At 39.4% G+C, this 144,179-nt stretch overlaps 5 protein-coding genes across 9 annotated transcripts in view; 1 reads left to right on the top strand and 4 right to left on the bottom strand.

Annotated features, from left to right (window-relative positions):
* Positions 1–6,140, bottom strand: part of LOC120556255 (APAF1 interacting protein) — a 15,212-nt gene extending 9,072 nt beyond the window's left edge. Inside the window, exon 1 of the mRNA XM_039795716.1 lies at positions 6,072–6,140. Within this exon, the coding sequence (XP_039651650.1) occupies positions 6,072–6,125 (54 nt within the window). The 5' untranslated portion in view covers positions 6,126–6,140. The remainder of the gene's footprint in view (positions 1–6,071) is intronic.
* Positions 6,141–29,085: 22,945 nt separating this feature from the next.
* LOC120555520 (uncharacterized serine-rich protein C215.13-like) lies at positions 29,086–32,963 on the top strand. Its single transcript, XM_039794263.1, has 5 exons — positions 29,086–29,231; positions 31,070–31,786; positions 31,905–31,973; positions 32,078–32,156; positions 32,252–32,963. The coding sequence occupies exons 1-5, from the start codon at positions 29,135–29,137 to the stop codon at positions 32,427–32,429; spliced, it is 1,140 nt and encodes a 379-aa protein (XP_039650197.1). The 5' UTR covers positions 29,086–29,134; the 3' UTR covers positions 32,430–32,963.
* A 527-nt stretch (positions 32,964–33,490) lies between these two features.
* Positions 33,491–58,910, bottom strand: slc1a2a (solute carrier family 1 member 2a). 3 transcript variants are annotated; one of them, XM_039795795.1, is made up of 11 exons: positions 58,719–58,910; positions 44,203–44,342; positions 43,452–43,604; positions 41,730–41,980; positions 41,538–41,646; positions 41,121–41,247; positions 40,671–40,904; positions 39,764–39,958; positions 38,531–38,665; positions 37,179–37,386; positions 33,491–36,112 (listed from the first exon to the last, which is right to left on the bottom strand). In XM_039795795.1, exons 2-11 carry the CDS (start codon positions 44,330–44,332, stop codon positions 36,014–36,016), a joined length of 1,641 nt encoding a protein of 546 aa, XP_039651729.1. In that variant the 5' UTR covers positions 44,333–44,342; positions 58,719–58,910; the 3' UTR covers positions 33,491–36,013. The 3 variants fall into 3 exon arrangements, with proteins under 3 accessions (XP_039651729.1, XP_039651728.1, XP_039651730.1); XM_039795794.1 differs by lacking the exon at positions 58,719–58,910 and adding an exon at positions 47,413–47,687; XM_039795796.1 differs by lacking the exon at positions 58,719–58,910 and adding an exon at positions 47,413–47,686 and having other exon boundaries at positions 33,491–36,085.
* Positions 58,911–59,788: 878 nt separating this feature from the next.
* Positions 59,789–78,424, bottom strand: si:ch211-102l7.3 (inactive serine protease PAMR1). 2 transcript variants are annotated; one of them, XM_039795666.1, is made up of 11 exons: positions 75,517–78,424; positions 74,779–74,940; positions 74,340–74,465; positions 72,894–73,008; positions 71,846–72,063; positions 68,521–68,712; positions 68,207–68,401; positions 67,702–67,768; positions 66,967–67,229; positions 62,297–62,637; positions 59,789–60,875 (listed from the first exon to the last, which is right to left on the bottom strand). In XM_039795666.1, exons 1-11 carry the CDS (start codon positions 75,596–75,598, stop codon positions 60,303–60,305), a joined length of 2,334 nt encoding a protein of 777 aa, XP_039651600.1. In that variant the 5' UTR covers positions 75,599–78,424; the 3' UTR covers positions 59,789–60,302. The 2 variants fall into 2 exon arrangements, with proteins under 2 accessions (XP_039651600.1, XP_039651601.1); XM_039795667.1 differs by lacking the exon at positions 68,207–68,401.
* A 1,710-nt stretch (positions 78,425–80,134) lies between these two features.
* slc35c1 (solute carrier family 35 member C1) lies at positions 80,135–85,079 on the bottom strand. 2 transcript variants are annotated; one of them, XM_039795669.1, is made up of 3 exons: positions 84,997–85,079; positions 83,431–83,936; positions 80,135–81,427 (listed from the first exon to the last, which is right to left on the bottom strand). In XM_039795669.1, the coding sequence occupies exons 2-3, from the start codon at positions 83,903–83,905 to the stop codon at positions 80,844–80,846; spliced, it is 1,059 nt and encodes a 352-aa protein (XP_039651603.1). In that variant the 5' UTR covers positions 83,906–83,936; positions 84,997–85,079; the 3' UTR covers positions 80,135–80,843. The 2 variants fall into 2 exon arrangements, with proteins under 2 accessions (XP_039651603.1, XP_039651602.1); XM_039795668.1 differs by lacking the exon at positions 84,997–85,079 and having other exon boundaries at positions 83,431–84,090.
* Between the last annotated feature and the right edge of the window lie 59,100 nt (positions 85,080–144,179).

Below are 144,179 nucleotides of genomic sequence, written 5' to 3'. Positions count from 1 at the left end.
AGGTTTCTTGACCAACATATAAAATCACTAAGACGCACACGTTTCTTTCAACTGAGAAACATTGCTTAAAGCCGTGGTTTCACAATGTGAACTTGAGATCATTCCTGGGTTCATATCATCCCGGCTTGATTACTGCAACTCCGTTTTCACCTGTCTCAGCAAGTCTTCCCAGGACAGTCTACAACTGGTCCAGAACTCTGCTGCAAGGCTGTTGCACATCACTCCTGTTTTATCCTTGTTACATTGGCTTCCGATCAAGTTCAGGATCCAATTTAAAAGGGATGGTTCAGAGTAATTTCACCCTTGGGTCCTTTGCACCATGACCTCGAGCCAAACAGCCTCCCAGAAGCTTTTTTTCCCTTGGTCGAACATTTGGCGAGTTAGCGCTATATCAGCCGAATGGCTTAGTGCAGGCGCTAATGGAACCAAAGGTGTATCTCGTAAATTACCCCACTAATAATGCCCGGAATGGTACCAGACTTCTATAGTAGTACAAATAGGTTTTGTACTCGAGACATTGGAAAGTTTGTAAGTACACCAGGAGTTTATTTAAATAACACTTGCCTGATGGCTTCTACTCTCTGCTGCTACCGCTGCTAGCTAGCTAGCTAGCTCTCCGATTCTCCTCTATTAGTTGTAGCTCCTCATCCGTGTATTCAGGCTCGAATAGATACGGGGGACCTTTGAAATTGATACACTCATCGTCGCGTTCGATGCTAATCTCAAACTCTGCCATTTCATTGATCGGTTCTGCTGTTCTCTCGCTTCTTGCTCCTTCTTCACTACTTTACCGGTAGCCTCTTCCAGCAATAGATGTCATGCTCTGTGCGGGAGCTCGCCTCGTTTTATGAGTACAGAACCTATTTGTACTACTGTAGAAGTTTGGTACCATTCCGGGCATTATTAGTGGGGTAATTTACGAGATACACATTTGGTTCTATTAGCGCCTGCACTAAGCCATTCAGCCGATAGTGCTAACTCGCCCAATGTTCGACTCGAGGTGTTTGGCTCGAGGGCATGGTGCAAAGGACTTAGGGTGAAATTACTCAGAACCATCCCTTTAAAGTTATTGTTCTTACATATAAAGCATTGCATGGTCAGGCGCCTGTTTATATCTCTGACCTGTTCCATCCGTACACTACTAACAGGTCACTCAGGTCTTCTGACCAGGGATTACTGGTGGTCCCACGTCATCTAAGGTGACCGTTCCATTGAAGTGGTAGCTCCAACTCCGTGGAACGCCCTTCCTATTAACTTACATTCTGAAGTCTCGGTTGACGCTGTTAGAAAGCAGCTGAAGACACACTTGTCTCAACTCGCTTTTGTCTCAGGTTTGGGGTTTTCAGTCTTTTAATCGTTTACCTTCATTGGTATTGTATTTGCTTGTTTATTTTCGGTTTTGGATCCTACTGTATTTTAACAAATGTTTATTGTGTGAAGCACTTTGTGACTCTGTCTGTAAAAGGTGCTCTATCAAATAAAATTATTATTATTATAAATTATTAAGTATTGTCGAGTCTGATTATTCTTCTGTGCCATAGCGCTTCATTGTTGTCGAAAATAAAAATACATCAATGGCCACATCATTCTACTGAATGACCGGTTCCTTAATTACCATGCACACACACAAATAGTTTTGACTCAATCTCACATACACCACCCTCTTGCAATACTTAGGTAAGTCAGAAAGTATTGAGAGACGGACTAACGCATTGTTGATTTTGGTCTTTGTTGACAACAAAAATACAGAGTAACACCATCCATGTATTTAAAATGTGTGCATGCACTGTGCTTTTGAGACTGAAGAAAGTCCATCTGCCTACTCATAATCTGTTGAACTTCTACCGCTGCACCAATCGAGAGCATTCTTACCAACTGCATCACAGTATGGTAACTGCTCTGTCTCATACCAGAGGCTGTCCAGCAGTGATGTCGGCGGACATCTCTAACCCCAGTCTATGACTGCACTATGACTGTCTCAGCCTCTAGCTGCTCCATCATACTTACTTCTTACAGCCACACTACTGTACATACACTTACCAGTATTATGTATGCACACCCGTACATATTTATACTGATTGGAATACGGTACAAATTAATATGCACATCAATGTCTATACTCTATATATCTGATCTACTGTATAGAAACCATTTTCATATCATACTTCCAGCTGTTTGTGTCTGTATGAACTCTCATTTTTGCCATTTATCCCCACTATATTGTACCTACCTACTGCAAATATCTTAGTGAATTACTTACTTACTGTTCATACTGTTAATACTGTATTGTAGCATAGTCATATCTACCCCTTAAGCTTTATTCACACTCCTGCGTTAAATCTACGCCGTGGGTAGGTACATAGGTACTTGGAGATACCGACCTACACCTTAGCCTGATGTGAACCTCTCAAGAAATGTACAACTACAGGTAGATAAAATCCGAAATCATTTTTGTCACGGTGCTGTCCGTTTTCCCTCTCCCCTCTCCCTTGTTTTTGTCTTGTCTGTCATGTGCTGTGTGGGTGTGGCGCTCCTGGTTTTCTCTCCCTCCTCGTCAGGACACCTGTGGCTTCCTGCTCACCTGAATCATATCCAGCAATCACCACTCCTGTCTTAAACCCCGGCCTTCCAACCAGTCTCTGCCAGATCGTCCGTTCACCCAAGTGGTAACACTCGCTACAGCCAGCTTCAGTGTTTTTGAAAGACTGCCTTTTTGTATTCCTGTTGCAAGCCTTGTTTTGACTTTTTGTGTTTTCTTTTGTGTCCAGATTCTTGCTTCAGCCCTGGAAGCCCAGTCTGCCTGCCTGAGCCGACTTGTTGTTTTTTGTTGGACCTGCCTATCACCTGTCTGCCCGCTCTCAGCCCCAGAGGATCATTACTCATTGTATTCAATAAACCTCAATACCTGTTCCAACCTTTTTCTCTGTGTCTGCTCTTGGATCCGGACAGCCCAGCCTAACAATTTTCTTTCCAATCAACGGTGTATTTTTTTTAACAGCGCACACAGACCAGCTGCCTCCAGCCCCTCCCCCTCGTGAAGTTGCGTGCCGCTGTCAGTACCCGATCCGTTCCACCGGCACAATCCGTTCTGCGCATGCGCAAGATGTTCACGCATACGCTGTGGTACGAGGATTTACGACACTACCCAATCTGTTCCCATGCTAGCTAACGTTAGTTTAGCTAATAGCTAATTCGGCGGACGGGGGGTTTTTAAGTGGTGGTTTTTTTCCCCCCCGGTTTTTTAACGTTAAAGTTAATTTGGCTAACCGCTAGCTGATTGTAGCAGTCTGCCGTTAGTCTCCACAGTTAGGCTAACGTTAGTTTAGCTAACAGCTAATTCGGCTAACCGCTAGCTGAGACAGCATGTAAACTTTAAAAGACCCTCAAAATAAAACTTGAAAATAAACGTTAACATATATAACAGCTGTTACGTCAGTTCTACTTGTGCTCATTTAAAATACAATCACTCAATACTTGTCTTTATTGTTATAACTGTAAAGTCTTAATTTAGCTGTAGCCTGCTTTTCCCATTATGTTTGACTCAACGTTATTTTAGACTGAATCTAGCTGTCCGTTCTGCCTGCACGATCCGTTCTGCGCATGCGTTATTTTAGACTGAAGGCTGTCGGCTAGCGGTTAGCCGAATTAGCTGTTAGCTATCCCGGTGGAGTCTAGCGTGGAACAGATTGGGCAGGTCATAAAACGGTATCATCATCATCTGCGCATACGTCATGACATACGTGTCATCTTGCACATGCGCAGAACGGATCGTGCCGGTGGAACGGATCGGGTACTGACAGCCGCGTGCATGACAGCGTCAACGTTGCACTTGCTCAGAGAGGTTATCGTTAGGTTAGTAGTAGCATGCTGCTGGTGGTCTTGCAAGGGGATTCAATGTACTAATAAAACTGTAGAAACAACGCGGCTACGCTGCTGTGAAAGCTCCCTGGATGTAATTTATCGGAGTCTGGTTGTTACCCCTCTCCGCGGCAGTCTCCTCCGCTCCATATCTTTATAATGGGGCTAGCTAGCTAACCAGAGCTGACTGGAGCTAACCGTTAATCAGAGCTAATCGTTGCTAACCGAGACATTCGCTTCCCATGTTAAACGTCCTTGACGTTTCCATGCAAAAGGCACAGCAGACCACTTTTTTGAATCGCTGATGTGCCCACATTTTTAAGTTTACTCACATAAATGTTATATCAATACGTTCACAAAATGTCATTTCACTGATACCACCTATCGTTTAGGCTGTCTGAGCCTTCTTTTCACAGGTCTATCTCAGGCCCCGTTTACATGAAGGGAAGACGCAGATATTTTCCTGCGGTTTGGCTTCTCATTTACACGAAAACCCCGTTTTTATCACAGGAAACGATTATTTCTAAAAACTCCGGCCAAAGTGGAGATTTTGGAAAACTTCGTTTGCACGTTTGCATATAAACTGAGACAAACGGAGGTTTAGGCAGCCGAGAGAGAGAAAGAGGACGTGATTGGTTGCTGTTGTTGCTATTGTCGGGATTCTGATTGGCTAACGTGGGCTTGAGCTTCTCGTTACACTGCCACCTACAGGTCTGGCGTGCTCTTGACGGCATTGACAGCATATATACACGGGTACATATTAACGAACACTTTTCTGAAAACAGAGGTTGAAATGTCAGTTTATGAAAATAACCGGCCACGTGTAAACGTAGCATCAGTGTCTCCTAATAGCAGCAGTGTGCCACAGGTGACAGTCGTTAGCTCATTACAGAGATAAAATGGTTTACCACTGTGTTTACAAACATGGCCACTGATTAGTAAACATGATGCAGCACTTTCGCAGACCGTCAAATTGCAACTACAGACAGTAATATCAACATTAGTCTACATCCTTTGTTCCACTTCCAGGATTGCTCCGGTGCTCACATACTGAATAGCCTATATCGGCGACGTTTAATTTCCGGGATTGTTCAAGTGCCGGCGGAAATTCTGCCGGATGTCCCTAATTTCCGACAAGATGTTCATCACCTTCCTCTTTCTTTGTGTTAGCATTCTAAACTCCGGTGGATTTATGAGGACTATGGTTAACTGCTCCTCAGATCTCTGCAGGGTAAATTGAGACCGCTAGCTAGACTATCTGCCGATTCTGATTGGTTTACGGAAATGCCATGAAACCAGAGCACGCTTTCCTCTACCGGTTTTTTGGTTCAGTATTGAGCGGGATCGCAATGATGGGCCGGCGCGAACCGAGCTTCAATGTAACCTAATGGGGCAGTTGTGCAGTCTTGCTTTCTATGCCCTAAAAGTGATTTTTGTTTTTTTGCTACTGACAGGCTCAGATTGTTACTAAAAGTGTAAAAAAAAGAAAAACATCGATAAAAACATTATCGATCTCAGGACGTGACTTTTTGTCCGAAGACAGCGCTGTGGAGAGTGGAACGCAACTCGAGAAAAAGGCGTTCAGGATGTCTGTTGTTTCGGAGTAGGCTACAGAAATGAAAGGCACCTGTTATATAAAAGTTTGTCAGTGCCGTGGCTCAATATTTAAATGGTTTCGACAATGGGGATGAGGCCGTTATAATTGGTTGGCCGCCTGTATTCATTTGAGCCAGAGTACAACGTTAACGGACGAAGAGAGAGAGAGAGGAGAAGGGTGAAGCAGTGAATGCAGGGCTGCGGGGCTCGGTAGTGCTCCCTTGGGTGCTGTGCCCCTATAAGCCCAAAGAATATGTTTTCAGGAGTGGGACCTGTTGCTGCCAGACATCTGTGGTCTGGATGTGTTCAGTGATATATACCTTGGACACAACGCTGTGTCACCACGTCAGAGGATTTCCCCTTCTAATCAACATGGCTGTGAGACATGAGCAAATACGAACCTTTGTTTTAATTTAAAATCTTTTAGATAACACAAAACCATGGATGTATTATAGCCTATTGCAGCCCCTCTCTCCCCCCTCGTCCGCTCTTCATCCGTATACTTCACCCGTACATAGCCTTCTCTGGCTCAAATGAATACGGGCGGCCATCCAATTGTAACAACCTCATCTACATTGTCAAAATCTTTTAAATATTGAGCCATGGCACTGACAAACCTTTAGATAACAGGAGCCTTTCATTTCTGTAGCCTGACCCGAAACAACAGACATCCTGAACGCCTTTTTTTTCGTCAAGTTCCTCTCTCCACACCGCTGTCTTCGGACAAAACGTCACGTCCTGAGATCGATAATGTAGTCAGACACTTCTGTCACACACACACACACACACACACACACACACACACACACACACACACACACACACACACACACACACACACACACACACACACACACACACACACACACACACACACACAAAAAAATGATTTCATCCATATACAGTACAGCCCCTTCTCTCTTATTTTTTTTTTTATTCCTTCTTTTTTTATATCTTTCTCCTTTCTTCTTTCACTTCCACTTTTCATTTACTTGTTTACTTCCATTCTCTTCCACCTGTTGTTTCTTCCTCTTTCTTTTCGTTTTCCGTGCTTCTGTTTTTCCTTCCTCCATCTTTCTCCCTCTCCTTCTTTTCTCCTTCCATCTACTCTTCCATTCCCCTTGCGTGCTGTGCGCTGTGGTTTGCCTTTCTCTTTTCTCCCCTTTGTGTCTTTCTTTTTTTTTCCGTTCCCCTTCTCTTTTTCGCTCCTTTTCCCTTCCACTATTCCACATCTTCTTGTACTTAGTGTGTTATTCACTTTTCATCCTGTGTCCTTTCCCTTTCCACTACATTCTCACTACCTCTCCTTATCCTTTTTCTTTACTATTCCTTCCTTTCTTTTTTATACTTTCATTCATTTGGCCTTTTTTTTTTTTTTTTTTTTTCTCTCTGTTGGTTGGGCTTCCTCTCTATATATACTGTATTTCTCACTTGTTCATACTTTAGTTCACTGTATTTCCATCCTCCATTTCTTCATTTCAATGTTTGTGTGTCATGTCATCCCTCTCCTTCCTCTTTCCTCTTCCTGCTGCCCCCCCTACTACTGGTACCCACAAGTCCTCTCCTTTTTCCTTCATTTCATCTCTGTGGGTGTCTTTCTATTCCTTTCCTCTATCCTTGTCCTTCTTTCTGTCTCTTACTTCCTTTATTCTTTCCTTGTCTGTTATTCCTATTCCTTCCCCCCTCCCCCCTCTTTCCTCCCTCTCTTTCCTTTCCCATCCGTGTCAAGTACTCGTCATTTTGTGTTCTCTCCTTCCTCTCCCGTGTGTTTTTCTGTTTTTTTCCTTCTGTTACTTCTCTTTACTTCCACTATTTCTCCTCCTCTTTTCTCTTTTTTATCTTTATATATTTCTAATATACATACATATACAATAATACATATACATATATATATATATATATACATATATAATATAATACATATATATATATAATATGTATATATATATATATACATATATACATATACATATATATACATATATATACATATAATATACATACATATATATATACACACACATATATACACACACAAATATATACAAATATACATATATATACATATACATATACATATATATATACATATATATATACATATACATATATATATACACATACATACATACATATATATATATATACATATACATACATATATATATATATATACACACACACTATATATATATATATATATATATATATATATATATAATAAAACCTAAATATGTAACAGAGAATTATGGTGTGTGTGTGTGTGTGTATGTATGTCTTGATGACACTTGGAGTTTAGACCATTTTTGCTTACATTTCAGGCCTCAAACATAAAGATATAAAACTGTAATTTTTGTGAAGAATCAACAACAAGTGGGTCCCAATTATGAAGTGGAACGAAATTCATTGGCTATTTCAAACTTTTTAACAAATAAAAACTGAAAAAGTGGGCGTCAAAATTATTCAGCCCCTTTACTTTCAGTGCAGCAAACTCTCTCAGAGTTCAGTGAGGGTATCTTGAATGATCCAATGTTGACCTAAATGACTAATGATGATAAATAGAATCCAGCTGTGTGTAATCAAGTCTCGTATAAATGCACCTGCTCTGTGATAGTCTCAGAGGTCCGTGTAAAGGCGAGAGAGCATCATGAAGAACAAGGACCACACCAGGCAGGTCCGAGATACTGTTGTGGAGAAGTTTAAAGCCGGTTGGATACAAAAAGATTTCCCAAGCTTTAAACATCCCAAGGGAGCACTGTGCAAGCGATAATATATTGAAATGGAAGGAGTATCAGACCACTCCAAATCTCCGAAGACCGGCCGTCCCTCTAAACTTTCAGCTCATACAATGAGAAGACTGATCAGAGATGCAGCCAAGAGGCCCATGATCACTCTGGATGAACTGCAGAGATCTACAGCTGAGGTGGGAGACTCTGTCCATAGGACAACAATCAGTCGTTATACTGCACAAATCTGGCCTTTATGGAAGAGTGGCAAGAAGAAAGCCATTTCTTAAAGATATCCATAAAAGTATCGTTTAAAAGTTTGCCAAAAGCCACCTGGGAGACACACCAAACATGTGGAAGAAGGTGCTGTGGTCAGATGAAACCAAAATCGAACTTTTGGCAACAATGCAAAACGTTATGTTTGGCGTAAAAGCAACACAGCTCATCACCCTGACACACCATCCCCACTGTCAAACATGGTGGTGGCAGCATCATGGTTTGGGCCTGCTTTTCTTCAGCAGGGACAGGGAAGATGGTTAAAATTGATGGGAAGATGGATGGAGCCAAATACAGGACCATTCTGGAAGAAAACCTGATGGAGTCTGCAAAAGACCTGAGACTGGGACGGAGATTTGTCTTCCAACAAGACAATGATCCAAAACATAAAGCAAAATCTACAATGGAATGGTTCACAAATAAACATATCCAGGTGTTAGAATGGCCAAGTCAAAGTCCAGACCTGAATCCAATCGAGAATCTGTGGAAAGAACTGAAAACTGCTGTTCACAAACGCTCTCCATCCAACCTCACTGAGCTCGAGCTGTTTTGCAAGGAGGAATGGGCAAAAATGTCAGTCTCTCGATGTGCAAAACGGATAGGGACATACCCCAAGCGGCTTACAGCTGCAGTATAGCGCGAGCAAAAGGTGCCGCTACAAAGTATTAACTTAAGGGGGCTGAATAATTTTTGCCCAATATTTCAGTTTTTATTTGTTTAAAAGGTTTGAAATATCCAATAAATTCGTTCCACTTCATGATTTTGTCCCCCATTTGTTGATTCTTCACAAAAAATTACAGTTTTATATCTTTATGTTTGAGGCCGCAAAATGTGGCAAAAGGTCGAAAAGGTTCAAGGGGCGAATACTTTCGCAAGGCACTGTATGTATGTATGTTGTATAATGTATGTATGTATTATGTATGTATGTATGTATATATAAATATATATATATATATATATATATATATATATATATATATATATATATTATATATATATATATATATATATATATATATATATGTATATATATACACATACATACATATATATATACACACACACACATATATATATACACACACACACACACACACACACACACATATACACATACATATATACTATATATATATATATATATATTATATATATATATATATATGTATGTGTATATGTGTGTGTGTGTATGTGTGTGTGTATATATATATATGTATGTATGTATGTATGTGTATGTATGTGTATATATATACATACATACATACATACACACACACACACCATAATTCTCTGTTACATATTTAGGTTTTATCAGCATAAAAATAAACACTTTTGGCTTAGCCCATATATCTTCAAGAAACAAGTACAAAAACAAGTAAAAACATTTTGGAATTGATTGCTAAGTAGATAGTTCAATGTGGAAAAAAAAGCAAATGAGGTAGCAAAGTCGATTTTCATTTTGTTGCGATTAGGGTGTCAGTTTAAACAGGATATAGTTCAAATTAACTGTGTTAGATTTAAAATGCCTAAATAAAAACAAACCAAACAAAGAAATGAAGTGAAATACAACACACATGGCTTTTATGTTTTTCTTAATATGAATGAATCAATAAAATCAATAAATGAATCAATAAAATCACAATACAGAAAACATTGCATGTCAATGACTACGTTTACATGCAGCCAATAACCCGTTCAAAACCGGAATATTAGCAATAACCCGGTCGCGCACGGCCATGTAAACACCGGCAAAAACCCGAATATGCTCATATTCCGTTTTTTAAAAACCCAAATATGCTACCTGGGTTACCCCTTTTCTAATCTTGGTCATGTAAACGCGTATCGGCATATCCCCATCAAAAGGAACATTGATTTGTGTTCTCGCATGTTCTATTCGCAAAGGAATCTTGGTCTTTTGGGTAGAGGAACTTCTTGTATCGCCAGAAAACATAGTTATAATAATAATTATATACTATAATAATATATTATAATATATATATATATATATATATATATATATATATATATATATATATATATATATATATGTCAATGCAGAAAACCTGCGCGCAGTATACCGGAAGTAAACAAGAAGTAGAGGTAAACTTGGTGAGACGCAGCACAGCACCACACTTTTGGAGCGAGGAGGAAACCAATTTCTTTATTAGTGTGGTGAAAACCATGAATATAATGTCTTTTGTTGACGGCAGAAAGTACCGAGATAGTGAGATTTATAAGGTGACTGAAAAGTTATTGCGTCTTAAGGTTGAACGTAGGCTACGTCCAGACGCTAACCGTGCGTCGCCGTTTACGTCGGGATATTGCCAATTGATTACAAATTCCATGTATACAGGAGTAACTCTCTCTGCTCACGCATGTAAACGGGTTATTCCGAATGTTTCAGAAATCCGAATAGTGACCTTAACCCGACCATAACCCGAAAATTGACAGCTTGTAAATGTAGTCAATGTTGTCCAGCAGAGAGCAACACAGACCCTGCCAACACTAAATGCAAAACACCGTCATTAGTTTTCATGAGGACGTACAGAAGGATGAAGTCAACAAAAGAAAAAGAAAAGAAGATTAAAGTAGGTCATGAATCACTCGGCTGCCTGCACAGTCCTGCTCTGAGCTGGTGCCTGTATCAGAAGACTCTTTATAAAAACAAACCAGGCTCTTACAAGGCTACCAACTACACTCTACCTATAATCTATAATCCAATAAAGAGCATGTGTTAAAGCATTATTTTAATTCTATCCAGGTATTCACCACTCTTGTCCCCAGACACCACCGTGTTTCTCATTAATGTAAAATGGACAGAAAGGAAAAGCAGTGACAGTCTCTTTAGAAACACCACTTCAACACAACACGTGCTTTCTTCAGTTACTGTGGTGTCTTCCTGAAATCAGCAGCTTTTCCCTTTTACAGAACTTCATCTGAATTTCTTATCATTTTATGGGTTATGGTTTTGCAAGCAGAGTCTTGCCCTCTCCCATGCGGCAGTAACACTCTCCGTCTGAACTGTTACGACAGACAGTAGGGGGGACCATCTAAGGAGCCTGATTCGACTGCCAATCTCACAGTCGAATCTTCGCAGCGTTGTTATCAAACGAGGATCGTGCCATTTTGGCTATATGGGGGTGCTCGATGTCGGATTTTACATAAAACTAACTGTTTTCTCCCAATAAGTTAACATACAGCCTATTATGAAATAAATAACAAATAATGCTGTAAATTATAAGTTAAAAAGAAAGCAACTTTTAATAAAAAAATTTGCGTGAATAAATCCAACCGCTCCATGATTTAAGTTACCTTATCCGTGAGCGATGGAAGAACATCTTGGCGGCAGGGATTTAAACCTTTAACTGAAAATGTCTTGGAAAAGAAAATCTAAAGTGTGGGTGCACTTTGAAATAGTAAAAGATGTTATCAAAAAAGTAATTGTGTTGTCCACATGCGTACCCTCACTTTTTACTGTGTACCACCACCTCAGTGGACGATAGGAACGACTTGATGATTCTGATTCGACTATGCACATTTTTAGTCGGGGACAACCCTAATAGACAGACAGTCTATCATAGATATTGATGCGCTGGCGGGGGCGCTGTTTTACCAAAAACACAAATATCACCAAATATAGCCTACCTACCGGGAGGGACTATTGAGCGAGATCCACGCTTCTTTGTTTGGGAAGGGAGAGGGAGACACACCTTGAGAAATGCACTCTGCCATAACAAAAAAAAAGAATCAACCGTTTAATCACAGCTTGGAAGGGTGGAACCATATGGTGCTAAAACAGTCTCAGAAGTAACTTGCAACTTGTAAAACGCAAAGCACAAATGAATGCAGAGCGATTTGTATCCGCAAATGCGTGTTTGTGTCTGTGCGTCTAATTTGTAACTCTTATTTCATCATTTGTAAATGCACTTAGTATTTTTCAATGTAAATATATTTGTAAATCTCCTTCTTTTTGTGTGGGTACTTTTGAGTTTTCCGCGCTGTGGTGATCACTAACAATTCGTGTCTCAAGTGACGATCCCAGCGTTCTCCGGTAGATGGCGGTAGGGCAACAGTTATAGATGCCAACCGCTGTTAAACTACATGAAGAAGACTTGTCGAACAGAGACGGTTGGTAGAATCTACTTGACGTTCCTCCCGGTAAGTTGATATTTTTAGGACTTTGTCGTCAAATAACTTACATTTATGTTTTCAGCATCATTGTTGCAGTGCACTTGCAAATTGCTTGAACAGTGATGCTAACTTAGCTTGAACAGTGATGCTAAATTAGCTTGAACAGCGATGCTAACTTAGCTCGTTAAAGTCTGAAAAATACTAAGTTCATTTACAAATGATGATATACGAGTTACAAATTAGACGCACAGACATAAATAGCACACATTTTCGGATACAAATCGCTCTGCATTCATTTGTGAATTGTGTTTGCAGATACAAATCGCTCTGCATTCATTTCTCCATTGTGTTTCACCAGTCACAAATTAGAGGAACAGATGCAACACAGATTTACGGATACGAATCCGGAAAGTTGCAAATACTTATTTTATTTTTTTTAGCACCATAGAACCATGAGCTCACATGACTGAGGGGCATGACAGACTAACCCGATGTATCAGATGGTTTATTCAAAAATCAGGCTGCCAGACGATGTAGCCTAAATGACAGACAGTAGGGGTGTGAATCTTCACTGGTCTCACGATTTGATTACGATTATCCTGTGAACGATTCAAATCGATTTCACGATGCTGTCACTGCATCGATGCAGAATCGTCTAGGTTCGCATCGCGATGCATCGAAGGATGATTCATTTCAACAGCCCTAACAGACAGCCTTTCACGTTAGAACGGTTCCCTAGCTGGCTGCATGTACACAAGCACTGACTGTACATTTCGGAGGTTGTACGAACAAACCCTTACAGGGATCCTTTTGGCAGAATCCTCAGTAAATGTTGATAGCTAATTAGTGTCAGTTGACTTGTGTTAGCTTACAGTAAACACTGACTTGTTTAATGGAGAAGCTAATGTTAATATGTCTGCAAGCTAGATAGCTAGAATTACCTGAAGGGTTGAATGTGAGGCTACAGGAAGGAGGAGTTTTGCAGTGCAATCCTGTACTACTGAGAGTTCTGACAGCAAATTGCTGAATTTCAGAAGATGACTGTAAGGCAAGACCTAGCCTAATATAAGTGTCCTTTTGTACCATTATTTAATTATTACATAGTTAAAAGATAGGCCTAGGCTACGTATAAAGGAAATGCATGTAACAATGTGTATTGTATATCACTTTTATTTCTTTAGGCATTTTAAATCTTAGAAACATTTAAAAATGTAACTCTCTCTCAAATATACACTATGCTGTCATATCCTAGCTCAGATATAAAGCAACCTGTTTTATATTAATATTTATTTATTTATTCCAGCACCAAGTACCGTTGCAGTGTGTACATACACTTTTTTTATAAACTTATATCTGTACATAGTAGTCAAATGTTTAGGTTTACCTCATTCAGCTTTGATGTCCTTGTTTTTAGCCACATTTCTATTCCGTGTACACTTTGAGAGCAACAGGCAGAATCAAAGTCCTTTGTGTTCACACTTACTTGGCCATTCAAAGATTATAATTCTGATTTATCTGCTGTTTTGTTAAGCTTAAAGGGGTGATAGAATGCAAAACTGATTTTACCTTGTCATAGTTGAATAATGACAGTTTAGTGGGTAACAAGGACATACATAGAACCTCTAAATCACATTGACACCTCTTTTCTCTGCAAATCTCACTATTTGAAACTGCCTCTGAAAACGGGCGAATCTCAACGAGCCCCATAGTTGACGTCAACTATTGTGGCTCCTCCTCATTTGGCTCTAGTCTTTCTCTTTGTCACGCCCCAACATTTGCATAGGCTACACAACTAACCTGAGATCAGTTAGTCTTCTGAATCTAGGTCGTGCAGATCTCAGAAATTGTATACATTGTTCATATGCTATTTTACCATTAAATTCACTTCTGAGACTTTTTTATGCGAGAAATCAACTATGTAGAGGTCAAATATGGGCCGTTGTACGAAAATTTATGTCTAATTGCAAATTTTGTCCGACTGTGTGTCGGAGTTCAGAGGCTGGTGCTGCCTGTGTTGCTGCCTCGTCGCCTGGCCTGCCTTCCTTCACAGACCCCGGCCTGCTGTGAGGTAGATGGAGCTCAGTCACGGCTGGCAACCCACAGCACTCCATACCCGCGCAAAGTCACCGTTTTGGGCTAATGGACTACGAAACGCCGCTGCTCTGACAGAGCTCCAGGGCCTGCAGCTCCCCTCTTCCTGCTAGCTAAATGCCCCGTGTGTGTGAGTGAAAACGCGGTCAGCGAGCTTGTTACGCCAGCATTCTCTTACCACAGGTTCCAGTTACTCTTTTAATGTGTGTAATTATAATGTGTTGAGTTATTTAAACAAACGATTGGGGAAATAAACGCCGCTTGTCTGTGAGTCTCATTGATAGAGCCTGCGGCTGGATGGAGCTCTATCAATGAGAGCTAGCTAGCCTCCTCTTAGAATACCTACGGAATTCACAAATATTAATTAACTTGAAATCGGACACCGTTGTTAGGTTTATAAGACATTTAGTTAGATGTGTAAGTGGCGTGACAAAATTCAAACTGTAAATATACTCGAATTAAGGCGAAAAGGAAGCTAACTATCCGTGATTTGTAGCTAGGATTGAAGGGACAGTCGCAGCTAACGAAACACCTAGCTAGTCTTCACAAATATTAACTTGAAATCGGACACCGTTGTTAGGTTTATAAGACATATAGTTAGATGTTGTGTAAGTGGCGTGACGAAATTCAAACTGTAAATATACTCGAATTGAGGCGAAAAGGAAGCTAACTATCCGTGGTTTGTAGCTACACATAGCTAGGATTGAAGGGACAGTCGCAGCTAACGAAACACTTTGTCTTCACAAATATTCATTAACTTGAAATCGGACACAGTTGTTAGCTTTATAAGACCTTTAGTTAGATTTTGTATAAGTGGCGTGACATGTGTGTAACATGTGGTAAGAGATTGCTGGTGTAACAAGCTCGCTGACCGTGCTCTCACTCTCACACAACGGGCCATTTAGCTAGCAGGAAGAGGGGAGTTGAAGGCCCTGGAGCTCTGTCAGGGCAGCGGTGTTGGTAGTCCCTGCTGTGGGCTGCCAGCCGTGACGGAGCTCCAAGTACCTCATAGCAGGCCGGGGTCTGTGAAGGAAGGCAGGCTGGGCGGCGAGGCAGCACCGGCGGGCGGCGAGGCAGCACCAGCGGCTGAACTCCGACACACAGTCTTACCAAATTTGCAATTAGCCATCAATTTTCGTAAAATGGCCCATATTTCAGCTTTATATAGTTGATTTCGGCTAAAAAGTCTCAGAAGTGAATTTAATAACGAAATAGCCCGACAAACAATGTATAACTTTGCAGTGTCTGAAATATGAGGCCTGCGCCGAAGTCTCCCATATGTTTCTATGTAGTTTGCTCAAACCAATCAGCGCGTAGCTTATTCTGAATATTCATTAGCATACCATATTTGGAAGAAAAGCTCTTGTTCCAAATAGAGCCATATTCACAGGGTAGTTAAGGGCCTAATAAAATAGCATTCGGGCAATTTTCAGCCCAACCAATGTTACATACCCCATTAGGAGACCTTAAGGAACAGTGTAAAATACCCTATATAATCATTCTATCGCCCCTTTAAGCTTTTGCACTGTTGATCAGACAAAATAAGCAATGTGAAGAAGTCACCCTGGGCTTTAGGAAATAGTGACTGTCATGTTTCGCTATTTTCTGACATTTGATATACCAAACTACTAATTTAGAAAATGAGCTGATTCATTGGTAATATAAATAATAGTTAGTTGCCCCTAAAAATCAATTAAAACAATTATATGATAAGATAAACTTTTTGGTAATGATTGGTTCACACACTCATACACTTATGTTGAACAAACTTTTCATTTCACCACAAATATATAATGTATATATACAGACCTAGAGAATCCCCTTTTTACATTTTTGGTCATGACTTATTGGGGAAGTTTTTCACAACTGAAGACCATTTCCTGCTACAAACTCTGGAAATGTAGGCTACATGTCAGCACGTGTACGTACTTGGATGAGCAATACTGTGTCGTATGAGTATGCAAGTTGATATTGCTCATACGACACAGTATTGCTCATCGCACAACTAAAAAACTACAAGAGATCATTATATTAAATTAAGTGCCACTGTTTCCAGTTGTGTGTTTATCAGTAAAATTATTTGCTGTAGTCTTGGTGCTGGTTTGGAGTAGAACCTTACGTTACATATACAAACTGATATTGCTTTTAGTTGATTAGATATTATTACTCAATAAATAGGCAACATGCTGCAAATTTGCCATTTAACTTGACGTTTTTTGTTTAAATGCTACATGGTACACGCGGCAAATGCATAGGCATTCACAATGAACATTGTTTCAGGCTGAACCAAAACAGTTAAAAATTACAGAATTTTAACAAGACTTAAACCAAATGGACCCTACTGAAATATAACCTGTGTAGCAGTCATTATACGTCACAGTGGTGTAGTCTACGTGATACGCAGGTAGTATACCCACTAAGAAAGCTCCAGGACTTCCATATACCCACTTAAAACGCACAATGACATGTAACAACATACTTTGCATTATTATTTTGATATATTTTGAATAGTCATGTTTTTTTTTTCCCTTCGCATAGGCTAATTAAAAGGTATTTCCACCGTAAATTGGTGCATAAAAGTGTGTCAGAATGCAGGAAATGAAGTCTTTGACGCTCAAAATGTTCCTGGGGGAGGACACCCATACCCCCAACTATTAGGGGTGGTACAGTTCATGAAAAAACATCCGAAACGCTCGGTCCGCTTATCTCGGTTCGGAGCGTGTGTGTGCCGCACGGTTCGACGCATGCGCAATGTAGCCTCGTGCCCATCAGGTGCCCGTATGTGACCTCAGACAGCTCCGTTTCCCTTTTGCGCGAAAGAAGAGGTGTGGACAAGTTACCAACAAAACGTACAGCGAAAGACCGTGCAAAACATTTCAGGCCGTCCTGCCAACCTGTATACATTTTAACATCAATGTACTGTAATGTTTTTTCACTCTAAAGTCGCTGAAGCGGCTGCTGTTTAGATCCTGCCGGGTCTCTGCAGCAGGCGGTGCTTCTCAGTTCTCCTCGCGGATTGATGCTGCACAAGCACGCACGCACGCAACACACACACACACACACACACACACACACACACACACACACACACACACACACACACACACACACACACACACACACACACACACACACACACACACACACACACAGTGGATGCAGGAAAAAACGGAGATGAGACGTATACAGGAGGACCTGACAGCTACGCTCGTTATTTTAAGTGCAATGATAAGTCCAATAAGTACTTTATCAAACCACTGTGTCCCAGCCCAGGCCAGGATAGGAAATTAACTAACAATGTAAACTGTTTTTATGTTTAACGTATTCTGACTTATTCAAAAGACAGAGCTTTAAGAGTTCCTCTCTTTTTCTTTTAAAGGATATATTTTTGTAAGAGCTACACTGAAGTTGGAAGTTTGATAAATGCAAGTTATTTCAATTGATATTCTGTAATATTTCAATCTTCATGTGCTAAAAAGGCACATAAGTTCCTGTAGATGGCAATACACATTCTCCTTTTTTTGCCAAATAAATGAAAAGCTTGTTGAAATCATCAGTGTCTTCCCCCTTGCTGTATCAAACTCTCACCTAGCTTTCCTCAGAGATGGTCCCAATAATGTGCTTAAAGTCAAGTCAAATTCAGTTGTGCATGATTACATGATATAACTATATCATTATTTAATACTGTATCCTACATTGTGGATAATTAAGCTATATATATTAAGCATATATATATATATATATATATATATATATATATATATATATATATATATATATATATATATAACAAGAACCGTACAGAACTGAAAACCGTGAACCTAAATCCGTAATACAAACCGAACCGTGGGTTTTGTGAACCGTACCACCCCTACCAACTATGATATGGCCTCCCATCTCGGCCCGTACAGTATACCCACTACAATACATTAGACTACACCATGGTATGCCATTTGACTACAACATATGGCCAGATGTTTAGCCAAGTTAACTTACTGACGTTGCAGTTTGTGACTCACGTCTCTATAGTTGCTGCAGATATAGAAAAATAATAATGATAAGATAAACTTTAAGGTTGCTTTCCCACGTCCTGTTTAGTACAACTAAAGACTGTTTCCAGTTATAAAACTCTGTTGCCTGGAAATACTGTAGGCCAGTTACATGTCCGCACGCATAGTTGGATGATAAGCCACAGGTGTCACTAACGACTGAATTACGCAAATGTATTTAACCAAAAGAGGAGTCAGACAGCGTGCATTAACGTTACTGCTGTCTCAGTTATGGAGCATGAAAAGGTTGAGTCGTTACCTAGCTAAGTTAATATGCTACAAATTCAGGTTAAGTGTGCAGCTTGCGTTAATTTTGCCTCGTCTAACGATATAACAGCTGTAACGTTAGCTAGATAACCTGCAGCAGTTAGACTAACTTTGAAAATAGGTTAGTTAAGCTTGCAAACTCATTGTGTTGCGCCATGGCGACGGTAGTTTTACTACTCTTACGACCAGTAAAACATGTATAAAAACCACAACTTCTTACCTTACTTATGCCGTGAAGTCAGTCTGTGGTTAAAATATACGATGCCAAAACAGCTAACGTTATCTAACCCAAAATCTGCTAACACCACGTCATCAATATGCGACATCCAAACAGGATACATTGCCGGATGGGATTTGTAGTCACATACTATGCTGAGGCTTGTTGAGGAAGTCTTCTGTGTAGCGCATATTGAGCTCGAGGCTTATATTGTTTTATTTATGAAGCCCGACAACAGTTGAGAAATTATTGTTCCTTAATTAAATAAATAACATTGCACATAACATAACTTACAACATATATTTAGTGTTATGGTATACTGCACATATGCTGCACAGCCAAGGAAGTAGTGCAAGAGTGTATGGTAGGGAAAAGAATTTTGGAGTAGGCTATTTACCATGATTTCTTATCAACATACAAGTAGTAGGCTAATCTTTGCCTCTAATGACAGAGCCCCCTGTTTCCCTTCTTTCTCTAAATCTATAGAAGTTGAGCCCATACCGAAATCAAATAGCCAGCTGCCATATGAAGATGTGTAGGCTCCTGCATGTGAAATGCAACTCATAAATGCAAACACCACATATGAGATTTTATTCAAAGCAAGTCATGAATGTTAAAATGTTCATTTAGTCTGAACATATATCAGCATCTACTGTATGTATGTAGCCTATAATGTACCAGAGCAATTTTAGGGGCACAGGCAGAAAATTCAAGGGCGCACACCTTGAACCTGCAATGCAATTTTTCACATTTTCCCCAATTTAACTGCATACTAATTGTTGGTAACAAATACAGAAACTACAATGTGCTGTAATATTTCTGTTCACAGTCACATTTTTATTGAATGGTGCTTTTTGTTTGAAGATGATCCAGCATCGAAACGTTGCCTATTAAAACTTTATATTTTTTGCAAGTTAGATTGTGTGCGGGAGTTTTATCAAAATTAAAGTAGCGTGCTGTTTGGCCAGTCAAATCAGCCTAAACGTAGGCTTACAAATGTCGGAGCTAACAAGTGCTCACAGATGACTGTGTGTGTGTGTGTGTGTGTGTGTGTGTGTGTGTGTGTGTGTGTGTGTGTGTGTGTGTGTGTGTGTGTGTGTGTGTGTCTGTGTCTGTGTGTGCGTGTGTGTAGGCCTATGTACTGTATGTACGCATATCTGTTGTTTGGTTCACAATAGCTCAATACAGCCACTCCTTCTCACAGTTTGGCTTTATTTCCTGTTGAAAAAAGTCCAAGTCCTATCGGAAAGGCCCAAGGGTAACTGTAAGTATCATGTGGAGGTTCCCATTTTTGGTCAGTCGTCTGGCAGATGTTGGTGAAAGTGCTCGTCTATGTGACTAATGGGGCCCAGCAGCCTGCAGCCACAAAACTGGCTGCAATGTAATCCAATGTACGTCCACTAAAAGAGCTTGTTTTTGCCACTGACAGGCTCACGTGGTTAAATTAAGTGTCTGAGAAGTTAATGGAAAGGTACCTTCAGAGAAATAACACATTTTTCTTTACCTCTTTGTTGACGTCCAGAAGCATCCTGACTCTCCAAAATGAGAAGAAAAGAGAAAATACAGGCATAGGGCAGGGTCTCTGGAGATACAGACACCAACACACACCTCTAGTGGGTCATAAGTGCTGATTTAGATTGATTACTTTTGTATGAGTCTATACATTGTTATTGAGGAAATCATTGCATATTATACTTTTAACATGTGACTTAATCAGTGCCCTAATTACAATTATAACCTAGGAACTGATTTCAGGCAAAACCATTGATTTTGGTTCCTTAAGAAAGGTGAAAGGGGAGAGAAGAAGCATATTAGTTTAAGTGTGGTAAGCCTCTCCATTTGTGCGAATGATATAATACGCAAAATGCACACTCATGTCACAATTAAAGTATGACTTTTTTGTATCGGAGAGGACTTTTGTGACGACCCCAGCCTAGGAGCCGGGTTGTGACACTTTATAAATAAAGACTAAAAAGTCTAAAATAAAGATAAAGATAAAAATATGCATTGATGGATTTATTTCAGATTACATGGTGCATACACTTTCCAAACTTGCAGGGAATGATATATATATATATATTAGGGTGCATCAAATTTGAATGGGAAATTTTAATTTCAAAATATCAATTTGGCTGGCATTGCATTTTGTTCCAATTAACATAAAAATGACTTTTGCAAAGTTTTGAGGAATTCCATTGAGATTTAGGGGTGCCACCTAACACATGAACCTTGGCAAAATTTCGAAATATTTGCAATTTTTAGTCTAATTGCCAAAAGGTTGACCTGGAAATGTTGAGTACAGTGAACTTTTATACAGTAACATGTTCTATAGGGTTATCAAAGTAAAAGTTGTTTGTTTGCCCTTTGGGCAACTTGGGCATTTCTCAGAATTCAACTTTCAAGATTCTCCATTTATTTGTCCTATAGACAAAATGAATGGAGGTCAATGGGACATGTTCACGTGGCCTTACCCTGAATTTTGTGCAGCAGTGATGGATGTCGAACACACATATAAAGTTTAATTGACTATTGTTAAACACAAGGGGCGATACTGACACACTTAAAAGAACAAACCCTCTCTAGTGGCTAACTCACTGGCAACTAACAGGGCCCAATGGTAAGAGCTGACACTAACTAAACTTCAAACTTAATTGCTCAATCTTAGTCAGAGCCTGCTCCACTGAGCAACATCACCAGGGAGAAAGAGAGAGGAAATGGAACTTGAACTCTGAACCTAGCTAGTCTGTCTCCCCCCAGATATGTCTCCCCACCCTCCACCCAAGAGTAACCGTCCTATTCAGGGATTGGCTTGCGTTTGTAGCGGCGAAGGTTTGGCTGTTGGTTGCGGTCATGTTCAACTGCCTGCAGCACATTCTGCAGGTGCTGCTCCTTCCTTGCCACTGTGACGAAGTCGGATGTGAGCTTGACGCCACGCTTGGCACAGTCATTGACCTCACTTTTTTTGAACGCAGCATTGGTCGCCCATTCCTTCACATCGAGAGACATAAATTCTGGATCAATGTGCAGCTGGTGCATCCCAAACCAGCAATCCTTATTGGCGAGGTCAGCCAAGCTGGTGGTTGGCAAGAGGGTGGGGAAATTTGGCTTACCAAAGCCAGTGCCAAAGCGCTGCTCAGGGATGTGCATGGGGAGATCAGCGGGCTTGTGCTCCAAGATCGCTCTGGCAAGTGCACGCTTGTCATCATTGGGCACCTTGCTGCTGAAGAGAGCTAGGGGTAGCATTTCACCTGTCAGGTACCAGCGATGCCTCTCCAGCGGCTTGATCGCTGATTCTGCAATGCCCTCATCTACAGCCTTGTATGCCTGCAGGTGGTGGTAGAGTGTCAGGTCATTCCAGGTGATTGTGCCCTGGGGAAGCAACGCGATGTGCTGCTCCATCAAAGCCAGCTTGAGAGTGTAGAGCAGCTTGGCCATCCATCGTGCCTTGTGGACACAAGACACAGCTGCACAAACTCATGGTAGTCACCTCGCTTGTGGTCAGTGACTTCTTTTGTGCACCTGACAAGTTCAGCACGTAAATTGCCCAGGAGTGGTTGCTCTGTGTTGCCAGGAATGTAGCGGGACCATTGGCTGCTGGATTCTTGTGGTAACAGGTTCCATTTCTCTCTGACGTGTGAACAAGGTAACCTCTGGCGAGCGTGATGACTCCACCTTCAGGTCTGTAAAAACCTGGTTCAGGAGGACCTCACCAATGTGCCGGCACCCAGACCAAAGCAGTGGTCGGCCCAGTGAGAGCTGTATGGCAATGCAGGCTACTGTGAGATGGCCGGCGTTTGACGCTGTGGTGTCAAATGCCATGTTGACAACCTGGTCAGCGCAGCACCAGTCCTGCAGCAACTTGCATGTCAACCGGGCAATGCTCACTCATTGGTCTGCTTCTTATACACCGGGACACCAAGCAGTTTCAGCCGCTCTGCATCTCCAACCACATAACAACATAGATAGGTAACTGTGGTTAGCAAACTGTTGCTAGCTAACGTTAGCTAGATGTAATGAGCACCAAATACCTATAAATAAGACACAACTACAGATATGATAGTCATATGTAATAATACATACCCAACACAGAAATATCACCTCAAACAGAAAGATCACCTCAGTTTTCTTGAGCTGTAGTATCATTTACCTCAGATCTCCATGGCGACCATTGAGCACTGTTAACCACTTTATCCAACAAAAACAGATTTGCGGTGGCACCCCTAAATCATCATGTACTGGAAAAATATTTTGCATGTGTTGTTTCTACATATATTGGAACACTTTTAGCACCCAGCCATATCAAAATTCAAGAATTGTGTTTTTTGATGCACCCTAATATATATATATATATATATATATATATATATATATATATATATATATATATATATATATATATATATATACACTTACCTAAAGGATTATTAGGAACACCTGTTAAATTTCATTTTAATGAAATTATTTAATCAACCAATCACATGGCAGCTGCTTCAATGCATTTAGGGGTGTGGTCCAGGTCTACACAATCTCCTGAACTCCAAACTGAATGTCAGAATGGGAAAGAAAGGTGATCTAAGCAACTTTGAGCGTGGCATGGTTGTTGGTGCCAGACGGGCTAGTCTGAGTATTTCACAATCTGCTCAGTTACTGGGATTTTCACGCACAACAATTTCTAGGGTTTACAAAGAATGGTCTGAAAAAGGAAAAACATCCAGGATGCTGCAGTCCTGGGGGGCGAAAATGCCTTGTTGATGCTAGAGGTCAGAGGAGAATGGGCCGACTGATTCCAGCTGATAGAAGATCAACTTTGACTCAAATAACAACTCGTTACAACCAAGGTTTTGTGCATTTGTGAAGCCACAACACGCACAACCTTGAGGCGGATGGGCTACACCAGAAGAAGACCCCACCGGGTAACACTCATCTCCACTAAAAATAGGAAAATGAGGCTAAAATTTGCATGAGTTACCCACAATTGGACAGTTGAAGACTGGAAACATGTTGCCTGATCTGATGAGTCTCGATTTTTGTTGAGACATTCAGATGGTAGAGTCAGAATTTGGCTTAAACAGAATGAGAACATGGATCCGTCATGCCTTGTTACCATTGTGCAGGCTGCTGGTGGTGGTGTAATGGTGTGGGGGATGTTTTCTTGGCACACTTTAGGCCCCTTAGTACCAATTGGCCATCGTTTAAATGCCACAGCCTACCTGAGCATTGTTTCTTACCATGTCCATCCTTTTATAACCACCATGTACCCATCCTCTAATGGCTACTTCCAGCAGGTTAATGCACCATGTCACAAAGCTTGAATAATTTCAAATTGGTTTCTTGAAAATGACAATGAGTTCACTGTACTAAAATGGCCCCCACAGTCAACCCAATAGAACATCTTGGGATGTGGTGGAACGGGAGCTTCGTGCACTGGATGTGCATCCCACAAATCTCCATCAACTGTAAGATGCTATCCTATCAATATGGGCCAACATTTCTAAAGAATGCTTCCAGCACCTTGTTGAATCAATGCCAGAAAAAATTAAGGCAGTTCTGAAGGCGAAAGGGGGTCAAACACGGTATTAGTAGGGTGTTCCTAATAATCCTTTAGGTGAGTGTATATATATATATATATATATATATATATATATATATATATATATATATATATATATATGCTTTGCTAATGTTTATCCATTCACACATTCAATTGTACATGAACACAGAGAGAAGATGTTTTAGAGTTGTAGAAAATCTGGTAATTTGTGCTTGTGCTCAGGCCATGTTTTTGAAATTCTGTTTCACTTCTCAAAATTCAAATGCACTTGTAATTCTGAAGAAAAGCCCTTACACTAGGGCCCACATATTGTCGGCTTCATATCAAGGCTTGCTTTTGAAAAATAACAAAATTTATAACCAAAGTGAAATACTGCACTGAGTAAAAATATCAGGAAAACATTAAAAATGAGAATTCAGTCATTATTAATTCACCCTCATGTTAGTTGGAAATGCCAATGAAGTTTGCAGGATGATGAAATAAATAGCCAGTTAGCCTTCAAAGTTAAATCCCAGCCTTTTCCCAAAACTACTGATGCTATTTTACTGCCCCAAAATCCTGTCTAGAATTTCCATCAAAAATGCATATTTTGTTATAACTCAAATATTCAAGGGCAATCATATTGTTTAAGGGATAATCATTTAAAGGTTTGGTGTTTTGGATCTATATTAAATGCCTTTGACAAAGCGTTTTGATTTAAAATGAAATGACATTTTGCCTCATAGGATTTAACTTCTTCCATAATATAATGTTTTGACCTTCTGTTACCTCCCCACTCACTAGACAACCACACCGTGAGAATGATTTGAATACTCAAACAGCAGTGCCCAGCCAGGGGAAGTTGACTATTGTACACAATGCAAGATTTGCGCTTTAGCCTTCAGGGTATTCCTGTCATGCATCATCACTTGAAATGAGCCTTTTCTGGGTGTGGAGTGCAAGACTGGGCAAGTGCTCACCCACACGCACTTTGATCAATTCATGACAACTGTCTCAAATTCATGAACAAGCTAGATGGCTCGAGTCCAAAGGTCTGCAGTGACGCATCCATTGACAACAGTCACTGTATACATTACACACTGCCTGTGGGGAGATCCTACTGAGCTGAGCGTGTGGCGAAATCCTTGGTGAAGTCTAAACGTGCGTGGGAAAATTTTGAAACGAGACCAAAAATGAAGATTCTTGTATCATTAAATTTATTTCTATGGTTGAAGGGTCCTTGTATCTTTTGGTCTTTGGTCATTTTATTTGTGAAGGGATTTAAAAAAAAAAAAAACTACTAAAATGATAAATTTGAAAATTGAAATACAGGTTTTTTCCTTTTCATGGTCAAAAAGGAGATAAGAGAAATTTAGAAAATGCTTTGATTTTGATTTTCTATTTCACATAACAACAAATAAAATCACTAGAAAACAGAAAGAAAGAAAGGACTGTTTTTTTTCATTTTCTGAGACTGGATGTTGTCATTTCCAATGCAACGGCGTCTTTTGTCATTCATCTGATTCCCAGGCTAACTAGCTAGTGCGGGTCACGCCAGCTCCGCAGGTGGACAATGCATGTCGGTTAGATTTGTGTCCGACTTGATCCCGACTTGCTCTGATGGCATGGACACGTGGGCAGCGATAACCTTACAAGATCAAGGATAACGGGATGTGAGTGTTTCTGTGACTTGCTGTTTAGACTAAAGGCTGCTTGAAACGGCGGTAAACTGTCCGACTTGACCGCTGCTTTTTGTCACCGCCCCCCTGCTGCTGCCGCCTGCTCTCGTCCACTTTACAGACAAGGCGCAGTTCATCTTGAACAAGCCTATTCTGTCTCAGCTCTTGGCCCGCCTTCCTGAAAAGCCCAGTCTGCTCTGATTGGTCAGCTGGCCCACTCTGTTGTGATTGGTCAACCAAATTCAAACAAGCCACTGGGCAGGCTGTGCTTGCTCAGGCAGCACCTATGGGCAGCAAATATGAAAACTGGGCTGGCCTTCTCAATCAATGACATCATTAAATGAGAAATTTCAAACAGGAATGTGGGCGAGCTGTTTTCAGGCAGTTGAGAAAGTGCTGTCAGTGGGATAGAAAAACTCCATTTGGAGTGAAATGTGAAAAAGACAGAAAAAAAAAAATGCATGATAGGGGCTCTAAAAGTCCCCTCAAGCATCATAAGAGTAGGATTCCAAAGCCATTTTAGCCTGGGCTAAAAGCAACACTGGTACACAGATGCTGTTGCCTTGGAAATTACAACATGAGGTCTCAGAATATGAAATATTTTTTGTTTCTTTTTTCTAGTGATTTTAGATTTTTTGTTGTATGAAATAGAAAATGAAAATCAAAGCATATTGAAATTTTGCTCATCCCCTTTTGACTTTTTTATTTGCATCATGTTACTGGTCAAGTACACCTGCATATGTATGGATACATATTCTACTGGGTGTATGAGACTTTAACCAGTCAGATATTACAACCATACTTTTATTTTAATACTTTAAGTTTACATCCAACTTTATTTCCTTCCATTTTTTCTTAGGTCCACAGTTTTGTTGGGTTTGAGTCTGGTCACGTACAACATATATCTGAGGAATGTTGTAATAAATAAATATTGTAAGCGTGTCTCCTGCAAGGCTCAACAAATTCTCAACTGCCCTAACCACCCACTTTTTAAGGAGTTTGGTCTCTGGCCCTCTGGTTGTCGTTTTAAAATGCCTAGAACAGGAACAAGGCATGCCAGGGCTTCTTTTATTCCTGTGGCAACTGAGAAGCTCAATTTAACTTAAACTTAATTTACTTAATTAACTGCTGTTTTTATGTGTATCTGTGTTAGATAGCTGGATAAGCTTGGGTTGATCATTTATTTATTCATTCCGTAAAATTTTTACTTGTCTCAGTAAGTACAGCATTTAACATGTACTGTATGCATTTACTGTGCTGTTTCTAATGTTTAGTAGCTTGTTTTTAGCTTCTGGTTCAGTGTGGCAGCTGTACCTTCTTTTCCATTGTGATGTGGAATGTTGTTGTTGTTGTTGTTGTTGTTGTGCATTTAATATTTTATGTTTGTCATGGTCCTTGATGTGCTTTGATGCCTGCTGCAGATCAAATTTTCTTCGGGATAGTAAAGTTGAAAGTTGAAGTTGAAAGTTGAATGGTAGAAGACAATTACAAGACATTTAGATTTTCTTGTGCTTCTTAGTTGTTGTTGTAGTGATGTTTCTGTCTGCCATGTATTGTTTTATGGCCTCTATTAACATTAAAGTGTAGTAAACATAAGGTTTGGCCTCATCCGCGGTGTTTGTTGTCATTTTAATTAAACTTAATTTGGAGGGGTAAATGTGATCATTCAACCACATTGTTGACACATTGACACAACAAGGCGCTCGAAAGACTTCATAACCACAGAGTTCAGAGCGACGGGTCCGTCATTCAGTATGTAGTCTCGCAATGCCAGACCTTCTTCTACGCAGCATTTCGGGAAATGGGAGAAAAATGTGCTCTGGTTTATTGCCATTTCTTTAAACCAATCACGGGCAGTGCCTCGGCAAAATAGCCTTGGTAAGGAACTTGTTTTGGTGAAACGTGTTCAAAAGTTGTCTTAGTCGTGCAACAGGAAACTCAGATTGGACAGATAGTCTAGCTAGCTGTCTCGATTTACCCTGCAGAGTTCTGAGGAGCAGTTAACCATAGTCCTCATAAATGCACCGGAGTTTAGAATGCCAACACAAAGAAAGAGGAAGGTGACGGACATCCGGTCGGAAATTAGGGAAATTTCCGGCGGCACTTGAACAATTCCGGAAATGAAACGTCGCCGATATAGGCTATTCAGTATGTGATCTGTGTTGTTTTTTGGGGAACAGGGATGATGGTGGAGGACTGGCTGGTACATGGCATGAGCTGCAACTTTGACTCTTCAAACCCGTTCCTGTGCCCACTCCTAACACCTTTTCCTTCAGCATTCTGAGCTGTCTGATTCTTAGTCATTGTTTAAACTCACCCTGGTGCGTGATGGACAGCTGTCCTCACAGTTGATGTGATTGAAAAACTCTGTCCTAAATAACTGATGCAATCTTTTCTGTCGTTTGTCATCTTCCAGGAACAAGTATCTGAAAACCAATTAACTTCCTTATTCATTTTAATGAGTGTGTGTGTCTGTTGTGTTTGAGGAAGAGGGAGAAAAAGGCGTGAGAAAGTGTGTGGGCTGAGGAAGTCCTAAAATGTACACCGTAGTGGGGAAGAGGGTGTGCGAACACGTGTGCCAGCCCTCCTGTGAGTGTCTGTGTGTCGCCAGGCATTGTTGTCCCGATGAAACACCTACCTGCTGCTGTGTATAAAAGGCTTCATCAGTTCTGTGTTCCAAATAGTTCCGACTCACTAACAGTCAACTTCAGTCAATGGCTCCTTCACAAGTTTCTGGTATGATGATGAGGAATCTTGTTTTTGGGGTCATTCTTGGACTTCTCGCTGTTGTCCACTCAACACCTGTTAACAGTAAGTGAAAGTGTTCTTCTTATCTCATCTGTTTGTCAGTTTTTTCGCAGTGTGTCTTTCTTAAACACCAACACTTTCTATTTTAGCTGAGTATATGTGATTTTATTAGCCATGTGATTTTGTCATTTAGGATTAAACTGTAAAATTCCAAATCCAAATCCAGGTAGATATTTTTTTTTTTTGCGCATATCCTCAGCTGTGACATGTGGTCAATAAAATTATTTGGCAAAATTACATTCTTCCACTTACGAACTTTACGAAGGTTTTGCAGTCTGACAAACACAGACATTATTCTATATTATACAGACTTCTGAAATTTCATTCCCATTGTGTCCTTTTTCTTACCCCATGAGTCAGCATCCAGATGCTCTTCATGTTTCAGGTCTAACTCTTTCTGTAAGAATTCCAGGGTAGTATTTCATCGTCGGTGCACGGCTTTCACTGGCACCTCTAGATTACACACAGAGATCTTTGTAAAATGTTCTGAGCATTAAAGTCTGAAGTAAGGGGAAACCAAAGATCAGCAAATAGCTGTTACACAAGTTTGTGCAAATGGGTAACTTCATAGGGAACACCCTATGCTGAACATAACTGGGCAGAAATGGAGAGTGGATATGTTTGATTTGTCTGACAATATCACAATTTAAAAATACTCCATTACAAGTACAAGTCAAGTGTTTAACGTGCTAAGCTAAAGAATGAATGAACGCTTGTTCAAATGTTTTCAGTAAATGTATTTAAAGTAGCCAACATTAAAGTACTTATTCTGTAGAAAAATACATTATATTATTAGATTTTTAATACTGTTGTATCAATGTATAAGTAGCATTTTACTGCTGTAGCTGCTTGAGATGATAACAACTTTATACCCCAGCTTAAGTCAGTGGTCCCCAACTTAGGGGGAGCCCCCCCTCCTAAAGGTCGCAACATAAATCTGAGGGGTCATGAAGTGATTAATAATGGGGCATAGATAAGAAAAAAAATAAAGTTATCCCAAACAAATTTGCACATACAGTATATTGTTATACTCTTTACTCTTTTTAGGGCTTTTCCGCCTTTAATTTTTGACAGGACAGCCAGGTGAGAAAGGGGAGAGAGAGGGAGAAGACAAGCCAGTGGTCCCCAACCTAGGGGGAGCCCCCCCTCCTAAAGGTCGCAACATAAATCTGAGGGGTCATGAAGTGATTAATAATGGGGCATAGATAAGAAAAAAAATAAAGTTATCCCAAACAAATTTGCATATACAGTATATTGTTATACTCTTTTTAGGGCTTTTCCGCCTTTAATTTTTGACAGGACAGCCAGGTGAGAAAGGGGAGAGAGAGGGAGAAGAAAATTGTCCCAGGTCGGATTCGAACCCTGAGAACTGTAAAATAGCATTAAATGTTATGGTATGCTATGAAATATAACAAAATGAATATTTTCATTAATTACACAGTACATTGCTCAATTTGTCCTGTTGCTTCTGCTTTCTTAATGGCTCAAAAACCTGACAATGGCTTCCTTCCAACATAAATAGGGCAAAATAACAGTCATGGGTTACTTTGTTGTAACGGGTGTGTCAAAATTGTTGTATGCTCTTGTGAAACTGATGCTTTGATGAGGTTGCCTCTCCTTTGTGAACCCACTCATAGACCATTAGTCACCCAAGTTAATTATTACTGTCCCTTAACACACCTCATCTAAGAAGAACCCGACACAAGTTTATACAAGAATTTGAAGAGAAGCAGCTAAGCTCTGTGTGATGATTTTGTAATACATCAAAAAGGCTCATGTCAGGGTTGGTACGTTAAACACTTAAAGTGACCTGTGGATTTTTTGGTCTCTCCTTGTCCTAGCTGTAACCCAGATCCCCACCAAAGATGAGGATGAAGTTTTCAAAGAGGCCGTGACAGAAGGCTACCTTGTCGAACCCTATTTCATCAGGTTGCTCACAACTGAATCACCCAAAAGAAACACAAGCGTTAAGGCATCCACCCAGAAGCTGTCCTCTGACTCCAAAGAGAGGGACATGATTGAAGGCAGTGCTGCGGGGGACACCAACGACAAGACATCCATGTTCCTCCAGTTTGCAACCACAACTCCGAGTGTTTCACACGTTCAGAGCTCTGCCTCCACAGTATTGACAAGGGACACTGTCCATTCCAGTCCAGATCCAGCCACCAGCCGAAGCCATCAGTCTAGCTTTACCTCTTCATCAGTGCCAAGTAAAGCCCGGTCAAGCGTAACCCTAGACCAAATCTCAGTCTCTCTAACTACTTACCCAGCTGTCTCCACCTTTGACTTCCTGAGCACCCAGAGTTCTGATTTAGGGTCTGGAGATGGAGAAATGCTTGGCCAGTACTCTACTACAACCTCCAGTACAACGTCTAGCTCTAACACAGACACTAGCGCTGCATCATCAACCTCCACGGCAGCTTTTATCAGACCAAAGGCTCCAGTAACGTTTGCCGGAAGTGAAGGATCAGGCGAAGGATCAGGAATGGAGTTCAGTACAGTGTCAAGCAGTACTGGAGAAAAACTAAGAGCTGTGCAGCATGCAATACTCAAAGATGGTAAATATCCTATACATGTCCCAATAGTTATTTAGCTAGATATAGGCTTCACTCACGATCATGATGTCTTTATCGGTTGCCTATGGAAGATTTTAAGCCTCTGTTTATCTGTTCTTAGTTCAAAACCCACTCAAAGTGGATCAAGACATTGTTCTGGGACCCAAGAACAAAGAACACAGTACGCCAGGTGAGTCCAGAAAAAAAAGGCATTTAATAAACCGGATTTCTGCATGATTAAACTCTGGCTTAAGACAGTCCATTTTATTAACTCCTACTCTCTCAAATCTCCAGGTTGGATCATGATCCTTGCTTTAATGGTTGGTTTTGCAGCACTGGTAATGGTCTTTGTTGCCCTCGCTACCAGAAACAAGTAAGACTTTAAAACAAGAAAAGAAGAACACTACTTTTGACTAATATTTTTTGCGAATGTAGAATGAAATGCTCATTGTTCCTTTTTTTGCGCAGATGGAGTGGACCACGCCATGCATCCCAGATCGAGACCAAAACTAACTTCTCAAACCAGCAGATGGGGCTAGAGATGGAGACATTCCTGCACAAAGACGAGCTCTTGGTGAATGGAAAGGCAGGAGATTACACAGTCATCCCCCTGGATGAGATTCCAGAGAAAGATTCATCACACTGAAGTTCAGAAACAGACCCTCTGGCTAATTTGAGGCTTTGAGACTCATCACAGAACCACAAGACTGTGTTGGAAGCAAATGGTTTTGATCCGAGGAACAAAACTGTCGGGGCTGTTGAGCAAAAGTTTTCTGTGGACTTTCACATCTCTGAGCCCAGTGTGAACCACAACCATGATCCGGCTTTTCCTGCTGACTTTCAAGAACTCTTATAATAGCTTTACTTTGAAACTAATATTTTGGTTGATGAATGTATTGCCATATCTGCTCTTGTATTAAGTGTAAAATACAAAACTAGTTGGGTAGGAATCACAAATGCCATTTATTTCAAACAAAATCTCAGTGTTTTATTTTCTTTTTTTTTAATTATTGTAAATAATGTCTTTTTTTTAACTCTATGTGGATACATGAACATGATCCTATGTGCAGTCTGGTGGAAATGTCTTTTTAAGGTGTCTTTGTTGTGTTAAAAATCACTTTGTAAAATCATTATTGATGACTATGTTGTTGATTGTAAATTATATGAAGCTATTCTTTAGCCCACATTCATTAAAGGTGCTCTAAGCGATGTTGGGTGACGTCACTTCTTGTTGTTGTTCGAAGTATTGTCAAACAAAACGGAGGCTTGCTCGCCCCTCCCTCCTCCTCATACTCATACTCATCCCGTCCCCTCCCTCTCCCTTCTGCGCACTAACCCCACTACCCCCACCCCCTAAATCCTTCTTGTCGGTTATTGGCTGGAACACTATTTGTTATGTTTCGTGGTGCAGGTTGGCACAGTTTGTTTTTGTTGCCGTTTGTGGAGCCTAGGCTGTCTACAGAGACCGCGTTTCTTTACAGTGTGTTCAGGGGGCAGGCAGCTCGCAGATAGTGAGGAGATGTTTGCTGTATGTGACAAAAAATGTTGTAGCCTAAAAAGCGCGTGACATCGCTTAGAGCACCTTTAAAGTACTAAACAGTGCTCAGCCCACTAACTAACCTACACAGCACTTGTAACATGCAGTTATTGTATGTTCATATGCTGAATCCCACCCGCCATCATCTGAGAAATAAACACAACGGCAACTCATCAATAAACATTTATTTGCTCCCATTAATATTTACACACAAGTATTTAAACATTGACACACTTTCAGTCCATTTGCCTGTCAAATATTGTTTATGCTCTGTTATAGTTTATTTAGTACGAGTGCATTCAATCCTGCTTGCATTTAGTCAAAGTCAAAAGAACGTTCTGCATCACAAGGAACAGACACAAGGACAACGTTGAATACATTCTTGGACCGATATGTGCATTGAATCAAAAAGAAAGATAGAAAATATATGTTTTATTATCTAAAGATTGTACAATTTCACCTGCTCATAGAAAACACCTGCTTCACTAGGCCAGTCGTTTAAGAACATATTCCTTTTAAGAACAAGGCCCAACAACAAATGCAATAGATGGAAAAGTGATGTGATGATTTAATCGATAACAGGATTTTGACATGAATCAGGGTATGCTGATAACTGAGGAAGACTCCATTTTAGAGGAAGGTGGTGCTTGAGCCAAACACTGGATGGCTTGCACAAAACTGCCTTAATGTGCTTATAACACTTAAATAATAAGTAACAACATTAACTCAGCAAAGAGGGGAGAAATATTGGACTTTTCTTCTTTGACATACATTTGATGCTCAGTAGTTTCTTTAAAAAACAGATCACTTGAATGCATTGTATGTAAATAAATAACCCTAAATTCACAACCTATTGGGACGAGTGGCCCATGAAAGGAAAATTAACATTGTACTAACATTATTGCATACGTAAATAGTTATAGTCTTTATAGAAACTTTTAGCATAGCAAAAACAAGTCTGATAGATGACATAAAATGTCAAATCCTATACATTATACACTTTATCTAAGGAGAGTATATACACAAAGTGCAAGGAGGCACTTTAAACATGAATATATAAGCCGTCGCTTATATGAAAAAAAGAAATCAATTATCCTGTTTTAACCTTGGTTTGAACCACACTCAACTACTGCTTGGTTGCTACATGGAGATAAACTCAAAAACATGTTCAGCCAACATCCAATGACCTTGTTGTCACGGCTTCAGATTTATGCGAGGGCTGGAGGCAGAATTTAGGGTGCACTTGCTAAACAGACGTCACAGCTACTTAACTCATACATGTAATTACAAGCTTTTTATTTCTTATTTATGTAAATCTGCGGTGTAAAAACTACATTCTGCAAAATCTAAGTGATATCTTGTGAGGAAGGCCCAGCCGTCCTCGCTTTGAGTGTAGTAAAGCTGGTAGGTGGAGAATATTTACTTCTTCTACTAAAATGTGAGTCCCAATATTCTATTGAAATGAATAGTGGTAACTTTTATCCGGAAATGTGTTAGTCATCACACTGACTGCACTCTGCAGTTGACATCGTCAAGGCAAGGTTGTCAATATAGCAAAGAAATAAACAGTTTGAAAGAAAACACAGAGCAATGCACTAGCCTGCTGAGAGTTTGAGAGACGCCCACCCTTTTTTTTTCTCTCTTGTTGAACCTCCAACATTCTTCCCTGTTTAGCCTTCTCTTCCTCTCAGAAACACACATGAACACACAGAAATCCCAGTACACAGGCATACGTTTTGACTACAAACGGAAACTCAGTGCTTCACACATAAAGAACATACATACAAAAAAAAAATAATAACTGCGGGGGCGCCCTTCACATACTATTTCTGCCTTACAGCTCTCTGCCACACACCCTGCACTGTTTGTTGCAACATTTAGAGGTCACACCCTCTGCTCTTATGTTCTAAGTCCTAAGCTTTGCTTATTAGGCTTGGCCAGGTGTGTGTGACATCAAGATGTAATCCCATAAGTCAAACAGCCGAAGGTAACGCAGTGTTTAACCATCCCGTATCATAATGCCACCGGAAGCACTGTTCTGTTTTCATAAACCCAGTTTGCATTATTTTGAACCTTTGGTCCAGTGTTCGTGGGCATTTTATGAGAACACAGAGCATCACAGAATACAGAAATACACAAATACACATTGATAGTCACAAACCATTCAGTAATGAAAGCTGATCTGTAACATTTGTTCTGACTTATTTACACCAACCTTTACATCTTCTCTTACTTCGTCCTTGTTTTAAATGTAACTGGCAAGGCCATCATCCACACATCATCTCTCTGCCCTTTAAGCTACGAAGAAAATGCTTCAATACAAAAGAAAAATGAGATGTTGCACAAGGTTGAATAGTTCTTGTTGTTCTCGTTGACAGAACAGGAAGCTAAGTAAGGCCCTGAGTGTAGTCAACCGAACGATTTATTCTTCTGTACAAAGTGCATGACATGCACCACTTCATTACAGTTTGTGTCTAGTTAGTGCAAATGCAAGATCTAATACAACTTGGGGAATCATCTGTAGTCTGCTCCAGTAGCTACCCGGATGGGTAACTGAAAGAAAAAGACTGTCCGACTCTTCACTTTTTCTTCTTCGTTTTTTTGTGATGTTTTTTGTTGATTTTTATAGTCGTGTCGGCAGAAAGTAAAAGCTGTTGGACCTCAGGGTAAGGCGCAGCAGCACTGGATCTGCTTCACTCGCATTTCCATGGTCCCTCCTCAACAAGAGAGAACCCTGCAGTGTTGCCATTTTTGCCCATGGTGACCTGTAAGCAATTGTCGAGATCATCTAACTATGGGGCCAAGGCACTGTCATTAACAAACTGTCAACGGTTGGGAGCAGAGAAGCCATTGGGTCATTGCATTCAGGCAATTGACTTTGGGGCAGAATTAATGTGTTAATCCCCACCACTGAAATACATGTCATCTACATACACTGATACAATGATACAGTGATGCTGCTGATGTGGTTGGTCAGTTACAAGATTATATGAGAACAAGGATAATTATAGTTCAGAGTTGGCCATGTATTTAATGGATTCTCTGCCCAAACGAATTACAATAGTCAGTCATCAATAATCCGAATGCAACTTTAGCATCAGCATGCAAAAGCGACATTATACAGACAATGAAATATCAACAAAATTCTACTATTACACTAAAATACTTTTGCTCTTGTTTCTTAGCTACAATGTGGATAGGAGAGGATCTTTGGCATTTCAGGATAGTATGCATCACTTTGGATGAAACATAGTGAAACAGCAGTCTTTATGCTACAAAATCTCTTTCAAAAGATGGCCAATGATTGAAAACTGTAATTTGGTCAGGGCTGCCACAAATACATGTCCAATTAGGTAGACAAAAAAAGAACAGTTTCTTAATAAAATCAAAACATACCACAACAAAATACACGTCAAATATAATTGTGTACAAGACAACACATTAGGAATGGTTGATGCTTAAAAGTAAACACTTTCATTTGGATTTCATGAGAGTAAAACAGCGTTTTCGAAGATGCTAAAAACCAAAAGTATGATTTAAAAAAAAGAACAAACTTTGGTTTTGTTGAACCGGGTACCACAAAAACTGCTTTTTCATAGAAGTAACAGGTGAACAAATAAATATTGAAATATTTATTTTGCTTTTCACCCCTTTAAAAAAAAAAAACATTTTCTTAAATGAAAATATGACATGCACTATTCACAATCACATAGAAACAAATACACCAATAAAAGAAGTCACTTAGAAAAGAAACACCAACACAAGGAAAAGGAAAAGGAAAAGAAAGACAAACACACAGACAGAGCGGGGTAGGATTCTCTACATACAAGTCTCTATGTCCGTTAACGTGAAATGTACCTTGCAGCCGTCTATCAAGATTGAGTTGTGGTTAGTGTAAACATTCTGGTTGCTGTTATTTTCATAGAAGGATTGTGTCTTTGTCATCTCAAGTTCATCCATCCGGGCCTGTTGGTCGAAGGAGTCCAGCTCGTGCTTGGAAAGGTGGTACACGATACCTGCTCCATAGGAGTCGCCAACCACATTAACCGAGGTACGGAAACGATCCCTGCATGTTGAAGAGGAACGTGGTGTGAAAGACATGATTGAAATGATTAATGAAAGAATGAAATTGTTTGGTTACACTTTACTTGAAGTTTTCTACATAGGAGTGACATGACACTGTCAGGAACTTGTCATAAAACATTATAAACAAGTCATAAACGTTTATGACATAACGCTTCTTTTAGTAAGTATGATTTGGTTTTGTCATGACTAAGTTATGGTTACGGTTACGGTTAGGGTTAGGGTTCATGTGTCATGACAGTGTCATGTGTTCATGACAGTGTGATGTCACTCTTATGTAGAAAACTTCAAGTAAAGTGTTACCAATTGTTTTAACTTTAAGTGTATGTTGTTAGTTATGCTTCTGAATGAGTGGGAGTATGGAGAGTAAGACTTAGTTATCAAAGCCTGAGATTTTTACATCCTCAAAATGTATGTTAGAGACCGGTAGAAAACTGCACACTCGGATTAAAGTCAAGCAGCTGTTTTGATGCTACTTTGGCCACTCGTGGATTAGCTCTACACTGTGCAAAACATGTGTTGCTCTGGAAAGTAGTCCAAAGAAATGGAAAATGAAATATATACAGTATATGTCTCATTAAAAAGTGAAAGGTTGTTAAAAAAAAAAAAAAAGATGGTGGTGGATTTATTTTGAATTCCATTTACATCATTAAGACTGTAAAGCAACAGAAAGCAAGCTGTCACCAGAAGTGTTTTGCTCAGAGTTTAACAGATTGTTGGGAAAAGTTCTGACAATACGATGGGCAGTTATTCTTTGAAGCTGCCATGGTTACCGGCTATGCATTAGAAACCCAGTGAGCATATGATATGATATGTTTCTCGTTTTCCTTGTTTTCTTGAGATGACTACATATTCTGAAGAAAGAAAATATTAATTTGGTCTTAATCAGGCGGTAAAAGCAAACAATCTAAGCATCGGATTGTAAATGTGCACATTAAAAGTAACACAGAAGTAAATAATGAAAGATTTAGCACTGGGGTAGTCACCATTATTTGAAAATGATATATTCAGAAATGATCTCACTTTAGTTACTTTAACAAACCTGAAGATAAGAAACCCTTGCATGTGCGTGTTGGTATGTGTCTGTATGTTTTCAGTATTAGTATTTGGGTTGATGTTGAACCTACAGCAGCCAGTCGACAGCGACCAGGAGGCTGATGTCCTGAGTGGGCAGACCCACCGCTGTGAGGATCAGAAGCATGGTCACAAGTCCAGCACTGGGGATACTCGCTGCTCCAACACTGGCCAGGGTGGCTGTCATACTAAATAGGAAGCAAATTCAAACTCTCAGCAGGAGGACAAACCACAGGCGGTAAGGCTCCAACATTCCTCTGCTCCGCTATGTACTTAACATGCAGTTACTGTGATTCTAATCAAACTGGTTTGACAACAAATTCAATATTTGAAAGGACTAATCCATCAAAGTATATGAGTCCACAGTGCCTAATGATAATCAAGTAAATTATCTTTATTAAGTTGTTTGTGAGACAGATTGTAAGAAACATATGCACAATGGTACTATAACTCCAAAACTATAGTTTAGTTTTCTTTATGTGAAATTAACTAAAAATGTTAACGAGGTTTACTATATTAAAAAAAAAAAATTCAATTTAGGCCTACGCTTGTTTCACCAGTATTTACGAGACTGTCCTCCCCTGAAAAAACGCCCACAAGTTGTTCGTTCCAGCAGCAATTACCACTCACATTTACGTTTATAGTGGCAGCTTCCTCTAGCAGCAGCAGTAAATATGTCGGGAGCAAAGCAGGAAGTAAGGTGACGGAGTGTAAGACGCAGGTTGGGATGGTGGATGGGTCAAACAAACACAGGACTTTCACCCAGGAGACCGGGGTTCATGTCCTGTTTGAAAATAAGAGTAAACGACAAGTTTTCTTTTAATTTAACGGAACAAAAGGAACTACGCCACATTCTGCACAGCGGGCGTGACCGGAGATGAAGCAACGTAACGATTTGAAACCAAACAACGATCTTTTTCTAAACTTAACTAAGTAGTTTTTGTGCCTCAACCTAACCAAACTGCGACCGTTTCACAACGTTAACAACATGTTTGAAACCATGACCGTTTTGTTCTCTGGTTTAGAAACGAGGACGGAAAACTCTCCTGTGGGTTGGATTTCCTGCCACCACTAGGAGCGCTCATTTATTAAACGCTTTGGTGGGTCATATTAGAGTGTATGGTTTGGAGGACTTGTTAGTATATACAGAAGAATATAATATTTGAATTAATATTACTTTCATTCCTTTGCTCAGGCAGATTTGATTGAGAATTTGGCTAATTCATTACCAAAAGTTTACCTTGCAAATGTGTTTGTCATATCTGAATCCATAGCCACATTCTCACCTGACAGTAATAATCTGGCCCCAGTCGAGGTTGATCCCATTCATCTGAGCGATGAAGATGGCAGCCACAGCCTCATAAAGCGCCGTGCCGTCCATGTTGATGGTGGCACCCACTGGGAGGACAAAGCGTGTTACTCTCTTGTCGATGCCCAGGTTCTCCTCTAAGCATCGGAACGTGACAGGCAAGGTACCGGCACTGTTGCAAATAAAACAGGAAGAATTGCTTTGTTAGGTTAGGTTAGTCACGAACAAAATGCAGTTTCCAAACTCTGCACCCAATTTGGCACTAAAAACTTGCAGAAATAAGGGACTTAACAACTTATAGATTTTCTCTTGAGAATTAATCAGACTGGGTTACCCTTGATGTTCCAATAGTTTTTAAACTTAATAACACTATTGTTCTTTTCATACAGACTTTAATCCCCTCTGAACAATGGTGATTTATTCATTGTTAATTTGTTACATAAAATAGACTATACAAAGCTTTTTGTGAGTTTCATTTCACAAGTTATGCGATTTTAATAGTTCTTACAGAGAAAACAGCAGTTGTGACTCAGCAGTTGTTATGTATGTTATTGCGTGATACTAAGTCTCTCGCTAATGGCGGAGCAGTGAGCAGGCCGGAACTTTAAAGGACTGAGCTCACCTTATTAAGTACAGGAATGTTATCCCACATGGCAAAGTTAGAAGCCATTGCTGGCAAGATTACTTTATCGTTACCATTTGAAATGGAGGTTACTTTTGCTATGTAAGAACATACACAGAAACACCTGGAGGAAGAGGCAAATTAGAGTATTCACAAAAACATGCAGCACACTGGAGAGGAAATTGGAATTAGAGTCATACGTCTCAAGTTCAGTCTGAATCCTAGAATATAAAACAGGAACGGAGACAGAAATCCCTCATACCTCGACGCTGTTCCAAGTGCCGTAACCCAAGCTTGGAATATTCCCATGAAGAACGTGAAGGGGTTTTGTCTTACTATCACAAAATATATCAGCGGAAGGAAGATGCCTCCGTGGATGATTAGTCCCACTATCACAGTGACCATATACATCCCCAGCTGCCTCGCAACCACCTCCAAGTCTGCAATGGAGATGATCTTTCCACAGATGAGGCAGGCAATACCAAAAGGGGAGTACCTAAAGATAGACACAGGATATGTTAAAATCAGGATTATGATGTTATGTACGTGTATGTCTGCGGGTCTATCATTTGTATTTTGAATATATTGATACATAGTTAACGTTATCTGTGGGATACTCTGTGTCAATATCATTTTTGTGGAAGCAAAAACCAGAAGGAATGATTTGGCAGTGTCATTGAGTGGAGGGATACCTGAAGTGGACAACACTTACCACATAATTGCGCCAACAAGCCTCATAACAATCTCATTCAGGACATTGAAAAACTCCAACATCAGCTTGGCCCTTTCTCCCATTTTCCCCATAATAACTCCAAAAGCGACAAAGAATCCAATCAAACCTGTAAGAATACAGTGATGTTGAATTAGTCTTACAGAAAATTAATAGCATGGAATGAGAGTGAATCACTCGTTGAAAGCCATATGGAAATGTAAATTTGTTCGGTATGTGTTTTTAATAATATGGAAAAGAGTACTTAAGTGATATATAGTGGCAAAAAGGAAAATGTAATCAATTATTACATCCACGAAGGAGGTTTTGTTTTTGGCTCGATGTTGGTGGAGGATGAAAAAAAACTGCTATTTCTTTTCAGTTCTTTAGTGGGTGTGTTTTTTCAGACTTTTTACCTACCCAGGACGTTCATCCCACCCTTGAACTGAAGCGACCTTTTAATTGTGAACTGTGGAGGTGCTTTAGTTCTGTTAGTGGGCACTGGTACTTTGGTCATTACTGTTTGGATCTGGACAAGAAGCAAAGAAAAGAACAAACAGTTGGAGCAACTGACTTATGAAGCAGAGGTTATGTGGTGGGTGAGACTCCTACCTGCTGAAAGCAGGCCTGCACCAAGTTCTCTGGGAAAAGATTTCGGATGAGATCGAAGAAAGCGTCCACGCTGGACACCTCGTCGTTCTTCTTTCCATGTCCAAGATTAGCCTTCAGCTTGGGGTTACCGGGATGGATGAGCAGCACCAGGATCACTCCGAGGACGGCTGCGATCACCGTCGTCGACATGTAGTACACCATGGCCCTGGTGCCTAAGCGGCCGCTGGATTTGGCATCCAAACCGGCTAGTCCTGTTGGCATAGTATGTTTTACAAGAAAATAAAGTAAGTGTCCAATATAAAAAGATACAATTCCTCTTTTCAACAGATAGTGGTAAAGTTAGATTTTGTTTGAGTTACCACATTTATAATCTATGCATTTATACATAGTAAATCTGAACTGTTCTCTAGGTGGTTATGAATTAACTAAGATTAAAACATCACATTTAAACTGACCAGCTCCCCTCACCAAACTGCAAACTTACTAATGTCCTTCCGGTCAGACCAGCTTACAGCATTTGAACAGTGAAGCCTCCACACATAAGGCTTACCTCATTTAGACAAGTGTTGTGGTTTTTACTGTTCTCGCTGTGAGGACATATTGTGCAAATATATTGGAATAACTAATTCTATACCCCAAAATGTCTTTCAAAGTGAGATGGCTCAGTGGGTCTGGGGTTATGTTCCATTTACGGCAGCTATTTGCACTATTTTTCAAACCATTTGGCAATAAAATGCCTAAAAAATCTAAACGTCATTTAGGAAAAACATGACATTTGCCAAGAAACAGAATCATCCTGTTTTGTATCTAATTTTTTTCCAACTGTCTTCATCATTCTGAGACCAGAACACTACAAATGTTTAGGACAACTACATTTCACTTGTGCCACCTGAAAAGGCGCATAAATTGTCTGATGATACTATTTTTAAGGTTCATAAGATAGATATGGTAGGAATGTGGCTTAAAGAGCATTACTAATCTTGAACGTTTTTAGTAGTGTTCAAAGAATGAATGGTGATATTTCCCCAGTAATAGAACTTTTGCTGCATTGATTTGCCAGTCCAGTCAGAGACACTGAGGGGAAATTACACAAAGTTGAAGTTATTTTAAAAACGTAAAAGATGCGGGACTTTTGAGAAAACATTTAGGGCTGAAGCCCCAGAAGCCACTCAATCGCTCCACCCCTGTTTAAAACATAAATTGTTTACTGAGGGTAACATGAGTTTGGTAAAGAAGGCTTACTAGAAGTTATGTGCACTCTCAAGGTTGTGGGGAGGCAATATTGTGATTGTGTCCGCACACTGTACGGTAGACAATATTTCAAATATCACTTGTGCATCTTAGGGCCAGAGTCCAAAAATTTAAGTTGTACAGTATCTTCTAAGTGATTTGACGTGTGGAGTTATGACCACAGGTATTTCAGACAAGAAACATATAACAACTGAATGAAGTTTGTTAAAACAGGTCTACAGTGATCTAGATGCACATGAACACAACTGGAAAGCATAATAAAAATAGTTTCAAGTATGGAAAAAGACAATAATATCTGTGTACTAGTGCAAAAGAAATGTGGCTCCCATCCTTGGTTATACACAAAATGCAAAAAAACTGCCCACTCTCTCCTCTCTCAGGTAGCAACAAGTCGCACCATGCAACCTCATTTTATGACAGATGTCAGCAAATTGAGCAGAACATTTGCAGCAGCTACTGTACCTCACCCACCTGTGACCAGACTGGAAACAACAAGAGGCAATATAAGCATCTTCAGCATCCTCATCAGGATCTCTCCAGGGAAGGCGATGATCATAATAACATCCGGAGGGAGAGGCGATACGTGCCGCAGCAGCATTCCAGCAATGGAACCCAGAAACACACCTGAGCCGGTGAGAAAAAAAAACAAATCAAACACATAGCCAGGTGACTCTGAGCCATGAGATACTAACTATGCCTCTAACTCATCCGAGAGTCACAGTGCCATGGTGTCACCTATGAGTACTGCAATCCTTGTGTAAGGAATATAACTTTTGTCTTCATGAGACGATTATGTTTCACCCTTTAAAAAATAAATGACACCACGAAAATATAACTTCTGTCAACAGATGTAGCCTAGAAAAAAAACGAATTGAAAACAATACTGAAGACAACCTTTCCCTTGTTTAGTTTGCCTCTGGTACATTCAAATGAAATATTAAAGTACGGCACTTCAGTGTATCACAGTGGGATTTAAATTGAGTATGAACCCAGAGAGCGAATATCATTAATTTCTTTAAAAATGCTTTTAACATAAAGACAGAAGCTGTGAAGCACTATTGCCTCTCAGCAAGAAGGTCCTGGGTTTGAAAGACTGGGGGGCGTTCCTGAGTGAAGGTAATATGTGTATGGGTGGGTGGATTATCCAATGTATGCTGGGAAGTGGGGGTGGGGGTAGCAAATGGATAAATGGTCAATGAAAGTAGCCAGACCAAAAACGTACCCAGGATTGTGAGAGTGAGAACCATGTTCTTCATGACTTTATCGCAAAAACTGCTACACCAACCCTCTGGAGCATCCACTATGGGCTCCATTTGGGTCTCATCCATCCTGACCTCCACTTGCTTCTGCATTTTGTTGGCACTGAAAGAACAAAAAGAAGAAAGAAGAGCTGGTGTTAATTACTGACTGATGATGAATTTATCTACGATATATATTACAAAGAAGCAGACATGCTTAGTAATCAAAATGATGTTTAGTTGCAGTTAAGAGAAGACAATGTTGAAGGAGGTTAAAAAATAGAGATTGGATTACACTGGGATTAAGAGTCTAGTGGGACATACTGTATTAGTAGAATTATTCCATGATTACTGGGCATGAAACGTTCGGAAGAGGGATGTAACAATGCACCGTGAATTGGTCAAAAATCGATCTAGATATGTGAAGACTACAACCGCTTGAGAAAAAAAAAAAAACAGCCTAGGGCGTAATCTACTGTAGATTTCACTTGTTTGACTTCAGACATCAATACATCTTCTTAGTTTAATTATTTGAAGAGATATTTTATTTATGCAGTTATTTTGATGTGGGATTTGTTCTAAAAAATCTCATTCTTATTTGTTTGTATTTAATTTTTGTTATTTAAGATTAAATACAATTTCAGTTGCACTTTTGATAAGAGGACACAGCTGTCGTTTTGCACAGTTTATATAAATAAATGAATATTTTCAGTCATTTGTCTGCAGCTCATTCCGTCAAAAAAATCCTGAGAAAATCGTATCATCAACTTAAAATAGTGAATCGTATCGAATCGTGAGTTGAGAGTATAGTTACATCCCCAGTTAGGAACGTCCATCTTGGTTGTGCAAGCATACATCACTGGCAATGTGTTTCGGTGGGAAGCCAGTGAGGGATCACAATGTTGTCACCTGCACAGGTAAGGGTGTAAAGGGAGTAAATTTGGAGTAAAGTGAACCTCCCACATATTAGTCCCTCCTTTTCAGCAGCTCCTCGCTGGCAGGTGAAAAAAAGTTGAGCACTGCAGGAGACATGTCTGTCTAATACCCTCACCATCCCAACAGTAGAGATAGCAGTGACACGATGGCAACACACAAGGTTTTGGTGGTTCCAAAACTGGGGAGAAAAGGGGGCCCCAACACAAAATGGAGTTATGATAGCATTGAGTTACAGTGCTACAAAACAATTTGCATGAAAGATTATTATATCAAAAAAAGTGTTCACTTGTCATTAAGTAATTAATGAGGGCACATGCAGACCTGATTCAATTCAATTTATGCTGCATACTTTGCATTCTAAATGCATGCAAAGTTGTGAAAAGTTTGCAGATGGCCTTTCATAATTAGTGACTGACATTCTCAAACAATTAGCACCAAATCAATAAAGAGCCTGTTTATTAATCTGCATTTTAAATAAATTATCCCAGTTTTACTCAAATTGAATAAACAGAACACCAGCTGTTAGTCATATCCTCCCCTATGCTTCTGTTGCTTCTGTCCGATGTCTATGCATAGTCATTTATGATGATTATGATGAGATATTCTATTTCTGTGTTGAATTAAATATGAGAGCAATGAAATCTGCAGTAGTTTTTTTTTCACAAGCAAATATACTTCATATATTGTCGCTGCCGGGCAGAAACCTTGTTTCCTTGTTTCTCTTCCCTATTTCGTCTTTTTTTATTTTTTTTAATAAATGCTATTGGTCACTTTTTACGTCTCTCTGTGGGTTTTACAACTATTTAAGCAGTCAGGAGGCAATTTCGTCAGACTTTGTCTAAGGTAAATAGCTCAATAAAATGTTTTTAAAACAATAAATTCAAATTAACCCTTTTTTTTCCATTTCCCAAAAAACAATGGTTTTGAACATACAAGGTTTTCATCCCACAGTAACGATATACACATACAGTATGTGTGTGTGTGTTATATAGTCAGTGATTTGGCTTGATGTTTTCTATTAGTTTCCAGCATTTCATTTTAGAGATCCAGTCCTTGTTCTTACTGCCTCATCATCTAACTGAAGCAACAAGTATGCCGGGTTTGTTGTGGTCTGCCGTAAAGCCTCTTTGACTTAAAGATCAGCTTTCCCCTGTGCAGCCTTTAAATCCTCTGTAGAGCACAGACGTGCACCTTTTATGTAACAGTGAATGCCCGTGTCATTGGACACTCTTGACCTTCATGACTTTAACACCTGGACTATTAATGCTGGCAGAAAACCCAACAGAAAAATACTGAAGTTTCTTTCAGCAAAGGTGGTGAATTATGTGAAAAGCTTCCTCCAAAAAAAGTACTTCCCTTCAGGACAATACACAGTACAGACGGGCTGCAAAGCTTTAATTATAGGCACTATAGAAACATAATGCACTCTTCTTCCCACATTCAATAACATGTTTGAGAAATAAATATTTGAATGAGCTTCTGTACCAGACATCAAAGGGAACAGGGAACATATATGATGAGGACAGAACAACTGCCAAGTCAATTACGCCTGTCTGATGCACTGTGCTCTAGCATTAATAAACCTTAAGCCTTTTAAAGAGGATAAAATTAGCACCTCAAGTGATCGAGTTATACAACAGAAAACGTGCTTCCCAGGAAAAGTCAAGGTGTCACCAATACCCCCCTGACGACTGTTATGCAGGTTATTACTAATTTGAACACCAAAATTGAGTGTTCACTTCAATTTCTCTTTGTTTTTCTACAGCTATATACTCCAAAAGCATTGGACAAATCATTTACCTCCAAAAAATATTCCTGAATAAGCAATGTGAGGTAGTTTTCGTACCAAACAAAGGATATATTATATATTTTTCAATGAAAGCTGGTAATTTATTTTCTAAAGATCTCTGGTTGTGAGGCTGATGCAAAAGGGTCAAAGGGCAGAACATGACGGAGTGTATGCGCTCTCTTTAAAAAGCAATGATAAGGAAATTTGAAAAAACGTCTTACTTCCTCTATCAATATATCGCCAACATGATTACTACAGACGTAAAACTGACAGAAGTTTACCCTTATGGCAGTTATTTTATAGACACAATAGACAATATCTATTATTGCATCATTGATGCATCATTCGGCTTTCACAGGAAAGCTGCACAGGAGCTGCAGGATATTATTTTGAGGGCCACTCTTAAATGTTTTGACCACTCATTTCATAAATTGCTACCACATCATTACATGCAAATTATAATGCTTACCAGTTGTTTTGTATGTTGATTTGGATTGAAATTGTATTAGTGCAGAGCTACTACACAGCCATCTGCGTCGGTGAAGAATATAACAGAGTCATGGCTCATGCATTAGTAAATCCAGTAAGAACCTCCAACAAGTATTTTTTGTCCCTTTAGGAAGGGCTCTTCGGTCCTTAAAAATCTGCAGATCACTTCTTCCTCAGCGTTGGATGTATATCCACAATCACAGATTCAGGGAGGTGTGTAAAGGTAAACTGACTATCCTGGAGGTCTGACAGGAGTCTGCCAGACACGAAGGGTGGAGTCAACCTGCTAAGATTAGCAAGGGAGCGAAAATCCTTGTTGCTGTCTTTTCTTTTTGTCAGCTTGGTTTTATTTGTTTACTTCTCCTTCCAGCAAGACTGATTTGCATTGCTTTGGACCTCCAAAGAAAATGTAGTCTCAGGAGGTCCTGAATGAGTAGAAATAAATGTTTAGAGTTGTGATCTTTGATTAGTCGTACTTTACTAAACACACAAATTGTGTTGGGTTGTTTTAAACAGCTTATTTAATTAGATTTCATAAATTAGAGAATAAACAAATCAATGCATATTCATTAGGGCAATTTTTTAAGCGTCCACATGTTTGCAACTGCAGAACTTAAAGGGGTGATAGAATGATTATATAGGGTATTTCACACTGTTCCTTAAGGTCTCCTAATGGGGTATGTAACATCGGTTGGGCTGACATTTGCCTGGTTGATATTTTATTGACCCTTATGCATCCCTGTGTTTTGGCCCTATTTCTAACAAGAGCTTTTCTTCCAAATATGGTATGCTCATGAATAGTTAGATGAGCTGCGCGCTGATTGGTTGAGCGAATCCCCATACACACATTAGAGACGCGACAGAATCCGATATTCCAAACACTGCAATTTCGTTACCAAATTCACTTCTGAGACTTTTTTATGCGAGAAATCAACTATATAAAGCTCAAATATGGGCCGTTTTATGAAAATTTATGGCTAATTGCAAATTTGGAAAGACGTGTCGGACTTTAGGCGCTCCACACAGTCTGACGAGAAAGCAGCAGCCTGCTGGGCTCCATACCCAGGGCAAAGTCACCCTTTGTGGATTACTGCACTACCGGGGCTCCGCGGCCGGCTGCCGGCATAACTATAATATATTTACAGTTTGAATTTCGTCACGGCACTTATATCACAGCTATCCCAAGGTCTTATAAAGCTAACCGTTGTCAGATTTCAATTTAAGGCATTTGTGTGAACGTCAGGGGTCTTGTTAGGAGGAGCAGCTAGCTAGCTATGTGTCCCATTCAATACAATGGGAAAATATCGCGGCTAGCTAGCTACACTTTCGGCATAACTATAGTATATTTACAGTTTGAATTTCTTCATGGCATGTATATTACAGATTCCCCAAGGTCTTACAAAGCTTAGCTAACACTTTCGGATTTCAATTTAATGCATTTTTCTGAATTTCAGAGGTCTCGTTAGGAGGAGGCTAGCTAGCTCTCATTGATGGACTCCAGCTCACCGCGGGCTCTATCAATGAGACTCGCGAACAAGAGGCGTTTATTTACCCGATCGTTAGATAAATAACTCAACACACATATCCATTATAAGATTAACTGGAACCTGCGGTAAGAGATTGCAGGCGTAACAAGCTCGCTGACCGCACTCTCAGTCACACACCGGCCATTTAGCAGGAAGAGGGGAGGGAGAACAGCGAGCTGCAGGCCCTGGAGCTCTGTCAGGGCAGCAGCGTTTGGTAGTCCAGTCACCCAGAAAGGGTGAGTTTGAGCGGGTATTGAGCACCGCGGGCTGCCAGCCGTGACGGTGATCAATCAAGCTCACAGCAGGCTGGAGTCTGTGTAGGGCGGCGATGTAACAACCCAGGCAGCACCGGCCGCTGAACTCCGACACACAGTCGGACAAAATTTGCAATTGGCCATCCATTTTCGTAAAGCGGCCCATATTTGAGCTTTACATAGTTGATTTCTCGCATAAAAAAGTTTCAGAAGTGAATTTTGTAATGGAATAGCAGAGATCTGCGTGACCTAGTTTCAGAAGACTACCTGATCTCAGGTCAGTTGTGTAGCCTATGTAAATGTTGGGGCGTGACCATTCTCTTAATACACCCATGGGCGTGACAAAGGTACAGGTCCTGGGATGTTGACGTCAACTTCTAGCTTTGTTGAGATTCACCTGTTTTCAGCGTCAGTTTCCAAATATGAGATTTTCGTAGTAAAGGGGTGTCAATGGGATTTTGAGCTTCTATGTATGTCCTATTTACCCACCGAACTGTCGTTATTCAACTATGACAAGGTAAAATCGGTTTTGCATTCCATCACCCTTTTAAGTACAGACATTTAGTAAGAGCCACAATGTGCATGGTTTGCATAGCTTTGATTTTGTACAGCCCTTTCAAAAAAAAATTTGCCATGAGCTTTACCACCTTGCCTATACATATATTGTGTCTCATGTGGCTTTCCTGTTATTAATCGGAGTCAGGTAACACACTTTATAATGGCTGATCAAATGTGTACCGTTCATCTGTGCCGCTATGTGGGGAATTTGAAAATGATTAAGTACTGCTCGTGTGCAAGACACACATGATAAAATGGCCTTCAAAACATGACTTAGCTTCTTGCAAACTTATTATTTATTATTATTTGTAATGTTAAATGGGTTTATTTGCATGCTTCATTAATATGTGAGCCAGTAAAGAGAAAGGCACATATTTAAAGTACAAATCCGGCACAAAATGAACCTAGGGGTTAATAACACGTGTAACGACTTTTACCATTCTCTGGGATTTGTTTTCATGCTAATCAAATATGACCAGTTTTATCGCAAACTGCTAATTACCTTATAAAACTATTCGCCCATACACGTAAACTGAAGCATTGAGAAATTTGTAAGTGTACAGACAGTTTATTAAAAAGATAGTTTATAAAGACAGTACCGTTCATGTATATAACATCTTTTTAATAAACTGTCTGTGTCACGAATCCTGCAAGGATTGGACCCAAACGCGGAAAGCAGGCAAGAGTAAGGTGAGTAGGATTTATTAAACAAACAAAAACAAAGTCCATTCCACAGAAGGAGTCCTGAGTAGCAGGCAAACCAAGGTCCAGAATGAAAACAAAAGATACAGGGAATCCAAACTGGAACAAGGTGACAAAAGGGTAGAGTACAAAAAGGCACACCCCACAGAAACAGATGACTCATCAACAGAAAATAATAATCCAACAAAAGACAAGGGAGACACAGAGACTAAATACAAGAGGCAACGAGGACTAACAAGAGACAGGTGATACAACAGGTGAAACAAATCAGGGCAATCACAAGGGAGGGAAAACACAGGAAGTACAACAGACAAGACAGAAAACCAGACTTCAAAATAAAACAGGAAACAGAACACAACCGAAACCCACAATCATGACATTCAGTACACTTACAAAGTTCTCAATGCTTCGGTTTACATGTAGGGACCCTTATTATGCTATGGTGCTATTTTGAGCGTTGTTAGTGGTATAGAAATAGCGATTTCTTTTTACTTAACCCGTGCCCCGATGACTAGCGTTATAAGCTAATTAGCGGTTTGAGATAAACCAGGTCACATTTTATTATGAATCATGAAAACATATCCCAGAGAACGGTCAAACTCGGTACACGTGTTATTAACCCCTAGGTTCATTTTGCGCCAGATTTGTCCTTTAAGGTTTAATGTCAGGATCTTAATAAAATCTTAACAATAAACAATAACTTCTGAATTAAGCTGCAAAAACCTTCAAGGAGAACTCTTTTAGCAAAATAAAAGCTTAATTGAGAGCAAAACAGAAAAAATCTGATTGCAGCTGTTTCCTCTACACAGTTTTGAGTGCAGATCTTGGTGGTAGTAGCAAATATTCAAACGAGACATCAATGATGGCTTATATTTGGATATTATTTCATATTTATTACTATAATTATATTTATTTTACTGGAGGCTTCTGCATTAAAGTGGCTTCTAGCAGTTCTGTTCCTCAGCTTAAACTACATTGGATTGCTTGAGATGACTTGATAATTTGGATGAAGGTAAATAAAAAGCAAACAAAGCCAAATATAAACTTTTCATGATTTTACATATACATTGTGTGTTTGTTGTATTCAATAATGTGACCCTGAGTGTTTTCCCGCTCTGCCAGCATTAAATCTTGATCTGATTTGAGGTATTTGCAGTGGTGGAGCTGTTGATGGTGCTTAGTCATTGAGTGGTCTCCGTATTATTATACTCTTCCTGAGACCGCGGCTTATCTTATGAAGTTTCACAGTGTGAAACTGCTATGGTACATGCAGTCATTGTGATGGTGTTGCCATGGCAGCATTTATTCTTAAATGTTATGTTGGGACTTTTTATGTGGACAAGATGATTATTAAGGTGACTATCTTGTGTCATTGGAGCCATTTTAACATTTTGACAGTCATCATGCCCCTCTTTGGTCTCTCAATATAGGTCATGGTCATGATGACGTGCAGTCTATTAAGATTGTATTAAGCCTCATCAATTGTTATCCACGGTATAATTTAGTTGGTAAATGGGGCTATGCAGGTTCACTGTGATACTACTTTATCCCTTGACGTGGCAATCATCAGAATGTCTTTACCCAGAAAACGACTGTATGGGTCGCTTTTGCGAGCAGCTTATAATGGCCAACAATAACATTTCTGGTTAGGCGGCGACCTCTCGTGGCTTTAGTCATTATTGTGAGAGGAAACGAGAAAGTGAGTTGACAAAGCGCCAATTTCCGCGTAAGGATGTCGGTTGGTGTGGTAAAGGACTTCCACTCAGCAGACCGGGGTTTGTGTTTCATATGAAAACAAAAGTCAACCGTCATTTTCAAAATTAACCAACTTTTACGGACTTTAGTCCTCGTTGCAATAACGTCCGTGACGTCCCGTTACGTCCTCATTTGTGTAGTTTTATTGGACATTCACATTTAAGGCCAATCGCTGATGTTTTACTAACCTTAAATAAGTATTTTTGTCGCCTAAATTGAAATAGTTCAAAAATATGTTTAAAACTTGGCCTGTTACATTAAATAGAACAGTCACATGATTTCGGTCACATGACTAAACTGCCACCGTGCTGCAGTAAATAGAACGGTCATATGTGTCGTTTTAGGATTCTTTGGAAATCAACCTATAATGTCATTTAGTTATGAGGATGTTGTAATCAAAGAATTGCTTGGCCAGAATCAATGAAGAATTGAATGTCAGCTGTATGATTGCAGGGTGATCGACTATTAAAAGACCAAATAGCTCCTGTAGGAAATAGGCATATTATCCTTGCAGTTTGCAGAGTTACTGGATGTAAGTTTGTTGAGGAGGTGACACTTTATATCCGTGAAGTGTGTGAAGATTGCTGTGCTACTAAGACAATCTAAGAGCGCGTGGCAAAGTATTTGTCCACGCAATTGCACAGCCTGCACTGCCTTTTCTCCCCTCAGCATGAAGTCGACCTCATGCAGCAACACCTGACAATGCACACCACACTTAGACAGGAGGTGTCTATAATTAACTAATCTGTTCTGAGCCATCCTAATCCAGCACACATACACACTGAGATGGATCAGACACACTCAAGAACAAGAATACAACTGTGATATTTTTCGAACACATTTCCACAAATCATAAAACAAAGGTCTCATCCTTTAGGTGCTTTGGTTATATAGTGATATTGACAGTGGATCACTTTGTGGCAATCAAATAATATAGTGGTTTCAAAATAACACAGAGCAACAGAAACAAGTTAGCAATGTTGATCTGTGATTCAGGGTGTGCAAACGTCTGTGTGAAACTTCTTCACACACTTAACTGTTGCACACATCTCTGCTCTACAATGTCCCAATCACCACAAATCCTACTCATGAGTATCACTGATATGTAGCCCCAAAACTAACAAAATGTATTACAAGGTCATGAGACAAGACAAAGATATAACTAAATCCATTTAAAAAATTGGAAGGACACTTGGGGAGCGCAGACCTCTGCCAAAGCCATGCCCTATCTCGCAAAGTTAACGACAGAAAATGAAAATACCCATGTTTGTGTGGTCTAGGTTCTCCTTCAGCCCATGCTACACCCTTCCACAAGTGTTAAGTATGTTGTAGAATCTTAAGCAAAATATCCTATTTCAGATTTGTATTAAATGTTTGCTTGTCACTAAGGCTCCTCTTTGCCAGTGAAGCTTTCATTAGTTACCAATTTTCAATTTTTTAAAGACTTTCCCCTTTTCTACCTTTAACATTTAGCATTGCTTGAACTTGCATTGCATCCGCAAATCAAGTTCAATATAAAGACTTCTGACAATCACCCATTTTATACTGATAAGTAAGTTTTCAGAGAGACACAAGACAACTCCTGAAAGTACAAATAGGCTTTTGTCCAGCTTTTGTATATGGTGTCTAATTTGTTAGTAACTAACTTAATGTTGCCAAATAGCCAGTAAACGAGCCTGAATGAGGCATGTTGTGTACAGTCTTTTGTCCCTTGGCCTCAACTTACAGAGACCAAAGAGTCAGAGCCACATTATGAGTGGCCAAAAACCTACAGAAACCATTTTCATACCAAAATGTATTTGACGTATCAGCCAAGAGGCTGACCGCATTGATATACAAGGGAAAATGGCTTCAAGCACATTCAGACAGACACTGCAGTAAATACTGTAAATATCGACACTGACTAAAATCTCTTTCTGCTGCCAGCGGGAAAATAATATATACTCACTAGTGTACACAGTGGTATATCCACCTCTTTTTCTGGTAGTTTACAGTATAACCACCTATCAGCCAAAAAGCCATACCCACTTCCTCCTCTGTAACCTACTCATCTATCTAGTAGTACACCCACCACATCAACTACCACTACACCACTGTATATAATGTATATACACTCATCACTACGTAAAAAACTACAGAATAAACGATCAATTCAGCAGCAAATGCTATACTGGCAGTATTGCTATAGTGGCTTCAGTTAAAAAAATTAATGAATGTAAACAATAAAGAACAGAAAGGGCACAGCCCTCCTCAATAAAAACTTAATTTTAACCAAAATCTTAGTCATGTTAAAATAACTGGTACAGTGAGACAGGTACAGTAGAAAGAGTAGGAAACTCAGTTCTCAGATGTACAGGTCATCTATCTTAACCTGGAGTTAAACTAATTACCGTGCATGCCCAGAGGGGCATAGCAGCCAGTTCTTGTTTTCTGTTTCTGATAAACACTTATAAGCCTCAGAACTTTTGTCAGTGATAGTGTCCCAAATATAATCAGTTATTCCTGTATTTATTTATGTTAAATATATCTTCACAGTGGAATCACACACCATCCAAAGAACTGTTCCCATTGTACTTTTATAGGTGTTTACACCTTCTACATACTGTAAATACATGTTAAAAAGAATACAAAACCTAGTATGCTCTAACCGCTGTTACATAACATAGACTCCTGGTTACTGTGGATGTGGAAAGTCCATTAACCGCAGAGATTTAGTCTCTTTATGATACCACAATAGGGGTTCAGTCAGTCAGTAAAATAGTGATAATTCAATGGGCCGAAAACAAAGAGGATTAACGGGCTCCTCTGATGGTTCCATGTGCCAAAGTGTCAAACTGTCAACGCTTTTAGGGATTTCATGCTGTCAGATAAATATTATATGCTTTACAGGTTTAGAAAACTCCATCGGCTGCAGGGGAAAAACTAATTTTTGCAAAACTAGATGGGTATTATCTCTGGAGACTGAAAATATAACCAAACTTTGCCAATCGGAAAGTTGCCATTCATGTTTGGATTCTAAAACAGTTTTCATCAATCGTCTGATATCGATTATAGGATTTTAATGCAGTTTCCGGGTTTTACAGCCATTACTTGCATTCATTGCAACCCCCCACACACAGAAATTTCAGTTCAGGGGTTCGTGACATTATGAAAATAATTCCAGAAACATCAAATGTTCCTTCAGTGACTGCTAAATTAAACACTGCAATTATTCTTCATGCAAACTATTACGTCAATATTAACAAATGGAGCTCGTCTTTTTTTTATAGAGCAAATGAGAAAATTGCAAATGAGGTGATGTGATGTAAATTGTCTTCACAAGAATTGTTTCAAGAATTCAAGCGCTAGTCGAAGTCTATAGCGCAGTAAATCGGTCGTCTTGACACTTTTACAAAAGAAATATATATTATCTGTTTAATCTGCAAGTCAGAGGAATACTAATTCAAAGTGCTTTATGTTTTATAGGACCACGCAGAAGTAATGACTCATGATGGTTGTTTGACATTTAATTTTCCCTGGAAGTAGTGTTGCATGTGTTATTGGGTTTTTCATTAGATAAAAAAAAGCACGAACCGTAAACTCAAGATGGGTACTTTTTTACACTCAAGATCTCAAAATCATGACAAATCATTCAAGTTCTGGGTATTTTCAGACTAATTAGGCAAAAATACAAATTCATTGTGGTGGTGCTTGTTTAAAATAGGGCTGTTACTTTTCGCAGTGTGTGATATATTTATTATTCTTTCCTATGAAAACCCCAAACGTTTTGAAATGTTGAACAGCCAGAATAGCAGACCTCCATGCTGCCCATGAACACAGCAGAATAGTTACAACATGTCTACAAATCACAGATGAGAATCTTTAAGGAGCGTTTCCTTGGATTCCCTCTACACTCATCAGACATCAACCTCACTGAATGAATCAATAAACGAATGAATGAATGAATCACAAACATTATCTGGAACATGAAAAAACATGAATTGATATTGATTGATGCCAGGCCGAGGGGATAGGGGTAAACATTCAACTGTCCTAAATTAGGAATGTATATACCAATTAACATGTTTAAATCACATTACAGAAATCAACCTTGTTTGAAATGTTGGACATATGGAAAGCTTTAGGGAAAATGTATACTTTTTTTAGTAGGTGGCTCAGACTGTAAATAAAGATGTTAAAAAGAATACAAATAACAATTATAATAATAATGTATTTCAACGATATAAAATACATGCACAAATGCAACGCAGTGGATGCACATATCAGGGAAGGCTATACAGGGAGTGTTGCCACTAATGGCAACCCTTTTTTGGGTCATAGAGGCATGATGCACGGCTGATCTTCCTGATTCACTAATGATTTTAATTACATCTGTCTTGTAAGAGCAGAGATTTCAGTTGGATCTGAGCCAGAGCTGAGCACCAGCTCCTGATTATGAGAGTTAACTGCTCTTACTGATGCAGGAAATGTACAATTAAAAAATTTCGGATTGGATAAGGAGCTCTTGACTTGCTCTGCCATCATGCCCTCCACTTGGGAATGAAGTTGAAAAGGAAATGCCGTTTCCACTCAGACTCGTTTCCAAAGTCTCCTTTGTCCTTCGAATTATGCAGCTAGAATGATATGTTAGGTGGCTGTCTTACAGGGAGTTAGGTGGGAAGATTGATATCAATTTCCATCTCTGTGCATTCAAACCATTGTTCCAGAAAGTCACTAGCTTAGCTTAGCTGGAAGCAATAGGAACCAGCTACCATTGACCCAAATAAAGAAAAATCCATCTTTAAACAGCTCCAAAATCGTGTTTACATGTTGTATCTTGTTAGCTGGCAAGCCAGCCTCAATACATCCAGGTTAGTTTAAAGTTTGGAAAGTTTGGCACGCTGGCAACTTTTGGGACAGGACCTCTGAGTTGCTGCATGCTATACAGTGTTCCACCTTGGCTTTCTAGGGGATAGGGTGTAAGAGGGTACTAAACACATGTACATGCATACATGAATGCGACTGCCTACGTGCAAAAATATACTATTAACACATTTTAATAGAGAATATTTAGCCTGGGACCATAAAGAAACAGAAAACATATTTACCGTTGCAATGTTTAATTTTATCGCTCTCCGCAGAGAAACAATTAAATGCCAACGCACAGTGGACAGGCAATGGTTTGCGTTACTTTGTGAAACAGACCAGACCTAGGCTGCACTGCATGACAATTATGAAGCCACAGCCTCAAATGTTGGTCTAACCAAACATAGCAAGATAACCTTTCCAACCGCTTCTCTAAACACAACACCCAATGCTCGCCGCACAGTAAAAACATTCCGTAGGAAACGCAGCAAAGCAAATACACAATCAAACAGTAGGCAACGTGAGTACGCCCCCACGCATGGATGGCTACAGCAGGAATCAACAAATTATCGAAAATTGTGCATTATGCTTCAATAAACACGTATGTTGGCAAGTGCTTTACTATTAGCCTATTATTTATTTCAGGAACCTAAATATACAGGAAAACATATCCACACAGAAAAAAAACAGTGGCACCAAAATATACGATATTCGAGCTCCCTCTACATTTCTCAAATGAGGCTTTCTGGGGAGCTCATGGAAGGCTATTTCTCCTCAGGGCCTCCAGCGATTTTTCGCTGATGTGATGCTTGAAAGTTTCTTTGATGCACAATTGAATACGAGGGACCCTTTTTCTTCAACATTTTTTTTTTTTACAGGACTTTTCTCGGATGTGTTACAAATTCCTGCTTACTGAAAAATAATATGTTATGCTGCAAATTGAAATTTTCCTAAAATCATTATTACGTTTACGCTATGTGGATTTGATTATGTCTGTAGTCAAGTTCCCTAACAACAAGCATACAAATTAAGAAACTGTCTGATATGCAACCCATGTAGCTAATTTTACTTAGGATTTACAGTATAACTCTTCGGGCTATTCTTTTGAACTTCATCCTCTTGCAGCCTTGTGTCGTGTTGGGGGGTGTAGTGGGAGTGAATCTCACAGAATACCATATCTCTAATGATGCACATGTGGCCCAAGGCCAGTGGCTTTGCATTGCTTTAAGAAACACTGTCACTTCCATTAAATGCATGGGTTGACTTGTTCATGTCCTGAGATGTGGCCTCATTAATATTTAAATTCACTAACAGTTTATGGGTTTCTAGCATTTTAGGCTGATAAAAACGATAAAAGGCAACACCAACCATTACATTCAGGTATGCCACAGCACTAGCAATATTGCAACAACTCCTCCCTTATAGCTTCATAGCCTCGTATACGGTGTACGTCTAACCAAGCAACCATCTTAAGGACGACGAATGACGCTACAGAGGATGAAGCTTGGGTCTCCTTGAGGGAAATCACAGGCCGAATTGTTCTGCTTTACATTTTTATTACTTGTAATGGCCTGTTTTCCAGTTAGATACAATCGTACTTGTAAGATAGTATAATTGTCTAGCATCTTGAAATGGAAAATGCTCACCTGTGGAAGTCTTGTCTTAAATTTGTTGGCTTTCCTGATTGGAGTTAATGTTAATTTCCTTGTATTAAAGCAGCATTAAGATTTTCTGAGTTTTTGGAGAGAAAGCATACAGGTGTTGCAGCAGGTTCCTCCTCTCCTGCTCTGATGTATGGAAAGTCTTGCACCTCCCTCTTGCAACAAACGCCCTGCATGTGCACACTGATGCACAGACAGAGGGGTGGGGGTTTGAGATGGGAGGTCGGTTCCTCCTCTCAGGTGTGGGTGGGGTGTTCTCTCAGTTAAAGAGTAATAGATTAGCAGACTTTCACCCCATTTTAAGCATCATGACTCCATACGGTAAGCTGGAGACCTACCTCTGCTAGTGCAAAACATTAAGGCCCAAGCCCATAATGTCAACTCAAATGCAGAAAAATTATAAAAGGTTGAGAATGTATTTGTATTAACAATACATTAACTATCATTTGCATGTGTTTACTTGTGTTTTTTCTTTCTATGATGTTGGGATGTGCAGTAGAGTCACTAATGGGTTTACAATTGTAGTCAAATGTATTTTCTTGACTTCTGTATTTGATCTGTCATCTGGCTTATAATAGAAATACAATAATCAACTGCTATGTTGCAAACAGTTTGCAAGTTGCAGAGACCGACTGAGCTACTCATTGTTTAATTGGCTGGGCTTAAAAAGTGTCTTGCGCAAAGCCGAAGAGAGCACAGCGGGTGCCTGCGTCTCAGGAGTAAGAGCTAAGTTTAGCAAATCCTCTCAGTGTGTTTTTCAATGACAGCACGTTGGACAGTCTGCATAGAAACTCGGGATGCATAGCCTCACATGCAAACACAAGTTTGATTCATCAAACAGCAGGATGGACACAGGAACTTGGCTACTAAGCAATTTTTGAATATGAAACTTGCTTTTGAACATATGAATAAGCTTTTTTATTATATTATATTATGTCATATTATATTCATGATAGCAATAGTAACTACAAACCAGGACATAAGGACATAATAATGCAAAAGTAAAGGACTGAAGCAGAAATGAAATGAGAAAATAAAAACAATTTTGGGTTTTAAGCTTGGATCTAGACATATAGAATTCTTTCTTGCCAGCGATAACATCATTAACTCAATTTCAAATTGTTCTAGCTGGGTTGATTGCACTTCATCAAAGACTCAAAATGGCATCTGGTGGATTTTCTTTATTTTTTTTTTTTCATAGAGCAGTCTTTATCTTCAAGATTGTGAAAAATACACCTCACAAATATGATAAGGTAACATTCAAAGATCATGAGTATGTGGGTGTATTTCTTAACCAGCTCACGTTGAGTTGTTTGAAGTGGAGGAGCCCAAATACAGAACAATAACATGCACACATACGAGATCCAAGTAGAGCCAGGAAAACAGTTCTTACATGATATTAACAAAGACAGCAGGTACAGAATTATCACCGCAAATGTTGTGTTATTACTATCTGCTCCATCTCCACCATTTCCACTGAGAGATTTAAAAAAAATAAATGAAATAAATGAATTTCAGATTTAAGCTGAGAAAATCACCTTCTCATGATATATTGAAGAAGAAAAAAATCTACTGCATGTTTTTCTCTATCCAGTCTCGGAAGTTGGCTATTCGTGTCTGAACTGTGTAAGTCTGTTGGTGGCAGTTCTCTTCCATATAGCTGAAGCTCTCTAAACCAAGAAGCTGCCAGCCTGTGCTGGAGGCTCCCTGAGTCTCCTCGTGACCCAACAAGGCACCACTTGTGGAAACAAACACAGCTGGCATGGTTGTGATCCCTGGAATCACATTAGGACAAGGGCTTTGAGGACTGGACGGCTTCCTAATGACACACAGTGTATTGTCACTGATCACTGTGGTATGCGCTCCTCCTTGAGCAAATTCTCTTTCGCACTGAACGACATCACCCAGCTCAACAAGTCTCGTCTGGCTCGGGGGAGTGTAGTGGCTCAGGTGCCTGTGATCGTTTGGTAAAATCCACCTTGCAGTGTAAGCCTCCTGTGCGGTCACCTCTCCACCTTGCACTTTGGGTAGACACACTGGAAACACATGCTCACTGATCTTGACCTTGTCTTTTAGCTTGAGCACAGCCACATTGGAGTCGGGGGCAGAGTAAAAATCTGGATGGACTAAAATGTCTGAAACCTGTTGGGGCAGGCAGAGAGAGAGAGTCTGTGAAAATGGATGAAAATAAGAAGCGAGAATACCTGAGAAAGCCTGATGTCAATAAAAAAAAGTGCCAACTTTTGTTTGTTTTTGGAAGATTAGATAATACGCGTCAAGATGCGCAAAGATTTCAAATCCAAATCAAATATTGTTGTATCCCGGTAAAACTTTAAGTGCACATCTAAATGCCAAAGGATTTCTTCCTGTTCCATTTACAAACAATAACCTATCCAGAAGATTGTATTTATTTAATGAATATTCCTTGCTTAGTACTTTATCACTGCATCTGCTGTTTGGTAGATTTTGCAGTCTTGGGAAACTTTTGTGCACTGTATGACCTGAAAATAAAAAGACCATAATAAGCATTGGCTTTGGTAATCGCAAGGTCAAAAATTGGACAACTGTGGTTGAAAAGTGTTTTAGACATCTATACTTCAGCCAAAGTTTACCAACATTTAAATCAGCGATGTCAAACTCTATTTCACTAAGGGCCACATTGGAAAATGAGAATCACATCAAGGGCCAGACATGCCGAGTTTATTGACATGCTTTTATATAGTTGAAAGAGTCAAATATCTTTGACTATATTATTGCATGTCTCAAATAGCTTTCTCACTTACAGTTTGGTCCACATAAAGCCCTAAAAACAAAGTCAGGAAAAATGTTGCCTAGCCATCATAGAGTTTAGCAAACAATCATTATTGTTTGCTTGATTAAACAAGCAACTTGATTTTAACACTTACTAATGAATTGTCCTGTTTTCCTTTTTGTTTCTTCCTGTTTCTCCTTGTTTTATTGCAAATGTTACTACTGTATATCTTTTGTGCTTTTTATTGTAACTTTAACCTGCTTAATGAACTGCAGATGGAAATTAGCCCTTGGGCTACAATCTGGCAGTTTTTTACGTGTACTGTTGTAAATGTTCATCAAATGTGCACTGTCCTGAAAATAAATAAATAAAAATAAATGATGATTACATTTTTAAAAGGCTACCCGACTCACACCTGTTTCACAGGTTTGAATATGCAAACTCTCTGGGTCTATGGGAATTTATGAGTCTCAAAGTCTGCAAATCTGCCAAATTCTGCTTTGAATTTCGTGTAATTACAGTCTGAAAAACTGTTTCCTATCCTTTTGGTTTAGCGCACAACAAGGCGGGCCATATTTTATTGTAAATCTAAATTTATTTGTGGGCCGGAGTTTGACACGTGTGATTTAAATAATTAATTGTCCTGGCAGTTAGGACATTACACATTCTAAGAACAAAATATAAGAAATCCCTTAGCCTTTAAACTAATTTAGCCAAGTTTTCTACACACTCATTTAATAAAAGCAAACAATATAAAATGTCTGATGGATTTTCACTTGTGTTTTCTGACTAGTAGACGACTACATTGTACCCTGTGGTGGTGCAGCCTTTTCAGCCGGTTCTTAGATGTCTGGTACTGCATGCCTATGACAACCTTCACATGTGCTGGGTGAAGGGTCTGCTGCTTGTCCTTGTCTACCACACACTGAGCTGCCACCAGGACACCACGCTGGGTGAGCAGAGCCCCGCTGCAGGCAAGGTACCAGAATGTGGATTCCTCTGAGGCCCCCTGCTGGATAGACATGGTTACTCCACGGGGCCTGTGGGTGCTGGCAGTATGATCAGGAGGTGACCGGATATAGACGGCTGCATGCCAAGGCCACAGTGTGTCTGTGAGGTTGTGTCGACTGGAAGTGTCTAATTTGCCACAAACTGTTGGAAAGTAACAGTCAGAGAGGAGAAAGAGTGTGTCAAAAATGTAATATTGGTTAAAACCTTTCATATAAATTCAAGGTATATTAATCGGGTAAGGGTAAACATATTTTTCCTACATTTTCCTTTACATGGAAAACGTTCTGAAGTATTAAAGGAGAAATCCGAAAATAAACTTCAAGTTTTCGTCGCGAAGGCAGAACATGACTCTTCTGGGCTTTCAGTGAAGCGACCGATGGAAAAAGAGGTAGGTGACAGTACAAACTTTGAATTTAAAAGGTTTCTTCACAATGTCTGAGTTGAAAACGTATCTTGTTGTCACATAAGGGCATTTTGTGTCTGTTAAGAGGGACAAAGGCACTCTTTAGAACATGCCACCCACAACTGGCATTTTAGCTAATTGGGAGCTCTGGCCATTAGCTGCAGCAACTCCAGTTTGGTCGTTTTTTTCTCTCCTATCGACAGTACTTGGTGATATAGCGATCAAGATTCAGGTAAAAATCGGCCGGATTTCTCATTTAAAGGTCCTGCATTTTGGAAAATGAGCTTATTAGTTTAGGGTGACCAGACGTCCCGGTTTGACCGGGACAGTCCCGATTTTAAGTTGCTTGTCCCGAGTCCTGACAAAAGCCTGTCGGGACGCTAAAATGTCCCGGTTTACACCAACCACTATGAAATTGTCCCGGTTAAATGGTGTAAAAGTGTGACTGTATTGTAGAGGATTCCAACAGCGGGACGTACAACAGTCTGCCGTTAAAGCTATGAGCTAAAAGACACAAACTAGCTAGCACTTGCTCACTGCTGTTGGAAAAATAACACATAAAATAAAACTGGTAAAACTTGTGGTGCATTCACAGTTATTGTAAAATACCCTTTTCTCATCTGTTTTTGTCGTTTAACAGCAATTTACTGGTGAAAGAAGTTATTGTTAAAAGTGATTGTTATTAAATTTTTTATAAATCATTTACATTTTTTGTGCTGATCCGAAAAATTATCCGATTTGTGACTCATAACCATGATCCGATCCAACTGTGAGTTTTGTGATCTGTTGCACCCCTATACAAAACCATTCCAAATAATCAAAGTGATGTAAGGCAAATCAGGTTATTGAACTCATGTCAATTCCTGATGATTCATAAGATATAAAGGAATGAAGTAATGCACAAATCATGAATTAATTCATGCATTAATTCATAATTCATGTACCCTTCCCGTAAAGTGTTACCATAACTTTAGTTCAAGCCTGTGGCAGCAGTTCCAAATAATTCGTTTAGTGCCATGCAATGAAAAATACCTTTTCACAAGTTCAGTGGGTGCATTTTCCAAAAGAATGCTTGAATGCTGAAAAATAAAGTTCGTCCCCCACGAAACTCACTCAATGTCTTTTAATATTATTTCTTAGATATGTAGGCTACATACCAAGACAATTCATGAATATTAACTGAGATACCCCATTATGTTGTGAGCAATAGGCTTATGTGTGCTGTTGGCAAAATTGTGTCTAATCTGTCTGTGTCTATGTCTGACCTGGGCTGGCACATGTTCACGTTAAAAAGCGTGTGCGTACACGAGCACTACGGTCACGCGCGAAGTGTCCCGGTTTTAGCTCCGGTAAATCTGGTCACCCTATATATTAGTTGTCTTGCCAAGAGTAAGATGAGTAGATTAGGCCTACCTTTGGACAGAGGCTTACTAAGGCTATAGCTGTTTCCCCCTGTTTCCAGTCTTCATGCTAAGCTAAGATAGCCGGTTGCTGATAGCTTCTTATTTACCATGCAGACATGAGAGTGGTACCAATCTTTTCATTGAGATTGGTTGAGAACTGCAACTGAATTAAGATATTTTGGTCAATCTACAATTGCCAAGATCAAGAATGAACATTCACACTCAAGAGTCTTGAAATCACCAGTTTAAAGGTCCCATGGCATAAAAGTTTCACTTTATGAGGTTTTTTAACATTAATATGAGTTCCCCCAGCCTGCCTATGGTCCCCCAGTGGCTAGAAATGGCGATAGGTGTAAACTGAGCCCTGGGTATCCTCCTCTGCCTTTGAGAAAATGAAAGCTCAGATGGGCCGATCTGGAATCTTGCTCCTTATGAGGTCAGTGCACCTCCCCTGAATAAATTAAGGTTAAATAAAAAAATAAAAATAAATAGTGCCTTTAATTCTGCACCAAGGCTGAATTATGGGAAAGAGACTTCAAATATAGTATTAGGGGACCACTAAGGCGTATATAAAAGCATCCAAAGAGCACCATGTCATGGGACCTTTAATATTAAGGCCCTGACACACCAAGCCAAACGGCCGCCAACTACCACCGACGACGGACACCTGTGGCGTCGCCTCTCGTCAGCACTCGTCGCCTTTGTCTGTGCCAAAAATTAGCACTGGAACACACCGCACAGACTCATGGATGTATTAAGAGAACGGCACAGACTACAGCCGACTGCCAAGTACCATGTATGTTTTGCGCATGCGTGCAATGAAATAACTCCCCATACCAGTACGCGGCAGTAATGTATTCATCATTCAACAACACAAGAGAAAGACAGTGATACCGGGAGATCGCTAACTGGACTGTGCCTCTCCCGGGCCGTCATCCATTCTCTCGGCAAAGAAGTCTCTCTACAGTGGGAGCGGAGTGGAGAGACCGCATGGCACGCTACTGGCTCGATAGCTAACTTTAGCTTGCTAATTTCTTCCACCCAACATGTCTTCATCATACACTGGTTACCGTAAAATAAGCCAAACAAACATGTCACTCATCTGGTGATAGCAATGTGATTTCCTTAGATTTGACAAGAGCGTGTGAATTAAACATTAAGTTCTTACATTTCAGTAATTTAGAGGCTTGCCGGCTGGCTGGTAAGCTAGCTTGTTTGCTTGCTATGGGGCTAATTGTTTAGCGGTGCAGAGGGCGCAGAGAGAGGTCTATTACGGTCTTTATATTAAATATCACGGTGTAGGATATTAGTTTATTAAACGTTAGTTTATTTTGTAATGTGTTTTGTAATAGGTATGAAGAGAAAGACATGTTGTGTTGGAATAAATATGCCTAAGCAAGCAGTTCTGTATATCTCGTTGTATGCTATGTTTGCCATCTTATGGACAAGTGCAAAAATAGTTATTCCAATAGTTTGAACCTGTGTGTTTTTAGAATGAACATTCAAACGTAATCTTTGACCCGTTTTGACAGCTCTTATGTGTATTGGATTGATCAGATGAGATAAAAAATAAAAGGAGCATTGTGTGTGTCTGTCACAGTAATTTGTTTGTTTTCCTCACTATTGTTTCCAAGCTAAACAGCCAATCAGATGAATTGGCTGTTCAGCCGACACCGACAACCGCCGGCGGCTGCAAAAATAGGCCGATGAAGGCCGACGGTGCGGGACACACCTCACAGACTAGGACGACGGTTGGTGGTTGAGACTGTCGGCTTGGTGTGTCGGGGCCTTTAGTCAACCTATAGAGCAAACTCTCTCTGAAATTAGCTAAAATGTATTTGCTAACATTAGCCACTAGGTATTAGCCAAACCAGACCAAGGACGGCTGTTTATATATATTATCAACCCAGTCTCATGGCAGTACGTGTAATGGTCACGTTATTTTAATCTATTGATACGTGTTCACGGGGACGTTTTTGTCATTTGTTTCATGGTGGCCAGGACGAAAATGTAAACTAATGTATTTAAATGGGAAGCATAAGTCGTGGTCACAGCACTTCTACGGTAGTGAGTAGTATTAAATGCCAAGTCCGTGTAGGGAGGTTGGTTGGAGTGGTGGATGGGTCAAACAATTCTGGACTTTCGCCCAGGAAGCCGGGGATCGCGTCCCGCGTGTGGCGTTTTGTTTCCCCGTTAACCGTCCCGTTATTGTCACGTGTTCCCCGTGGCCGTCTCCCGGCATGTGAGGCGTGCTTTCCCCGTTGTTTTTTTCCTTACCGCGTCCCGCGTGTGGCGTTTTGTTTCCCCATTAACCGTTCAGTTATTGTCGCGTGTTCCCTACGGCCGTCACCGGCGTGTGGGGCGTTCTTTCCCCGCAGCCGTGTCCCGGCGTGCAGAGGCGTCCTCCCCTGGGGTGTGGCGTTTGCTTTCCCCGTTAATTTCCGTATAGACCATTTCGTCCTGGCCACCACGAAACAAACGACAAAAACGTCCACGTGAACACGTACTGTATCTATAGATTAAAAATAACGTGACCGTTACACGAACTGCCGTGAGACCGTGTTGATATTATTTACCTTTTTTTAAGTAGAATATAAGTATCTGTTGGTTTTTGTCTTTAAGAAACTCAGGTTTCACTTCACAAGCTGTTGCTGCTGCTCTAACCTGGTGAGCAGGAAACATGGCGTCCACTCCACCTGCCAGACTTCAGACAGGTGCGTTGGGAACTTCCTGTGTGGCGGTAGAGCGGGGAAGCACACTTGTACTCAATGCTTGTGTGGACTGGGTGGAGGCCACGAGGAAGCTCCACAAAGGCGGTGTTGTCTTTGTTTGACTGTTTATCCAATATGAGTGGAATAAAACCAGCTGACAACAAATCTTGCATGTTGTACCTGGATGAGAGATGGTTTCTTTGATCTGGATTCTCTCTGTGGAAAAGAAAAACACTGTCTTAATAGCACTTTTAAAACATTAGTAATGCATACTTTAAAGGCAAGGTCCACTCAAGGTCCACTTACTGGAATTTCTTCAGAGCTTTCAACCACATCTTGTCTCCTTCATAAGCGGAGGGAGCAAACTCCATTTCTAATTTCCTGTAAGTGGATCTTGTGCTATTTATTTAATTTTTTTTTGGTTTTGTTTGTTCAATAATGAACCCCCAAGTTCTACTTAGAGGTGCCTGATTTTATTTTAGAGAACAATACAAATCCATCACAGGTCACCTGTTCAGTTTAATCCTTATAAATTGCTTCAACATCGACCTGTATTGCACAGTTAAACTCCATAGCGCTAGATGGAAAATGAAGGGATCAAAACACAAACTAAAATGCTGCTTGCATGACAAGTCTACACATGGTAGCTTTCATGTAAATACACACACCACAGTATCTTAGTGGCTACCTTAATATCAGATGGGGCTTCAGAACAATTTGTCGGACAAGTCCAGAAACGCTGGGCTCTCGACATGCTGTAGGGGAAAATCAAGCAGGTGACTACTTAGTGCACAATAATCACTTTCGGAGCCTCCATTGCATACACAATTCGATTTCAGTAAAATAAATAATTGTGAGCAGAAGGTTAAGTTCTTCTGAGTAAATAGGAAAATGTACATGCATAAAATATTGGGGACAAACGTATTCATCATAAAGAAAATTCAAAACATTACTGCCTCATCTTTACAAACAAATGGCCATGTTAACTATACATTAATCATAGTGCTCTAATTGCTAAATTGTTACTTTTTGTGAGGCTATGTAAATTGGGCTGTGGGATAAACAAATAGTAAGATTAACTGTATGTTGGAAACATTTTGTACCGTCCTCACATAGTAACGATGTGGCAAATAGCCCACTTTGTGTATGTAACCATGTGTTCCCAACCCAAATGTATTTTTGAAAACAGCTACCTCTCACACACTGGGGCGGCTTGCTACTCCAGGATCCATTAGAGAGGCAGGTAATCTGATGGTTTCCACTCAGAATGAAGGAATTTTTACAGAAAAACTCAATGGCATTTGCACCCCCAGCTGTGTCAGGAGCAGGTCTGTGGTAGCCATTGAGCAATTTGGGTGGAGGGGAACACCGGCCTCTGCTTGTTTGGCCTGTATGAGTATGTTTTTGAAAGAGAAAAGAAACAAACTCCCACAAGACATGCAGTATGTGGCTTTTATACTGCACAAACATAAATAAAGACCAGAAGCTAATAAGGTAGGAAAAATACCTTTAATACATGTGGGAACTGTGCCACTCCACGTGCTATTAGGCAGGCAAATCCTCTGCTGGGAGCCGATCAGTGTAAAAGGTGGATGGCACCGGTAGTTTGCAGATACAAGCTCCTGCTTTGGTCCATATACAGGCAGCAAATATCCATTCACCGGTTGTTCTGGAGGTGCACACACTGGATTCTTGATGGCTGAAATTGTGGAGACATTTTACTACTTATAGATGAAAGACAAACTTCCACTGCAATGCAAAACATAATATACGATACACGTGTTACATTTGTAACCGTTTATTTAATTCTAAACTGATCACAGATGGAAATCCTCTTTCTGCAGTTGTTTCAGATATTGTGTTGCTGTTCAAAAGTACTGTATGTATGTAAAAAAAATATTTTTTGCCTTAAAAGGTAAATAGTTGCGTTACCTCTTACTGCATAATTATGGCAATCCCTGATGAGATAAAAAGAGTTATGGGATAGGCAACCAGGAAGTGTATTATTTACAGTTATCTTAGTGAGATCTAAGATAACATTTCTGAGATTTCGAAAAAGTTAAGATGTGTGTGGATAGGTACGGAGCCCCTAAGGGGACATGAGCAAAAAAATCTAAAGTTATAGTTTCATGTGCTCACGTGAAACTTTCTGCGTGCCATTACGAAAGGTTTTCGGCGCACATACGAAAGTTTCACGTGAGCACATGAAAGTTTCACGTGAGCACATGAAACTAAAACTTTAGATTTTTTTGCTCATGTCCCCTTAGGGACTCCGTAGATAGGTAATAAGTATTGTTTTGATATGTCGTTGGGAACTACTGTACCAGAACGTAACAGCATTTAAAGACGCAAAGATAATTGTTGTCTAAAATCTTAGAGAACATATTTTTGAGAGAAATTCTATCTTTCAGATGATACTAGTATTGCAGTATCCCCTGTGTAAAAATAGAGACCACATGAGCAGGCGCAGTAAAAAGAACTAGAAAAACGTGCGAATGCTGAAAAGCTAAATTGCTAAAGTTAAACTGAATTGCTGGCATAATTGCGTAAGAAGAAGGTGAAGTAGTGAGAGTAGTTGGTAAAGTTGGAATGGTTTTAATTAATAAGAATTTAATTGAAATGTTGAATAATACCAATAATGTATTAAACAGTGGGATTGTTTAAGGTTTAAAAAAAAAAAAGAAAAGTCATAGTTTAGCATTTCGAAAAGTCATAGTATGTTGAATAAATTAATGAAAACGGAGTGTCTATTTGCACCCCCGGTACGAATAGCCTCGGCCACACAGTTGAGCTATTCACACCCTGTGACGTAACAACAAAAACACGATGGCGTGCACCGAAATCATGGCAGACGTTCATCTTCCATGACCGCAGAAACTGGCATATTAGGAAAGTTTTGTCTCTAAAGTTTATAACAATTGAATTTCTAGCTGAAAATTGATACTACAGTTGCGCTTTCTGTCTTCAGTGAAAGCATACAGCCGTTAGTTTGTTAAGTAGTACCATAGTAGCTTACCTATTTTTTGTATATAGTATGGTTACCTAGCAACCGAGGCTTGAAGACACCAAGTGGTAAACAGTTGGATGACATCCAATAAGAACTTACAGGTGAGTGGTTAGAACCCTGAGCTTTGGTCTGGGAGTCTGGAGTTAGAGTCCCTGGTGAGGTGATTTTGTTTTTTTCATTTTGGATTGGATAATTTGCGTGCAATTGCGCAAGTCAGGGCCCGCGAACGCAGGGTGGTAGGGGAAGACTCATGAATATGCCTGCTCTGGTTGGGTTGGTTAGGTTTAGGCAAGAGGAGTGGGATTGGTTATGGTTAGGGTAAGAATGTCAGGGCGATAATATTCCAAAAAGGTGTAATATGAGTATTATGGATAACTGTGTAAATAAATGCCAAGGTACTGTAAATGCACAGGGGTGCAAATAGCATACATTGATACTTGTACCAGACGGGGTATTAATAGAACACATTGCTGTGTGCACCGGCGGGGTACGAATAGCATTCATTTCTAATTGCACCAGAGTACGAATAGCACTTCTAATTGCACCAGGGTACAAATATAGCATACACTGCTAATTGTACAAGGGGTGCAAATAGCCTCACCCTAATGAAAAAGTCAAAGTATAGTTTATCGAAAAAAAGGCATAGTATAGCATGTTAAAAATAGTGGCAAAAAAAATATATAGCATAGTATGTCAAAAAAAGTCCTTGTAAAGTATGTTGAAAAAAGTCAAGGTATAGCATTTCGAAAAAAAGGCATAGTATAGCATGTTAAAAATAGTGGTAAAAAATATATATAGAATAGTATGTCGAAAAAAGTGATAAAAAGGCCTTGTAAAGTATGTTGAAAAAAGTCACAGTATAGCATGTAGAAAAAAAGTGATAATAAAAGTCATAGTATAGAATGTTGAAAAAATGATAAAAAGTCATAATATAGTTTGTCAAAAAAAGTCATAATATAGAATGTTGAAAAAAAAGTGATGAAAAAGTCATAGTTTGTTGAAAAAAGTCATAGTATAGTATGTCGAAAAAGTCATAGTATAGAATGTTGAAAAAAAATTGATAAAACAGTCAAAGTATTGTACATCTATCTGAGATTAACTGAAATAGCCCTGGTAAACTTTCCATTGAAGAAGCCTGAAAAAAGCCTAAACAATATGTGGTATCAATAAAATGACCTCACCGTGAGCACCAGAAAGCATTCGCTGAATCAGCATTCACACAATAATGGCCCTATGACACTGCCCTCGTAGACCCCACAAGTAGTTTGTTTTTGACTGGAGAGTGAACCAATAACATTAACCTTTTGGAATCAGAGGTGCACCCACCCCCTAACCCTCCATAATTCATTGCACGCTAAAATAATTTAATCCCTCTTTGATTTATTGAAGTAATCTTGACAGAAATATTGCTAAGGAAGGCCCAAACAGTTCCAACAATTGTGGCAGTACCAAGTGGGTTGCAGTACCCCTATGATCAGGTTAACTGGAAAGAGTTAATATCCTCGAGGTGAAAGACTGGATAAATGGGATGCAAGTTAGATACATAATTTGCTTCAAAGAGGGCAAATGGAGAGGGATGAGTATGATTAATCGCTGACTGTTTGTCTCACATCGCTGCTGCTCACACAGCATAGGAAAGAAAAAGCTCCTGGAGCAAAGATGGTGTATGCACAAATGGAGGGAGAGCAGAGTATCACACCTTGAGCTTTTAAAAGGGAGTATTTATTTTTAGGCAGTTGCATTAGATTGCATTATACTGGTGAGTGTTTCTGTTATACTGTCTTATGTAAGTAGCATTCACATTAGTAACAATAATTGTACCTGCCTGAACTTTCCTGAAAAGTAAGAACAAAGCCGTCAAAGTTGCTGTAGCCATCTGAGGTGAACAGGATGTGCAAGAGGTTCCCAGAGCTTTTTATCGGAGAGGGCAGCTGATCCCCGCAAAACCGGCCAATCACAGGGGAGCTCAGGTCGCTGCCGTCGCGCACCTCAACATAGTCAGAACGACAGTTATGGTCAGACTCCAGACTGAGCAGCGAAAACCTGCATCATAAACAAACAGAAATTATGTTTAAAATATTTTTCAATCCAATTCAAAAGACCTAGCATCAGTCTTCTGTTATGTGGGCTCATGCATGGCTATCTACCCACTCTGCTTTTACCATCAGCTGAGTTGTGCCGATGGTGGTTCTATGACTGAACGACTTTCTGCACATTTAACAGTTTGTATGGAATTTTCCTGTGAGATGAAACAGTTTAATTTTGGCTACACGCACCAGAACTATTTCTTGAAAAGCCTACATTTAAAGGTGCAAACCCTTTTACAACTGTTTGCTTCAACTTCAGCTGGCAGAGGGATAATGACCTGAGCTAAAGTAGTATCCAGCGCACATCAATAAAACCTGTTGGCCTGTTTCAAAAAGCAGGATTGTGAGTTAACTGCACTGGATACACATCTCACACATCTTCTTATGTCAGGTTATCCTCATCACACTAATCCAGCTAAATCCTTTAGCTGTTTTTTTGTGATACACTGTGTATAACATAAATCATGTGCCATGGAGACTTTTTGTATTGCGCCCAGGCATACAGTAACACCAGATGAAAGAAGTAGCATCCTTGACTTTAGCCTAATACCTAAAATCCTACCTCTAAACTATTCTCAACTCTCAGTTCATTACTCCTTGCACAGAAAGTAAAATGTCAATTGCTTTTCTCACTATTTATCACCTGAAGTCCCTTTAATAACAATATAACTTGTGGTCCCATCACAAATAAAGACCATTTTCTTCTGTTTCAGACATTGATTAACTTTCCATGTTCCATGCACGTTTCTTTCTTTCTTTTTTCAAGCTTTGAAAATAGTGACCCACCTCAGCTCGATGGTGCTGTCCCTCTCCACTTGCACTGTCCATTCACACCGGGCGTTTGTCGGGTAACTCTCCATGGCTATGACACCCTGGGCCCGCTGAATGACGCCTCCGCATACTACCCACAAGAGAACTGCAATCACTTTCACTTAATGCATTCACATTCTCATCAAATGTGTGTAGATCACAGTAGCACTGAATGCTTTTACTGTTGCAAGCAGGATCAGTAATGTGACATGCTGTGTAGGAGGGCAGATCACTTCCAAAAAATTTATGAGATGATGGGTTCCAACCACTTCAAAAAAACGTGATTTGTAAACATCATGCTGGTAGTCATGCAGTGGAATAACAAATCAAAACAAGATGGTTAAAACTCTACAAATTGATTGCTGCCATTCCTCGCTGGACCAGCTGAGGAAATTGAAATTAGCGTTTGAGTTGGCATATAATATTCAAAGGTTTTGAAATATTTTAATGTTCACAAACATTTTTGTACACTCCCCATGGCAAAGCATTATTGAAATCATGCAGCATATTTCATTGGAATGCATTGCCACTTGGCCCTATTCAGACTCTAAACAGGTTATGTAGGACAACAGAAGCTGCACAATGGCTCCATGCCTTCCTTTGTGCATGTCAAACTTAAAGTACATGACAGAATGGCATCCAAGTGACAATTTCCCCTAGCAATGGAAAAATATCATGAGAGAATAGGGGATTGGCAAGCATGTAACTTTTCTATGCTATTAATAGCAGCATGTTGCTGTGGGATGTACCAGTGCACATTTGAACTTATTTGGGTATGGTAGCTGCTGTAGCACAATGCTGATAATAATGTTTTCAATCTTTAGCAATATTTCAGTATTTTATTGAATGTAAACTACAACTAGATACTAACAGCTGACTATTTGTAGCTTGGCTAAAACCGAACAAAAAAAGCGTTGCTGCCACCAAGTGTCCTTATGGCGTATTACAAATTTGGGTACAGTAACCTGAAAACAGTGGACCACAGAGTTGATTATGATTACAGGCTAACATGTTGTGTTCCATCAATTAATTGTGTATTTCCGTATAGTCATAGAAATTAAAAGGGTTTATTTGTCAATCTTTAGAAGCTCTGTCAATAAGTTGAATGAGGACCTTGCGTATGACACAGTTATTATCCATATGTTGACTTGTCAGATAACGCTATATTCTCTACTGTATGTAATCTAAAAAGAAAACCAAGCATTCAGTCAAAGAGTTATATAAATAGTATAGAAGAACACATCCGCACACATCAACACTACTTGTATAAATGAGTATTTCTGAAACGTACTGTATGCACCGTGTGTCCCCATGTTTTCTCATGTCAGCAATTATTTCAATATTCCGATATTCCAATATTCGGCCAATTCTGTGACAGAGTAAGGCCTTACATCAATACTGCATTACAACAATCCAACTCACTTCTACAGTCCCCTCCACTCCAGCCTTGGCGACACTCTGTACAATACTTTCCTTTGACGAAGAAGTCGTCATTGGCTTTCCACGTTCCATTGTGGCAGGTTTTACAGTTCTCAAACAGACTGCATCCTTGCAAGGACAGAAGCAGAAAGTAGTTAGAACTAACATTAAAGCAATCATCCGAAACATTGTAAAGTCAATATGCAACTTTTAGTCACAGCCGAATAAAACCATAACGTTTCAAACACCCAGGATCTGGTAGGATTTTTCCTAGGAAATATTATCTAATGTACAGGAAGTTAAGTAGTTTATGTCTATGAAAGATGGAAATAACAGAAGAAGAACTGGGTAGGGAGCACGAGTAGCGATGGCAGAACAAGAGACAAAATAAGCACCTCGCAGATTATTACAGATAAAAGAATACCTATAAGTGACAATGTACCTGGGTGAATGATACAGGGGTCACACTGATCCAGAACATTGCGGCAGCAGGGAACAGTGTAGCCGACCTTTGACCCTTTTGAGGGACACCGACACTGGATCAGGTGGTACTCACAACATGGACGGCACATGACGCTCCACTCAGAGCTTGGGCAGTTGTCCCCTGTTACCGAAACAAAGGACAGTGGCATCAAACTTGATATGGACCTACTGAAACCTAAGACCATAGAACCTTTTATGGTTCTAAGTAGACAAGATAACGTGAAAGATTACAGCATTTCTACAAATGTAGTGAACAAAGCAGAAGTACAAACATGTCCCTTTAGAGTATGTTTCTATTATGTGACCTTGTACAAATTGTCATCATCCCAGGTCTTCTACCCCTCAATAGTTATACAATGTAAAAGCCTCCCAGATATCGAACCCTCACTAATGTGTCCAATATCTATATTAATTGGCAGGGGCTGTATACGACCTATACCGGGATAAGTTATGTGTCATTATTTCACTGAGGCACATAGTCTGTAACATGAACTGAGACAAGTCTTAGCGGCAGAAGTGACTCATCGTCATAAAATAACTCCACAGTTAGTCAGCAGTTAAGTCATTAGGTTTATTTCTTGTTACATGTAAAAAAAATCCTTTTCACAAAGAAAGCCGTGTGATATACAGACTCTCCAATAGTATGTACTGTAAGAACAACATTCGATAAAAACGGCAAGAAATGCCTTTTACTTACCATGTGGCCAAGCTGTTACACTAAAACAGAGATTTAGGAGGAGGTAGTACAGTTTGGGATCCAGAATAGTTGACTTGGGCATGTTGGCTGCCAATCTCACTGCAATAAACTTCCAAAGACGTCCTAACAAAGTAGCACTAGCTTACAGTAGTATTATTTATTTGCTTTGAAATTGTTCAGCTCAAATCAGTGCTAGGTCTCCAAATAATTCCTGTTTTATCTGCTCTCGTTGTGAGTCCAGAATGAGTGCTGCGTGCTGAATAGTAACAGGCTACAATACTTGTTGGCAAAGGAAGTGGAAAGTGCATTTGAGGGGAATAAAAACATGCTAATGAGGAAAACAGTGAAGGGTGATGAAGGAAGTCCAGAGGGAAAAAGAATCCGTCAGTTTACTGAGAGAGGTTTCAAGGAAAGAACAGACGTGAATCCCCCTCATTCTTTTTTCCAAATACTTGATAAAAAAAAACTATCTGCAGGTGTATCAAGCCAAATGTGTTTACTGATGCTTCATCATACACCAGCTGTTATGCAGGACATGACAATTTCACTACTTCTTAGAAGATAGATAACAGATGTCCTCTCTATGAAATGACATGTTTATGATGTCAGGCTCCACAGATTTGCCAGGAGCAATGAGGCCGACAGGATCGTCACAACCAGTTGCATGCCCAAGGTTGCTTTTCCATTACCTAAGCCTTTCCCAACTGTAGGAGTTTCCATGTTTCCATATCTGTTCTCATTTTCTAGATTACAGCAGGTCGGAAGCAAATATGAGTCTGATCATTTTAAATGACTTCAGCTGTTGTTTGCTGTTCATAAAGGCTGTTGTTACGTTTTGTGATATTTGAGAAAATCATTATCTGGTATTTTCTTCTGATATTATTATAGATGAGTGTGGATTTTAAAATGTAAATTTGTAAGATATGTTTGCTAATTACTGTAAAAATGTGTATATAGTCTGGTCATAGCATTGTACAATACATACATATTAATAGTGATCGACATCGTGTAGCTCTTATCTTACATATCATCGATGTCCAGTAAAAACCATGAATCTCCAAATCTGGTGAGGATGAATTTTCCAGAAACTTTAAAACATAAAGGATAACGTGTTCCTTTGTGAGTTTAGAAATATCTCCTACCTCTTAAACTAAATAAACCATATACCTATTGGATTATCTAAAAAGGATAACTATCACAAAGCTGATATCAGGGTTGTTTTTATTAGCTCAGGAAAATGTGACGCTTTGGAGAGACATGGTTTTTATGTTGTTGTTTTTTTTATTATTATTGTTGATCAGCCCCAGGCCTAGAGCAATAACCAAAAGCTTATCCGTTAGACTTTTCTTTTAAAGATTTGTGACCACTAGAGGGCGGAAGCATTGCCTCGTTACAAATCTAGCAGACATGAAACAACAAAAAGTTCAATATTCACTAAAAGAAATGTGGTCATTAGCTTGCTAGATGTTTGCGTTTTCTATACAAGCTTTCTTTATCTTTATCTGTATGCTGTTTTATGGTTGCAGCTAGTGTGACAATATGTCACGATTGACTGAATGTGAGCAAAACACGCAGGAGGGATGGGGGGAGAATACAGTTATGAAAATTGTCAAAAAATGTAATCTCTAATTAGTGCCAAAGGTGCTCGAAGAATTGAGTACAGACTTACAGTAGATGTTTCCTTTCATGTTGTCATGTCCCATCGTATCCACAAGTCAACATGAATAATTTCCTCCCTGTACATACAGTATGTGGCATTCCATATCGTTTTGGAGGGTGATAGAAAAATTAGAACTGGCGAGGGGAGGGTCATGTCTATATTGACCAAAGGTCCCAAAACTCCTCCGGTGGCCCCTGAAATAAATAACGAACAGTCCCGAAGGTGATATTGTATCAGGGTAGTGTTTGCTTGTTTTGCTGCCCTCAAGTGGCCAAAAAATAATCATTGGATGCAGTTTTAAGATGCCATTAGAAACATAAAGTATGCAACTATAATTGCATTTGCATCGAGAATGTGTTTCTACACACAGCAAGAAGATACCGGAGTCGTGATTTTTAACTAAAAATATCCCAGTAGTAATAAACTCTTGCATCAACAACCACATTTCGACCATCACTTTGAGCTGACAGATATAAAGATAGTATAAAGAAACATAAGTGACTACTAACTATACTTGCAGCCTTTGAACTGTCAATCACTACTGAAGATTTCGCCTCGTCCTGTCATGTTGAACCTGACCAGACCAGACATGAGAGAGAAAGATGACGGGTGGAGGATTATGTGTTCCACATTATGACAAGTTATAAAACTTTCATTGGTGTCACAAGGCCACATTCACTGTTGAAATGAGTTCTTGACATCAGAGAACAGTGTTTTTTTCGTACATGTAATTGCCCTTGGTGCTCTGTCAGCTATTTTTAGCAACCCCTATTGCTCAGAGAAATATTCCATTTGGAGCCCAGAGACTTTCATCCAACCCGGCTCCAACATCCACTAACCCTCCTACCTCCATTAAATAACTAAAGAATACGTTTTGTAATAAAACAATTTTTAAATATTAGAATATATGATTCAATTTGGCGTTTGTCATTTTTTATTATGCTGCTTTTATACAGTATCTATTTATGTTTATTTTGATAGTGTCCCAGTTAAAGGAACACACATATGCCATACAAACTCTTTGGATTTTATTCTCAAACAATTAAAGGCAAATTTATGTTTCTCGTTTTCTTAATTATACCATTGACTTGCTGGAGGATGTTGATGCGTGATTCAAACACTAATATTAGTAGTTTGCTGGTAGATAGCACAAGTTATAGCCATCCTCAACAATGTACTAGTTTTGTTCCTCGTGTTACTGGTGACCTAAAAATTGAATGATTTACATAGAGTAACTAAGTATGTCTATATATTTTGTTAATACATTATGTATTTATTTCAGCAGGTCTAAGGCTATTTACCTCCCTTAATGCTCTGAATAATGGAGGTAATAACCACATTAACAATGCTCTCATTTAGGAGTCATTACTTTATTCTTCCGTCTTCATATCAAACATCAACTTCAGGAGGTGTGAAAATATTCACATATGCTCAAGAGACATTGTATGGTCAACTGTTCCATGTGCCAAGCATTGGTTGCCTGAATAACTGCGACCCATTGGTCTGTGTGGAGATGCTTTGTGATTTTGCACTTGAAGCAGACTACTTAACATAGTATTGCCCTACCAAGGCCCACATACGACTGCATTGTGTGTCAATGTCTAGTTTCAACTCCCAGCATGCCAAAAATAACAACCACCAGCTCCATTAACTTCTCACAAACCCCCACACGCAAGTATAAGACAGATAATGGTGTCAAAGCTCAGACTTTGCTACATTGGTTCTGGTTCCAGAGTTATCATGAGATTACATTTGAAGATATAATACCGTCTCTACATTTTAAGCTGCATTTAGAGAATGTAGATCGACACAAAATATGTATGTAAACCATCCATATTGTATTTGACAGGAATGCCAACCTATCACACTTATAAATACAAATGACCCCCTATGCCATTGTTTAACAGTGAAACCATAATGTTCCCTTTTAATAAGAAAGCTTGGAAACAGTTGAATTGTACACTATCTTTTCTGTTATAAAAGCACCCTGGATGTGTTTTTGTTCAATAAAAATCCTACAGCAATCCAAAGACATTTAGAAAAGCTAGTTTTGAAGAAACACAATGGCATGTTCAGGCTGGTAAAGAGGAACCTGGTATGAACTGCCACATGTTAAGAGTGAATGACAAGAGCAAACATAGGCTTCTCATTTGTGGTGCGATTGTACATTGCTGACATGTAAATATACTGACATGTAAATGTACAAACACGTGAGAGACCTATTAGTAGATATCCCATCGGGCTCTCCTTTAGTTTGTTGCACTTTTGTTTTGAAATGCAAATATATTTTCATAGACCTTATGCCATCGCCTGGGTTTACAATTTACAATTTGACCAGCTGAGAAACATATTGGGCTGTAGCAAATGATGTACAAGTTTATGGCTGTAAAAATGCTTAAGGAGTTCTTTCTTTGGAGATAAAAAGGCCTATCGTATGTCAGTCCCACTGACACAAGGTTTCGGTTTACCTAGGTTAGGTTACCTAAGTTACCTAACTACAGGATATTACAGATCCTTCTGTCTTGGCTGTGTTCATATTTGAGAAAGCAGACTTGTTCTCAGCCAGTGACTCCCTTAAAAACCTTAACAAGATAGTGACATACACTTGTATGTTTCACACCCCTGCTAACACACATTTCATATTTATATAATTAAATACATAACTGAAACAATATGTGTAAAAAAAAAAAAAGTTTCAATTTCGGTGTGACACCAATACCCTCAATCAGAGTACTAAATATACCCTCCATATCAGGGTTTTTCCTGGCTCAGAATGGTCCTTTGAGGAGGAGGGGGGGTGGGGGGGGGGGTACACATATCAAGCTGGGGTCTGAGGGTCCTCCCCAGCAAATATTGAGCACCAAACACTTCATTTCCTGGATTCTGATACATTTGTATGCACCAATTTATGGTGGAACCGTCTTTATGTATCTAAAAGGAAAACACAAAACTCAGGAGGCAGGTGACAATTCAAAATATAATGAAATACAATGGAATATAATGTAATAAGGGTTATTTTACATCAGGGATCTGGGCCCATATCCGAGTTCACTTGATGCCAAAAGTTTGAACACTTCGTACTGTACCCGGGCAGAGTTGGTGGGTGCCCAAGTCCTCTTGAAAAAAAAACCCAACCATATCCAGTTATAAATATGTCTCAATTCAATACTGATGCCACTATATCAGCAGCGTCTACTCCTCCCGATGTTTTTGTGCTGGTGATTTTCCTTTGGATCTGGCTGAAACCTCTTTGGGGAGGAGGGGCGCCAAAAATGTCTCTATGTTGGAAAAACCCTGCCTATGAATAAAAACATGATTTTGTTTTCTTCACTTAGACATGTAGACTGGACCATAAAAGACACATTATTATATTACTTAGTCATCTCATTTTAAAAGAATTGTTACACTGCCCCAAATGCATGTGAATAGCTTTAAATAAAAAAAAAAAATTATATATATATATATATATATATATAAAAATTTCTTCAGGCTTCAAGTGCAACTGTATAAAACCCAAAGACTATTAAACCTAACCAAAATCACTGATTCCATGTGTGCATAATCACCTCAAACATTAATCAGTCATGTCCTAAATATTACATTATTTCATACTCTCACCCCACGTATAAAAAAAAAAAAAGAAAGTTTCTCAGCCTAGTTACAACCGTTACACTCCCAAGCTGCCTTTTTCCCCTGGCAGCAGTTTTTCCTTGGCTGAGTCCGGAGGGTCTCTGTGAGGAGAAGGCTTCTTCATTTCTAGACTTTTGACCCAAGTGTAGGCTGACGAGCCACAAAGAACCAACAGGTTACTGGTCCACCACAGCAGGCTTTTACTGGAAGAGTTGTACACAACCGCGATAACAGTCTGCGCACAGGCCTTTGCTGTCCCCGAGACGTTGTGCGTGAGTGGACTGGTATACTTGATCTGGAGGCCTGTGACGTAGCCAATGGCGAAACCAAACACTCCTCCGAGCGTCATCATGCCCCAAAACCTGACGTCAGTCAGGAGGCTGAAGTGGGCGAGATTGCCCAACTCTCCAAACACGAGAATGAGTGGGAGGAAGAGGACGCAGGCATTAATGTTGTTGTAGTAGGAGAGTTTCCAGATGTTGCCGTCCACCGCTGGCATCACCTTCTTGGTGTAGATGGCGTTTAGAGAGACACAAGCGCTGGCCACCACCCCAAAGAAGACACCTGACCAGGAGAGGGACCCTGCCACGCCTTCCTGGTCCACACCAAGCCAGAATCCACCTGAGAAGCATGGCCACATTGCAGGACTGCGATATTACAGTACACAACAAAGCATTTCTGACAACAGAGCAGCCAAGCTGCTGTCAGCTGAATTTCAGCACTGACATGTTTCAATATCTTTCTACTGGTATTTTCAAAGTCATGCAAATGAATATTTGTTATATTTCTCTACATTTATTTCAGATTTTCAGCCAGAAATTGAAATACTATTTGAAACTAGTAATAATAATAATAATAATAATAATAATAATAATAATAATAATAATAATAATAAGTAAGCTATTCTGTTCTTAGACTACTATATACTGTATGTGATACAGGATATCAGATAAGGATAACGGATTGTAGCCATATTTCTGCTAGATATTTTTTTATTAAACTTTAATATTAATTTATACAATTGCAATGCCTTGATTTTAGTAAAGTTAGTACACAGTCATAGCCATAAATGCAATTGTACTAATAATTGGCATAATTTCTTTCTGTGTTTCGGTCTTGGTTTCCTCTTTTTCGGTTTTCGGTTTCCCTAATTTCAGTGGTATATTTTGTTTGTTATGGTCCTTGATGTGATTTGATACCCGCTGCAGATCAAATTTTCTTCGGGATAATAAAGTTGAAAGTTGATTAAGGGAGAGTTTGATGCTACAGCATACAATGATAGTTTAGACAATAGCACACTTGGGCCCTATTTTAACGATCTAAGCGCACGGTGTGAAGCACATGACGCAGGTGCGTTTAGGGCGTGTCCAAATCCAATTTTGCTAGTTTTTATGGCGGGAAAAAGGGTCTTTGCACCGGGCGCAGGGTTCAAAAGAGTAGTACTTATTACTTCATTCATTCATAGGTGTGTTTTGGGCGTAACATGCAATAAACCAATCAGAGGGTCATCTCCCATTCCCTTTAAAAGCCAGGTGCGTTTGTAGTTTGTGTGCTGCTGCGCTTCCGTGTGTGTGTATGCGTGTGTAACAAGCTTTTTGTGTCTGTGGCATGCTGTATTCAATACAGTAACACGCCAAGAATTCACCTGAACACACTTCCCTGTAAGACCAGCACGCCCATGGGCGCAAAGACTGGCGCAGGTGCATTTGCTATTTAAACGACGCGGGCGCTGGACGGGAAATTGACAACTGCGTCGGTCTTAACAAAGACACGTCGTCGGGCGGGCTTTGTGCTGCGCTGCGCCAGGTGCAAGATAGGGCCCTTCAACTTCATTGCAAAGGTTTGGGGAAGGCCCTTTCCTATTTCCAACATGAAAATGACACAAAGCCAGATTCATTACAAAAAACTTGTGAGTTTGGTTTAGAAGAACTTACCGTCCTGCACACACCATCTAACATGTTTAGGATGAACAGGAATGGTCACTGCCAGCCAGGCCTTATCGCCACAACATTAGTGTTCCACCACACTAATGCTGTTGTGGCTGAATGGGAGCCATGTTCCACAGGAGAGGAAGCTGTTATAGCACTATATTAAATGTCTATGGTTTTGAAATAAGGTGTCACATGGGTGTAATGGCATAAGGCCCAAACGGAGAGGTGCTACTTCCCTCAGGAACATCTAAATACTGAATGAGGACACTGCCAGGGCTCCTGATAGACTACACATCTGATGTTATTGACTATTGCCTTTACTCTTCCCCAGCATCCATTTCATAGTTGCACCATATTTAACATTTGCAAATATTATATTATCTTTTTTATGTATACATTGTAATTTTGGTATTTATTATGTCAAGCACACACGGTACTGGAGGGGGCAACAAAGCATTTCACTACAAAATGTAGAGATATGTTAAAACTTGCTCTTTTGGCCATGCTTATATTAGTTGAGAGAGTTGAATTGATGTGATATGAGTGGAGGATTTATTTTAAGCTATATACCTATTTCAGCAAATTATATAAGAATACTTTCAAATGCAAGTATGCACAAATAATTTACAATTTGTATAAGAGAAAATGCTGCTTTACAATTCACATCCAGAAAAGAAAGGAAAGTTAACATACCTAGAATGATCCCACAGCACAGTATGGCTTGGTATGACGTGGTTTGTTTTAGGATAACGTACGATAACAGCACATTAAACACTGTGCTGAGTGAACGACCGACCGTGTAGAAAGCCACACCGACATGTTTCAGGCACAGGTTGTTGAAGGTGATCATGGCAATGAACACAATGGACAGCGGCAGGACCTCTCGTGACGTCTTCACGTCGAGTTTGACCGAGGGGAAGTCGATGAGTCCCGGGCACAACTTGGACAGCAGCTGCATGAGCCAGCACAGTCCGACAGTCACCAAACACTGATAGAAAGTAACAAATAACGGCGCGTCCAGGTCTCGGTTGTCCAGCAGGTAATTATTAAGGAACACCATAGTTATTGAAATGAACCAGTACAGTGCAACCACAGCACCTATTCTGACAGCACGGAATATGAAAGTCTCTCCATGTCCGTCCATTGTTTCCGAACCGGCTAGAGCCATCCTCAATATACTGGACCGCTTCAGCTGTGTCCTGTTCATGATTACAGAGAAAGAAGAGCAGCCTGGGTAAAAAAAACCGCAGCATTTACATGAGCTAATATGTAGCTAGCTACAGACCAGCAGTGATGCTACCTATACGATACAAACATGACGACTGTGTTCCGCCTACGGCAATAACAATACGACTTCCGGTCTGATCTTTCAGAATAAAATCTAATCGCCACAAATCTAAGCCCAAATCACAGTTTAATTCAACATTTCAATATATTAAACTAGGGTATATGTAAAGCGAGGCCAAGCGTACACTTATTGCACCAAATTTAAGTAAAAACGCATGCTACTCTGCCCTTTCACTCTATGGTACATAGCTAGTATACGTTGTAGACACAAAAAAACTTATATGATTTGAAAATTGATTAGGCTATACTTTTGCATTTTGGGACCGCATGTTTCTCGTTTTTTGGGGCAGTTCAGCAGTAGCAAGGCAAATTATGTTGACAGGGTCGTGGTCAAAATCAATAGATCCATTTTTGCCCATTCATTTGTCTAATCTTTACACTGACTGTGCAGCACAAATATTTCAATATCATTTCATCTGTATTCTCCACAACAACGATAAATCATTTCTTTCACTAAATGATTGCTGAACTAAAATAAAAATAAATATAACGTTTTTAATTGCCTCCTCACTTTTATCTTGAAGGTAGACACCCAAGCCGGAAGTCCTCTTTAACGTGATTACTTTATTACTTCCCCACCCCCAAAAAAACGAAAAAAAAAAAATGTTTAAGGAGATAACGTGCATGAATAAATGTAGGCTATTGCAAAGGTTAAAATAAAGTCCTAAAATAAGTCTATCTAACAAAAAACTATTTCCGAGCTATCATTATTCAGACTAGTTCCCAGATCTAGCCTACATGTTTCAGCCTGCAGATTGTGAGCTATAATTTAACAGTTGCATTTCCCCCTTTTTATTTTTTTTTATTTTTTATCTAGTAACTAATCTATTTGTCGTTTTGCCAAAAAAATATTTACGACAGTGTTAATTATTTTCTCGATGGGTATGATTTATGGTTAAAAAGGTTTCATACCTTATGTTGTCGGAGGTTGCTCTATATTTGAGTCCAGCATGGAGAATGTCTACAAGGAAATGTCTTGTCTTTTTACCTCTGTTTGTCCCCTCCCATTAGGGAACAGCACAGGCTTGTTTGACATGCATTTCCTGGTATGCACAATTTGCCCTGTCAGAGAACAGGTGCATGGGACAAACCATGGGAGAATATTATAATATTATATATCAATAATACAATACAGTACAATACATTAAATGGTTTGGCCCATATATCTTTTGCTCTAACATTTCAGAAAACCTTTCAGGAGGAGGTACCTGGAGGTCTCAGAGTGCACTCTATCTTAATAAAGACAGGAACATGCAGTGGAGGTCTATTTGCATTAGTTTGAATCAGTTATTTTAGATGACTATTTATTTGCTCATACAGGCGTATTCTACAGTTCAGTATGTGCATAGTCTTGCATTGCCAGACCTTACTCCACATCGTTGTTTATTTTATTTTATTTATTTAACCTTTATTTAACCAGATAGGCCGTTGAGAACAGGTTCTCATTTGCAACGACGACCTGGCCAAGAAAAGCATAAGCGTGCAAGACAACATACAGTTTCACATACAATAAAATACAAGAAAACAGAATACAATAGGCTACATAAAGTGCAGATTAGGTAGGCATTGAAAAGCCAGCTGTGGGTTGTTTGCATTTCTTTAAACCAATCACGATCACCCTGGGGGGGTGGGGTGGCTAACTTCCGAACAGCAGGTTGCTCTGCAAAATGGTCTCGGTAAGGATCTGCTTTGGTGGAACATTTGCACCCTGCAAAAGAAAATGCCAACATACAATATTATATGAAATGAACTGTTCACACAATACTGTAACGTTTATATATCATATATATATATATATATATATATATATATATATATATATATATAAGCTGGATACATAAATAAGCTGGATACATACTTAAATGTAATTTGCTCTTAACAGTGTGTACTTTGTCCGTAGCAGTCCCGGCCAATCTGTCCCAAAACGTCCCAGTTAGAGAGTAAATGCTGTAAACGTATTCTTTGTAAATCTTAACAATCATTCGCCGAAAGATCCAAGCAGGTCTGCCTTTTTGAAAAATGGAATTGTTATTCAAAACTTGCCATTTTCAGCTTGTAGCTTGCTAACTCGAAAGCTGGTGTTGTTTCCTGAAGCAATGGGATTTTGAGAACGGCAACACACAGAGAGCAAAAGCAGAGGGGGCAAAGCCTGATGTGCTGGATGTCAAGCTTTATCTTGGAAATGTACTTCCGTTGATCAAGACTTGCATGTGCACAATCTTCGTCCAGTGTCCCATGCTGAACTGGTTTGATTGTATGCAAACCGGATGAACCGGCATTTATCACCTTGTTCACATCAATAATAAAATACAGAGCAAGCGAGCTAGGCTAACAAGGTAGCTTAGTACTGAGCAAGGCTAGTTGTTGAACAACTACACATAGTCATTTGATCCATTGTTATTATAGCTGCTTTGAATTTCATTTTAGCAAACAGTTCACACTATATGAAACCTGATCTGATTATTTCCACTGTTATTGCATGGTTTTGACAGGTGATTTGATTTCATGTATTTCTTTTCCTGCTTAGCACTAATAGGCCTTCTACAGGTTGGAAGCACAGCAATGTAACAGTAATGCACAGTATCATAGGTTGAAAAAAAAAAAAAGAAGAGAGATTTAAATCCAAATCATCGTTACAAAAGTCAGCCCAAACCACATTATCGCATCACACTCTGAATTTAATCATCTTTAATCAAAGGAGTGTGCAGTAAAGTGATTTATTAGAAAACTAGAGAGCAACACAAAGGACAAGGAGTGGTAAATAGTATATCATTAAGTTGTTTGTCACAGCACTTGGCAGCACTTGTTTTTATTTTCTCTTATTTCTTTATTTCTTTCTTACATTTCTTTAAGCTCCACACTTAATCATGACGATGTACTGTCATTTCCACGGGGGGAACAATCAATATGTTACTAGCTTTTAAATTCAGAGAGCCACCCTTGTTAACTCAACAGTTAAGCATCTGACATTTGTGTTTTAGCATTGGCACACCATCATTTGTTCAAGCAAAAACTCCCTGCACCTCACCCAAAGAACAAACCACTCCCTGACAGAAGTAGGGTAACCAGTAATATGACATTGCATGAGAACAAAACGGCAAAGACACAAACATTACATTTCTACGGTAAATGAGTGCACCAAAACCTGAGTGCACTAACAGATCTGAGTTGATTCAAATAAAGTGCATATAGCAGAGTCAAAAATCTAAAGTTTTTGAAAAAAAAAGTTTGGAACAAATCTGTATGCTTTGCAGAGGGTGATCTCTGGGTTTTTTGCATCGCTTTAAACCCATCACGGTAGTGCAGTGTGTTCAGTATTCATTATATATAGTATCGGTATTTATTAGATATTGTAGCACCTTGATTAGCACGGGAGCATTTTAACTGTTGTATTTATTGTCCCATTGTATTGTTATTTATTGTCCCATTGTATGTTGTCTGTGGTGTCTGAAACTGTGTGTCGTGGATGCCCTGCAATTTTAACTGCGCAACAAATTTACCTAAGGGTACAAATAAAGTAACCTAAACCTGAAACTGGTACTAAGGTTGAGCTGGAACAAGTATCTTCAGGTAATATCTTCATTAGCACAACATGACCAAATATGCCCAGAGACAGCAACACATTTTACATCTTTTCATGCACAGGAAATATAATCACACTTCCTATGTATATTGAACTACTCCAATGATTGGAAGGTTGGGGTGGAATGATTACACTGTAACTCAGACAAAAAAATGGTGCTCCTCACCCTACCAAAGAAAAAATCACTCCCTGTCAGAAGTAAACAAACTGGTAGCATGACTTTGCAAAAAATCAAATCAAGAAGAGACTAACATTAAACTTCTGCAGTGTATGGGTGCAGTGTACTGAAAGATCTGAGTATGATGACCTTAGGTGACTCTTATCAGAAATGTCCGAACAAGTTCAGCAATGCCATGTTTATTCCCATTTGCCACTGCTGATGATTGACAGATAGAGCCATTGAGGTTCTAGCTAAATGAACCTAACATTTCCATAGTCAATGTCAGCGTTGGCACATATGATATCCGTAAACAGCTGTCCGAACTTTTAAAAACTGACTTTATCAACTTGTTCACCAAACTGAAAATATCCATGCGACATTCACACGTGCATGTCTGGTGCCATCCCATCCTCTGTGCGTGGTAGTGGGTGTTTCAGCAGGATACTGTCGAAGTAAGCAAACCAGTAATATGACATTGCATTAGAACAAAACATGAAACAAAATACATTTCCACAGTTTATGGGTGGGGCAAAGCCGGAGTACACTGAAAGATCTGTGTATGATTCAAATATAATGTATATTACAGTGGAAAAAAATCAAAAGCCCGGTAAACATCAATTTTGGAACAAATCCGTTTCTATGCTTTACAGAGACTGATCAGACGACAAACCATTTCCTTAATAAATAACCAAAATCTCAGTGTTTCATAGCGCCTACTACATGCTCCAGCATAGAGAAACATTTTAACATCTATATAGCCTACTCGAACTAGTGGATGGTCTCATGTTCATACAGCTGATAGAGCAGATAAAAACCACATAATTTGATGGTCTATCTTGATACAATGTTTTGCTTATTTCTTCTTCTTAGTGTACTGTAAAATATAGTGGAACCTAATTAACCCATCATCTGTAATTATGTGTGTTCTGCTTACACACATAGCCGATGGCCGACCGTTGACAGAAAAGCCAGTCGAAATGAAAAGTCTCCCCGTGTTGGTCCAAAAAGTGCCAAAGAACACACCAGACGAGACGAGATGTAATACATCTCAATAACAGCAGGCGGCGCTAATCTGTATTGTTGCCCAGGTAATGAAAACCGGCAGCTGATTAGACGAACGCGTGACATGGGTTTGTTTTCTCCGGAAATTCAAATTATATACTGTCTATGGGAAATTCAAAGCCAGACTCTCATGGCGGCCGTTCAGAATACAATCTCATATTGTACTAAAATAGTTCACTGAAACATGTTTCTGAAAACATTTTAAGCGAGAAATAGGCCATGCAGTTGCTGAATCTGTTTTCATTCCAGATCAACAAAGGTCAGTTTAAAAGATTTTCTTCAGATTTTGAGAGACTCTAGTCACCTCATTCCGCTTCCCATTTCCGGGAGAGTCCCGACTGCCCTGCTGGGCGACTGAACATGCCAGGTCGGCCAAAATGAACGCCGACAGCCCCTCAGACGGACGACGGCACGGGACACACCGAACAGATTCGCGTCACTGACCTCGCCAGACTGTCTTAACGGCCGATAATCGGCTAAGTGTGTCAGCCCCCTTAAACCCAATGAGACCTTCACTAATCCTTTCTCAAAAAAAGTTATTTTTCATGCTAGTGTCATACTTAAAAAGTAAAATATCCAGTATATTTTTCCTATAATGTTAATTTTAAAAATAATCAAAATGTCTTTTTCATGAATTAATTCTTCTTTTTCAATTTTGTATACTGTACATACTGTAGAAGGCAGCAGGCAGTCACAATTCATTAATATATTACTGTACCAAAGTCTCAAGACAGTAGGTGGCAGCAAATAATAAATGTTTGATTGTGTGGCTGCCTGCAGGATTATGAACTTCGACTAACACCTAACAAGGCAAAGACATATTGTAGTTGCATCGACGATCAGCATAATTCGTTTTTTTTTAGTATTGAATGAAACAATATATAGTGGGAAATAGTATTTTAAACCAGCAATGAAACACCTCAACACCACCACCACAACAGCAGTATGTCTGTATGACATGATTGTTTTTTTAATAATCATACACCAATCTATTCTCATTTAGACTATTGCCCTTTTTACTGCCTCAGAAAAGCAGCCCTTGATCACTTACAACATGATGAAAACATTGTTAGTTAAATCTAACCCTTAGTCTATAATGGCTTTCGTTAAATCTGCTCAATGACTACTGTTTCTGGAACTTACAATATGTCTGCTTTTGCATTGTTTTTGTGCAGTGATGACAAACCGGATATGTGGCGAGAGATGTGCGTGACGTGAAATAAAAGCACCAGGGATGTTTGATTATTGACACATATTTGATTACAAAATCAACTTCACCCATCTGTTGACTGCCTTAAGCACTGCCTAAAAAAACACGTTTTTATAGGTTTCAGTTGCCTTGCATGCTTTAATACTTTCCCTGATTATCTGACTATGCTTTGTTTTATTTTTTTTGTATATGTACTGTATTTCTTTTCACTTGTAGTTTTTCATATATGTCTTAAAAAAAATTTGTAAAGGAAGTTTAACTTGCACTTTACTTTCCTGTCCAGTTCTTTTGTCAAACCTTGTGTTCCTGCTGTTATAACTTCAGTTGCAAGATTGCTCAGTTGCTGGAAAATCGCTGTAAGTGAATGTTGTCTTTTGGTGTTATATTTTCTGCTACAGTACACAGCGAGTCACTTTGTCATTGTACAAGTGTTGGCCGCTGAGTGGTAAGCAATGCCCATGGACTCATGTATGCTCTCAGCAAGGATGTAAAACTCCATCATCCTCCAAGAACACAGAGGCAGTATTTCTGCAGTCTGACTCAACCCATACAAACCATCCATCGAGGTCTGACCTCTCATTGTGCTCCCTTTTGCTCAGGCTTTGGAAGGTGAGAGATGCCCCGCTGGAGCCAACTTTACTATTCACAAGGCCGTAGGAAACAAGCAGTTGTTCCACTTAAAACAGAAAATAAAGATGAAGAGAATAGTTACATGAACAGGTTTCAAAGATGCTATGTCAGCCCCTAAACCAGAGGCTTGTGCCTAATCCTTGATCTAAAAAAGTATGAGAATTTGAAATGATAAACGTTTCTAAATAATTTTCCTTCGTAGCCCTATTCTTTTTATGCTTACATTGTTTAGTCCAGCATTTCTACTTCGACAGCATTAGCATATATACTTCTGTACTTTGCTTTGTTATGAAGACTACTGAATACACTTACCACAATACATTACTGCCTTCACATGGTACACTTTACATTGAAATCATGGTTTATGGTTTATTTAACATCACAATTTTGCTCAATGCAAAAAGGGTTTCGTAACAGCAGGACCTATATTTGTCCCAGTATCTATACAGTATTTCACATATCCTTCAGATGGCACCTTTTACTACAGTAATTGATATATGCTTGCATTAGTCTTTCAAATACAGACCATTTCTTCCTCATCCTATTATGACTAAGAGATAGTAAATCAAAGTCATAAATCTTCATCACAGAAACAAACAGTTTTTTTTTTTTTTTTAAATAAAACTAGTTTACTTTTAAAACATACTAGATATCATTATCAGTCAGCTAATTCAAGAACTAATGGATGACACAGTTACTCAAAAGCAAGTGAAGTGTCACACAGTACGGTCTCCATACAAACATCAGGGGTATAATTTACAGACTTTTCTCTCAACCCTTTTATAAATGTGAACGGCTCATTCAACAAACATCTGTGATGGATGATGGCCAGTGAATAATCCAAATACCCACAATACACATCTAATGCATTTTGCTCTGGAGCAGAGGATAAGGCATGGTCAATGTCAAGTCAAATCAGTTTTATTTTTTATAGCCCACAAATTTGCCTCAAGGGGCTTTACAATTTGTACAGCATACAACACCCTCTATCCTTAGGCCCTTGATTTTGGATTAGAAAAAAACTTCCTACAAAACCCTTTAATGGGAAGAAGACATTAATTTTAACACAAAAAAGGGCAGTGCAGCTTTTCTGCACTGGAAAAGGTGGCATGGTGAGCAATGCAACAACTGCAGGCTCAAGACAATGGAGTAAGACAAGTAATTTATTTAAAAGCAGTTAAAATGGAAAAGAGGCACAAAGAAACTTTGGGAAAGTTCTACAAAACAACTTCAAGCGGAGGTAAACATAACAAACCAACTCAAACACATCCCCACAGAATGCCACCCCCATTTTCTCCTTCTACACACCACTGACTGGCATAATAGGCTCGTTCGAGCTGAACTGCCCCTCGCCTGTAAAGTGGACGAGAGCAGGCAGCAGCAGCAGGGGGCGGTGACAAAAATCCAGCCGTTTCCAGCAGCCTTCAGGCTGAACAGGAAGTCACAGAAACACTGTGGTCCGATTCCGATTCAATAAAATGTTATCAGACCCATATATCAGCTTGTACACAGTCTCCAGTTTTTATTATGACACAGTAGCTCTCAAAATGCTCTACATGCGATCTGTTGCTGATTTTAATTAACAACAGACTGTAGATGATCCGTAATCTGAACAGATTTAGTCTCTCTGACTTCTAAACATAACTACCAGCCATGTGGTTTGTACAGAATAAACTTTTAAATCAGACAAATAGCAGTTAAAATCCCTCCAATTCAAAATCACTGAAAAGTTTATATAAAACGTCATCATGTTGAGTTGATTCTGAACCAAAGAGCTGTTAGATCAGCTGAGAGGCCGGCATTTCCCAGCATGCCCTGGGTCCGCCTGGGTCTTGCAGTCGGTGAAAAGCAACTGTCACAGCCTGCGTCTCAGAACTGCGGCCGCCTTGAACTCGTGAGGTTATTGTTGCCCATGTGTGCATGACGTCAGAGCAAGTCGGGATCAAGTCGGACACAAATCTAACCAGCATGCATTGGGCGCCGATCGATTCTGCGCAGACCTGGCTCATAACGAACGAGCCTACTTGTACCTTCTCAGCCTCACCTAAACTGGAACATACCATCTGTTCAGGAAAGTGCAAGGGTGAGTTAAACAGGTGCAAACATGCCAATACCACACGCATAGAAACCAAGCTATTTGAGATATGTATTGTTTAGTCAAATGGGCAGATGATTTCCTCATACCTAAACAACAAGTGTGCCACATGTACAAAAAATATAACCAACTTGAACATAACTTCACCTGCTGTGGAATAATTGTACCCGTCCTTTAACAGTGCCCAGTCTAGATTAATGCACACCTGTTTTTACTATCACTGAATTAGATGACAAGCGGAAGAAAGGCATCCAATCATCCCCTGCAACAGCATAAAGCTCCTTTTTTACTAGAACCACTGGTTGTTATTATTAATGACACCGCTATCATTAAATGAGGCCGTTGTGACTACAATTCAACACATACAACATGCCTGTGTTGTGCTGGTCTAGGTAATTGCTGTTCATAATGACTCTTTCAGCAAGTAGGGTGAATGGATATTAGGCCAGCGAGGGTGAGCTGGGTGGTACAGTCCACAGGGCAGCTTCATTTCAAACACATATAATCCTCTTTTGTGGACCGAAGTAGGTTTCCCAGCTATAGCGCTTTTAGTTCTTTGATCTCCCTGTGGTTGTAACAAGCTCAGCTTTCTTGCTGTCTAGGAAAAAGAAAGAGCAGGAGGTACTCCTTATGAATTATTTCCTTACAATTGGAGTCTTATAGTAGGCTTTGAAGAAAACAGATTGATTTACTACAGGTTTTGAATAGCTGCAGTGCATGTGTGCCCTTGAATAGATAACATGTTAAATAGTACAACAGTACATTTATGTATTCCATGGGTCAAAACAGCATATTCTGATGATAATGTTTATGTTCCATTAAAGTCAACAACAACACAGACAATAAAAATGCTTTAGGAAATTTTATTGAATAAATTAAGAATTAAATTTGGCGAAATGGCTCTGTTCAGAGGAGTGCAGCAGCATTAGGGGACGCTCACACAGTTTAAGACTGGGAGAGCTAAACTATTCCCCCATATGAACAGAGCAGCAACAATGACATAGCAAATGCCACGTTATACACAACAAGGTGGAGCAGGGGAGGAGATGGGTAGCAGAGATGCGAGCAGCGAGCAGTTCGGAGCAAACTAAAGCAGCTTTAAGTAGGGCGCCCTGTTTGAGTGTAGCCATTTAGCAGCAAGGGGAGTTGACCAGCTGATGCGCTGATGCAGATCAGCTGTTGCAGCTCAGCTGATGCGACCGTGTTGTTGGCCAGTAGCGGTTAGCAGCGTCTTGACTACTTGGCCTGCCAGAACTGATGCTGACACTCAATTTTTGAATGACCAGATCTAGCTTTTATCATTTAAAACATTAAGTTAAGAAAACATATTTAGCATTCAGACCGTTAAAGATGGGTATGCGTTTTTTTCCCCCATTTCTTGTGGATTAGGAAGGTACAGATTCAATTATTAGCAATTTATCAAATATGTTTTATCAATATTATAGTTATGAATAGGTATTAATAACTTCACCAAATTGACAAACAATCAAAACGTGGCACCACCCTGGAATCAGGGACCAATAAGTGAACTGTGAAAACATTTCAGCTGGTTGAACAGGTCAGTGCTCGAATTTCACCCTTCTCGTTCACTTTATAAATATGAGATAAATTAATCAAATTAATTAAGGTCTGTATTTTCACAGTGAACACCACCTATGAGAATGTTTTCACAGTTCAGTTATTGGTCCCCGATTCCAGGGTGGTGCCCCGTTTTTATGGTTTGTCAATTAGGTAAAACTCTTAATACACATTCATAACTATTAATATTGTTAAAACATATTTGATACATTGCTAATAATTTAATCTGTACCTTCCTAATCCCCAACACTTGTATGTCATGTTAGGAAAAAGAGAAGCACCTTTAGTCAGACGTGTCTGATATTGTCCACACATCCTCATACCTAAACAACATTATAGGTAGATTTTCAAGACTGCCGCGTGGTGGCAGTTTGATCATGTGACCATTCTATTCGATGTAACGGCCGCAGTTTAACACGTAAACTTTGTAAAACAGAACTAGTTATGTTTAGGCCACACAAATATCTAGGTTTAGTAAAACATCAGGGATTGGCTTAAAATGAGTCATGTAATGCTACTTAAATGAGGACGTAATGTGACACTTGCATCACAGCCTAAAACTCCGTTGACTTCAAAATGACAGTTGATTTTTGGTTTCACTCTGGACACAAAACCCAGTCTCCGGAGCGAAAGATCGTGTTTGTTTGACCCATCCACCATCATCGCAACCACAAGCACCCCAACCTTCCTCCTCACACAGAATTTGGCGCTCTTACGGGCCTACTTTGTCACCTTGTTGCCTCGTTTTCTCTCGCGATTATTACTATGAGGTCACCGCCTAACAAGACACGTAATTTTGAGGGGATTTGAGCTGCTTGCATAATCAACACATATGGTCCTTTTTTGGGTGAGGACGGGCTGGATATTGTTCACCCCAAAAATCACTCTTCCCAGCTCGTCCGCTATTACTCACAGCCTCGCATAGGAATCTATGCCAGCTACCACGCTGCTGTTCTATTGTTCTGCAGCTTCCTTGGGTTTCTGCCCTCCTCCTTGCATCAACCGTGCCTCTGTGCTTTTTCTTCTTTCTTTTTCCCTTGTGGTGTGTGTGTGTGTGTGTGTGTGTGTGTGTGTGTGTGTGTGTGTGTGTGTGTGTGTGTGTGTGTGTGTGGTCCTGAGAAGCACTGCTATACCCCGTGGTCCCTGCCACCGAGGTGTCACTTCTTGCTGGCCTTCATCTCCCTCGTCCCCCATGACTTTCTGGTCACATTACACCCTTAGAAAAGTTTCAGGGTGAGAAGCCAGCGCTGACCACAACGCACCTGGTCCTCATATCGAACTGCAGGCGTATAGCGCTACCTCCCAGGTCCACCACCCCTCGCAGCTCCGCAACACTGGTTTCTTCTCCTGTTGTCTCTCCTGTATCTGCTGTTTTTCTTTTCTCTGGGCTTGGTGGTCCTGCACACCTGCTGCTCGTTGGGATAATCACTGGTTGCCATGGTGGGTGTGTAGTTCAAAGCAATAGGAAAAAGTCGCTGTTAAAAACACTACATGATAAAACACAGAAAACAAACTTAAAACATGCAGATACAAACGTGCAAAATAAAATAACACGTTTGCCCTGTGACAAAAGCTACTGATTTTTGTTCCTTTCACTAAATATCTTTGACTAAATATCAAGGTTGGATTTTCTTCCCACACATATTTGTCCACATATTTATTAGGTACTATCTAACCTTTATAAAAAAAGTAACTGTGTGCACATCCCACCTTCTGGCAGGTGCAGGACAAATGAAAATACTATATAGAATATAATATAATGTCCGCAACACTGCTTTATATTATATTAAATATGGGAGTTTAAAGCAGTGTTGCGGACATTATATTATTTTCGTGCTATCTAACCTCACATTTCCTAATGCATGTTTGAGGTGTCTGAGTTGGACAGGATTACATCACCACGATTTCTTTTCAGTGGGTCTAAAGCCACTCCCTGCGGTGAGAATTGGAGTGAAAGGCACTTAATTGAGGGGACACTTCTTTGGCCATCATGGCACATAAAACATCCCATCCTTGTAAGACTTAGAGCCAAGAAAGGAGGACATCCTCCTAAAGAACTAAGACCCATAAAACATGAATGAGCTATCCTCTCAGAATTAAATAGCACCATCGAGCTATTAAGAATCCCTTTAACTATTCAGTATAAGCTGGCCATCGTCCTCTCAGCCCTGCGACATGAAATACAGGCTTCATATGCAGATGTACTATTTGTAACTGTCAGACTGACATGCTGGCTTTGTTAAGGAGGCTGGCAGACTCTATACCCCTGTCATCAGAGAACGAGACAAGTATGATGACTCATCCTTCAGTGAAGAGCCGCAGTCATTCTGTGGAGCTGCATGATGACAACGGTGCTGCCATTTGGTTCAGACAGGCTTTCCAGCGATCCATCCGTTCTCTCCATACTCCTATTCATTCATGTGGAGGGCAGGAGTCTATCCCAACGTGCAGTAAAAAAAAAAAAACAGATAAACACTCCGGATAGGTCACCAGTCAAACAATATGACACAGACTCACATGACACAGACTCACACAGACAACACAAACACAAAACATTGCATAACAGTTTCACTCTTACATGAACTGCATGGCCTCGGAGCGATGAAGGACATGAACAAGCACAGGGAATCCACACAGAAAGGCCTTGGCTGGGTTTTAACTGAGAGACTTTGTTTTCCCTGGCTGCTGTTTTTTTTATCATTTGCTTAATTTCTGTTTTTTTTTTGTTTTGAAGATTCTTATAGCTTTTAATTGACAGGAACATGGAGAAACATGCAGAAAAGGGCCACCAGGCGGATTTGAACCAGGGCCACTGCGATTGATTCAGTCAACACGGGGCAAACACTCTACTGGGTGAGCTAGCCACCTCTAGCACCTTTTACGAGTGGACTTTCTATATTGCTATTATTTAATTGATACACTCCATCCATTATCTATACCCGAGATGCCTCTGCAGGATACAGCCCACATTGAAGAAGAGGCAGAATGCACTCTGAAAAGGTTGCCAGTCTATTACTGACGCATTCAGACTGACGACTATTGAACTAAATTAAAGTTCTGGCTGCCTCATTCTCTCTCAGCTTCCACATGGTTGTTTGGTTTCTATGCTTTCTGTTGTACATTCTTCACACCAAGCAGAGCTAAAAGTAGAGTAAATTTTGGACCACGTTCAGAATGAACACAAACACAACTCCAAATTTGCTCTGTCGGCTGAGGCCTGTACTACGAAGCAGGATTTGGCGTTAACGAGCTAACTTCAGGTTCAACCCAGGATTTTCTGTACTACGAAGGTGGATTAGTTGTTATCGGGTTCAATCGCTGTGGTAACTCATGCTGAACACCTAACCTGGTCGGGAGCAGGTTAAGTTGGAGATCAGAGATCAACCGGTGTTAAAGCACCGCCTACTGACCAATCAATACTCGATTGATAACGGCGTCACCGTTCTTAGAAGACCAGGCGGAGCTCGGTGCAGAGAGAGAGAGAGAGAGAGAGAGAGAGAGAGAGAGAGAGAGAGGTGCGCTCATAAAAGTTAAAACATTTAGAGATCGACAACCCGTTAACATTCCCTAATTGGTATTTGTATGAAATATATATATATATATATATATATATATATATATATATATATTATATATTTAATGGGAGGGAGAATTAAATATCGGCTTCTTGAGCCGTGTGTCGCCAATGCGCACATCGGTTTGAATTATGTTTTTATATTTTTTATTTGCTCTCACGATCGCTTCCCACTGCCAGGGTTGCAACTGAAATTATAGGCTAAAGCAACGACACTTTATGTAAAGCACAAGTGTAATTATGGTCAGATCTTGGTCCTGACTGATGAGGAAGTGATATTAATAAGCGTTGTGATTTAAACATCTACAGCGTCGGCTATTTTTTTATTTTTTTTTGCCAGCTTTCCTTCCTGTTTAAGGAAGCAGCGACTGTATTGCGTTATGCCTGTAAAACCGTGTCTGTGTTTTTCATATTTATGTAGAATTATAGTTTGCTCTTCTTGTTTAAATTATGCTGCTCTGGTAGATGTTTGCGATTGGTCGTGGTGCGCAAACCTCGCCTCTTTTATGTGAACGCGCGCGCCGCTGGATTGGGAAACCCTGAGTTGACTGAACTAGTTGATAACCAGCGTCGTAGTACAGGTTATGCGGGACCGCGGTTGTAAGGTTAGGTGAAGCCGGATTACTGAAAGAAATCCAGGACAAGTTGATCTTGCTTCGTAGTAGGCTACAGGCCTCTGGACAGGTGAAGCTGTTTGCCAACAAGTTAGTTGATCATATAGACTTAAAAAGTGAGTATACAGTATACAGTATGTCAATGTTGTGTTTGCAGCATGATTCTGCAGCCCCCCAAAATGACCAAACAAATCAGTTATTGCAGGTTTAAAATCCTTAAAGAAGACTCTTCCTGAGTTTGTCATAGTACAAGAGTTTCTCCTAGCTTTTGAAAGTCAACACAGTTAGGAGTTTAATAAAGTTATGCTGCAACACAATGGAATTATTTTTGATAGCAGAAAGATGTTATCCTTCTGAACTGAAAATATGTTTTTTGGAAATTACGAATCTCTCATCAATATGTGAATTAAGAGCTATTCATGTCACTGATGAGCAGAAATAAAATTTCTTTCTCTTGAAAAATTCATGATTCCAGTCTTAAACGTACAATATGTAACTTTCTGCCGCTAGGGGTCTCTCAACCAAAACAATGGACGGTAAAACTGGATTTTTGATGACGTTGGGAAGTTGCGTGGAATTATGGGAGTTTTTAGTGTTAAACACCTTCGCTGCCGGTTAGAATGCATCAGTTCATGGACGAGTTTACCCATTAAAGTTTATTCACGTTACGTTTAGTAACGTCTATTCATGTTATTGTAATAAAATAGCTGCAGTTTCCCCAACATAATTACGTTTTTCTCGATTAGATTTTTATTTGTAGCTGACCAGTTAGCTAGCTAGTGAGCCAGCAAGCTAACCGTAGCCAGCAGCTAAAACACAAAATATTTCACATATCAGTGTCACCTTTTGGATGGTTTCAACACCAGGGCGGACGGGGTGTGTTGTAACGCTAGCTAGCTACTAAACGAGGCTGAGAGACGGGTGTGGGTGGGGATTGTCGGGGAAATCTTTGCGATGGCGAGGACGTTCGATGCCTGTTGTGCAGCAGCAGAACATCTTCCAGCTGCCCGGAATTATCTCCCCCTCCCTTTTCAGTAATCTTAACTTTTCGTTTTGGTGCTTAACTCCCCTTTTGTCGGGTTAATTTAGCTAACCGTAAAGACCGCTAAACACAAAGGGAGGAGATTTTCGGCACATACACTGGTAGCGCTATGGAGATGTAGCTAACGCTATGGATGGTCTCTGTTGTGACTCGGTGCTGGGTCTGATATGGTCTGTTTCCCGACATTTAATTAAACTGCCGTTAGGATCGTAAGCACCAGGCACTGGAGATAAGTTCTGGCCGGGGGTTGCTGTAATGAAAGTAGCTGGCTGATAGCTGTCTGGGGGCTAACGGTAACTAGCTAGCTAGCTATATGTCCCGGGGCTGTTGTCAGCTGTCATCCCGACTGAGTCCCTCTGCGCCGGGGGAGTGAGGCAGACAGACCGGGGTGTGCTAGCTGGCTAAATTAGCATTAGATTAATCGTCTATCTATACAGCTAACGTAACATTACTAGTGATTACGCTTATTCGGGGTTTAGCCGCCAGTCCTGTTAACTGTGTCATACTAAAAATAACTTTATTAGCGCGATAAACGTATGTTGTAACCTCATAATGTTACCCACAAAGCATTAGCTAGCATCAACGTGAGCTACTTGCCAACCAGCACATTGTAGTAACGTTAAGCTGGTATCGATATTGAACTTTCAAAATAAATAAAGTCTCTGTTGTATTACTGTGATAAAAAGTGGGATGTTATTAATCACAAAATGATGCTGTATGGCAAAAAAGCAGTATTACGGTTACAAGTATTTTTTTTCTGTGACATTGTATGATTTACAATTACTCCTGAACGTATCATCTTGGTGCCAGTGTTCTGACGGAAGTTAGAGTAACTGGAGGGTGAAAGGTTATATGATGCCACTGATGGGTGACTAAAGGAAACGTGCCGTGTCTGAAAATAAAATAACTGATTTCTCTGGGTTTGACATTTGGTGGAAACATTTGGGATAGTGTAAGAACACAACTCATAAAAATATATAACATAGGTATGGTCGTTTTTAGACATTTTAAAGCAGAAATGTTACATATTGTACCTTTAAAGTGGAAATGGAAAAGACTAATGGGGTATTTTTTTTAAATTTTCTGGTCTGTTCAGCCAATCATTTTTAATGAATTCAGTTAAACTACTTCATCCCTTAGAATTGAACAGGGCACACAATGTGCATATGAGTGCACTATGAAGGTCGCCGGCAGACTAGCTCCCAGAGTGACTCACTGGCTACAACAGTGCTAATGAAGCTAAAGTGGTTGTGTACTGCACGCTCGTGTTTCCACTCCCCTGCACCGCTGCCCAAGGGCTTGGTTAATTATCTGGTTTGTTTAAAATTGTTCTCACACCAGCCTAGAATGTGCTGGTAGTGAGGTGAATGAGCAGTTTGTGCTTGATCAATAATAGGACTCCTGTGTAGCAGTAAAAAAAATCGGAATCTCTCCCCTTGTGTGCTTTTTTAATCTTATTCAATCCCCCCCTTAATTTGCTGTTTATCTCTTCTGTTCATTTCCCCTTCAACACTTTCCTGCTTCATCTTCCTGCTTTCCTGTCTGTGACTCCTCTTCTCTACACCGGCGAGGTTATGCACCGCATAAAACATACATTATTTCAAAGTCCAAGTGATAGCAAGTTGTTACTTTTACTTAAAGTGCTCATCTTATGTTCTTTGGCTTTCCCCCTTTCCTTTATTGTGTTATATATCTTTTTGTGCATGTTATAGGTTTACAAAGTGAAAAAGCCCAAAGGCAATTACCATCTTCCAGAGAAAGTCCAGCCTTTACTTCCGTGACGAACATGCGTCACTTTGTAACACGTACGTACGTTATAATGCTCTCTCTCTCTCTAGCTGCTAGCATGGCACAATCTCATACTCTGCAACTGACAAGCTGGCAGTGCTTACCTAGCTACTGCGCATGTGCGACTCCCAACAAAGATGGAACAGAAGTGTGATGTCTCACTCTGTAGCTAAAACAGAGAGCTCAACACACAGGGTGAAAAGAGGAGCTGCAGCAATCTGCAGTACAACAAAAATATGGTGTTTTTTTTTTATTAAACCATGTAAACCTATTCTGGTACAACCTCTAAATACAATTATGAACCTGAAAATGATTATAATATGAGCACTTTAATAGAAGGGAAATCATCACTTTATATATTTATATCCATTGATTGTTTTTGTTCCATTTTTTTTCGTTGTGTTGTATATAAGGAACTGAAGGGCATTGTCTGTGGTCTTTTCTGCGGTTTGCAGTCAGGGGTGAGGTTTGTGTTTAAGAGTGTTTGCCCTCTTAACCACATCCATGCCTCTTGAGGAGAGAGTGGGTGGTTGGTAAAGCAAACCATACCATTACAAATGGTCCTTAGCTCGCTCGTTCAACTCCAGCTCAAAGAACCATTTGTAATAAGGTTCTAACTTGAGCTACAAACCACCAGGAAACAAGGGTTGCAATCGGTGGACCACTTTATTTTCTCAGTGAATGATGGGAGTGTTGATTGCCATGATGAATGCCATGGTTCTGAACGAAGAAAGAAGCAATTACAATAGCTGGCCCAAATAAGTCATAAACCCAGCCTTCAACTTCAAATTCAACTTTATTTGTGTCCCCGAAGGGCGATTAGGTGTGCAGCAAGTATAAACACATACAAGACACATAAATACAAAACATGTTCTACACACAGCCCAACTGGAACACAACCGTAACAAATAAATACCAGTGCAAGGTGCATGGACAGCAGCGTCAAAGTAACCTACATAAGGTAGGAAAAAGGGCATATCAGCCTACAAAGTTGACACAATATAATCAACAATGACCATCGTCAACAAGCCTTATTACCCACACTTATTAAAAATACACATTAACATTAACATTAACCCTATTGCTACTGTCAAGAACCTACACCGACATATTTAAAATGTACAATTCTTGAATGCACATTGACCAGACAGCAGATGGTTTACTGTGCCATTCGTGAAGATGTTTTACCTCATGCAGGTAATGATGGTCAAATGAAGCTTCTTGAACCATATTGTTTATTTTCTGAGCTCACTAGATGGCGCTCTCTGTTCAAAGAAAAAGGTTAAAGGAATGGCAATTCAGTGTTTTTTCAACCCTTTGTTGAAGAGAGAGCCCCATCTAGTGGGCTAAGAAAAAAGAGAAAATGGTTCACGAAGCTTCATTTGGCCATCACTACATGCAGGTAACATGTTAAATAATCTTATAACATGAACATGAATGTTGAATTTCATGTGAATGCATGTAAATAATTGTATTAATGCAATAACATCCCAAAAAAAGTACAATTGGTACAATAAAACATTACAAGAAGATATCGGACATTTGGATGGTAATAAAACATACAGACATTAAGACAATTTTTAGATTCAGATTTATATTGGTCTGGGAGGTTGAATTTGGATTAGGGTAATGTTGTGACATGACAAGCTGATGTTTGTTTGTAACAAGGATGGCTACTCAGAAATGAAAAGAGGAAGAGATATTATGCCATGAACTACTACAACTACTATTTCTGGTATCTTTACTGTGACTATTATTGCCGCTGTTCATCACACCCCCAACCGGCACCGTCAGACACCACCTACCAAGAGCCTGAGTCTGTCTGAGGTTTCTCCATAAAAGGAAGTTTTTCTCACCACCCGAGGTTTCTCCCTAAAAGGAGTTTTTCCTCGCCAATGTCGCACTAAATGCTTGCTCTTGGGGGAATTACTGGAATTGTTGGGTCTTTGTAAATTATAGAGTGTGGTCTAGCCTCTTGTTATGATTTGATACTATAAATAAAATTGAATTGAATTGAATATTCAAGGTAGGCAGGATAATAAGTAATATTAGTGACATAGTGAAACAAACAGAGGATGTTAAACTTGTGGGGTCATAAACTGATCAAGGTGGCAGGGTTGAAACATAGGACAGGCTCAGGCGCAGCAGCAGGGGGCAGAACAGCAGGGTCCATCTTCAAAACATGTATTATTTTGTAGGCCAAAGATGTGAGGTGAATTGTAATTAAAATTAGAAGACATAATATTCTTAATTTCATGTTTGCAATCATTCAGAGGGTGTATCTCTCTACATTTGGGCTTTAAATAGCCTCCTTGGTCAACTTTTGACTTTTCACCTCTTACATCACTCCATTCCTCAAAATCCAGCACCAGGGAAAATACCTCGTCAGTGTGAAAAGACAAATGATTAAATAAGTGGGTCGGCCGTGCCTGTGTGTGCACTCACATTTATAGTGTGTGTGTGTGTGTGTGTGTGTGTGTGTGTGTGTGTGTGTGTGTGTGTGTGTGTGTGTGTGTGTGTGTGTGTGTGTGTATAGTCTGATGGGGCAGTGGGGGCTGGCTGGTGAAAAGAAGCTGTATTCTCCATTATCTCATGGCCAAGGCGGCATTTCTGCTGACATAGTGAAATATTGATGTGGAATAAATTCCCGTCTAATTAGAGTGGCTGAATTAATCGGGAAGCGTTTCATTAGCAGAGTTTTCTTTTCAGTCGAGGGGAGGTTTTGATCTGAGCCATATGGCTGCTCCCTCTGATGTGCAATGCTTCACAGGCTTTTAAATATGACTTACTTTTATTAGGAGTTTCAATGAAAATTAGCTTTCTTTGGTGTCAGAAGGTAACTTGTAATAGACCCAGGTGAGATAATTTTAATAGCATCACGTTTGTTTAAAAAAAAAGAAAAATACTACATCATGTTATGTTACCCTGAAAACTGACATCTAGCATATGGCTGATTTGTAGAAAATTGGAATTAGGTTATTGATCCTAGGAATATTTGATGTGTCCTTGTGTTTTTGATTATGAAAAATCCGACCTCCATCATGTATTTGATATTAATTTTGCAGTCAGTCTTGTAGACTGCAGTAGTGTAATCCACTCCACAGTGGCTTACATTTCTGATTTACTCACAGGTTATCCAACATATAAAAATGAGATTCTAAAGCCACACTGGGAGGCAGCTCTGTGAGACTGTACCTAGGCACAGAGGTGCCTGAACAAACTGCTGACAGCAAACAAGAAAGTCTCAAAACCTATAGGAAGGCCCTAAGAAAGGCCGGATCAGACTATTACTCATCACTAATAGAAGAAAATAAGAACAACCCAAGGTTTCTTTTCAGCACTGTAGCCAGGCTGACAGATAGTCACAGCTCTACTGAGCCATCTATTCCTCTAGCTCTGAGTAGTGATGACTTCATGAGCTTCTTTAATGATAAAATTATAACAATTAGAGATAAAATCCATCACCTTTTGCCCTCAACTTCTAACGGTTCACCTTTAAACGCAGGACCGCTAGAAAGAACGACTAGTCCCAACATATTTTTAGACTGCTTTTATCCAATCCAACTTTATTTATAGAGCGCATTTCACAGATAAAAAAAAAAACCAACAAAGCGCTTTACAAGGTACATACAAACATACATGGGGTAAAGAAAATACAGCATGACATGAGGAGAGACGAGGAGAAAAAGGCAACTCCCAGACTATGCCCCCACTAGGAGCACAGTTTGGGAACAGGAAAAAAACACCTCAGCAACATATAAGCACATAACCAATACAAGGGCACACAAGACACGCAGTGGGGGAGGGGAGTTTTGGGGTGCATGGGGTAGGGGGGTGTTGGGGTGCAGGTAGTCCAGCACAGGCAAGCAGACATCTGGTCCTGCAGCCAAACAAAGGCGCTGGTCACAGACCCGCCCGCCTGACTGGGGGTAGAAGCGGAGAAGGCGCTGGATGGGGGGGGGGGTGATTGCATATCTGTATATATGTAAGAGTTCATGTGTGTGTAGGCCTGAGTAGTTAAGCTACGTCTGGCCCCCGTAATCAGGTTTTCTCAGTCCGCACGATTGTCATTGCGATACACAGCCGGTTGCCATGGAGTCAGCCTTGAAACAGGACCCAGTCCGAGTCAACAATCAACAGGTGTCTGTGGGAATCGGGTAAGGAACACAAGAGTGTGCCTCGCTGCAGTGCTCCAGGGGGAAGTGTTGGTCAACGCCGGCCTCGGCCAAGGCCAGCGCTGGTTCAGGGAGCCGAAAAAGATAAGATTGGAATTTGTTTTGTCTCAGGGCCAGGAGCCGCAGTTAGTCACTCTCGACTGCTCTGAAATGTCCCCTCTGAACGTTCCGGCAGGGCAATCAGGTTCCCCCGAACCCGAGCTTCTCGTCGAGAAGATAGTGTCAATTGCGCTGAGAGACCAGTTAATCAAATCCATAATTCGTAGTTTAGGAGCAGTGCCGAGAGAGAGACTCTCGAAGTACACAGAGACAAAGACTAGACGAGAGAGCAAAGCAGGGTAGGCAACGGGAGGAGAGGGAGAAAATGCGACCGCCTTCACAGAGAGCCAAACGAGAAGTTTTATCCTATAGACCTTCAACAATTAATGTTAAAGATATCCTCAGCTAAGCCATCTACCTGTCTCTTAGACCCCATCCCAACAAGACTACTCAAAGAAGCGCTACCCATGGTTAACACTTCATTACTAGATATGATCAATATGTCCTTATTAACAGGTTATGTACCGCAGTCATTTAAAGTATCTGTTATAAAACCTCTTCTAAAAAAAAACACCCTCAATCCTGAGGTCTTAGCAAACTATAGACCTATATCTAACCTTCCCTTTTTATCCAAGATCCTTGAGAAGGTAGTTGCTAATCAGTTATGTGTTTTTCTACATAGCAATAGTTTATTTGATGACTTTCAATCAGGATTTAGAAAGCATCATAGCACAGAGACGGCACTGGTGAAAATTACTAATGACCTTCTAACTGCTGCAGACAAAAGACTTGTCTCCATTCTTGTTCTACTAGATCTTAGTGCTGCATTTGACACTATTGACCATACAATCCTGTTACAGAGATTGGAACACTTAGTTGGCATTAAAGGAATCGCTCTAAGCTGGTTTAAGTCCTATTTCTCTGATCGATCTCAATTTGTTAATGTTAACGATAAATCCTCAAAGTACGCTAAAGTTAGCCATGGCGTTCCACAAGGCTCAGTGCTTGCACCAATTCTATTCTCCTTATATATGCTTCCTCTTGGTAATATTATTAGGAAACACTGTTATGCGGATGACAATCAAATCCGACGAAACCAATCAGCTAGCTAAACTTCAAGCGTGCATTAAAGATATAAAATCCTGGATGACCTATAATTTTCTGATGATAAACTCTAAGAAAACTGAAGTTATTGTGCTGGGCCCTAAACACCTCCGAACCTCATTATCTAAAGACTTAGCCACTCTGGATGGTATTGCCCTGGCCTCCAGCACTACTGTCAGAAATCTAGGGGTTATTTTTGATCAGGATATATCCTTTAACGCCCATCTAAAAGAAACCTCAAGAACAGCCTTTTTCCATCTTCGTAACATTGCCAAAATTAGGAATATCCTGTCTCAAAACGATGCTGAAAAACTAGTCCGTGCATTCGTTACTTCCAGGCTGGACTATTGTAATTCCCTACTGTCAGGTTGCTCAAATAAGTCCCTTAAGACTCTCCAGCTGATCCAGAATGCTGCAGCACGTGTTCTCACAAGAACTAAGAAAAGAGATCATATTTCTCCTGTATTAGCTTCTCTGCATTGGCTTCCTGTAAAATCCAGGATTGAATTTAAAATCCTTCTTCTGACCTACAAAGCTCTAAATGGTCAAGCACCATCATATCTAGAAGAGCTCCTAATACCTTATTGTCCCACTAGAGCACTGCGCCCCCAGAATGCAGAGTTACTTGTGGTACCTAGAGTCTCTAAAAGTAGAATGGGAGCCAGAGCCTTTAGTTATCAGGCTCCTCTCCTATGGAACCAGCTCCCAATCTGGGTTCGGGGGGCAGAAACTGTCACCACATTCAAGAATGAACTTAAAACTCTCCTATTTGATAAAGCTTATAGTTAGGGAGTGAGGAGTTGCAGTGTCCACCTAACAGGCCCACCTGCTTCTCTTCATAATTGTTAGATTACTAATATATAACAAAAGTAGAGGGCGGCAGGCCAGCACAGCCCGATCCGGCAGGGGAGAGTTTCAAGCCCGAACAAGCCACCTCTCCTTATGACCTGTCTCTCTTAGTTACGCTGTTATAGTTCGAGACTGCCGGGGGACTTCCTTCCTTTGACACACTGAGCTGCTCTCTCCTCTCCCTTTCTATTACCATTTGTGTGCATCCCGTTCCAGAAATGCTAATCCTAGCTTCTGGGGAGTTTACTCCCCGGAGTCCTTTTGTTTTTTTCCCTCAGCGTATTTCCTTGGAGAACGTTGGCACCAAGATCCTGGTTGCAGCTGTCGCCGTGGTCCTGCTGCAGTCCCTGCTGAGCTCAGTGGTGCCCTGCAATGTCATACTGCGTCCTGCTAAACCCTGCTGCTTCCTGCTACGTCCATCCATGCTCTGCTGGGCCACGCTACATCCTGTAACGCCCTACAGCGCCCTGATATGACATGAACTACTACGACTACCATTTGAAGTCACTGTTCCATTATTAATGTGACTATTATCGCCACTGTTCATCGCATCCCCAACCGGCACCGTCAGACACCGCCTACCAAGAGCCTGGGTCTGTCCGAGATTTCTTCCCAAGAGGGAGTTTTTCCTCGCCACTGTCGCACTGGTCGCACTGCTTGCCCTTGAGGGAATTACTGCAATTGTTGGGGCTTTGTAAATTATAGAGTGTGGTCTCGACCTACTCTATCTGTAAAGTGTCTCGAGATAACTCGTGTTATGATTTGATACTATAAATAAAATTGAATTGAATTGAAAACCATCATGCTGACAATGAAAATGTTAATTTTGTAGTTAAGGCTGATGGAAATCAGGTTAACAGATATTTGGTCATAAACCAAAGCATAGAACGTGTTACCAAAAGTATTACAATTCATCCTAAGGAGAACATGAATGTTTGTACCTCCTTTCATAACAATCAATTCAATAATTTCACTTAAAACCACAAATGTAAACATCATGGTGGCACTATGGGGAAAGCCAGAGGATCAACAAAGTCACAAGGATACATCATCTGGGAACCATGAATGTGAAAATGTGAAATTATGCATCAATCCATCTAGATGATAGGAGATATTTCACTGGATGAGTGAAAACTTTGACCTGCTGGTCAGGAGGTGACAATCGTCATTAGAATGTTCCTTTGGGCACTTTGAATTTATGTACCAAATGTCATGTGGAGATCCATCCAATTGTTGTTGAGGCATTTCAGTAAGAACCAAGTCAAATGTCAATCTCATGGTGGTAGATGAAAAGTCAGAGAATCACCAAAGTATTTCCACCCTGTACAGAACGTGAATTTCTATCACAAATCTCATTTAAATCCATCCAATAGTTGTCATCCCAAAAGCCATACTGCTAGCTTGGTTAAAAAAAAAACACATTTATATCCGTCCTTGGCCACTTTGCTTCCGCCTCCTATGCAGAGTTTCGACTGGCTGAATGGAATATGTGTCATTTTTAAATAGTAGCTAAAAAAGAGTTTTTCAGCTTGCCAGAATTCAAGGATACTTCTGCAAGAGAACTCCAGTGACATCCACAAATCATTACAAACAGAGGGAAGAGGCAAGCTGTTTGGGCGACATATTCTGTCGCTAGAATGAACATGTCAAGTGCATTTAATTCTTCTCCTTCCATCAAACTAGCAGTGGAATGTCCCCGAGTATGTTCAGTGATGTCTGGCTGACTTGAATCTCTCTAGAGACTGAAAATACAGCTGCAGTATGTTGTTTCAGAATAAACAATAGGTGTCCATTTAAAAGTAGTTTTTCAAAGCTTTTTGCTGTATAAAACACAAAATCAGTAATGCATTTTGTAGCAACATATAGAAAGAAATCAAAGGTACTTGTGAATTTAAATACATGCACCAGGCAGGCTCCATTGCACAAACAGCATGGCATGACATTTAAACTTACCTTGCACAAATCTGTGAAATATATCTCTATGTCAAGCAATAATCTTAGATAACACCAGCTACTTGTGAATTATATTGCACATTAACATTATCCAAGCGTGTGTATATTCCTTAATATGCAAACTCACAGTATCATTGGGCATGTGATTGATGAGGCGGTCAAAAAACAATCTGCCCTACTGTCATCAGCCCATCAGTGATGAGTGGGATGAAGGAAATAAAGATGGCAGAGCAGTCAGTGGTGCAATTTATGAGTTTGGACTTAAATATTGTTAAAGTAGATGAATACAGATGACTGTCACACATACTGTATCGGCAGATGTATAGGAAGTTCTTATTGAATTTTTTTTTCAAGAACAATGAAAACAGAACTTATCTGGTTGCAAAGGTTGATAATATAATAAATACAATATGTATTCATATTGTGTGATATCTCAGACACCACAGGTGCATTTTTGAATGGAGCCTCGGTAGTTGGTGTGATATATGTTGCCATTGTATTTTTACATTTCCAACGAACTAACAATAGGCCTTATCATCCACAGTTCGACATTCAGATATCCTTCTTACAAATGGACCTCTTGCACTATCAATGATTGCAGCATTTTCTGTCAATATAGTTTTGGATCAACATTTTTACAAATAAATGGTGACTGCTGACGTAGGATCATGTTAGGGTTTGTGAATATTTTTCCACTATTGTTCACTTTCCACTGCCAAATGATGCCTGAGAAAAAAAGTAGAAAGGTGAGGTGAAGGTGGACATCCATCTCTAGTACAGATGCATTATTAGAACTGGGCATTGGACTCCAAAATGGAGGTCCTTTACTCCATTATAAGTTGCTCAACCAGCGCATATGCCAAAACAATTGTTTCTCTTTGTTCGCTTCCAAGTTGTGCATCCTACACATGCCCACAGATGTTACTTGAGAGGATGTCATGTCACTTCCAAAAAATATGTTTTCTACGTTCTGAAAAAGTTTTACAATTGTTAAAAATATATTGCTTAATAATAAGAAAAAAGGCTTACTCGCTGCGCTGCATCCAGCTCTCTCTTTATACAACAGATGTCATTCATGCTTGTGGAACAAAACTGACACTACTGCTGGTAAGTGCAATTCCATTTATATTCCTTGATGAAATTTATTTAAGATAAATTGCTAGCTGTGTTCTTCTACTCACCCAGACCTCCCCAATACAGTAAGATAAATGGTAACATTAGCATATGTGGTTAATATTAGGGTTGGGAGAAAAAATCGATATAGCATAGCTTTGCAATATTTTCTGTGGCAATACTGTGTCGATACACAGACGCCAAGTATCAATCTTTTATAATATACAGCATGTGTTGGTCAGATTGTCTACTTGACAATCCCATTTTGCAGCAATAAAATCAAAGAGAGATGAACAAACAGAAAAATGTATGTTTTGAAAAAAAAAAACATGCTAATACAGTTTTCTTTTGGGGACATAATTTGAAATTGGGAAATTTTTGAAGTTGGAAAAAAGGTAATACATTGCAATATATCACAGAATATTGCCATATATTTAAAATCACAATAATATTGTATCGTAACATAAGTATCGCGATAATATCATATCGTGAGGCCTCTTGTGATTCCCACCCCTAGTTAATATTGGGGTGCCTGGTTAGCACACCTGGTTGAACGTGCGCCCCATACAAAGGCTCAGTCCTGCGGCCCTTTGCTGCATGTAATTCCCCCACTCTCTCCCCTTTCATGTCTTAAGCTGTCCTATCAAATAAGGCCTAAATGCCCCAAAAGAATTATCTTAAAAAAAAATATGTGGCTAACACAAGCATATTTTCTCAGTGTTTAGAAAACTCAAGGCTTCCACGTTCACGGTGAAAGATGAGCAAGGTTCAACTTCACCTGAAGAACCAGATTATTATTTGAACTTTTTCCCAGAGCCCTCACTAACACACTAGTCTCATTGAAATGATTGAGAAGGCAGCGTTTTCCATGTGCTGCTGATGTCGGTCTGAACATGGATTTACAGCTAATCTGAGAATGCCTCAATGCTGTGTTGTCGTAAACTGATGCTTTTAACTCAAGCTGGCATATACGCATTCACAGTTTAGCTCTGAAATAAATATGCCAATTTATATCATAGTTGGATAGCCAACATTAGCATACATGCCCATTAGCCTCCTGCAGCTGACCGCTGACTTCACTGGAGGGAGACAAAAGGCAGAACATGTTCAGTACAGGGATAAATAGTATATCGCACTGCTTATCATACTGGCATCAACCATACACTTTGTGGTTGTAAACGTGTAATGTATGCATATGCTGTTATCTGTTCAGATGACAAGCTAAGAGAGAAGAATTATCACAGCTGCTCAGCTTGCAGCGCAAACATGGCCCTGTTTGTTTGTTGGGATCTGTCTGTTTGCCCTGGTATAGGTCATTACTTTAGGAGTTCAAAAATGTAAATGAATGACCCCTTTACAAAGTTTCCACGGCGGTGTGTAATTCAAGGCCAAATTGTTTTACCTGTTGATGTTGATTAGAAAAGGTTTTAGGCTCTGATCTAATATTTAGTCTGAATGATGAGTGAATATTGGCTTTAGCAGCTAACATTTACCAGATGATTATGTTTGTTTCCTGTACTGCATTTGGGCAGTAGATGATTACATAGCCTGTTGTTTTTTTCCCTTTAAATATTCACAACCCTACAGCAGAGTCAGTGTTCATTTAAATCATTTAGATTGAAAAGGTGTATGCATATTTGCATGATTATAATTTGATTTTGTATAGCTGGTTAGAGGTTTGCACTTATTCTTTAGCTGAACAGTGAGATTAAAAGTCTGGTTGAGGCTGTCAGTAAGATGCTTTTTAAAAAGGGCTAATAAAGCACAAGCATCTCACAAGGAAAACGGTTTAAAGGTGCAGTAGGTAAGACTTATAAAACCAACTTTCTGTCATATTTGCTGAAACTGACCCTTTGTTCGAGTAGAACTACATGAAGCAAGTAATTAAAAAAAAAATGTATCTGGCTCCTCTGGCACCACCTACAGCCTATAGTGTGATTTGCAAAAATCCACAGCTCCCTGTTCAGATGCACCAATCAGGGCCAGGGGGGGTGTCTAACTGTGCGTCACTCACTGCTCATGCACACACATTCATTCTCCCTTGTGGGGGGAGGGGCTTAGGAGAACATTTTGGGCTTTAGCAGAAAGGGGGGACGGACTGAGTCAAATTTTTTGGCTAAAGCCTGGATCTTCCCAATCCTACCTGTAGCACCTTTAAGGTGATTTGGAAACAGCTTCAGGCAAAATTCTCAAACCTCAAGAAAAGATATGACGCTAGTGTTGAATAGACAAGAACTCCTCCTTTCTGTTTTCCACCTCATTATATGAGAGTCACCATCTTTGATATGTAACCTCAGAACACAGTTTGAATGTTTGGTATCCACACGGTACAACTGTTCTTTCCAAGGCTGCTGGAAACAGAGTCTCTTTCTTTCAGCGTCAACCCAAGCACAAAGATAAATCAAGCATGCCACTCAGCCACCTGTCTCAGACAAAATGGCCAGTTTACTCCGCTCTTTGTTATCATCGATGAGCACAGAGAGCCGAGGTGCTGGCTCAAGTGAACTGCCAGGGATCTCATTTATTGCCTGGTGAAATGTGACACTGATGACTGAGCAGGGAAAGCGATATCACAGTCTCTTCTTTTATCCTGTTTTCCACCGCTTCACCATTCAGGAACTGTCACAGAGACAAGATTAGTGGACATATCTCCCATCTCGCCATCTTGTCACGCTGAAGATGCTCAGTTCTTTTTCGGTGATGTGTGCGGATCTGAAGAACAAGCTGAAAGAATATGGATCTAAGTGTGTGAAGGCTTGACAAATGGGGTTTCCTTTTTACTATTTTCTACATCCATCATTTCTTATAAGTGATTAAACTACCGGATATGTTTTTTCATGATTAATCATCTGTGCAACGTAAGAAAGCTTTTTTGCACACCTCTTTTGTCGGGCAGGTGCGTAGGATATGATCAAAGGTAGCAGATCAACATTTTTGGAGAAAATCCCGCACACTGACCATTACACAAGCAATAATTTATTTAGAAGAAAAATACGGTCTCAGAGACCGAAACGTTGTATGATTAATCATCTGAACTTACGCAAATTAAAATGTCATCTTTTTATTTGCTGTGCTGTGCAATTCCTATCCCAAAAGGTGAAAAACATCCTCTCATCTTGGTTCTTCTCATCTTGGTTCCTCTCATCTGAGTCTGATACATAATTAACACCAAATAACTCAGTGTCACTCAAACCCAGGCAGGATTTTTAATTGTGTCAGAGGGTCACGGTATTGATCAATAACACTATCAGCTCCTCAAAGACGTATTGTGGTCATTCGGTGCTATGGGGCAGTAAAGAATCTCCTTTATTGTCCTGTTAAAGTGTAGTTAAAAAACTAGCCAATCCATTTTGATGGGTTTTCTTAGAAAACCCTCTCACACTTGATGCTAATGATGAGGAAAGTAACCCAGAAATCAATCCAGAGGAAAAAATGTTTGGGGGAAATTTGTTTGGGGGGTTTTTTTTTTTTCACAAAAAAAAAAAAAGGGAGAGAAGCGATGTAATCAAAAAAAAAAAAGGGGGAAAAAGGGGAAGAAAGAAAAAGGGGGGTTTTTTCTGAAAAAAAAAAAAAAAAAAGAGAGAGGCAAAAGGTAAATGAATGCTTAAAGGAGAAGCTATATATATTTCTGGAACAGAATGGAGTCTGTCACTGGTTTACTAATGGGCTCTTGACTGAGAGCGGAGGGGGTGGGGATTCTGGACAGCGAGACTAATTTCATTTTAACCAGCAGCCAGCAGCTCTGCGTACATCATTACAGCTTTGCAATCAATTTTGTCATATAGATTGTATGGAATTCTGTATGTCAGGAGAACTCACAATGATGTGTATGATAGTCTTTTTCTTTTCAGTCTGATTTTTACTCCAATATAGGTACACACATTTGTATGGGTGGCCTTGATGTAGAGATAAGAAAACAACAGAGGCCTGAGACACATTTTATTCATGGATTGTAGGGGCGACATTAAATGCTGTACTGTGGGGGACAGTGCAAAATAAATTTCAACAATTTAACAATTTAAACATGTAAATATCTGTCAAATATACATTATATATACTGTCATATCCACCTACCTCAGATATATAATCAAACTGTTGTATTAATAATTCTTTATCTATTCCAGCACCATTTACACTTTTGCATTGCCCTATTGTCTTACTGTTTATAATCCTCATAGATCTGTTTGTTTAAATGTGTTTATGCATTCGTGTATGCATACCCATGTGGATATATATACACTTTTTTTATATACAAACTTATCTCTGTACATGGCATCAAAATCTTAATGCTTACCTTGCTCAGCTTTGTTGTCCTTGTTTTTAGCTGTATTTCTATTTCTGTGTAGAGAGCAACAACAAGCCAGAGTCTAATGCACTGTACTATGTGTTCACACTTACTTGGCCATTAAAGCTGATTCTGATTCAGATTACTACGGTATATTGCACCAAAGCAATTCTCCCCTCATTTCCTCTAAAAGCTAAGAAAATGCATTCAGATCAAAAGAAGCATAAGTCTATGACATATTTTGGAAAGTATACACAACACTAAATGTATTTGATTTGAAGTGAATGAGTTGAATAATTAGATTTATTGATGGATTTTATAATCTTATCAAGGTCCAGGTCTAATCCAGTGATAATTTATTAGGAAAACAAATGAGGGTTTTCCTCAGTATAGTTCTCTGGTTAAAATGAACCCAGCGTACTGTTCTGTCTGTAGCTTTAATCACTTTCTCCCCTCTTTCCCTTAGGTCGAAAGTCGAAATGAATTAATAAGCTTCTTTTTTTACCATAATGTATCATTCAGTTCAGGATTATGGTCTATTGCCAGTGTGAGCAGATCTTTTTGTAGATTTGTACAGACATTTTATGTTTTATGCTCTTCACATTAAGTTGCTCTAACTATTTGCTGAGTAAACGCTTGCAGCTATTCAGTGATTTCATTAGCAGGATTGCTGATAAACTAAACTGTGATGGCTGCAGTTTATGATTTACAATCCGACCTGAGATGGAGCCAGTATAGTAGGTTGTCGGTAAGCTACTGTGTGGGAAGCGATGCAAGTTGAGGAGCTTGTGAAATCAGGCTGGAGGTCAACCTGCGTGTGTCCAAGCAGCATATTCAACATGCAGTATGCAAACAAGCGACACCTGTACTATGCATATTTTTATGACACAATCTTGGCAGGCGGAGGCACAGAGCACGTCAAGATATGGCACTGGCCCGGTGCAGAGTTCCTGGAGAAATTTCAGCAGAGCCAGAATCATTGTATTGCCAGCTGCAGCTGATCCATGGCCGGATATGAGGTTCATTCTAACTATCGAAAATGATTTCCCCCCCATATGTTAGACAGCAAAAAATATGGAGATGTACAGTGTAGACCGTAAACATAACTACTATTTTTAGTATGCAGTGAAAATGATTTGTAATTGAATCTACAGGTCTAATAAATGTTAAAACCAAAGATCACCAAAACTGTGTATTTGTTTTACAATCCTAAAATGGTTGGTAAATAGTAACAAAAGGGGTTGGAGTCACAGTCATGCAGTCTTTATGGACCCATTATCTCAAAGCCCATCCTGTGCTTTTATTATGTTATATATATTATAAGCTCATAAATATTGAGACATTGGGTACAAAAACAATAAACTCTACCCCTTTTTTTACAATACACTTTGACAGGAAAACACTATAACTTCTACTGATTATTTTCTAGATGTTAGTGTACCATATCATCTGCACTAATTCAGTACATGTATTTTGATTATGCTTCAGGCTGTAATTAGGAAGTAGACATCAGTAGAATTTTCTTATTTACTTTCAAAATTCACATAAAAAGTGAGTTAAAAAAAAAAAAAAAAAAACTCACCTCTGAAGTTCAGCTGAGAAAAAGCAGGTCACAAAATGAAGTTCTGACCACTGAAGCCCAAAATTAAAGCACATGGTGGAACAGTGTGGGAGCAGCTTATTTCATGGGCAAGCACCAGACAGTTTCAAGACTTCCTACCAAGCATGCCGTGTATGTGTGTGTGTGTGTGTGTGTGTGTGTGTGTGTGTGGGGGTTGTATAGTGCGTGTGTGTGTGTGTAGTGTGTGGTTGTGTGTTTGTGTTGTGAATGAGAGAGAGAGAGAGAGAGAGAGAGAATGTGAGTGTGTGGCAGCAAGCTGTTCCAGCCCCCTTTTTCCTACAATTCCATCTGTCACACTCTGCTTAGTTGCTGTGGAAAAAAAGTATATATCACTCAACAGCAGTTGCAGAGGATTCAATTGTTATCAGGTTCACACCTGTCCAACAAAATCCTCTAAGTGGAAAGTGACCATGGCAAAGATCAGCTCAGTAAATTACTTCCATTGCCCTTCAGTGCTGTTATAAATTGGTATGGCTAGATCATCCATTTTGCATTACTTTACAAATGTTCTTTGCTTTTCAGCAGCAGAGGACAAGGAACAACAATTAATTGACCACGCACCATTTGCTCTGCTGCATTTAAAAAAAAGACAGTTTGCCACAGGTTTTATAAATTAATACAACCCCACCTAAATGTATTCCCTAAATTACTTTGTCTGCTGAAAGAATTCCATTAGGTCGAATAATTCAAGAGAAAGCTTACTGTGTATGATAATAATAATCATTCAGCGATCGCTTCACTCACATTTGTTGACCTTGCAATGCACATGTAGCAGTCATTTTCTACCGTTCACTTTCCCTTTCCAACTTCATGTCCGATATTTTATAATCACTGCCCACAGATTGCCCTTACTAGAAACCTTAACATGGAAAGAGCACAAAAGTAAACTTTTATTGTTAAATTATAGATCTGGTCAATGTAAGAGAGCTGCCGAAAAATATAGATGACATATATAGATAATATTTTTTTAGTTAACATTATGTAAAAGCTCTTGACAAGATAGTAGTGCACTCCATTCAGATAGTCAGAGACAAAACACTGAGCTGTCGATATGTCTGCTTTTTTCTACAGATATGATGAGGCAATTCATCATTTCACTATCCCGTTATTGTTAGCGCAAGGGGGAGCAAAACAGGTGGCATGTGGTACGTACTGTAAGTAGGTCCGCTTTTCCTTAGCAGGTAATCATTCTTAGGAGGAGGTTGTGTGGCACTGGGTCGATTGCTGGGCAAACCTTAACTTAAAAAATGGGGTAAGTAATCCCAGGGAGTTTATCCTTTCTCGCCCAATGGGAAATCTAACTGCGGTTTACCTGGCCTCTTTTTTAAGCCGACAATCTCTTTCTTCCCCATTGATTCAATCTTGTAGATGTTTGTTGCTGGCTTAAGGCATACAGACAAACATTTATTTACTGTGAGATGAGTGAAGAATTTTTTTTTTTCTGAAATGTCACACCTCAGTGATGTACAACTTTTATAACATGATTTAGAATCTCCCTATATTTCCCCAGTGCAGGATTAATAAAGTCTATTTTATCTTATAAAAAGAAATTACTGTTTGATCCCTCTGACTTTCTGAGGATATGACTATGGTGTCTCGTTTGATCAGTGCTGGCACAATGCTGTTTCATTTACTTGTATTATACTGTTCAAAAACAGGAAAACTGACTGCTGTAAATGTCGAATAGGGACTTCTCCTCCCTTGTAAATCTGACGTTATAGGTTTTGAAGCTGCTGCACAACCTCCACGGAATGTCTTGTTGCTTTCAATACAGTGTGTCCTCTCAAGGGGAGCAATGGCACAGTCATCTTATCTTGATTTGTAATACAGACCATAGTTCAACACAATTCCACTATATCTGACCAAACCTAACTAAAGAAATTACGTATTTCTCCTTAGGCGTAATGTGCAATAGCACAATTTCACAATTCAGTTTAATTTAGTATTTATTTTTTAGATTTCAGTGGAAAATGTAAATAACACTTAAATCGTAAAAGCCTGTAAAAACTGGTAAATGAAGATAAATAAAAATGTGGGTCTGAACTTGGTTGGACTAACATTCATCCCAACTTGAGGATGGATACTCGACCCGAGCCCGACGGGACCCACTGTGACCCAATGGTACCTGATGTGCTGGGCCGAGTTCATATTTAGAAATTATGTTTGGGTTCGGGTCGGGCTCGGTCATTTTTAAATTTAAAACAGCTTATTATGTAGGTAGCCAATTGGCCTGTTTCACTTGATGCAAAGGTTCATTTTTGTGATTAAAATAAATTTAAAATATTACCCTAACATCTGTCTTCCTGTGTGCGGAAATTTGTTTATGTAGCTGTGATGAGCTCATCTGTTCATATTTCCGAATGCCTTCCTACAGTTGCTTAATAAAAGCGGGCTTTCCACACAAACAAACGTACATTGTGTCATTAGTATGAGAATTTTTTTTTAACTTTGTCAGACGCGGGCCGGGCTCGGACAGAAAAATGCGGCCCGATCCGCACTCTAATCCCAACACAGGCCCCATGATATATAGAGGAGGCAATGCAAACAAAATCAATGGAGATATGCCAGTGGAGACAAAGTCAGAAGCAGATTTTTGCTGTAGGCACTGCAATTTGAGATAAAGAGATGTCTGCTCGAGTTGAGTGTGACAATTTTAAGTTGTATAACTTTGTGAATGTAGAGAGATGGGAACAGAGAAGAGAGGGTCTGGAGGAAAACAAGAGAAACTAGAGTTTCTAGTGAATTTTGAAATCAGTCTGTCCGAACTGTCACACTGAGTTGCTGCTTGTTGTCAGTCAGGAAACGTGTCTATTGTGTGCTTGTGGCCAAAAGACAGAGTGAAAAACCACTCCAGCAGCCAAACCGAGCCAAAAATTCACTTTTTATTTCGTTCCCTTGTTTGTTGTCTTTCAGTGGAAGAGAACACAGATGATCCCACTTTAAATTAGTCACATAGGCAGCTGATAAGATTTAATTAATATTACAGTCCACAATGCAACTCTAATTAGAGTTGCCTCTTTCGGACTAAAATTTCCGTCTGTGTATCTTTTGGCAAGAACATAGCAATGCTGATGTTGATAAACTAGGACATAATAGACACACAAAAATGATCCGTACAAACTACTAGAGTCAGACTAACTTGAAGCTGCATTTCTCGTCTCGGAAATGAGTTTTAATTATTGACCAGCAGCAATCTTTTCATGCAGGCTAAAAGCTTGGCCTTTTCCTTCGGTTTCCTTTTCCCCCTCTCCATTATGCCCTTATCTTTCCCACCGAGGTGGCAGAGAAATTAAATTACTTATCTCCAACTTCTTTAATTCTCTTATCTTTGCCGAGGCACATATCAAACAGAATTTCTCTTAAACATCTTTCCCGATTCCCAGCCTTTTTTATGCATAAGATATTTCAGCAAGGCACAAGAGAACCAAATGTCTTACATGTAGTCTAATACAGGAAATTTTTAAATTCTATTTAATTTGCCTGATGTTGAACATGTCCTGTTTACAAGTCTTCTGGTCTAGGATCAGCTGTGTCTGTATTATGTCTGGAGTTGCATTAAGGAAATGCATTGTGAGCAGCCAACAACTCCGTTTTTAAAGATTTAATAGGTATTTAATCTAGGAGATATTACTTACACCTAAAGCTGTGAATGTCAATGTATGAAATGAAAATAAAAATTCACATATTCGATATTCGACAGATATAAGTCTCTCAGACTCCTTTGCCAGCAAAGGAAACTCACAGACAGTACAGAGTCCTTTGGGCAGAATCTAGCATGGCCACTTTTGCCACGGAATGAATTAAAACGTAATATGAACTTCTCTCTCCATTACATAACATGTCTTAGAGCAGTTTACTTTTTTAAGAACAAACCAAACCTGGATTAGTGAGTTCTATATATAGCTTGCCCTACACATATACTCCAAAAAAAATGTTCCCAAAGGTATATGACAATGTGGATTTATTTCTTACCTTGCATCCTTTTTGCATTCTTTCATTTGTAGGAGGTGGACCACTATAAATATAAATGTTTTGGATTCCACTTAATTTAGTAAGTGTATCAACTGTCACATTGGAGGCCAGTCACATTGATTTAGCTTGAAATGAGCACACTGTTTGGACTGCCATGTCTAGGAGGTCAAACTCTGCATATTTCATCACAATTCCATAAAATGTGGCCCATTTCTGTCTTGCAAAACACAGGCTGCAGAACATGAATGTGAAACACAGGTGCACAGAGAAAGCAGTTTGCATCAAACTTTGAATATGCAAATCGTCGCACCATGTAGGCTGAGTCCTTGGCAGCGGCACGGGATCGAAACCGACCTGCGGCATTTTGCTGCCCCGCCTGTCTCTCTATCCCACGTTTGCTGTCATTCTCCAGCTGCTTTAATGAAATGTAATAAAAGCCCCAAAAATAGTTATTTTTAGCCTTCCCTCCCAACACGTGGATTTAGCACACTTAAATAGATCACTTGGCACTTAGCAATGTTTTACACATATCTACAATATGAACAAAACAACAAGTCCTCCAACCCATACGACCACATAGGATGTTTGTTTCTACCCTTTTATACGAGCCATAGCTCCTACTGGCTGGAGATCAACCGTTCCTCATACCTACAATGTAACGCTTGTTGTTTTAAACACGTGGTAAACGTGAAACGGTCACAGTTTGGTTAGGTTTAGGCAACAAAACTACTTGTTTAGGTTTAGAAAAAAATCATGGTTTGGGTTCAAATTTCACATTTATTACATTACTTCACTTCCATGTGAAAGTACGTGACGTAATCACACCCGTGACGTAGAACGGGACGAAAAACTCTCAGCATAGTTCCAACTACAACCTGATCAGTGCCAGAATGTGTGATTATTCAATAGGAATTTCTCATTTGTCAAACATATTTTTCACAGACAAAAAAAATAATAATTATATATAATAATGCTTAGCCTTTATCATGTGAACTATGGAGTGTTTTCTCTGTAACTTGGTTTGTTTGGGCAAGAACCATGCAAAAAATAAAACATGTCAGGTTTTGAAATTTAGTAACACATGGACCTCTGAAAAATAAATGTGTTGTCCAATGTCATGCCTAATGCCCCATGCGACTATTGTCTACAAGCCATGGTTTACATATACTGTATATCTGGCCAAAATAGAGATAACCATGCCTAAAAATACTAATATGTGTTGCAATTCAGCATACATTATGTTCATAATAATAAAATATGAAAATGCGTCATTACAGTTAATTACTGTTCCTTCATTGACTAAAATTTGCTTTACCAGTGTTTTTTTCCTCTAATGACAAAACTGAGACGGTATGTATAAAAAAAAGTTATAAAAATAATAGTTACACACAAGGAATTTCAGTAAGACGGTTTCTATGGAAACTGTCCAACATGCATTATGGTAATGTTGCTGCTATTCAGAAGGAAAATAAAACTTTGAAAATAATTTCCTCTGACATAAATGCATATGGCAGATCAATTTAATTCAACAAAAACATTCACATCTAAGTGAAAATCACGAAGGAGGAACAGGAACGCAGCCAATTTGTTCTACACAAGTCATTGTCTTTTATTCCGCCTGCATTTCTGCTGCTATTTAGACAGTCCTGTACGGAATCAGAAGGTCTCTTGTGTCACGTCTTTACTCTCCATTGTTGGAGCTGTTGATGTCTGATGCTGCTCTCTCTTATACTTTAGGGTACTGCAGCACTCGGATTGAGTCTGGATACTTTTCTTTTGCTCTGCATGTCTGTAAAAAACATTTCTAATCAGTGTCGAAGCATTGAGGGATCATTTTAAAAGAGTCAAAAAGAAAAGAAATATTTTCTCCACTGGATGTTATGATCAATGTGAACATTAGGGAATTTAAGGAACAGTGAGAAAGAAAACATTTGAGAATTAAACTACATTTGGGTACATTGTAAATGGAAACATTAAATGTGGCTTATTCTTCAAGGCTTTTGTCTGAAAAAAGAAAATGTATAAATTACCAGACTATCTTTAAGATCTACTGCTAAATGTAGTAGTCACAAACGTCATACTGTATATAACTCAATAACCCACAATAAATGCATCACATCAGTCTCAATCTGTTTTAATTCCATGGCTTACATCCCAACATGTCCCTGATTTACTTCCTCTTTGAAAATCGAGCGAAATGTAAGCCTTCCTGCAGGGCAGACTTCACTCTCACTGACAGGACATTGTCTGTAGTGGCCTTAACTGCCAAGTGTGCCACAGATTTAAAAGACCAAGTTTACACGTTACATCAACTGTACCTACAGATTCCTTGTCTGTTGTTTCCTTCCCAAGATTATGTTTAATGTGATCTGTTCAGCATGGGGGTGCATATGTATATCGTACACACACACACACACACACACAGGCACACACACACTCACACACAGTACATGAGCTGTGGCTTCTGATCTTGAATTGTTTGTTCTCTCTTGATTTATTCTTATTTGCATTGTTTTCATCCCATAAATCACATTGTGGGAAATTAGCTTTTTAAAAACCTGAGCACATCTGACTTGATGATGGATATATTTTATGCATGTTACCACTTGGAAATGTTTGTTCAAATGAATAATTATGCATGAATGCATGTACAAACAATGTAGCCATGGCATGAAAGTGGTATGTAGAGGATCAGCCTTTTCTAGATCAGTGCACGAAGAATCAACATGGCAGGTTAATATTAATGTATTACTGTAACGTACTGCATCAATACAAATATCCCCCAACATCAATACAGAGCTTTTGTCCATATGAATTACAGCAGGAATTATGTCAATTCAATGTACTTAATTTCAGACCGCATCCATAAGTATAGCATAAGAAAAACATCCACATACTTCACATTATTATCACGATTGACTCATTACACCGGTTGTTTTAATGAAATTCCCTTTCCCAGTTGTGTAAGCATTACCAGCATTCTGTACATGGGTGTGGTTTGCCCTACAGCATGTAATGCTACATTAAATCAGTAAATCAACCAGCTAACCTCCACATGTCTGTTATGCTTCACCTTAAGTGGTTTGATCTCCCGTCTATATTTCCCAGTTACTCTGTGCTGTAGGATATGCACTGGTTTACTTCATAATGGTTTTCTTCAATAACCACTTTCAAAGCTGCAGTTGATGTATGACACTGTGTCACAAGGTACAGACGTTACTGTAGTTCTGACACATAATATTCATGTTTGCTAATTCAGTATGAAATACCACTTTGTGAACCTTCATATTTATAAGCGTAAAGCAGTCGCCATTTCTGGATCAGAGAAAGAAAGCCTGCGGCCCAGTGAGAAAACTGACTGGTACTTTGAATGTAATGCAGATGCTGAATTAAACCTAAGGTATTCCCAAACACACATATCTGTTTCCCACTGACCTTGCACATTAAATTAATTTGATTGTCAGGTCATATTTTTCAGAGCAAAGTTATTAAGTGCCTCCATTCTGATTTGACGAATTATGCTAAAATAGCATTTCTGCTGGCAACTTGATAGATAATTTAAATCACCTCCACCTCTTTGCATTTTCTTGGAGCTTGAATGCATTCCCCGATAATAAGATTTATTTAAATCAATTTCATATTAATTTCTCTCGAGGTTCACTGTTTTGTTTGTCTAATAAATCCACTCCTACAACATCTTACATGCACTCGCAGAAGAGAATTATCGCTTGAAAGAGGGAAATTCCTGAGAGTACCAAAGAGAGGAAGGTGGTCATAAGATCAGAACAAAAATAATGCTGTCATTTTTTTTTGACAGAAACAAACCGAAACTTTTTTTTTATACAAAAGAGTCTACAAGAATCATAGTAAAAAGAATAAAACACATAATAGGTAGCCCAACAGTAAATTAACAGTTACCTACCCAGGTAACACTTTACTTGAAAGTATCTAAATAAGAGTGACATGACACTGTCATGAATACATGACACAGTCATGACACATGAACCCTAACCCTAACTCTAACCATAACCATAACTTGTCATGACAAAAACAGAATGACACTTACTAAATGAAGCGTTATGTCATAAATGTGTATGATTTGTTTATGATGTTTATGACACGTTCATGACAGTGTCATGTCACTCTTATGTAGATACCTTCAAGTAAAGTGTAACTCCTATCCAGAATGTTGTAGCAGCAGCACATTAGCCTCAGACAGCTAATGACTATCTTGGTACTATAAACTGATAGGATAATTAAAAGTTTCAAATCTCAAAAAGCAACAATTCATTACCATAAATACACACAATAAATACAAATACTCATTCAGATTTTAGCATACTCTGTACTTAACTGAAAAAGTTAAATCCAACATATCGCACAAAATATGGTAGGCGATTTGTTATTTAACAGTAGGGATGGACCTGGTTCATTTAGTTCACCTGCAACTAGCGAACCGCCACATGAAAGACTAATTTGCTAATACCATTAAAGCTAGCTATATAGTTTAGAGAATATTATAGATCCAAGACAAAACTCAGAGAAAAAGTCACAATTACAAATATGTCTGCTACTTCAGCCCCATGGACAGTGCCATGGATTTATCAACATACAACACAGTTAGGCTATTGATTTCAGAGCCATGGTTGGGGCCATAGATTCTAACTTGCACAAACATCAGTCAGATAAGGGAACAATGAGTCAGGCAGACTAGACCAACATATCTAACTAAACAAACCCTCTGCCCATGCACTCTCTATGCTACTATGGGATGGAGATTGTGGACATTGTTACTATTATTGCCATTGTTCATCACACCCCCACCGTCAGACACTACCAAGAGCCTGGGTCTGTCCGAGGTTTCTTCCTAAAAGGGAGTTTTTCCTCGCCACTGTCACACTAAATGCTTGCTCCTACTGGAATTACTGGAATTGTTGGATCTTTGTAAATTACAGTGTGGTCTAGACCTACTCTATCTGTAAAGTGTCTTGAGATAACTCTTGTTATGATTTGATACTATAAATAAAATGTAAGTGAATTGAATAGGAGGGGTGGCAGGTAAACAAGGGGCATACTTTGTGGTCTGGTTTGCTATCAAGGGGGATAGTATTCCCCTTTAAATCACCAACTGACCATATATTTTTATACATATATACTCTATATATATTTAAACACAAAAGCCTTTCAACCATGGAACGTCTAAAGATAAAGAATGAAGAAAAAAAAACGTGCAGGGAATTGGTAACACTTAATCTATAAATTGTTAAAAATTGTTGATAGACTCTACACTTTTGTTCAGATAACAAGGCCATCACAAATCCCACACTTTACAGTATGGAGAGAGCTCTCAGAACAGCTAGAGAGAGAGCCCCAAAAAAAAATCCTTAGTTCATACTACATCAGTGTGGCACATAGAGAACTTGAGGGATGCAGTGAATTGCAAGTTCAGAGGACCTATTGCTGCAGTCTTGTCATATTGGATTTACTGTGAGTAAAACCTGCTGACTGTGAAAAGGTGGTAATTACAAGTTGGATAATATTTGTAGTAATTTGTTGGCGCCTAACATGTTTTCTTCTAGTTGGTGTTTAAAATTGTTGACACAAGTCAACACAAGCATCAGACAGTAAATAAAGTTAACCAATGCAACAGTCCAAGATAATTTAGATAACTAACCTTTATATAGTCTAGTTTTTTATAACCCTTGTGATGCCTTCGGGTCCCAGTGACCCGAAGGACAAAACAAGGATTAAAGCATAATTACTTTATTTCAGTGTGCATACATAATGAAATGTAGTCATTGAAATTATGTTGAAACAATGGTTAACCAAGGCCAAATAAAAAAAATAAAAAAATACACAATTTTATCCAGTTTCAACTTAAGCCCCATTTGGAAGGGATTAACATTACAGACGGAGTTTGGGGAATTAAATATTTACTGCACTCCTCTCTAAATGGACGGCATTGAAACCATCAGGATATTGCACGAAATGTTTTCCAACAGACAAAGACACACCACAGGACAAAACCTTCCCACAGGGGTGTGGGAGAATTAAATGTGAGGCAAAGATACTGCATGATGTGAGTCATAACTCAGTAACTAAACATAGGATCAAAAGAAAACAGCTGCAGCTGGCATTAAAATAGGCTATTTAATTCAATTCATTTTATTTACAGTATTAAATCATAACGAGAGTTATCTCAAGACACTTTACAGATAGAGTAGGTCTAGACCACACTATAATTTACAAAGACCCAACAATTCCAGTAATTCCCCCAAGAGCAAGCATTTAGTGTGACAGTGGTGAGGAAAAACTCCCTTCTAGGGAGAAACCTTGGGTGGTGAGGAAAACTTCCTTTTAGGGAGAAACCTTGGCGGTATGATGAACAGTGGCAATAATAGTCACAATAAAGATAATGGAACTATGACTAGAAATAGAAGTTGTAGTAGTTCATGTCGTAGCAGGGCACTGCAGGACATTACAGGGTGTAGCAGGGCACTGAAGGGCATAGCAGGGCACTGTGTAGGGCATAGCAGGACGTAGCAGGGCACTGCAGAGCGTAGCAGGGTGTAGCAGGGCATAGTAGGGTGCGAAGTAGGACCATGGCGACAGCTGCAACCATGATTTAGGTGCCACCCCAATACAAAGAAACCTGCTGGGCGAAAAAAACATAAGGACTAATGTAATAATCTCCCCAGAGCTAAGTTAAAGTTTAATGAGCTTTTTTCGGTTTTTGCTCTCCTAATGGTTTTATGTTTTTTTCTGTAGTAATATTGGTTTCCAAACAGGCTTACACATTGAGGTAAGGATGTTTCCATCAATTACATAAGGAAAAAATGTTTTGCCTTAACACAAAGTAAAATTTTACACTGAGATGTAAAAAAAAATGAATAAAGTAGTGCTCTTCACACAGAAAAGACAGAGATCCATGTAAAAATAAAAGGGCATCGCTCCAGACTTTATTGAAGTTACAGGAGAACCAGTGAGTTTGCTGAAAAACTGTAATTGTAGATGTAATTATTACAGGGGTGGGTGGTGAATATGTACCTACATACACACTCTGGATGGGATTAAAACCATTAAACAATACAGGTAATGTTAAAATCAACTCCCCTAGAGATAAAAATCCAAATACAAATTTTGTATGCTTTTGATGGATTTTTCTGTCAGTTGGAGATTATCATGCTTACTGGGCTATGTTCACAGTCATTTCCAGTGATTTCTGTTGGAGTAACTCTGCTTGATTTGAGTTCAGAGATACAGTCCAAATGCAGTCCACGGATGCTAAGTATTTAAAATGTGAACCTTTCAAGAAGTTAAACACTTGAATGCTTCCAAGTTGCAGCAATGAGATGTCGTCCCTTTCTTTGACGTCCTCTGATATGATGTGAACATGGCGTAAGCACAGAGAAGATAAGCTATTACCTACAGGCAGTGCTGTGCGCATGCATTTACATACAGATTGCATTTGTTTCCGCTCAGCTGCCGCAGAGTAATGAGCAGCTCCTGTATGTAGAAGATAACATGATGGAGCTCATTTCCAAGTACCTGAACACAGTTCTTGTGCAATTGTACAGCATGTCTCTCTAATACAATACTCATTTGACCACCTAAGAAGCTATGTGACAAGTGTTCATGAAGACTTCTGTTAAAACATCCAATTAAAGGATCTTTAAGATTTTAGAACTTCTAGACCATTATAAGCATTATGAGACCTAAACCTATGGGAATTTAAGAGGAGGTCTTTACGACTTTTTCCCAACAGTATTGCTTTCAAACAGTGATTTTTAATTGGAAAGATATGGAAATATGACTAAAGTCACTGTCACTGTATGATTTGATACATATGTAGTGCATTCATATTTGACTTGTTAGTGGTTGATAATGAAAACCCCATCATTTGTAGGGTGTAATATTTTGAGTCAGTAAGCATTGTTAAGGTGCATCCTATACTGTGTATGTATATGTATACTTTCTTAGAATGCCCTTGAAATCTCTCTCTAAACTGTTTATCCGCAATCTGTGTTCACATCAAAAGGAAACATTTATATGTTGTCTGTCTGTCTGTCTGTCTGTGCAAGCAGAAAAGTCTGAAGACCCTGCAAACCTAAGACCCAGAATGGTGAAGAAAGAGAGATCTGGGGAATTTTAAAACAATTTTTTGAATAGTACATGCTAGTCTGCCTTTCATGGATGACTCACATTTTTTATATTCTGCCAGTATCTCTGTTTCTCCTTAGGCATCCCTCTCCATGCAGCTACTCCAACTCACAGGTTACACCATTGCAGTGCTACAGTTAACTAAGTGTCATTCTCCCTATACACGTTTTCAAAAGGCACACCAGTCCCCAAACTGTAAAAAGATATCTGTATTAGTGATCCATAATAATAACTGATCTTTGTTGTGATGGTTCATTCCCCTACTTCTTTTCCACATTAATTCAAATTATGGCCATGCGGTTTCACCTTCTTCTTCAGACTTTCTGTCGGAGCTGCCTCCCCATGATAAAACATGGAGAGGAGCCAACATTCCTCACTGCCAGAGAGGCAGCAGATTTATCAGATGACACATGCAGAGCCAAACATCTGCAAACACCATGCCAAGTTAGCACTAACAAGTTGCCAACACATTAGCTTAGCTATATCACACCATTTACTGTAGAGCTTAAATGCTGTGTCACAGTAGTGACATAAGTCTATATAATGAATGTTCCGTGCTTCTGTATCTATTTCTGTAAACATAAACATGAATAGATACATTAAGAGAAGAAAGCTTGCAGTAGTGATGTCTGTATTTAAATGTCAACACTAGTCAATTTAAATGCAGCAATTCTTTAAAACTCTTGGTTTGGATGCAACCGGTTTCAGTGCACAATGGTTCTTGAGCTACAAAAGCCAGGGAGGCTTTACACCTTGCCAAGCTTAGCTAACGATAAGGGCATTATGAAACTAGCAGGACTGTACAGTAACAGGTCTCAGAGGGGGGTTAGAGGTCAGATGTTTAGTCAATCTGGACAGTGTGTTAATTCCAGAACATCTGTCACAATTTAAAGAAAATAACCATGTTCTGCATCTGGAACAAACAGACCTTTTGCCTAAACCCTAAGACATGATTTAGAAGCAGAGAATTGTCTTAATAGCTTGGTTTTCTTTTTTTTCCTGTGAGCTGGATGTCCTTTGGACATGTTGTATTGCCACCTGAAGTCATACTCATCAAGAGTATATCAAGTATTATTATAAACCACATGATTTTCAGATGTAAAAAAAAAAAAAAGAAGAAAACAATTGTAAGAAAGAAACATGCGTACCACCATATCAGTGGTGGAATGTTACTAAGTACATTATCTCAGGATGCGATTTTCTTTTTTTTATGAATGAAACTACCCAGCAATATACACCTACAAATCCAGCTGAAATGATAAGCCGATTAAACACTTAGTTTCAATCCAGCAGAAATGATTAGCCGATTAAACACTTAGTTTATTGACAGAACTGTTTTGATCGTTTACAGTTTCTAAAATGTGCGAATTTTTCTGCATTTAGTACTTTTTATTTGTAATACTTTAAGGACATTTTCTTGATGATACTTACATAATTTTACTTAAGGAACAATGCAGGACTTTAACTTAATGTAACAGAATATTTTTTACAGTGTGGTATTAGTACTTTTACTTAAGTAAAGGATCTGAATACTTCTTCCATACCACTGATGGACAATGGTAAAAAACAAAAAAAACAAAGGTCTCTCCTTTAGCTGACCAGCCAAACATTTGTCCTTGTGCCCTCCCTCCCTTTATTTTTTCAATTACAAGAGTTAATATTGATGCATCTCAAAGGTGCACTCACAGGGTAGCCAACTTGCCAACACATCATGGGCCATTTTGCAAAACCCTGATCCCATGATCAGTAATTCCATTTTTTAACATTCATTGTTTTTGTTTATTTTATGAATTAAAGGATATGCACATTGCAACTACAGTACTGAAACAAAACACTGCAGGATAATATGTCGATGTTGTGTTTGCAGCTGGTTCTGCTGCCCCTAAAAGGCGAAGAAAAAATGAATGCAGCTTTAAGCATACATTCAAAAACGTACATCGTCTGCCCTTAGTAAGTAAGTAAGTACAGTTTATTTATGGAGCACATTTAAACACAGCTTAAGATGACCAAAGTGCTATACAAAGAAGCACCAAGTTGCTGTATAAAGACAGAAACAAAATACATAGAAAAAAGCATCCCAACAACAACAACAATAAGCAGCGATTCAGAAATATAGAATTATAGCAATAACAGAGTGAGCGATTAGTGTGTTAAAAAGGCCAGATTTCTTTGATATCTAAAGGCAGCTTGTTCCACAGTCATGGAGCAGCAACAAAGGCTCTGTCACCTTTTAGTTTAAGTCGAGATTAGGGGACATGGAGGAGAGATATATCCTCAGATCAGATGTGGGGTGCTGTAATATATTGTATATTCTGTGCATACTGAATAAGAAGAACAGTTATTTCAAGAAATTATATTCTGGACTTCCCTCCCAGACTATATAACTGTCTGCTGTTTGACAGTTAAATGAGAGGAGCTGAGGTCATTATTGAAGCTCACAAACTCCAACCGGTTTTAGGTATATGTGGTGGCATGTATTACGTATCCTAAAATAAGCCTGCAGAAAAAAACATGCGAGTTGGCTTTTGTAAAAATTAGAAGACAAGTGAAAAAGTAGGCTAATTAGAACTCCTTCCAATGATATACTTTTTTATTTTATTTATTATTTCAGGACAATGCACATTTGATGAACATATACAGCAGTACACGTAAAAGTGTAGCCCAAAGGCTAATTTCCATCTGTAGTCCATTTGGCAGGTAGGAATTACAATAAAAAGGACAAAAGATATACACTAGTAACATTTGCTATATAAAACCGAGTAAAACAGGACGAAAGAAAAGAAAAACAGGACAATTCATTAGTAAATGTTAAAACAGAGACACAACATACATATACTCTACTGAGCTAATACGGTACAGCATACAAGTAAAGGTAACCCACGCTTGGTTAGCTCTAAGACAAAATATATACAGTAATAACATTTGTTATATAAAACAGGGAAAAACAAAATAAAAGAAAAACAAACAAGACAATTTATTAGTAAGTGTTAAGACGAAGACGCAATTATACTGGGCACCTTTATGTTTTACTGTGGGTATGCAACGTCCTGTGTAATTTATTTAACTATTACTCCCCCTGTCTTATTCCAGTCCCTAATTTGAGACCATATCACAGTCTGGCAGCTAAGTAAATTGACTTTTTCCCAACACGAGAGCTTGTTTTCTATCCTTGCAGGTTGAACTTTGACCTAACACCCCTCCAGTATAGGTGGAATTGAATTGTTACTCTCCGTTTCTTCTCAGCACACAAACTCCTGCCTGCATGTTATAATTTGCGAAAGCTTTCTCTCACCTTCCACAGGGGTCACAAAGTCATTTTCTTCTCTGAGGAATCGGTTCATCAGATTACAATTTTTTTGTGCTAACCAGCACTGCTGCCACCATTCCACACATGGAAAGAGACTACTTGAAATTCTCCCTTGGACCACACTTTCTCTGTGAAATCATCAACAGTCCCTGCAGTGGCATTGCGTTCATTTGTTATTTGAGCTTCCAAACTAAATACCCTTTTGACATGTTCAGGCATCAACACATCTACATCTGATTAAAATGCACTTGACTTCCTCATGCAATAATTACACCTTTCAGAAAAAAGAATAGCACTCTGGAAATTGGATTGGCATTTCTATATTTACCGCTTCAATTTCAGAAGTGTTCTTGAAAACTCTATGCTGAAAGGGTTAGTCTTCGGTACAATTATTTCTTATTAATCTAGAAGTGACTAATGCACACAGATTCACAACCATGAAATGACACAATGGCTCGATCCTAAAGTGAGCCCTGAGGACTAAGGACTAAAAACTCACAGACTTAATTGATCTCAGGTGCTAAGTGAGTGAGTGTGTGAGGCCACATGGGCTCAGATAGGTATTATGGGATTGGGACAGCGCTTCACAAGATCACATGTTACCTTGGCGACATTTAATAACAAAGATGTTGCTGACACTTGCCGGTTTGGAATTTTCATTTTAAGTTTTTTGCTTTCCACACGGCCAAGGCCCAGGAGACGGCTGCCTGATTGCAAATTTTTAACACAAAAGTCTCCACCGGCCTTTGATTATTGTTCTTCTATTTTTCCATTAATCATTTCTCTGTCTGAAATGAAAACTATGTTTTAATGGACATTTAATAATGTAACTGATGCTGATGTGAGTAACCACTTAAAAAGTGATTATACACCCCCAACATCATAATTACCATGGAATTCCACTGGGAAGTGAGTTCAGAGTAAAAAAAAAAAAGAGTCAACTCACTTTGTCTCATTACTTTTGTTTTTTATGTGCTCTTTACTGTCACAACACAGTGAAAAATAAATAGGTGTTTCTTTTTAATATGTTCCGATAAACAGGCTGTTTAAAAGCAGGCACCCTAGGGATGCTACTTTCTCCAGTTTCACAAAGCCTCAAGATTAATTCAAGTCATGTTTCAGTGGTGCACTGGAAGAAACAACACATAGAAAAATCACCTCATTTAATGGAATGCATTGTTTAAAAGTGGTGTTTATTTATCCAGAAATGAATAATAAAATATATATATATATATATATATATATATATATATATATATATATATATATATATATATATATATTAGGGGTGGAACGGTATACAGAAGTCACAGTTCGGTTCATACCCCGGTTCAGACATCACGGTTCAGTTTGGTTCGGTACAATGGAGGGAAAAGCAAAACAAAAATGCAGAAGGCATTTTTTTTTTTATTGTGCATGTCTCAGGCTGTACCACCTAGTGTCATACAGTCTCTCCCCTGAGCTAGCTGCAACAGCCTGAAGTATGTAAAGCAAGATGTAAATAGTAAACAATAAGCACCCCACATCATCTCCAGACTCCATCTGTAACTTGTAAACAAAATAAGACAATCAGCTATAAAACTCCAGCATCTTATTTATGAAAGTGCAAATTACATATTTTTTTTATAATTCTACTTAGGCGAGACCTTCCCCCACAAAAGATAAAAGAAAGTATTCTTGCTATTAAGTGCGACAGGCATACCTTTCTAGTTTCCACTCTGCCACGACCTCCTGTAGCTTCTCAGCTAGGTTAGTGCTTGTGATGGCGTCGGATATGCGTTAGCATGTTAGATGCATTTCCGCTCACATACCCAAGAACTGCTGAACAACGGCGACACAGTCCTTGTCTTATCCACCACTCTCTCGTCTGTACTACTGTAACTGACTGGGAAACCAAACTTGCGATCTTAAAGAGGACGGTGGGTCTTCTAACTCTTGTGGGTCGCCACCATTCGCTATAGGCTAGGCTACTTGTCCTTATTGCTGCTAGTTCTGACTCACTCACTGGACCGTCGACATGTAGGCGGAGCTCAGGAGCTTCAGAGCGGGGGGGGAGGCTACAGATTAGGTGTCCCTAAAGAAACATGTATCTAACAGTAGTTCCGCATTACATTAATTAATTTGCATGCAATTTTTATTTATTTTTATACCATGTATTCTCTGTGTAAATTCATGTACCGATCCACCCCTAATATATAAATTTAGCACAAAAAGTAAGAAAAATTGTGTTTGGTAGATTATTTCTCTGTGGTAACAATGCTTGTTGGCAGCAAATCTTATACCATTGGAAAGCCTGTTTAGTTCCCTTTCAAATGGTGCCCCATTTGTAAGGAACATGCATTTTTGGGATGAGCAGCAGCACTGAGTATGTGGGTTGCGCCCATGAAAGATTTACCGAATCTTCTCTGCCATTGCCAAACAGGTTATTTTGCTGTTGCTATTGAGACTTGTTTTGAGCTTCTGGTACCCCCAGGTGCTGACAATCAGGTGCCTGATTCTGCAACCAGTGGCAATCCCATATCTCCACAGTCTGGGACCAAACTCTATCCTCCAAGATGACAATGCTCGTCCCCACAGGGCGGGGTTTATCAGAGACTACCTCCAGAATGTGGGAGAGGATGGAATGGCCTGCCAGCAGTCCTGACCTCAACTGCATTGAACATTTGTGGGATCAGCTTGGTGTTGTGGTTGTGTATGGTTCTTCCACACGGTACTGAGGCTCCTGTTTGTGAAATGAATAAATTGTTAAATTGCCAATATGTCTTCAAACTTCAATCATCCAATCCACCAAATACCAAATGAGTCAATGGCAGAATAAGCTGTTGGGCATTGGCAGAGAAGATTTGGCAATTTTTTCATGGGCGCAACCCACATACACAGCGCTGCATTTGAAAGGGAACTAAACAGGCTTTCCAACGGTATAAGATTTATTGCCAAAAAGCATTGTTACCACAGAGAAATAATCTACCAAACACAAATTTCCTTACTTTTTGTGCTAAGTTTATATAAACATAGATACCAGTAGGAAACTTGTTCTGGTAACACATTAATAATACAACTGCAAACACTAATAATAACGTACCCTTTAGCTTTGTTTGTTATTACAGTTATAATAGTTTATATAGTGATTAATTGTAGAAATATGTATTTGTTGCCTTTCTCTTTCTGGCACCATCTTTCTCAGGTTCACAACATGTAAACTGTCTTTTGAGAGTTTTGGTGGAATTGTCCATCCTATTAAAGGGGTGATAGAATGATTATATAGGGTATTCCACACTGTTCCTTATGGTCTCCTAATAGGGTATGTAACATTGGTTGGGCTGAAAATGGCCTGGTTGATATTTTATTGGCCCTTATGCATCCCTGTGTTTTGGCCCTATTTGTAACAAGAGCTTTTCTTCCAAATATGGTATGGTCATGAATATTTAGATGATCTGCGCGCTGATTGGTTGAGCGACTTGCCATACGCACATATTAGAGACGCGCGCTGATTGGTTGAGCGAATCCCCAATACACATACATTAGAGAAGCGACAGAATCTCATATTCCAGACACTGCAATGTTTCATTACCAAATTCACTTCTGAGACTTTTTTAAGCGAGAAATCAACTATATAAAGCTGAAATATGGGCCGTTTTACAAAATTTGATGGCTAATTGCAAATTTGGTAAGACGTGTCGGACTTTAGGAGCTCCACACAGTCTGACGAGAAAGCGGCAGCCTGCTGGGCTCCATACCCAGGGCAAAGTCACCCTTTGTGGATACTGCACTACGGGGCTCCGCGGCCAGCTGCCGGCATAACTATAATATATTTACGGTTTGAATTTCGTCACGCCACTTTGATTTTAAGGCATTTTTATGAACGTGAGGCGTCTTTGTAGGACCAGCAGCTGCTTGCTATATGTCCCATTCATTACAATGGGGAAATACCGCAGCTAGCTAGCTACACTGTCGCCATAACTAAATTATATTTACAGTTTGAATTTCGTCACGCCACTTATACAACATCATTCCCCAATGTCTTATAAAGCTAACCGCGTGTCCGATTTTTGATTTTAAGGCATTTTTATGAACGCGGGCTCCTTTGTAGGACCAGCAGCTGCTTGCTATATGTCCCATTCATTACAATGGGGAAATACCGCAGCTAGCTAGCTACACTGTCGCCATAACTAAATTATATTTACAGTTTGAATTTCGTCACGCCACTTATACAACATCATTCCCCAATGTCTTATAAAGCTAACCGTTGTGTCCGATTTGATTTTAAGGCATTTTTATGAACGTGAGGCGTCTTTGTAGGACCAGCAGCTGCTTGCAATATGTCCCATTCATTACAATGGGGAAATATCGCAGCTTGCTCACTTTCGCATAACTAGTTTGAATTTCGTCACGGCATGAATATTACAGGTTCCTCAAGGTCTTACAAAGCTTAGCTAACACTTGTCCGATTTCGGATATCAATTGAATGTATTTTTGTGAATGTCAGAGTTAGGAGGAGGCTAGCTAGCTCTCATTGATGGACTCCATCTCACCGCGGCTCTATCAATGAGACTCGCGGACAAGAGGCTTTATTTCCCCGATTTTTTGTTTAAATAACTCAACACACATACCCATTATAAGATTTACTGGAACCTGCGGGCTGCGGTAAAAGATTGCGGGCGTAACAAGCTCGCTGACACTTCGGTCAGGGTGGCGATGTAGCAACCCAGGCAGCACCAACACCGGCACTAAACTCCGACACACAGTCGGAGAAAATTTGCAATTAGCCATCCATTTTCGTAAAGCGGCCCATATTTGAGCTTTATATGGTTGATTTCTCGCATAAAAAAGTTTCAGAAGTGAATTTTGTAATGGAATAGCAGAGATCTGCGTGACCTAGCTAGATTCAGAAGACTACCTGATCTCAGGTCAGTTGTATAGCCTATGTAAATATTGGGGCGTGACTGTTCTCTTAAGGTTCCGGATTTTGAGACGCTTGTGTAAGCAACTCAGCTTTGTTGGTTATTCGCCCGTTTTCAGCGGCAGTTTCAAAAAATGAGATTTTCATAGTAAAGGGGTGTCAATGGGGCTTTGAGCTTCTATGTATGTCCTATTTACCCACCGAACTGTCGTTATTCAACTATGACAGGGTAAAATCGGTTTTGCATTCTATCACCCCTTTAAAGAACAAGTGGAATCAAAAAGCTTTCTCTCCAAACAAATAATGAGTGAGAAGAAATGCAAAGCAGGTGAGAGTTAGGTGTCAGAGTTTCATAAAGACAGTTTGACATCACCCGGTTTTCTCTGATTTCCCAGACTATTCCAGACAGAAGCATGTGTCACCCTCCAATCCAACAGATGTCAGACAAGAAATAAAACAAACCCCCAAAAAACATCCTGCATCCTTAAGCGGTTTGCACTCTTTAATACTACATGCTACCCTTGTCGCTCTTCATACTACGTCATCTCACAGCGCCAGGTAGAGCTGCTGCTATGCCCGGTGCGTCCTATACAGACAGTAAAGGGTGCCTTGCACGCTTAGGGTCACTGACCTAGTGTCAGTATTTGACGAGGGAAGTGGAGAACGGGTAGTACACGATCCCGCCCCTCCTCAGGACCCGACCTTTGAAGATTGTCAATGGCTATATTGTTTTCTAAGATTCATTTAGTATTACAAGTACTGTGTGACACCTGGTGACAAAATCAGCAGAATAAGAGGACATCCATTTAAGGAAGCCTTCAGAGCTGGGATGATACAGCACAACAAATCCATCACGGCAATCAATAACATCCAAAGCTGCCATCAACCTGATCTGCATCAGGGTGCTGAGGTGGGGGCTCTTAAGGGGTTAACTTACAGTGAAGCTCATTGGAGAGTGAAATAAAAATGTGGTTTATGTTTGTTTTTATTCAGCCTCCTACTTAGCTTTTATCATTTACTGAGGTTGATAACGCTGGTACTTATTGGTCAGATCTTAGCAATTTGTGGATGTAAGGATTCAATCAAAATAACCTGAATATTCCAAGTGAAAGACTTGACTATGTGTACATGTGAGTGTGCACACATCTGCAGAAGTGCTTCTAAAGTTTCTTATCTGTGAATTACTTCTCTATACTTTTTACTGATGGAGTGTATTTCCAATGTGCCCAAGAGTCTATTAGCACTCAGTTTCAATTACCAGCACTCTAATGGATGTTGACACTGAATCTACTCCACTTGCAAATCCAGGAAGCTCACTTCTTCAGATGAGCGGGGACGTCTCGTCAGCAGCTGCAACAGATGCTTTTGAGATTCAGTGTGACAGCACCAAACCAGATGGCCTGTAGAGTCTGATCTACATCTTAGGAAGTACGAGGAGATGGTTAGAGGCTTGAAGTCGTGACAGAACTTGCAAAGACCCACTCAAAACAAGCGGCGCAGCAGGCTTATCCACAGGTCTCGCTTTATTGTGTTTCCAATTACCTGCCTGGTACTGGAAGTGCAATTGGACATTTAGTCCTTGATTGAGCGAGGATTGTCTCAACGTGTCCAATCTAGACTGATTTTTTTTTTTTTTTTCAGAAGGTAGGTTAACACCTATACATATAGGGAAAAATGTTTTAGAAAGCATAAAGCAAGCAAAAAAATATACCAACACATTCTCATTCCAAACTCGTCACATATGACCGCTTGATCTGTCAAAGCATTCTCATGAACTTGTTCATATGATAGCATACCAAAAAAAAAGGATGCAAAACAATTCGTATGATATCATACAAAATTACAGTGACCGCCAACCTGTAGCGTGACGAAGATTAGCCGACCGGTCAAATGACAGTTAACTTTAACAAGTCTTGTGTTTTCCCCTTAACTTCCTCTGGGAGACAAACTCTGCTCCCCCACCTGAAATCCCTGTTTTTTTTTATGGTTTAGGACCCAACCATCCACTCTGACCTCCTCTCTATGCAGATCTTCATGGTCTTATACTATATTGCACACCGTAATATACACGTGTAATACATAGGAATTGCAGAGCATTACTTTTCATAGCTATATGTACGAATAGTTCATGAGAACAGCCTGGGTCAGAACCCCTTGGCTTTACTGTTTTAATGTAATTGTGGTTGGGTTAAAGTAAGTTTGTTACGTAACTTATGCATGTGATTTTAGTTAAGTACCTATCTTGAGGTAAAATAATTCAACATTTCGTTCATATTCATATGATTCATATGGTACATGCAAAGCTGGATGAAAGTCCTCTGTATGTTTTACCCATCCATCCCCTACACGGACCTTTTTGCTTTTTATGCTATACGTCATGTCAAAGCGCCATAGTCGAGCAGTTGAATGCTAACACAGATGCTAAAGTGTGCCTAGTGCGTCATTGTCAGACACTGAGAGCCACTGACCAAGCTGCCGTATTTAATGAGTTGGGAGTGAGAATGAGTTGCATATACATGTAGCCTACAGTTATTTTTCTTTCCTTTGCAGACCATGCTGCGTACACCTGAATATTTAATAAAATTATAGATTTTTCAGAGATTTCCAGATACAAACCTTATGGCGTCAGAGCTGGGATGTAAATGCCACAAAACACACTCTGAATAGGAATAGACCAACCTCAGCTTGTTAGTGTTTTACAAAATAATTTATAATACTACTATGTGTCAGGAGATTGACATGCACTTAATACCCTCAAGCAAAATAAAATAAGGGCAAAGGTTTAGCTTGAGTATCAATGGCAGTTAAAAAACAAAACTTGAAATGTCCAGCAGCAGGGAGGATGGAAAGAAAGAGACATTTATTACAGAAACTGATTGATAATATTAGATTTTGATGTTTTGTGACATAGGTGGAAATCGGAAAGCGGGTCATTGGGGTCAGGAGCCACCATCATCTGAGCTTTGTCCCGTCCTAAATAATCCTTAAAAAACAAGCTGTGTATTGTAAATAACAGGACTTTTAAGCCAGGGAGCGGCATTCGCTTCCCGGGGAAAACTAAAGCCTTTCACCCAAGAAATGTGTGTTCCTTGGAAGTGTTTTAATCCAAACTATGATCTTTTTCCTAATCTTAACTAGTCGTTTTGATGCCTAATCTTAACTTTCGTCGCGGCAAAATGCTTATATTTTGTGGACTAAATTTAACCGTAATATCTGCCAAAACGAGCGGCAGCTTTACCTGGCTCAAAGTAACCCATTTTCGGCTAAACACATCTACTAACTGCCGCTGATACGACCAAGCTGTGACGGAGGTCCATAGCCCGCGTCACGAAGCTCTGTGGCAGCTTAAACAACTAGCAAGTGCTGCTCGGCATCATGGAGCTCGTAGCCAGCCAATGTCTCATGACCAGCCGGTCGGTGTCCTAATTTCGTAGGATATCATACGGGGTGGTGATGGTGCAGTGGATATGATACGTCACTTTGGTGTGGGAGATCTGGGTTCGATTCCCACTGTGACACATCAACCAATGTGTCCCTGAGCAAGACACTTAATCCCTAGTTGCTCCAGAGGCATACGACCTCTGACATATATAGCAATTGTAAGTCGCTTTGGATAAAAGCGTCAGTTAAATGACTTTTGACTGTTTTGGTGTGCATACTTTTTCGTATGATATCATACGGACCCATTTGTGAGAATGCATTGAAGTAGACAAGGCTGTTTTATCCACTTTAAACATCGGAATAAGTGATTCTTTTGTCTGATACAGATGATGCTGAGTCATTAATAAATTAGTCATGACAAAAAAATATGATCTTTCCATTAATCCTCTATGTTGGCAATTATAACGTTACCTACCTGTTTGGTAGCTTGTTTAAAAGCTTGTTGTATAGATAGTTACCTAACTTGCTAATTCCACCCAACATGCTTTCACTGGTTACAGAAAATGGGCCGGCTTGCTAGTTATCTAGCCTGCTTGCTAGGAGGCTCAGTTCTCAGTTCAGCATCACCTGTATTAGAGAAAAGAATCACTTCATCTGATGTTGAAAGTGAACAGAATACAAAGTAGCTTGCCAGCCTCTTACTGGAGTTCCACAACTACACATATCCTATATAACTGTCCACTTTTGGCTGTATTATTTGTGTCCCCTTCAAAAATGCTCTTTTTTTGTTTATTGTCCCCCCCCCCAAACTGTTAGATAAAATGTACACCCATGATTTCTGATGATTTCTGTCTAAAATACATCATAACAGTACTTGCTACTGAAAGAGACATATGAAGAGAAAGAAATATAAAAATCCAGATGAAACTTTTCCATAACGATGTGATCTAGCACTTAATGATACAGAAAATGTTATTTTCACAATGCAATAAAGTCTGTGAATAATTCTAAATATAGACTTTTTTGGTGAACCTAACTTGCCCCTTATTAACACATATTCTCTGTACTTTTCAACAGACGGAACTGCGAGTGGTACAGGCAGTGAATCTAGTAATCTAAAGTGTTTAAGCAATCAACTCAGATCACAGACAGGAAGATTTGTATTTACACAGGATATTGATTCTTTTGAATAACCAAGACCTTGCCAGATGAAGAATTGTCAGAACGGTGTGCAAAATAACTAATTTAATGTTTCCATTAAGCTGCTTTAAAATACTATTTTTTCCCTCAGATTTTGAGAAAGAAATACACCCCCTAACAACTGTAATTAAATGCCAATAAAAGATCAACTGAACAAAAGGCCACATACTGACAGAAATGCAAACTTTGTCTTTAGACAGAATGGACAAAATCTACTAAATTAATCCGCCAACTTTTAATATTCTAAAATGCCATTGTAATTGTTTTGAGGGTTACAGTGAAATATACTGTATATACTACTACTACTAATAATAATAACAATATTGTACCCATTGCTAAAATAGTATATACAGTATAACTTAAACTTAAATATATCTGTATAAATGTGTTTTGTGTATTTTAAACAAGTTTGATTAATGATCACTTTTGCGAGCTGAAATCTACACTCAGTGTGCAGTGCTGCTGACTGTTAAGACTTGTGTCTTGTTACATGTCAGAAGCTGCAGGATGCTGCCATACTCACTCTGAATTTAGATCAGAGAGATGAACACTGCTCTGCGACATCGACACCATGATGTGTAACAGTAACCATTCACCTCCATTTCACAAGGCCACACCTGTACCTCTCACCCCATACTCACGTTTGTATATTAATACTTGTGAGGCATCTCATTATAATAATGCATTCCCTTGCTGCTAGGCCTAACCTTAAAGGAGCACTGCGCCAATTTTACACATCACAGTTCATCGATTTACCCTTCACAAGTCGAACAAATCAGCCTGTGAAAACAACTGAATACTATCATCTTTGGCTCGGGATAACAGGAAACTCTCAGTGTGGAGTTTGAAAGATCTGGGCATTAGTGGGGTCTAATAGAAGGTGCAACAAGTTGTATTTTAAGGATAAGGTGTAGGATCCATGTTTTTTTAAGCTTTAACCTACTAGCAGTGGTGGAATGTAACTAAGTACACTTACTCAATTACTGTACTTAAGTACACATTTGAGGTACTTGTACTTTACTTGAGTCTCTTTACTTTCTACTTCTACTCCACTACATTTCAGAAAGAAATATTGTACTTTTTACTACATTCATCTGAAAGCTTTAGTTACTTGTTACTTTACAAATTAAGATCTTTCACACCAAACATATGTCGTTTAGCAAATACAATGTTTTATTATAAATATAAAAAAACAAATAATATATTGGCCTACAACTCCAGCACTTAGTTGATTGACAGAACAGTTTTGATTATTTCCAGTTTCTAAAATGTCAGGATTTTTCTGCATTAAGTAATTTTACTTTTAATACATTGAGTACATTTTTCTGATCATACTTACATATGCAGGACATTTACTTGTAACATAGTATTTTTACAGTGTGGTATTAGTACTTTTACTTAAGTAAATGATCTGAATACTTCTTCCACCACTGCCTAGGGACTAGTGATGATTATTTGTGTTAACTATTTATCACAAACCCCCCAGTACCCCTCTAACCAACTACATGCTTTACCTGACATTCCCATCAACCTAAAACTAAGTCTAAAACCTCAGTTAGTTTTGAAGAAGTTTTGAAGAAGTGAGGACGAAACAAAATGTCAGCATTTTCCAGAAATGTCCTCTTAAGGTCTAAAACTCAAAGCGGTCCTCACAATGATAGACGTACAAGACACACACACACACACAAGCATGCACACGCACACACACACACACACACACACACACACACACATTGGATTTTTGCTGTAAGTGAAAAAAAGGCTCAGGCTGTCACACTTACTGGCAATAGCACAAATTTTAAATGTGGATTTAAAGATGTGATCTACTTTTAATAATACATGTTGAGCTGTAATGACAGGCCAACTGACAATATACTTCAGTCAGACCTTGTAAGTGTGCCCACAAAATGACTACAAATGCAGTAGGTAAGACTTATAAAACTAACTTTCTGTCTTATTTGCTGAAACTGACATTTTCCCTGAATATCAATTGGTTAAAAGGTGATTCTGAGGCTGTGTCGCTTGGTTGACCACAGTCAAACATACATTTCTATTCACACAGAAATAGTTCAATGTATTCACAGGGCATAATTTGTCTGTCAAATATGTGATGTTTAAACTGAGCAACTGGCAAACTGAGTGCCTTATAATGAACGTAAAAGACCCATTTGACCAGCACACACTGCATCAGGGACGAGCACAGACATTTTGGAGGGCAGGGGCTCAAGGGAAGGGCAAATAATTAATAAGTAATTATTCATTTTGAAAAAATGTAAACAAAACGTTAAATATATTAACACAACTCTGACTTCCTTACCAATTTATTTTAATTCCCTCACACTTACTCAGTCAGTCTTGATGTAAGTCGTTAACTGGGGAAGTTCAGTGGTGAAATGTTTAATTTAATTATTTCGTTTAACTTTTTCACCTGCAGTGCCTTGTCAAATGTATGCAAATTAGCGCATTTAAATTAGTTAACGCATAATTTGCATATCAATGTGGTGATTGTGACATTATTAGACACAAATTGTACTGTATTAGACTGTTGTGTCTCCATTAAGTACAGTAGGCTACATTATTCTGTATGGCCATGATGCCTAGCTAGTAGATCATGCATATGTTAGCAAAACACAAGTTAACCATATTTGTTTTTTGTCTTTTGGGTAATTAGCTGTAAACTTGAGGCAGTGCTAGCCTATT

The sequence above is a fragment of the Perca fluviatilis genome, chromosome 3 (assembly GCF_010015445.1).
Source record: "Perca fluviatilis chromosome 3, GENO_Pfluv_1.0, whole genome shotgun sequence".
Classification (NCBI taxonomy): domain Eukaryota; kingdom Metazoa; phylum Chordata; class Actinopteri; order Perciformes; family Percidae; genus Perca; species Perca fluviatilis.
The sequence above is the reverse complement of the archived record's forward strand: the minus strand, read 5'-3'. Positions and strand labels throughout refer to the sequence as shown.

What these genes read in the sequence shown, in the direction of transcription:
- LOC120555520 (XM_039794263.1), top strand. Translation starts at nt 29,135, where the DNA reads ATGGCTCCTTCACAAGTTTCTGGTATGATGATGAGGAATCTTGTTTTT. An exon ending in CAAAGAACACAGTACGCCAG is followed by an intron (nt 31,974 to 32,077) that starts GTGAGTCCAGAA and finishes TCAAATCTCCAG; the next exon opens with GTTGGATCATGATCCTTGCT. An exon ending in GCCCTCGCTACCAGAAACAA is followed by an intron (nt 32,157 to 32,251) that starts GTAAGACTTTAA and finishes TTTTTTGCGCAG; the next exon opens with ATGGAGTGGACCACGCCATG.
- slc1a2a (XM_039795795.1), bottom strand. Translation starts at nt 44,332, where the DNA reads ATGCAGAAGCAAGTGGAGGTCAGGATGGATGAGACCCAAATGGAGCCC. An exon ending in TGTTTCCAGTCTGGTCACAG is followed by an intron (nt 41,981 to 43,451) that starts GTGGGTGAGGTA and finishes CTATGCCAACAG; the next exon opens with GACTAGCCGGTTTGGATGCC. An exon ending in GTCGCTGTCGACTGGCTGCT is followed by an intron (nt 37,387 to 38,530) that starts GTAGGTTCAACA and finishes TTCAACATGCAG; the next exon opens with GGATCGTTTCCGTACCTCGG.
- si:ch211-102l7.3 (XM_039795666.1), bottom strand. Translation starts at nt 75,598, where the DNA reads ATGCCCAAGTCAACTATTCTGGATCCCAAACTGTACTACCTCCTCCTA. An exon ending in GACAGCACCATCGAGCTGAG is followed by an intron (nt 72,064 to 72,893) that starts GTGGGTCACTAT and finishes TTTATGATGCAG; the next exon opens with GTTTTCGCTGCTCAGTCTGG. An exon ending in AGTTCCCACATGTATTAAAG is followed by an intron (nt 68,402 to 68,520) that starts GTATTTTTCCTA and finishes ATACTCATACAG; the next exon opens with GCCAAACAAGCAGAGGCCGG.
- slc35c1 (XM_039795668.1), bottom strand. Translation starts at nt 83,944, where the DNA reads ATGAACAGGACACAGCTGAAGCGGTCCAGTATATTGAGGATGGCTCTA. An exon ending in GTGCTGTGGGATCATTCTAG is followed by an intron (nt 81,428 to 83,430) that starts GTATGTTAACTT and finishes CATGCTTCTCAG; the next exon opens with GTGGATTCTGGCTTGGTGTG.